The sequence below is a fragment of the Strongylocentrotus purpuratus genome, unplaced genomic scaffold (assembly GCF_000002235.5).
Source record: "Strongylocentrotus purpuratus isolate Spur 01 unplaced genomic scaffold, Spur_5.0 spur5_scaffold_18, whole genome shotgun sequence".
Taxonomy (NCBI): Eukaryota; Metazoa; Echinodermata; class Echinoidea; order Camarodonta; family Strongylocentrotidae; genus Strongylocentrotus; species Strongylocentrotus purpuratus.
This window is the reverse complement of record NW_022145603.1, coordinates 5,665,282-5,809,460: the sequence shown is the minus strand read 5'-3', so window position 1 is coordinate 5,809,460 and position 144,179 is coordinate 5,665,282. Positions and strand designations below refer to the sequence as shown.

The window sequence follows — 144,179 nt, the reverse complement described above, 5'->3', positions numbered from 1 at the left end:
TTCTGCAAAATTTTCCCTCGTGACTCGTAATTAAGGCCCATTTACACATCCCAAACACCGTTTTGAAAAATCATACCCAGTTTTGGGGGTTAGTAGTGCACAAGCGACTCGTCAGTGCCCTGCACGGAAGTGAGGAGAGTCAAGCGACCAAAATATGATATTTTACTGAAGTTTGCTTAACAATGCAAAAAATCAGTAAAACTTCGGTAGGCGTTCCAAAAAAAAGCACACTCCAGAGGTAGAGGCAATGTTACAGAGTAACTTTAAGTCCAATTGCAACCTTAATTCTAACCTTATATCTATGTCAGAATAAAGCCTGAAACAACTGTCGCCAAAGCATATATGCCATAGCACCATTCAGGCTGGCAAGCGTATATGATTCTCAGTATAAACACCTAAACATATATAGTCAATTAGAACATCTCTCAAAAAGTATATTATTGATATTGTTTGCCACGAGTTGTTCCATTTTATAAATGATCAATACAGGCTCAATTTGTTTACTCATTGACAGTGAAGGCAACCAAGAAACATGAAAAAATTACAAATTTCGATTTTGATTCTAATTCAGCCTTCACCAATCTACTTAATGTAAATGATTATATATATTTTCAATCTTGGCTTCACTGTCCGCTGACAGAGTATTGATTTAGCCTATTTGGTGTTTGCCTCCAAATTCCATGCTCATATCGGAAAGTTTGACAAATATTTTATCTGGAAAATGACCTCAAACAGCTGTCAAGTTTCCATGACTTTGACCAAAAAATTAAAAGTTTGACCGACTTCAGATTGACTAACAAGTCAATGATTAAACAGCACAGATATTACATTTCAAAGCAGACCTGTCAATCTCAGAGAAATATCTGAGAAAAGAGATTCAGGAGAACTTTTAATTAAAATTAATTAAAAGCTGGCATCATGTCATTATCATACACCAAAATGTTATAGTTATTATCACTTTATTTTAGTTCTAGGGATAGGAATACATGTACACAATAGGCACGCATGCCAGTACAAAATGCTCTGAAAAATAACATCTGCAGTTACAAGTGGAAGTGGTAGGAAGGGGAGGGACGGGGAGGGTTTCTGGATGTAAGGGGCAGAGAGGGATTGTTACAATAATTGCAAAGGGTTGGGAGCTAATTTACATATTTCATTCTGTATCTCGTTCTAATGTAGCACCTACGTTTGACACAACCATTGGGAGGACATACGTGACTCAGTTTCGAACCTGGGCCTGATCAGAGTTAGTTCATACATGTACATATAAGCACAGACAGAACGCTGACCATGCACGCGGTGAAACAAATACATGGGAGCGGTGAGCGATTAAGCTCCGGTAAACTGAAAAAGAACCTCTGAGCCCCCATTTTACTATAGGCCTGTCTACATCAGCTTGAGTTGGCCAAATAGCCCGCTATGTCAGATTCGGGAAATTAGCCCAATCACGTAATAGAGGGGCTATTTGGCAGGTGAAGACACAAATAATTCCCAAGATATCTTGGGCTAGTTTGCAAAAATAAAATGTTGATTTCCAATCATACATATCTTGATGAGTACAGGCGATCGGCTTGTAAAAGTCATGGGATTCCCGACTGACCTAAAGGTTTATAATTGCAGCATGAACAATATCCAGGATTTTGTTTCAGAATCTGAGGCAGTCTTACCGAGTCACTTTAAATGGAGGCACGATAGCTCAGTCGGTAGAGCAGTGGTCTTGTGATCCGGTGACCCGGATTCGAAACCAAGTCGATGCGCTAATGACCTTTGGTAAGGCATTAGTCCTCATTACCAGGTCCGTCGGAGAGGACCTAAAGCCGCCGGCCGTCTGGTTGCTTACTTACAAGCATTTATGCTTTTCTTAGCAGTCAGGTAAAATAACCACCACCACATTCATTCAAATGAGAACAAGGCTTTAATTTCCATTGTGAACGGGGTACTTCTAGCTAGTGAGAAGCATCTTGGCTTAATGTCCAGAGCAGGAAATTATCTACATAGGCCTACGGGCTGATAGATGCTTTACTGAAATAATTGTGGATCAAATTCAGAAATCTCTCCATCAACACCGCCCCCGGCAACCTATCACGCATCCTAAAGATTGAGTTTTTACTCGGAATAAAAGAGTTACTATCGACTCTTTTGACTCCGTTATTCTCCTGCTACTGCTACAGGTTGAAATGAAATCAGTTGTTTTGTTAGAAGCACTGCTTTTTCTTTCCTTTTATTTTCTCATGATGTTTTATATACCTTTGAAAGATTCAACAAGTGAAAGCTAACATTTCTTTTTTTATCGATTTCTTTCATTAGAAATTCATCTGTTTCAAGCCAGAAGGACATTTAATCATATATTGTTCACACATTGTAAATGCCCTACTGGCTCTGAAGAGGTAAATTGATATTGCTCTTTCTTCTCTCCATTTCTTGCTGCACCTTTTATATATGATCAGTGATCAGTTGGACCGACCTTTCAAAAACACATGATGTACATGAACTCTTGCAGCTTCCTCTGTTGCTACAGGTTGAATTACAATCTATTGTTTCCTACCGATTCACTCTCTCTTATGCCTCAGTCACACCTAGCTTTGCGTATTTGGCTTGCTTATTGCTGCGTATTTATATCAAGCCGTTTTTTAACATTTATTTCTATTTGATATCAAGAATTACCATTGCTTTCCAACAGAAAATCATTGCTAGATATCAAGAAAAAGGAATAAATGTTAAGAACGGCTTGCCATAAATACGCAGGAATACGCAAGCCAAATATGCAAAGGAGTGACTGAGGCATAAGAGAAGGTTGAGCTCTGGGAAGAGGCTGAAAAATAATATGTGAGCATTATCATTGTATTTTGCAAGTGTGGAAGAACATCAGATAAAAAATGTGCTCTGAAAAGCATGGCTCTTCGAATACCTTCATATTCTAAATACGGCATGTAACATCATACACATTGGGCCAAATTTCTTATCATTTTGATGATTCCAGAACCTTGCAGTACATCTATGCTAGATGATCAACCTTTTCTGATCCATTCCACACCATTTCTTTCACAATGCAATGGCATGACCAGAACTCAACTTTCTCTTTAAAGAAGAGAGTGAATCAGTTGCGTTGTTATTCATCTTACAAAAGAGTTTTATCAGGATGGTTGTAATGATAGTCTGAAAGATCTGGCATCACATCCAAAAGGAACAAATTAATTGCCTGTATATATATATATATACAACGCAGTAATCACCAAAACAACAACTACCGGCGATCAGAAAAATTGGCAGCTGACTTCAGTCTGCCAATTCGCATCTGGGGAACATGTCTGAATTCTGGATATCAAAACCATTACATGTTACAGGTAATTTTGTCCTTTTGGGTGCAATACAAGAACTTTTAAACCTTATTTATTCATATTTGTATTCATCTTTAGTGCAGTATTTCCTGAAAATTGAGATTGCTGGCTGCTCAAAGCATTAGTAAAATTTAATTTTGCACTCATCACAGTAAATTGCAAGAATGAGCAGAAAGCCTAAATCAGACAACATAAATAGAAGCTAAAGGAACAAAGCACTTGAACAGTACCGGGCCCCGATTGCCTGATGAAAATAACAGCAAAGTAGGCATTCAGCTATAGGGCCCCATTTCACAAAACTTTTCATCAGTGACAAATGACAGTTAATGTTATAAGCTACTGAAATCTTTGCTTCTGATTTGTTTTATCAGCAGATATGTCACGGATGACTTTTGTCATTTGTCACTAAAAAAAAAACTTGGTAACACGGGTCCCTGGTGATTTATTCTGATGAGTGCAACACAAGAAGCTGTACTGATTTGTCTGTACCGGTATTTCAATGTTATTCTTTGATTTTCTGGTACCAATCATTTCTTTATTAGCAACATCAGAACACTAGAAATTATCAATAATAATCAGAGAAAAAAAATCATATTTTTCCTCTTTTGCTCCATTGTCAGATTTGCAACTTCTTGATTTGGTCTGAAGTCATCAGGTCACTTTAACTTTTATAGGGAGTCCATTTAAATGTCAGTATAAACAATCAATAACTTCTATTTAGAGAAACAGTTCTTTTCTTCTTTTTCTCCATTGTCAGATTTGCAAATTATTGATCTGGCCTGAAGTCATTAGGTCACTCTTACTTTTATATGGAGTCCATTTAATGTCGGTATCAATGCTATTCTTTTATTTTGTAGTACCAATCGTCTCTTTATAAACAACAGGAGAAAACTAGAAATCATCAAAATAATCAGAGAAAAAAACAAACATATTCTTCCCCTTTTGCTCCATTGTCAGATTTGCTAAAAACAAATAACAGCTATTTAAACTTAAAGAAACGATCCTTTTCTTCCCTTTCGGGGCCATCATCGGGGTTGTGACTTATTGGTGGTCTTGACCTGATAGCTATTCTCAAACGTCATAACTCTTGAGGAGTGAAAGTACAGCACACCCAATCAGTATGTATGGCCACCCTCCCAAAACGCACAAGTCAAGTTGTTTTTCTATTTTTTGAGTCATCTTTTAATTAATTCTTCTCACAACCTTTCCTTTCTGCGCTGGGAACTGGGTTAAGAGAGCACTTAGCGAGATGTTCGTGGGATAGATTCCCGCGGGAGTCGGCGTTAGATCAGTTTGTTTTTCTTAGCCCAACTCATTTGTAATTCGGTCACCCATCGATGGCTATTACTGGTGTGCCACGTTTAGATGGCGTGACCAAAGGCGCCGTTCACATAACAAAATAACTGTCTTGAAATATGAATAATGGCTGCTCAGGCTTGGGTAATCATTTGACTTGCATTGAATCACTTAGCATATTGCAGGTCATATGTGACAAATTGTATTTTTTACGGTAGAGCCCAGGGAAACACCACATACGAAGTTTCTTACAAATCGTAATCAATATATTAAATGAACGGATGAATCTATCATATATATATCCATGTACAGATTCGTCTGTTCAAAATGCCGACTAAATGTGAATTATACTAACTAACAGCTGACTATTTGTCATGTGTTTTCCTTGAATGTTCAAAGCAAATTCACTTTTTTATCGTTGCATCTTCTTTCTTTCTCATTTGAGTAACCTTTCATGATCTACCTTTTTTCCATTGCTTTTGAAATATCTAGCTCCCCCCCCCCCCAAACCCTCTCTCTCTCTCTCTCTCTCTCTCTTGCTCTCTGTCACTCAGCCTTTTCTCTGCTCTTTTCTTTTCACTGATTGCACTGGTTTGTCATTTCTCTCTCAATGGGAGACGTCTTCATCTATGTCTGTACATCCATACAGTCATGTACTTCCTATACTCACCTAGCTTTCTGTCTTTTTCTCTCCTCATACAATGTACAACTGTCTGCTTTTATTCAATCTTGAATAGGGCCTCTCTAGCTCTCTCTCTTTCTCTATCCCTCTCTCTCTCTCTCTCTCTTCTTTCTCTCGTTTTTCTCTCCCCTACTTTCTTTCTTCTCTCTCTCTCTCTCTCCTTTTCTCTTTCTTTCTTTCTTTCTTCTCTCTTTCTCTCTCCCTCTCTCTCTCTCTTAATTTCTCTCTCTCTTTCTCTCCTTTTCTCCTTTTCTCTCTCTTTCTTCCTCTCTTTCTCTCGCTTTTTCTTCATATCTTTCTCTCTTGCTCTTTTTTTTCTCCCTCTCTCTGTCTCACTATCTCACTCTCTTGCAATCAGAATATTAGTTTACATACTCAATATAATGTAATTACTGCATTTCTCTCTTCAGATTCAGGCCATTCCATTGTGATTGTTCTAGATTCACTTCTTAAAAGTGATGATTTTACAGCAAAGATAATCAAATTATAATTCTTCCTCTTTCATAGCAGTCTATGAATGGGAAGTTTGCAAATGACAAATCCATCAGTTTGCCCCATCATACATCATTGAATTGTCCATACAGTAAATGATAAAGAATGCTGTGTTAGGGTAAAAAGTCTTTATTTTATTTATATCCCACAAACTATGACGTAATCTTACGGGGAAAGGTAATTTTATATGCAGCCACTGTTTTGTGGAATAACTTGCTGGAATACCTTAGAAATATATAAACATACAAAAAGTTCAGAAGTATTTTGAAAAAATATCTATATTTGGCACTTTGTTAGATCTCACAATTTGAACCCAATGCACCCTTTCCACTACCAGTACTTCTGTATGCTGTTCTGTAAAAGCTTATAGACATAAAATGTGCTATACAAAAACATTTAATTATTATTAACTTAATCAATATATTGCATTATACAAATGATAATCAGACTACTGTGATGTCATATTGTCTATTTGGTTATCAATGAACATACAGTGACATTCAGTAAATCTTTGAAAAAGTATGTAATTACATTTGACTCTTTAGATATCAAATATCTTCTACTTTCTTAAATAAATGTTATCTATTAAGACAATGTAAATGTTAGTTGAAAATCAAATATCAAACTTACCTTCATCAAAATGTGACAGTGTTGCATCCAGTTAACACCAATGACCAACTATTCCAATAAGCATATATACCTGCATGGAAGAATAACAAAATCAATTCATATTTCCTGAAAATATATTACAGTAATAGAAGTCAATGCTTGTTTACAATATTGAAGTATGTCTGTTTCAACATATCAATATTACCAGAGTCAAAACTGTAGCCGACTATATAGAAGCGATGACAGGCAATGCCTCCATATACATTGAAAAGAATAATTCAACAGATACAATATTTGCTACTTACTGTATGTACTGTACAACATATTATCAAGTGATTCATTCAAGTATATATACAGTGACTGTAGATCTGCTGAAAACCAAACCAAATCTTATAAATCATGTTCAATATTGCAATAATGTACCGGATCATATCTTGAGCAGAAACAGAGCAAATAAATTGGAGCCTTGCCTAAAACTTAACACTTTGGTTGCTTTCCTCGCCTCTCTGCACTGTCGCTCATTTCCCACACATGCATTTTTGCACAATTTAACAATCAACAGGCACCAATAGATTGCTTTAACATAATCGCTTTTAAACAATTATCAATTTCCAGTTTTGATTCACTCCATGACAAGCTTTACACACCAGTGTAATTTATTCTTACACTGGAAACAATTAGATAATCTTGAAGCCTTTGGTAAATCTAACTCATGATGAAAACAATGTGGCACAAGGAGATTTATCTGTGCGGCATATATAAAGACCTCAAATACAAATTGAAGTGAATAGAATCCCTTAATTCTTGGCATCTGAAGCACATAATAGGTACTTGAAATGCTTCTCTCCTTCAGCTCTCTCTCTCTCTCTCTCTCTCTTCAAACGCTTCTCTCCTCTATCTATCTCTCTCTTTCGCTCTCTTCAAATATTTCTCTCCTCTACCTTTCTTTCTTTCTCTCTCTCTCTCTCCTACAGCTCTCTAAATTGGGTTGCACATCCCCTAAAACTGACAACAAGTGCTGTTAAAGACATAGAATTACAAATCAAGGTCTCATCGAGATATCAGAGTACGGGAAGATTTCCATCAAACTCTGCTACTACTGAAACTTGACTCTTAATGAGGGGATGTTTCGTCCACGATGAAGAGCTTTAAGATGAAGGAGTAGCATTGAGCGTATTGAGAAAAACAGGTTTCGGGTTTCGAATTAGGACTTTAATTGAAAACACAGGTAATGTGCTTCTCTTGGAAACATAGATTCTAGTTGTGTCAGATACCAAGAATTCATCTGTAAGATAGAACATAAACAGGATACAGTAGCAGAAAAAGATACAACAATTTATATAATATTGTAAGTGAAAACTTTTGATGTTTTTTCCATTGTTATCTATAGTAGATGTAGACACACTAATAACAAACTATCTTTTTTCTATTATCTTCTAGTTTCCTCTACCACATAATGTGTAGAAAATGGCCATTTTAAAGGTGAGCTGGGGAATACAATTTCTTCTTTATATGTGAAGCTGTGGACATGATGATAATAACACTACTTCACCAGTAGTTATTGTCTTTTATTTGTATAAACAGAAAAGATGGACAAATTACAGGTAAGCTTACAAAAAGCATTATAGTATATATAGTTATAATTAACCAGGAGATTTGTTCTTCTATTTTCTATGACACTACGTAGGACATATTGGAGATGAAGCTTGCAATAAAATTGCTTGTTACCTGCAATATATGTAGACCTTTAATAAATCTCTAGTTTAGTTATTTTCTTCTATTTTTTGGTCTAAAGTACATGAATTCAAAGTAATAAAGGTTCTATTTTATGATACCTTTTCCCTTCTCTCTTTGTTTATATCAAATGTGGACACATTGAAGATAAGCTGACAACAATGACTTCTATTTTTGTTGTCTTCTTTAGATGTGAACATGTGACAAAATACTATTTCTGTTATTTTCTTCCATCTATGTCTTCAGCACATGTGGAAATATATGAGACATTAATCAACATTTGCCACCCTCCACCCAAGTGAAGTAAATGGGTAACTAGGTAGGAAGCAATTCTTTGAATGCTTTACTGCCATATTACGGTGGCTCAGCTACAGCCGGTGTTATACTATTATACTACATGTGTGTATAAAGAATTAAGAGCAGAAGAATATATTCATTTAGTAGGTGCGCCATATTATTATTCATAGTATAAGTATATAATAATTATTTGATTATTGTTCAGAGTAGATGTGAAGGGTAGACGTAGTGATGACTTCATGTATTTAATCTCTTGTCTTCAGTAGATGTAGACATGTTGGAGGTACATGTATGCTTACTATAATGTAACACAGATCAAACACTAAAATAATTTGTGTTAATGTACATTTTCTGAATTACCCCTCAGTCTATATGTGTATTCATACCTCAGTATATGTTTGTCTGTCTGTCTCTTTTTCTTCCTTTGTCTTTCTCTCTCTCTCTCTCTCTCTCTCACTCTCTCTCTCTCTCTCTTTCCTCTCTCTCTCTCTCACTCTCCCTCGTTCTCTCCCTCTCTCTCTTTTTCTCTTTTTTCTCATTCTCTCACTCTCTCTCTCCCTCTCTCTTGCTCTCTCTCTCTCTTTCTTTCTCTCTCTCTCTCTCTCTCTTGCTCTCTCTCTCTCTTTCTTTCTCTCTCTCTCTCTCTCTCTCTCTCTCTCTTGCTCTCTCTTTCTTTCTCTCTCTCTCTTTCAACCATCCTCATTCTTGCAGAAAGGTGTCTGAACTTTGCAAGTCCTTGAAGAAAACAAACCACAATAGCAACCTGGGGAATACTCCTTCAAAATTCAAGAATCCATTTCTAAAAATGGAAAATGAATATAAAAGTAGAAAGAGCCCCGGCCAGCGTCTTCCCCTGCACGCTTTGTTGTTCAGACTAATCCATTATGCAGCTCTCTCAAAAATATGATCGTCATGTTGCTAACTCATAATACTAACTGATCTTGTTGGTTGCATGAACAAGACCAAATTTGTGTGCGTGCGTGCCATTGATCAATTCCGTGACAAGACACGCACACGTGGTTGGATTCCTACCATAATAGAATATTATACTGTAGATGGTGAATATGGATGAAAGCTCAATCTGGTGAACTTTATTACTGGAGAGTACAGTATATTTGAAAATGTTTTATGTTGATGTATCGTGGTATAGTGGTTCATTCTCTTGACTCTCAATCCAAGGGTTGAGGGTTCAAATCCCAGCAGAGCCCTAACTCCCTTTGGCCAGACATTAATCAATATTTGCCACTGTCCACCCAGGTGTATATGGGTACCTTGTAATTGCTTGGGTTGATAATGATTGCAGGGCCCTCAAGAAGGACAGCATTGAAGCTGATGAAACTTCCCTGGGTAAACAATATTAATACTATTATATTCATTATAATTATCAAATAAGGCTCTTGTTTGATGATTTAATCTGAAGAAAATTTTCTTCTTTTCTTTTAGTCTCATTTCTTTCCGGAATTTAAAAGAGAAGACAATAACTTTAGCAATCAGGGCTCCTCTAAAGCCTATCTGCACTATTTTGGACAGGAGGGATAAGACTTCCCTGCAAGGTCACTGACAGGTAGTTATCGCATCAAATCAGCTCTCAATTAACATAAGAAAAAGGGACCATGGGGGACCGCTTAGGAATTATTTGCTATATAGAGTGCACAAGTAGCTACAAGTAGTACAGTCCTGTTTTAACATGTACTGTGTAGCTTTCTCCTTTAAATTCAGAACTGTAACCAACATTCACACAGTGTAATAATTCCTGAATATTTCATGATCAATTAATCATGATCTAACTTCCCAGCTCATTCATTCTAATACTCCATCGCCACACCAATATATCACCCTCCATCTATTATTGCGACCTCAGGAATAATTACACTTGAGAAGATGAAATTCAGCTTGATACCGCCGCCATACCTTGGCATTGAAAGTAGCATTGATGAAAGCATGCTGGTACAATAAAGATAATCTGATAGGCATTCTATGTGTAACCACAGTCAAAAACAGTTAAAGATAAAGTTGAGTTCTGGTCATGCGATTGACTTGTGAAAGATATGGTGTGGAATCGATGAGAAAAAGTTGATCATCTAGCAAAGAAGTATCGGTGTGTACTGCAAGGTTCTGGAATCATCTAAATGCTAAGAAATTTGGCCCAGTCTTCGTAAAGTTACAAGCACTGTACACAGAAAGATGTATATGGGACTATACGCACACATGCGCGACACATGCGTTTATCTCTCACAGACCAATAGATAAACTAATTTACCAAATATATCAATTAGTAGGCGGTTTCCCGGCAAAATTGTTATCATCATGTATTAGTCAAAACATATTCTTTCACATGATTGGTAATAAGAGCTTCCATTTCATTTTTTGAAATTGGCGCGTTTCCAATACTGGTCTTTACCTTTAAAGAGAAGGTTGAGTTCTGGGGAGAGGTGAAAAATAAATTTGTGAGCGTTATCATTGTCATTATGCAAGTGTGGAAGATCATGAGAGGAAAAAAGCATGGCTCTTCAAATGCCTTCATATTCCAAACAAGGCATGTAACATCATACAAATTGGGACAGATTTTTATGCCACATGTTTGTGTAGTCCCATATACATCTTTCTGTGTACAGTGCTTGTTACCAAGACTGGGGCCAATTTCTTATCATTTTCATGACTCGAGAACCTTGCAGTACACACCAATGCTTATATGCTACATGATCAACTGTTTCTGATCGATTCCACGCCGTCTCTTCCACAATGCAACCGCATGACTAAAATTCAACTTTATCTTTAAGTGAAATACCATCCTAATAATAAACATTGCATATGGCATGGAAAGAGGCAGCCTCACAATCATGCATCATTCAACAACGAAAGAGAAAAGGGTTTTCCACTGAAAATATATGCTCATTTCATCTTCAAAAAAGTTTGTGGTTTAATATACTTTCAGATCGGGTATTGTGGAAGGTACACAAATGCAGCCTGGTAGTGTGGAGGTAGATATTGTGGTAAGTAATGATTAAATACAGGATTTCAACGATTGGCATAACCACAATATTTAACACTTTTTTTTTTATATTCAGTTAGCAACTAAATTATTCATACCCACAAGAGCAGTTTGCTGACTGCACTGTAAATGTCAAAGCAGAAAAGGGTCAACATTCTACAACAGAATGTATTTGACCTTCACTCAAATAACTGACCATTATAACCTGGAATAAATAACATCTAATCTATGTACCTAGTATGGTACCTCCAGGACTCTTTCTATATCACAATTAATTATGCAAAGATAACAAGTTTAGTACTTCCTATCCATAGAGTAGTGCACCTGTCAACTATAAATAGACCAGGGGAAATGATGGCAAACCAGCAAGACAAGATAAACAAAATATTTACTCTGAACTAAAAGACCTGGAGATAATCAAATCCATACATCTGCCTGGATGCTATCTATTTATATCATTGACTCATTTATTTTAATACAGAGTTCTATGGTCTATCAGTCTACAGGTGTATCACTCTATGAAAAGGTACTATGTCCCAGTTGCAGGCAACAAAAACGAAACGGTTAAATTCCTACGGCATTTGAAAGACAGTACTTATTTAGACTTTCTCTCAAAACGAAAGGGTTTGAAAATGGCTTTTTGTGGGAAAATAATGACCATTGGTTGTCGAATCGACACAAGTGATTACAATCACCTAAGTAATAGTCTGATTTTCAGACCCTTGTACCGAATGGGCGTACGTTTTGTGCTGCACAAAGATTCAATCAGTTTAATTTTGGCCATTACAAGTGGTGGGTTATTGATGTAGACAAATGAACATGTACCTGTTACAGCTCATTTGATGTATATATTACCAAAGAAAAAAATTGTTAGTCAGCTAGTCACTCAATAGTGTCTGACAGTGCAGTCTAGAAAGTAAACAGGTTTCCTTGCATAATTTGAATACTACATGTAGGACACTGCAAATGTTTAAATTTCACAGATAGAACATACATGACATATTCTGTCAAGCTTATGAGGTAATAGAAGTGACAAAAATTATATTTCACGCTCTGCTGGATTCCAAATAACCTCTCTGCATATGTTAAAGTTTTCATTATTATTTAAATTTAAACACTGTCAATTAGGAGCCAGAAAGTTCTTACCTCATATCATTATAGATAGAGATAAAACACTGATTATCTCCAAACAGACAATAAACTAAATACATGTAGAAATATATGCATGGAAGTCTAATCTTTATAATAGGAGAATATCCCAAAAGATCTTTTTAGATAGAGCATATTTTGTGAATAGGATGAGTCACTCCTCAGGCTATCTACACTCATAACAAAATATGATAGGAGCACTATTATCACACCCTCATCCTCTCAGAGCCAGAAGGGTGTTAACTCCATCTTATTAGTAAGAGTTGATGCCTTCTGGCTCTCACAATGATGAGTAATAATTATAATAGTACCTCAGCCACAGCACAAATCAGGCAGAATCACTGTGTTTATGTCTGTTCTACTTAGGGCAGACAAACCATCTGCTTCTACATTGTGTTCATTCATATCAGGTGCTACAACGGTCATAGTGCAACACCTACTCCATTGAGAAGGAGAAAGTCAGGTCAGATCGACAGACATCAGAGGGATGCCCTCATCAAACTGACGGAGGTGGTGGTATACTCATGTGATAACAGCTGATGGAGATGTGGAGAAAAGATTGTGAATAGTAGAGAAAGAGAGAGAGAGAGAGAGAGAGAGAGACAGAGAGAAAGAAACAAATGATAGAAATATTGATTATGAAGAGAAAAAATATAAAGTGGTATTATCAGGTGCCATGACGGTCATAGTGCAAGAGCTATAGTTCATTGAGAAAGAGAAAGAGAATTACAGAGGTTGATATGGTATCCTAGTGATGTGATAAAGCTAATGAAAAATGAGATGCAAGGTAGAGAAAGGGGAGAGCGAATGAAGGAAAGAAATACAGAGCCAATTTTTTTTTACTATTGTGTGCCACAATGATCATAGTACAAGAGCTAGAGCATTGAGAAAGTGACAGAAAGACAGAGATGGATATGGTAGCATAGTGGTGTGATGAAAAATGAGATGCAAGGTAGAGAAAGGGAGAGAGAGTGATAGATAGAAATGTAGAGGGGAAAAAACCAGTGCTACTATCAGGTGACATGATTGTCCATTGAGAAAGAGACTAGACAAACATAGAGGAGAAGGATGTTCTGAAATCAGGAAATGGCATGGTGAGATCATAGAGCTATTGAAAGAGGAGTGAAGAGATAGAGAAAGGGAGAGAGAGAGTGATGGCTATGGAGCCAAAGAAAAAGAAATGTGTTACTAGTATGTGCTACGGTGGTCATAGTGCAAAAGCTAGTCCGTTGAGAAAAGAAAGTCAGGTCAGGCAGACAGAGGGGTGTCGTGATACGGCAAGATGACGGAGGTGGTAGTATACTGATGTGATAAAGCTAATGGAGAAGTAGAGAAGAGGTGGTGAATAGGAGAGAGAGAATGAATGATGGAAATATTAATTATAAAGAGAAAGATATAAAGTGGTATTATCAGGTGCCACGATGGTCATAGTGCAAGAGCAATAGTCCATTGAGAAAGTGAGAGACAGACAGATCTTGATATGGTAGCATATATAGTGGTGTGATAAAGCTAATAAAAAATGAGATGTAAGATAGGGAAAGGGAGAGGAGAGATAGAGAAAGGGAGAGCGAATGAAGGAAAGAAATACAGAGACATTTTTTTTTTACTATTGTGTGCCACGATGATCATAGTGCAAGAGCTAGTCCATTGAGAAAGTAGATATGGATAAGGTAGCGTAGTGATATGATTCAAGCTAATGAAAAATGAGATGCGAGGTAGAGATATGAGAGAAAGAGAAAGGGAGAGCAAGCGATTGATAGAAATATGGAGCAAACAAAAACCTACTATCAAATGACATGATTGTCCATTGAGAGAGAGAGAGATAGAAAGACAAACAGAGAGAGGAAGGATGCCCTGAATTGGTTTTTAAAAAAAGAGGTGGTGCTATAGAGAGATCATGAAGATGGAGAAAAGGAGAGAGAGATTGACCAGAGCTGCCAACCTTGTGCGACCAACAAAAGGAATCATGATGGCAAAAAAAAGGAATTTAAAGCAAAAAAAAAGGAATTCATTAAAACGAAACTTACAACCATGCGCGACACACTTCCAATGCAGAAATGTCCATTCCTCATGCTGTTTTTTCCATACAAGCAGGTATTTTGGGGGGTTATTTTGGTATTATCAGCATTTCATTCTTTTCTGAGAATATCTTTCTCTTCAAGTATGTTTTCAAGTATGTTTTAAACTTAGTTTTCTATGGAATGTGTGATCAAATCAACATTTTAAGGCAGTTGTTTGACGTGCAGTATGTAATTAAATGTTTAATGTAAAAAAAAAAATTTAAACAACGTATTTTATGAAGAAAAAACGTATTATCGTAATTTGGAGAAAAAAACAGAGTAATTCCGGCAAAAACGAAATGGTTGGCAGCTCCAAATGATAGATAGAAATATTGAGCAAGAAAAACATAGATGCTAGAGAAAGACAGGTCAGACAGACATTGAAGGGATGCCTTGAAATTGCAAAATGATAGAGATGGTAGTACATACTGAAGTGGAGAAGAGAGTGTGAATAGGAGAGAGAGAATGATGGAAATATAAAGTGGTATCATCATGATGGTCATAGTGCAATACTTTGTCAGACGGACATTGGAGAGATGCCTTTAAACAGCAAAATAAGGGAGGTGGAGGACTGGAGATATTAAAGAGCTTATAATAAGAAAGATAGAGAAATAGAGAGAAGAGAGAGAGAGAGAGAGAGAGAGAGCGAGAGAGAGAATAATAAAGAGAGGTTTGGAGATAGATTATGTATCCCTAATTTTTTTTTGCACAGGTTTTTTTTTAAGACAGAGATAGAGAGAGGGGGAGAGAGAGGAAAAGAGGGAGAGGAAAAGAGGGAGAGGGAGAGGAAAAGAGGGAGAGAGAGAGAGGAAAAGAGGGAGAGAGAGGAAAAGAGGGGAGAGGAGAGAGGGGTCGAGATAGAGAGATAGAGAGAGGGGAGAGTGAAAGAGAGAGGGGAGAGAGAGAAAGAGAGGGAGAGAGAGAAAAAGAGAGAGGGGAGAAAGAGAGAGAGGGAGAGAGAGAGAGAGAGAGAGAGAGTGGGAGAGGGGAGAAAAAGGAGGAGAGAGAGAGAGAGAGAGGGGAAGAGAGAGGGAGAGGAAGGAGAGAAAGGGGGAGGATGGACAAAGGGGAAGAGAATCAAAGTGCAAAGGTTGAGAGAGGGATATAACAAGCTAGAAGAGAGGTCTGGAAAGCGGAGTTATAAAGGCTCACACACCTGAAATGAATACAAATAGTGCAGTATATCCCCTATAATAATCAATAATCAAGACACAATTTTATTTGCTCAGCTCGGCACAAATGTGATCTCATCAATGCACATACTTGCACATGCACATGTTTACCTCACTAACATACTGCATTTCAACACATTCATGTGCGCATGTGTGAAAATCATTCACAGCTAACATACAGCATTTCAGCACATTCATGAGTGCATGTTTGAAATCAATACTACATGTACATGTAGCCAGAGAGCAAGAGACAGTCAATACATTATCAAATTCAATTAAGTCGACATGGTGGTAACAGCAGAGAATGTGAGAAGAGGCTCATGTACAGCAAAGGCTTAACATTTTAAGTAAAATCAATCTGAACATGCCACTGACTTGGTGTGCCATTCAGCTTTTGAATGTTAGGGACAGGTAGAGAGAGAGAGAGAGAGAGAGAAAGAATAACAGAGAGAAGGGGGATGAGAAAGCAAGGGAGTATTCAATACCTTATGTGCAACTAAAGAAATAGATGTACATAAAAAATTAGAAGTGTGATGTACTCTAGTTGCTGTAAATATGGTTTTGGTGCAGCACAAGTGGTTAGCTATTGCTCCAAATTCTTTCTTGGGTTCTAGGAAAATTACCCCCCCCCCCCCCCAGGACAATTCCCGCCCCCTGGAGGGCGATTGTCCAGTGGGGTAATTGTCCCGCTACCTCTTTCTAGATTCAACCATTTTCAGCAGTGAATATGAAGATGGTCATAGAGAGACAAGGGTGAAATGGGGTCAAACTGCTATAAATTTCCAGAACACTTTGGAGAGATGGAGATGGAAAGAGGAAATGGTTAATAGAAGATTGAAACTGAGGTGAGAGGAGATGAAAAGAGAGAGTGAAAAAGTAATAACGGGGGAAAGGGAAATGGAGAGAGAAATTAGTGAATGGGGGGAAAGAAAGATAGATATATACGCTTTACATAGACTAAGAGAGAGAGAGAGAAAGAAGAGAGATGGGAAGAGAGAAGAGAGAGGGGAGAGAGAGAGAGAAAAGACAGAGAGGAGAGACAGAGAGACAGAGAGACAGAGAGAAGGGGGAATATGAGAGATGAAAAGAAGTCATCACAGCATGTCAAGCTACCACATACATCTCTATACAGAACTAGACCTACATGAGAGCAGTGAATTAATTTGATATTGGGTTGGTCAGATGAAGAAATATAAAAGAAACTCGGAAGGGGGTCTTCCAACGAAGAGAATGGGAGCAGAAAATATGGGAGTGAATGGACTGTGCATTCAAGTCTATTTTCCTAATTGATTAACATACAAATGTGCGATCTTTTTCTCCCCAACTAGCCGACATGTTGTACTCATTTCCAACTCTCTCTTTCTTTTCTGTTTCTTGCTCTTTATGTCAGAAGTTTTGAAAACGAACAAAAGACTATATAGCAACCACTTCTCCTTTTTCAGGCTTTGTCATACATGTAAAAATATGATTCTTTCATATCCCTCCATTTTGCTCTCTCTCCTCTCTCTCTCTCTCTCTTATGATTTATCCCTATCTTGATGTTACTATTCTCTCTCTCTTCTTTTGTCAAGTCATATTTCCTTCTCTTGATTTCCTTGCTTGTGACTTGCTCCCTCATACTCATGTTTTTACTCCCATCGGGAAACATCTTTATCTGTTGTAAACTCTATCTTTTTCTCTATCTCTTCCTGTTGTTTCTTTGGCTCTCCCCTCCCTCTACCCCCCCCCCCTCCCTCTCTCTCTCTCTCTCTCTGTTCCAATTTCTCTTTCCCCCCCCCCCCCTCTCTCTCTCCCTCTCTCTCTCTCTCCCCCTCTTTCTCTCTCCCTCCCTCTCTCTTTCTCTCTCCCTCCCTCTCTCTCTCTCTCTCTCTGTTCCATTTTCTCTCTCCCCCTTCCCTCTCTTTCTCTCCCACTTTCTCTCTCTTCATACACCTACCTCCTTACCCTTCCATCTCTGTTTCACGCTCCAAACTGCCATTTTTATGTATAAGTACACTTCCAAAACTCTTCCAGCATCTTTCTTAAACTTTTATTTATTAAATGTAAACGTACACTCATATTTAACTCGACATGCTCATGATTACCATCTTAATAATCCCAAACTTAGTTTAGCCCTACGATCAATTAGACACCATGGACCAGATATTTGGAATAACTTACCGAACCATATTAAAACTAGGACCTCCCTTTATTCTTTTAAAGCTTATATGAAAGCATATTTGTTAACTCAGTATAGTTTACTAGATATTACATAGAAATTTAAAAATTATCTAATTTGTTATGTCTTGAATTGTTCTGTCTTTGTCAACAGAAATGGACCCTGCATACATTTTAATATTATCACCCGTAACTGAAATCAACACACAATTAAATATCACGGTATTAGTCTCTTTTTTGTTCCACCAAGCTAAATTTTTTGCACCTTGCACAAATGCACTTCTCAACACGAAATATTTCACTAAATTTGTTTTGTTATTTGCACTCAAAATTAAATCAGCCATGCTCACTTTTAATCACTTCACTTATATCTTATTTAACATTGAATACAATGCAGTTGCATGGGTTGTTCTTTTATTTTGTTAACTCGGCAGAGGCCACGGTCATGTTCAAGCATTTACGCTTACGACATGTGGTCTCCTGCTTTTTCCTTTTGTAACAGTATGAAACTTTTATTTAAACTAGAAACAAACTTTGTCAAACTTACATGTTATTCATTATATTCATTTGTATGTTTCTTTGTATTGATATGAAAAAGTGGAAATAAAACAAACAAACAAACACCCATCCCCGACCAGACCCCCCCCCCCTTTTCCCTTCTCTCCCTCTCTCTCTCTCTCTCTCTCTGTTCCATTTTCTCTTCCCCCCCTCTCTCTCTCTCCCTCTCTCTCCCCCTCTTTCTCTCTCCCTCCCTCTCTCTCTCTCTCTTTCTGTTCCATTCTCTCCCCCCCCCCTTCCCTCTCTTTCTCTCTCCCTCCCTCGCTCCCTCCTCCTCTCCCTCTCTCCCACTTTCTCTCTCTTCATACACCTACCTCCTTACCACTCCATCTCTGTTTCACACCCATCCCCGACCAGACCAACTCAAGATATTTCCTTACATCCTCCCCTTGCTAAGACAATGAGATCCCGCCTGATGAATGGCAGAGTATCTGTGCTTTTGGCTTCTTATCAATCAATGTAGCAACCCCTTGGCAAAGAGACGCTTCTCTTCCGCTCTCAACATTTGTCACTTTAATGTTAGGCCAAATAAAATAAAAAACATGTTTAGCGTCCTGTTTTTTTGAAAAATAGGAAGGAGGAGGCCCTTTTCTTTTCTTTTTTTTTCAAAATGGCCACTCAAAATGGCAGCTTGGTTCCCCTTTTTCCCTGACAGTCGGGATATTTTTCAAAATGGCCGCCAACATTTTTTTTTTTTTTTTTTAAATCAGAAATAGATCCATTTTAGCAGTGTTTTTCATGTTTTTTTTCTTAAAAAAAAAATAGGAGGCGGCCCCCCAAAAGGAAGCGGGCGGGGACTCTAAACATGTATATTTTTTTTAAGTGGCCTTATCATCGTGTGGATGCTTTCTAAATGAAATGACATAACTTTTCTGCATCTTATAAAATACAAGATAAATGAGTACATAGTAAGCTTTTGAACGATGGATGTGCACTGATTTTGTTCTCATCTCTTCAGGTAATAGGTCATTTTCGTAATGTAACCAAATTTAATGCATACGTCTTTGTGAAGTGCCTCAATACAAATTATTTCATTCACCTGATAAGGATAATAGTATTTCAATAGTCATAATGCAAACTGCATATATCAAGTGTTGATAGGTAGGTCAACCCATAATGTTTGTCCTACCTAGCAACAACTTATGTATGCAGTTCGAATTCTGTCTATTGAAATACTATTATTCTTATCAGGTGAATGAAATAATTTGTATTGAGGCACTTCACAAAGACGTATGCATTAAATTTGGTTACATTACGAAAATGACCTACTGTATTAAAGCACATGTGAGAATTTGTTTTCTTCATTTTGATTATCCAGGACGTGTATGAATAAACCTTCATGGTCAATGTTAAATTGTTTGAAACCAATGAGGTGAAAAGGATTGAAAATCTTCAATTTCCCAACTGCATGCTAGCCTTAAAATAGTCTTATTCCTTGTTTCAAGATTGCATTCTATGATCCATGATTCTGAACATTCATCATGTTCATGTCAACACTGCACATGATTTGAGCAAACACAGTGTTCTTTTAAACCAATGGGGTGAAAATGATTGATCATCCCTAATGTTCTTATACTCCGACACATTTACCAGGGTCTCTTTCCTCCTCTCTCTCTCTCTCTCTCTCTCTCTCTCTTTCTATCCCAATTTCAACTACAATCCACCATGACACATATTTCTTCTCACCTCCAATCCTTCCCTATCCATGCTAACTTATTTAATTCTTCTTCCTCTTTCTCTCTCTCTCGTTCTCTCTCTGTATTTCTCTCTATCTCTCTCCCACTCTCTTATCTTTAGCTTCCTTTCTTTCTTTCCTTTCCTCTATCAAATCCACACCTTTTTATTTCTCCTTACCGCAATCAATTCCATTTTTAAACTAGCTGACAAAATTCTGTGTACCTCAGAGTATGCCCTTCTATTTTTTTCTCTTTCTTTCTTTCTTTCTTTTCCTTCCTCCTTCCTCTGTCCTCTCCTCCCTCTTTTCCTTCATCTATCATCATGATGAAACCTCTACCCCTACCCAATCATTCCTTTTGTACACTTGCTGATCTATTCCTTCTATTACTCCTCTCTTCTTTAGCTCTTTCTTTCATCGCTCTTCTTTTCCTTCATCTATCATCATGATCCCTGTGTATGATAGCAAATCCCATTCCTTCTTTCTCCATTTATCTCTCTTCTTTCTCTCCCCCCCCCCCCCAATCCTCTCTCCACTATCTACTTCATTCTCTTTTTCTTCATCCATGACACCTTCCCCTTCTACTTCCCTCTCTCTCTCTCTCTCTCTCTCTCTCTCTCTCTCTCTCTTTCTCTCTTGTTTAGCCTTTTCTTTCATTTCCTGCTCGTTCCCTTCATCTATCATCACCACGACACCTCTATTTCTCCCCAGTCCTTCCCCTTCCCCGTGATCCGTCAACCTGTTATTTGATCTTTTCTATGCATAATGCAACTCCCAGCATGGATACATTTATACAAATTTGTCGGAATCCTGGGCTCAAGTTAGAATTCGGAACTTGCCTAGTGGTGTAACTTGTCACAAGACAAATGAACGGCGGCATCGATGGCTCAAGTATGCAAGATATGACAGAAGGGAAGAAGCAAGTATTTGGAGGCTATATGCTGACTGTGGGGAAATCCCTTTGGTAATGAGTATTTGGAATATTGCATTGGTCTGTGTTTCTCAATCAGGCTCCTTGGAAATTCACAGATCATAGAAAGAGTATTTTGAATGGGCCGCAATCAGCAATCAAGGTTGCAATTTTTATGATGTAAATCTCTCACAGTTCAATTTCTCTCTCAATTTATAGAGCTGGCAAAATCAGGTGCTGGTAATGACAGAAAAAATATAGAATCAACCATTTTGGTAGAAAATATATACAGGTAACTGCTGGTACCATGTTAAAAAGAAATACCGATTTGTTCAAGGCAGCTCTTTGTGGTATTGCTTATTTATGAAATTTTGGACATTGTGCTTATTCCTTGTTTAATTACTACTTGTAGACATTTTAAAATGTTTTTTGAGGTCTTTTAGATTTTAAAGAAGGTTCATTTGTAGAACTAAATCACTTACATGTACAGCTCTCATGTATATTTTTCAGTGGTGAGATAGAACCTTATAACGGCATCCTATTCATTAAAGCCGTAGAATGATTGCGTCGCCCTGGCACCTTCTAAGACTTCCATCAATACCAGTGAATAATGATTAATCCTTCGCTTCTAATGCTCTATGTTATGTCTTATCGCATACATGTCAATCAATGTCAGGTGGAGAAGAAAAGAGAAGAGGACTCATGAAAAGCATCGGTAACTCAAAGCTTCATCAGAACACGGTGCTAACTGATGGTTACTACATTTCATAAGGGCACCTGTACATTACACATAGGGCCATGCATCTCAGACTTAAAGGGGAAGTCCACCCTGAAATTAAGTTAGTTTTAATAGGAGTAGAAAAATGAGAGAAACAAGTCAGTGAAAGTTTGAGCAAATTCCGATTAAAAATAAGGAAGTTAGGATTTTTGAAGTTGTGATCAATCAAACACAAATTGGCAACTCTATGACGTATCATGCGAGCTCAACTTCCATTTGCTCAGTACTAAAAAAATCTAAAATCTTCATTTTCCCTCAAGAAAAATTTCAACCATACATGCACCCTAAATATAATAATTGCAAATATGTTTCTATACTCCCTGCAAGGAACAAATATATATTCCATCATCAATAACGAAGAAAACATGATTTTATGGAATATTATGCACAAAGCAAATGAAGGAGAGCTCGTATAATAAGTCACAGAGTTGCCAATTTGTATTTGATTGATCACAACTTCAATAATTCATAACTTTCTTATTTTCATTCAGAATTTGCTCAAACTTTCACTCACCTGATTTTCTTATTATTCTGCCTCTATCGAAACAAACTTATTTTGGGGGTGGACTTTCCCTTTAACACTGTTAAACGATGCCTTTAATTCTGTTCTTCCTGACGGCCCTGCAATTATTCTTGTCTACAGTACAATTTGAAACTGTTCTAAACATGTCTATCTGAATAAATAAAGACTAAATGGACAGAGGGCTCATATGAACTGAAATACATCAGTTTCCAGGTCACTTGCGCTTAATAGATTCAATAAGGCGTCATCGACATGTATGCGGACAACTACCCCTAACCTCACACCTCTCTCTCTCTCGTACACTCCAAATCACCTGCCGTAAGTGTGAAAACTCCCCTCATCTTCCACTCAATCCCGTTGATACACTGCCAGCATTCACACCTTGATGACCTATACCCCATGATCAGCGTTCATACATTATTGTAATCTACTCCTGTCGCAATCGCTGCATTCACACATCGGGAATGCTCCCCAGGGAGTGGAGAATGTGCATACATTGTGTGTGGGTAAGCATGAATCCAATGACTGGAGTAATAATATATATCTGTAAAGTGTATTGAGAGTGCCTGCGGTCCTGAAATGCGCTATATAAGGATAAACTATTATTATTCATATTATCGTAATCTACCCACAATCGTTGCACATTGTAAATTACCCACAAAGGCAAACCCACAAAAAAGGAGGAAAATTTACCCAGAGGGCTGAGAATTTTGCCAGGGGGCATGAATCTTTAGGATACCACTGCCATGAAGTAATAATATCTTGCTGGTTTAATGTGTACATGAAGAAAAAAATGACACAGTAATTACTGAAATTATTCAGCCTTTTTTCTGGCGCCATTTTAGCAACATCTGCCACTGAATTTAGAATGCTACAAGTTACTTGCTTTTTGTATTCGCCCTTTATTTGATTTGACTTTTACTTAATTATGACTTTAGAGCGTAAATTGATTCCTTCTCTCTATGAACAAACCACAAAGGTGTCGTACAACTCTTTTTCTTCTTCTTTTTCAATTGCAGTACAGGCCACTATCAGGTGTATTGCCGTACTGTTGAGGTGCAGTGCAGATGTATGTATGATGTCTGATAAAAGGTACAAATTACGATAATTTTTTTTATAGAGATGGTTGCTACTTCAAAATCGTAAAAATATCAGACATGATGAAGCTTCTCGTCTTGCCCTCATAAAAATTAACTAAAAATAAGCTTTAGTATGTCTTTTTCATACAACTTTTGGAAATGCATGTTTGACACAAAACCAATAATTTTTTTAAATTTCCAACAACATTAAAGAAAATAACTACCATAGTGAAATAAAAATACTTTTGAAATACCATATTAGAAGAAAATGATTGTACATTGTATAATTTAGTAAATTGCCGTTAAAAATGCATGGAATATAGGTAGTTTAGAACCCTCAGTTATAAATAGCAAAAGAGGTGTTGTGGACGAGTGGAAATGTCACTGGACTGTGGATCACAAGGTCCGTGGTTCAACTCCTACCGTGGCACTAATGTCCTTTGGCAAGACATTGGAATGCTCCCCAGGGAGGAAAGAGTGTGCATACATTGTGTGCGGGTAAGCCTGAATCCGATGACCGGGGTAATATATCTGTAAAGCGCTTTGAGAGGGCCTTCGGTCCTGAAAAGCGCTATATAAGAGCTAGCTATTATTATTATTATTATTAAAAGATCAAATTTGAATATAAACACAAGGTGTGAAACATATCCTAAAAGCTTTTTTACTTCCGGCTTTTTTAATGATTTTTCTAATGGTTTGTCACTCAAACGTGATCTCTTTCTCCACTACACATATCTGAAGGGATTTGTGAATAGACGAACAAAGATTAACTTTCAAGAGCGGGTGCTCAAAGGATAAGTGCTAAATAAAGTACCCCTGATGGTTTGAATTAAAATTCTTTGCCACCCACATTTATAGACTTAACAAAAGATTCCCAAAAAGGTTGAGAAAGTCACAGAAATATTTCCTCACAAATGAATTTAACTCTTCCCTAATACTAATAGACAAATATCAAGGGGGTCTATTCAGAACTCGGAAGTAAAAACGAAAGGGTATCAATTGAGCAATATAAGTCTATTTCAAACGAGGGGTTCTGCAGAACTTCCGATTCTAATTCACTTAAAGCAGTTAGGGAGAAATAATATCAAGTCATTTCGTTGAGTCATTTCATTTTCAGGTCTTGCTGATATCTGAAGAACCACCTCCAAAAATACAGAAGCAAAATGTAATCGAGCGATTGTAATATGCTTCATATTTCTCTTACACCAACATCTCCCTATTTAAACCCCATGTGGAGTTAACTTTCACATAAAATAGTTTTATATTTCTGCTGGGTTTAGTTTTGTTTTGAGAACACGATCGCAAATATTTTTGAAAAATCAACTGAAGGGCAATTTCAATACCCTATTGTATGTCCTATGGAAATCATGTTCAGATTATGTAACTTTACTTACTTTACTTTAATACACGATGTTGTAGGTCTAAGTCTGTTCATCGATCCAGGATTCTTCCATGATTACTGCTATTTGTGGAGGGAGGAGGTTGTGTAATTAATATGAGACAATAGACAACACCTAGACCGGCTCATACAAAAGGCTTACATTCTTTGACCAGTGACTATCAAGTCTATTCTTAAATGAGTTTACCGACCCAGCTGCCATAACGTTTTCTGGGAGACCATTCCACAGTTCCACAACTCTATTGCTAAAAAAGTATTTTCTTATATCTAGCCTTGAATATTTCTTTTCAAGTTTTCTGGAGTGACCTCGAGTTCTATCTTCTGTACTCATCACTATTGTCATTTTCACACATTTTGATAGGTGACGCACAATTCTAATAAAATTGCCTTGCATGTAGGTTGATTTTTTTCTGAAGTAGTTGCTTTCATGTTTGAGGCAGTTTACCCCCATCATGTATAAATAAGGCGTCACATTTTAAAGGTAAAGATCAGTTTTCGAAATGCCCCCCTCTCAAAAAGATGAAATGGAAGCTCTTATTACCAATCATGTGAAAGAATATATGTTTTGACTAATAGGTGGTGGTACAAATTTTGCTGACAAACCGCCTACTAATTGATATATTTGATAAATTATTATTTCTATTTGGACCTGATAGATATCGTGCATTTGTCGCGCAAGTGTCGCGTAGTCCCATATACATCTTTCTGTGTACAGTGCTTGTAACTTTACTGAGACTGGGCCAAATTTCTTATCATTTTGATGATTCCAGAACCTTGCAGTACACACCAATACCTATATGCTAGATGATCAACCTTTTCTGATCAATTCCACAACGTTTCTTTCACAATGCAATTGCATGACCATTACTGGTCTTTATCTTTAAAGTTCTTCTTCCGGTTACATCGGCCTCCTTCAGATTTGGAGTTGTTGGAGGGGGACTGATCAGAGATGGATGCATGTTTATCTGGAAGGATGTAATGATGATGATGATGATGTCATCTCAAACAAAGCAGTCAGAACCATACCTCAAGCCCAAGGTATCATCTGAGGCCCGTTTCACAAAGCCTTTTTTCAATGACAAATGACAAAAATCAGTAACAAATCTGCTTATAACCAATCAGAAGCAAGGATTTCAGTAGCTTACAGGGGTGTATAACCAAAAACTGTCATTTGTCACTGATGGCAAGGTTTCTGAAGCCCCCCCCCCCCCCCCCATGGATGTTATATCATCTATTAGGAGCCTGAAGGGAGTCAATTCTACACAAAGTGACAGAATGTTATGTCACTTTCTGACAATGATCAATATAGATCAGCTGGAGGAGAATGAATTGAATGAAGGTCTCTATATTTCTATCCTTGGGCCAAGCATGCTAAACTGAGAACATTGAGCTAAGTATACTTGATACGTACCGGTACATGTAGCTGCAAGGAGTGCCATGAAATACAGAAATGGTGTGTGGATACAGCACTTATCAATTTACAGTAACAATTATGCTAGGTCCAGTGCAAGTAACTTTGACAACGCCAGTAAATCTTTGCAGTGGTGTTTTTGATGCGCTATGGGAGGGCATTACAAGTCTTATTAACAAATTTTAAATGTAACAAATTTAAGTCTGAAAGGTGTAATAACACATCTATTCAAGAAGATTCAAGATTCGACTCACCTCAGCTTAGACCGATGATGGACCAGCAAAACAATCGGCCCAGAACTGACAGAAATTCAAAGACACACCCAGAGGAAGATCCTTTCCTTTTACAGCTAACAATTTTGACATCCAAATGGTCTGTAAAATGTTGGACACAAATGCTCATTCAAATCAAAGAGTTCAATTTCGCCTTGTCATAATCATTTTAATGTTCCTGTTTGATCCTCATTAAGCAAGTTTTCTACATGTAACTGGTCAATTCTGAAGACTGCAGTGAAATCTTAATGTTAAATTGAAAGAGAAAATATAGCAGCATCTTTAAGTTAACAAGTTTAACATAACTTCCACAACTTTCCCAAGCAGATGTTGGCCTACAGTAGGGAATTTGAAAGCTCCTGGCCAGGCAAAATAGACTCGCATTCGACTGCTGAAGTAAGCACTCTAAGCTATACTACTAGTATTACATAATTAAAGGGCTTCCCAAGTCCAATACAGTATCAGTTTCAATGATGTCTTTTTTGTTGTCGTTATTTGACTTAGAGAGGGAAGAAAATCATGAGTTTCACCAGTTGGTGACGAATAATCCAGCTTATGTGATTAGCTTACTCATGAATAAAACAGTGAAAGTTAATAGCTTTATTTGTAAAGCTTCTCCTACGCAGTCCAAGCGAAGCCTTCCTCATGCACCACCACCACCACGCAACTACCAGGCCGGTGGGCGGGGCACAAAGACAACTCAGTGGACCGTTACATAACTTTTACAAGAACGGTAATTCCGATCGAAGAAATTGTTCAGGATTGTTCTGATGAAAGCAAAGTAGGCCCAAAGCAGGGCCAAAGCCAAAGAACTACAATAAGCTCACCTGATTTCGGTCATTGTTTGGGTCTAATCTGGATATCTGGCATCAGTCATTCAGTGTCTTGGCGGCGCTTTCTTCCATGTTCCAAGTTGCGACCATATATGCACAGGTTTTTCCTGATGATAGCGATTGCGCAATAATAATTTGAGTGGACAGTGCAGTGTACAGCGCGCGCATATCTTTGGAGTGGAAGCAATGTAGAAAGTGACCTCGATCATGATGCCGAGCTAATTATTAATAGAAGAATTATGGATCAAAGTTTCACTTTGAACACCTGTTCTAATGCCATTCGGGATTATATTTATTTAATGTTTAGACTAATGATAGAAAGATGTTACATGTTTTGGAGGTCCCTGCAACCAGGGGCGTACGCAGGATTTTTCCAGGGGGGGGGGGGGGGGGGGGGGGTTTAAAATATTTTGCTCCCGAAAATTTGAAAATTGCGCCGGCCGAAAAGTCGCTCTGTGGGGGGGTGGGGGGGGGGGGGGGGGGGGGGGGGGGGGGTAAGCGGACCCATTTTTTTTTTTTTTGGTCTCGAAATTTCAAAAATTGACATTTTTTGTCGTTGGGGGGGGGGGGGAGGTAAGGTCACCTTATTTAGGTTAGTCGTGGGTATATATATATATATTTTTTTTTTTTTTTTTTTTAATAAAAAAAAAAGGGGGGGGGGGTTTTAGGTTTTTTTAGGGGGGTTTACATACATACAAATACCAAAGGGGGGGGTTTGAACCCCCAACCCCCCCCCCCCCCCCCCCCCCCTGCGTACGCCCCTGCCTGCAACTATGAAAAGCACAAAATAGCGAGATTACGGATACTGGACATTTCGTAACATGAATCTTTATTTCATTAAAAAAAAAAAAATCTAACCAAATTGATTGATTGATTATCGAATACATATGTTCATTATTTAACTTGATATTTCATTCATGATTTGTTGAACAAATGACTTGTAACAAACTACCGAAACCTATTTTTAAACTGTTAATCTATTCCGAAATTCACTGCCCATAAAAGACATCATTGAAATGGGATAGAGATAAAATCGGATCGGACAGTAAGAGAAAGATATCACAAATAAGGCAGATAGAGGGATATGGAGAGAGAGATGGAGAGATAGAGTGACAAAGAGAGACAGAGAAACATAGAGGGATGGAGACCAAGCAAGAGAGAGAGGTAGAAAGAGAGAGAGAGAGAGAGAGAGAGAGAGAGAGAGAGAGAGAGAGAGATGGGGGTAGAGGAAAGGGTAATATATACCGGAAACATAAATTCATTCCCTCTCTCGGCAAGCCTAACCGCAAGTAACAGTTCTCTCTTCACGATGCAGATGTACTCGGTTCGATTCCCGGCTACGCCTTTTCTACCTCGCGTTTTTTTCGTCATCTCTTTTTTTTTGTTTAGGGGAAACCCCCTCCCCCTCAATAAAGGAGTACAAGTAGTTTATCAGCATATTTTTTAAAGTCATTAACTTCAGAAAGCATTAACATCTTGACCCGAACAAGTTAATAACAGTGAAGCACAGTGGTCATGTGGATAAGACATCGCTTCACAATGTAGATGTACTCGGTTCGATTCCCGGCTACGCCTTTCTACCTCGCGTTTTTTTTTTCCGTCATCTCTTTTTTTTGTTTAGGGGACACCCCCTCCCCCTCAAGAAAGGAGTACAAGTAGTTTCTCAGCATATTTTTTAAAGACATTAACATCAGAAATTGTTAACATCTTGAACCGAACAAGTTAATATCAGTGAAGCACAGTGGTCATGTGGATAAGACATCGCTTCACAATGCAGATGTACTCGGTTCGATTCCTGGCTACGCCTTTCTACCTCGCGTTTTTTTTTTCGTCATCTCTTTTTTTTTGTTTAGGAGACACCCCCTCCTCCTCAACAAAGGAGTACAAGTAGTTTCTCAGCAATTTTTTTAAAAACATTAACATCAGAAAGTGTTAACATCTTGAACCGAACCAGTTAATAACAGTGAAGCACAGTGGTCATGTGGATAAGACATCGCTTCACAATGCAGATGTACTCGGTTCGATTCCCGGTTATGCCTTTCTACCTCGTGTTTTTTTTTAGCAATTTATTCTTCATATTGATTTGTCCTTCTCTCTTTTTTTGTTTGAGGGGAAACCCCTCTTCCTCAACAAAGGATACAATTAGTTTATCATCATATTTTTGAAAGTCATTAACTTCAGAAAGTGTTAACATCTTGAACCAAACAAGTTAATATCAGTGAAGCACAGTAGTCATTTGGATAAGACATCGCTCACAATGCAGATGTACTCGGTTCGATTCCCGGTTATGCCTTTCTACCTCGTGTTTTTTTTAGCATTTTATTCTTCATATTGAATTGTCCTTCTCTTTTTTTTTTTTTTTTAAGCGGGCAACCCCTCTTTCTCAACAAAGGAGTAAAATTAGTTTTTCAGCATATTTTTGAAAGTCATTAACATCAGAAAGTGTTAACATCTTGAACCGAACAAGTTAATATCAGTGAAGCACAGTGGTCATGTGGATAAGACATCGCTTCACAATGCAGATGTACTCGGTTCGATTCCCGGCTACGCCTTTCTACCTCGCGTTTTTTTTCATCTCTTTTTTGTTTGTTTAGGGGCCACCCTCTCCTCCTCAACACAGGAATACAAGTAGTTTATCAGCATATTTTTTAAAGTCATTAACATCAGAAAGTGTTAACATCTTGCACCGAACAAGTTAATATCAGTGAAGCACAGTGGTCATGTGGATAAGACATCGCTTCACAATGCAGATGTACTCGGTTCGATTCCTGGCTATGCCTTCTTTTACCTCGTATTTTTTTAAGCATTTTTTTCTTCATATTGAATTGTCCTTCTCTTATTTGTTTGTTTAGGGGACACCCCCTCTTCCTCAACAAAGGAGTACAAGTAGTTTATCAGCACATTTTTTTGAAAGTCATTAACATCAGAAAGTGTTAACATCTTGAACCGAACAAGTTAATAACACTGAAGCACAGTGGTCATGTGGAAAAGACATCGCTCACAATGCAAATGTACTCGGTTCGATTCCCGGCTCCGCCTCTCTACCTAGCTTTTTTTTAATCATTTTGTTTCTTCATATTGAATTGTCCTTCTCTTTTTTTTTTGTTTAGGGGACACCCCCTCTTCCCCAAAAAGGAGTACAAGTAGTTTATCAGCATATTTTTTGAAGTCATTAACATCAGAAAGTGTTGAACCGAACAAGTTAATATCAGTGAAGCACAGTGGTCATGTGATAAGACATCGCTTCACAATGCAGATGTACTCGGTTCGATTCCCGGCTATGCCTTTGTACCTCGTGTTTTTTTAAGCATATTTTTCTTCATATTGAAATGTCCTTCTCTTTGTTTTTGTTTAGGGGACACCCTCTCCTCCTCAACAAAGGAGTACAAGTAGTTTATCAGCATATTTTTAAAGTCATTAACATCAGAAAGTGTTAACATCTTGAACCAAACAAGTTAATATCAGTGAAGCACAGTGGTCATTTGGATAAGACATCGCTCACAATGCAGATGTACTCGGTTCGATTCCTGGCTATGCCTCTCTACCTAGCTTTTTTTTAATCATTTTTTTTCTTCATATTGAAATATCCTTCTATTTGTTTTTGTTTAGGAGACACCCTCTTCTCCTCAACAAAGTAGTACAAGTAGTTTATCAGCATATTTTTTAAAGTCATTAACATCAGAAAGTGTTAACATCTTGAACCGAACATGTTAATATCAGTGAAGCACAGTGGTCATGTGGATAAGACATCGCTTCACAATGCAGATGTACTCGGTTCGATTCCCGGATACGCCTTTCTACCTCGCGTTTTTTTTTCATCTCTTTTTTGTTTGTTTAGGGGCCACCCTCTCCTCTTCAACAAAGGAATACAAGTAGTTTATCAGCATATTTTTTAAAGTCATTAACATCAGAAAGTGTTAACATCTTGAACCGAACAAGTTAAGATCAGTGAAGCACAGTGGTCATGTGGAAAAGACATCGCTCACAATGCAGATGTACTCGGTTCGATTCCCGGCTCTGCCTCTCTACCTAGCTTTTTTTTAATCATTTTTTTCTTCATATTGAATTGTCCTTCTCTTTTTGTTTGTTTAGGGGACACCCCCTCTTCCCCAACAAAGGAGTACAAGTAGTTTATCAGCATATTTTTTGAATTCATTTACATCAGAAAGTGTTAACATCTTGAACCGAAAAACTTAATATCAGTGAAGCACAGTGGTCATGTGGATAAGACATCGCTTCAAAATGCAGATGTACTCGTTTCGATTCCCGGCTATGCCTTTCTACCTCGTGTTTTTTTAATCATTTTTTTTCCCATATTGATTTGTCCTTCTTTTTGTTTGTTTAGGGTACACCCCCTCTTCCTCAACAAAGGAGTAAAATTAGTTCATCATCATATTTTTGAAAGTCATTAACATAAGAAAGTGTTAACATCTTGAACCGAACAAGTTAATATCAGTGAAGCACAGTGGTCATGTGATAAGACATCGCTTCACCATGCAGATGTACTCGGTTCGATTCCCGGCTATGCCTTTGTACCTCGTGTTTTTTTAAGCATATTTTTCTTCATATTGAAATGTCCTTCTCTTTGTTTTTGTTTAGGGGACACCCTCTCCTCCTCAACAAAGGAGTACAAGTAGTTTATCAGCATATTTTTTAAAGTCATTAACATCAGAAAGTGTTAACATCTTGAACCAAACAAGTTAATATCAGTGAAGCACAGTGGTCATTTGGATAAGACATCGCTCACAATGCAGATGTACTCGGTTCGATTCCCGGCTACGCCTTTCTACCTCGCGTTTTTTTTTCATCTCTTTTTTGTTTGTTTAGGGGCCACCCTCTCCTCTTCAACAAAGGAATACAAGTAGTTTATCAGCATATTTTTTAAAGTCATTAACATCAGAAAGTGTTAACATCTTGAACCGAAAAACTTAATATCAGTAAAGCACAGTGGTCATGTGGATAAGACATCGCTTCACAATGCAGATGTACTCGGTTCGATTCCTGGCTATGCCTTTTTTTACCTCGTATTTTTTTAATCATTTTGTTTCTTCATATTGAATTGTCCTTCTCTTTTTTTTTGTTTAGGGGACACCCCCTCTTCCCCCAAAAAGGAGTACAAGTAGTTTATCAGCATATTTTTTGAAGTCATTAACATCAGAAAGTGTTGAACCGAACAAGTTAATATCAGTGAAGCACAGTGGTCATGTGATAAGACATCGCTTCACCATGCAGATGTACTCGGTTCGATTCCCGGCTCTGCCTCTCTACCTAGCTTTTTTTAATCATTTTTTTCTTCATATTGAATTGTCCTTCTCTTTTTTGTTTGTTTAGGGGACACCCCCTCTTCCCCAACAAAGGAGTACAAGTAGTTTATCAGCATATTTTTTGAATTCATTTACATCAGAAAGTGTTAACATCTTGAACCGAAAAACTTAATATCAGTGAAGCACAGTGGTCATGTGGATAAGACATCGCTTCAAAATGCAGATGTACTCGTTTCGATTCCCGGCTATGCCTTTCTACCTCGTGTTTTTTAATCATTTTTTTCCCATATTGATTTGTCCTTCTTTTTTTTGTATAGGGTACACCCCCTCTTCCTCAACAAAGGAGTAAAATTAGTTCATCATCATATTTTTGAAAGTCATTAACATAAGAAAGTGTTAACATCTTGAACCGAACAAGTTAATAACACTGAAGCACAGTGGTCTTGTGGATAAGACATCGCTTCACCATGCAGATGTACTCTGTTCGATTCCCGGCTATGCCTTTCTACCTCGCGTTTTTTTTTCACCCCTTTTTTTGTTTAGGTGACACCCCGTCCTCCTCAACAAAGGAGTACAAGTAGTTTATCAGCATAGTTTTTAAAGTCATTAACATCAGAAAGTGTTAACATCTTGAACCGAACAAGTTAATAACAGTGAAGCACAGTGGTCATAAAGAAAAGGATTATTTTAATCTTAGAGGGATCCGGTAACTTTGTCTTAGATTCTGAAACAAAATCCTGGATTTAGCTCATGCTGCAAAAAAGCCTGCAATGATAATTATAAATCTTTAGGTCAGTCAGGAACCCCATGAATTCTACAAGCCGATCGCCTGTCTGATTATCAAGATATTTATGATTGGAATTACAAATTTTGAAACCGTTCGCCAAACGGTTTTCATAACACTACAGTCTATTGGGGGAAAACGAGTGTGGTAAAACCGGTCACTTCAAGATTTTTACTTTTATGAGGCACTTCTTGATCCTTTTGAAGCGCGATTTATTTTTTTAGGGCTTCAATATTTCAATATATCAAAGACATTGTTAAACGATGCCTGATTATGAGGTGGATACGGTAATTCAGAAATTCGGCCAGTGTCATTTTCAAACAGTGCCTTTACCGCTTCTTTTTTTCCTGACACACTCTCCAGTTTGCAACACTGCCCTTTTCACGTCACCTTTCTTTCTCTCCCCCCCCTCTCTCTCTCTCTCTCTCTCTCTCTCTCTCTCTCTCTCTCTCTCTCTTGTCTCACTCGTGATATCTTCTATTCCTGTCCGATTTTCCTTCTGTTCTGACCTCCTGCGCTTAACAGGAACAGTTTATTGAGCATGATATTTTCCACGTAAACGGATTCAATGATTTCCCATATAGTTCATGATCTCTTTCATTCCAAAATGACGTACAAGTTTATATTCCAGTCACACCGCTGAGTCAACTCCTAAATTGACCGACTACCGTCACAATATTGGCCCTTTAGGGTAATGTAATTTTCTTGTTCGATCGTGGTGTGATGTAGATCTTGTGAATGTGACTGTGGTGGTATCTATTATTGGTATCGAGGGCATATTGCTGTATTTGGTTCATTCGAAGAACGACACTTGAAACTCGACCAGAAGCGTGCCAAAAATTATAGACATAAAAACGATGTGTAGAATCGCAGCCAGCACGAGGCGAAGCGAGAATAGCTACTCCCTCGCAGGCCCAATAAAACCCAAAGATAACTAGGAGGACGCCCCTTTTCTATCTCACGCTATCTCACTCCCTCTCAATCAATCCCTTTTCTCTTTCTCGATCATCCTCTTTCCCCCTTCTTCCCCTCTCCTTCTTATATCTCATTTTCACCTCTTCCTACCCTCTTATCCTTTTCCATTTCTCCTCCTTTTTTTGCATCCTCCTCCTCCTCTCTCTCTCCCTCTCTCACTCTGCAAGCCTGTCTGTCTATCTCTATGTCTCTCTATAATTATTTCTCTCTCCCTCTCACCTTTCTGTCCCTGTCTCTCATTCTCTCTCTCTCTCTCTCTCTCTCTCTCTCTCTCTCCTAGCTTCATTTTCTCTCTTACTCCTTCTCTCTTCTTCCCTATCCTCTCCTAGTTCTCATTATCCCTCAAAGATTCATTCATATCGGAATAATGATGATGTTTTAAAAGTTCTTTAACTCCTCTTCTCCTCCTTCTCTTCTCATCTCCCATCCTCTCCTTCCCCATCCCCTCTCAGTACTATCTCCTTTCTCGTCTCCTTTACCGATATGATTTCATTCATACTGACACATTGGTGCTTTTTTCAAGATGTCTAGATCTTATTTAAAACAAATATATCGCCTCCTTCTTCTCCTTTCTCCTCTTTCCCGTCTTCTCTCTTCCTCTTATCTCCATCTTCTCTCCTATGAATTCATGTTTTCTGGGAAATTGGTGCTGTTTTCAAGATGTCTTGATCTTATTTAAAACAAATATATCGCCTCCTTCTTCTCCTTTTCCTTTACCCCATATACCCATCCCCTCATCTCTCCATCCTATCTCTCTCTCTCTCTTCTCCCCCATCCCCTCATCTCTCCATCTTCTCTCCTATGAATTCATTCATACTGACACATTGGTGCTGTTTTCGAGATGTCTTGATCTTATTTAGAACAATTATATCGCCTCCTTCTTCTCCTTTTCCTTTACCCCGTATACCCTCTTCCTCATCTCCCCATCCCCCCCCCCCTCTCTCTCTCTCTCTCTCTCTCTCTCTCTCTCTCTCTCTCTCCCCTCTCTCTCTCTCTTCTCCCCATCCCCTCATCTCTCCATCCTCTCTCCTATGAATTTATTCAAACTGGGACGTTGGTGCTGTTTTCAGGATGTCTTGATCTTATTTAAAACAAATATATCGCCTCCTTCTTCTCCTTTTCCTTTACCCCGTATACCCATCCCCTCATCTCTCCATCCTCTCTCTCTCTCTCTTCTCCCCCATCCCCTCATCTCTCCATCCTCTCTCCTATGAATTCATTCATACTGACACATTGGTGCTGTTTCAGGATGTCTTGATCTTATTTAAAACAAATATATCGCCTCCTTCTTCTCCTTTTCCTTTACCCCGTATACCCTCTTCCTCATCTCCCCATCCTCTCTCATAATATGAATGAAGTTATTCATACTAGGACATTGATGATGGTTTTCAAGGGTTCTTGATCCCATTTCAAACATAAATCGCCTGAAGAAATTGATTCCATTCACAAACTAAATGTCTCTTAAGTGAGATGAATGAAAATTCTTGCTCTCAAGCATCTCCTAACCATGCTAACAGTCATCATTGCAATCGTCAGATCGTGTGTACCATTAATATGATTATTGGTCTATATTTCAAACAATTCATATACTTTCCATTCATTTATCGGGTATTTCTCAAGCCTTCATTAATTTGTCCCTCTGAATGATGACTCTGCTCGCTTTGAGCATAGTAATGAAATGAAAACTATCCATAAATTATTGTTGACACCTCTCGTTAATTGAGCCATTAATCATTAAAGACAGAGAAAAGAAGAAGGCAAAGATCACGTGAGAGAGTACAGGAGAAAGTTAAAGAGAAGGTTGAGTTCTGGGAAGAGGTGAAAGATAATTTATGAGCATTATCATTGTTCTTATGCACATGTGGAATAACATCAGATAACAAAATAATGTTCCCTGAAAGCATGGCCCTTCAAATGCTTTAATGTTCTAAATATGGCATGTAACAGCATACAAATCGGGACGGATTTTTATCCCACATGCTCGTGTAGTCCCATATACATATTTCTGTTAACAGTACTTGTAACTTTACCAAGACTGGGCCAAATTTCTTATCATTTTGATGATTCCAGAACCTTGCAGTGCACACCAATAGTATTGGAGGAGCCATTGAAGGACCGCAATGGCTCCTCGTTGCAAGCAATAAAGATAAAGACCTGCCAACCAGTACGATTTAGTCGTATTTAGTACGATTTTTAGAAGCAAATACGACAGTACGATTTTCCTTGATAAAATACGATTTTCAAAAAAAAAAAAAAAAAAAAAAAAAAAAAAAAACATTATTATTATTTTTTTTTTATTTAAAAAAAAAAAATTGTGTGTGCGTCCACCATTTTCAATGGCAAAATGTCCATTCTGTCCTGTAAAGTATCCTACAAGCACCTCACATCGGCAATTTGGGGATGTTTATTGGTTCATCGAACACACTAGTCGTGACGAAATAATGCATATTCAACCAATGATCAATAAAAAAAATTCTTCCTGTAGGTAGAAACTGTAAGAGGCATTGATCCCTGTTTATTTTCAAGAATACAACTTTTGTCAGTAAAATACAACTTTTGACACTAAAGAATACAGTTTTTGAACTCCAGAGGTTGACAGGTGAGTTGAATAAATGTATGCTAGATGATCAACCTTTTCTGATCGATTCCACACCGTTTCTTTCACAATGCAATCGCATGGCCAGAACTAAACGTTATCTTTAAGTACTGGTGAGGCTGACTTTTAATTTGTGAGTTTTCGCATTCCTTTTATTTTAACATGGAAGAATAGCATAGAAGCAAAGTCATAATAACAGAATATTTCTCTTAAAATACCATGACCGAATTGGCTTGAAACTTCCACGGAGCAAATTGTGATGCAGTATGACTTGGGTAAGGATGTACTATTCACTTTACCGTATATGATATTTAACAAGAGTAATCATCTTCTTTTTTTAGAGGGGATAAATCCATAAACTACGTAATTAGCCTTTCTCAATTGATTCTTAAGAGTTAGTTTCGAAATGCCGTGGCATGGCCCTTCTCGTGCCATAAACATTTCCTTTCAAGGTATAGACCAATTTTGGAAACGCACCCTCTCAAAAAATGAAATGGAAGCTCTTATTACCAATCACGTAAAAGAATATCTTTTGACTAATAATTTACGTGATGATACAAATTTTGCCGGGAAACCACCTACTAATTTTTTGATATTTTGGTAAATTATCATATCGATCCGGCCTGGATAGATATCGCGATTGCACTCCAACATTAAACATTTGGGCATATATTTCTTTTCTGTTGTTGCGAATTTAGGTTGAAGTATTGCCATCTAAACCTCTGAAGGCAATATTTTAACAATATTGAATGGATATGTTGCACCCAAAACCCTTGAACCACAATTTTACCACTACCGGTCTATACCTTTAAATGCAACTTGACTTTCTACCGTATATCAAGGATGAGCGTTTAATTTTCGGAATTGCCTTTGAAATTAAACTTTTTATCCAAGACGACTGGGCTAATACTAAACTGTATCTTGAAAATACTGCCTGGGCAGACAGAGTAAGGTTGGAAAGCCTTTACGGTCAGCTTCTCACCCAAGAGCATGATCGTGATAAAGCAGAGATAGAGAGGAGGGGTAGCCATGGGAACGGTGTATCGGGTAAAGCTGGAGCTAGAATAGGAGCGTGTCGGCTCAAGAGGGGATGCATGGTTGGAAGGGTGTGTCTTTGAGACCCTCAAGGGTGAAGGATACACCCTGTCTTGATAGAGAAATGTTCTTGGATGACAGGCGGGCGAAGGACAGGAGTGTACTGCATGCATAATCAGGATTGGAGGGGAGGGGGTGATTATAGAGACAACAAGAACAAGAACAAGAAAAAAGAAAGAGAGAGAGAGAGAAAGAAAGAGAGAGAAGGAGATAGGAAGGGAGGGATATAGAAATATAGAGAGATGGGTTTTGAGAGGGGGAAGAGAGAGCGAGAGGGTGAGAGAGAGAGAGCGAAGGGGGAAGGGGGTGGCGGAGAGAATATATATATATATATATATAGAGAGAGAGAGAGAGAGAGAGAGATAGAGAGAGAGAGAGAGAGAGAGAGAGATAGAGAGAGAGAGAGAGAGAGAGAGAGAGAGAGAGAGAAGCTTATCTGGCCTTGAGAAAATTCAAGGGTGAGATGAATGGTATAAGGGACAGAAAGAGAGAGAGGGAGGGGGCGGAGAAAGAAACAGAGAGACATACACAAAAAGAGTGAAGAAAGAGAACGGAACAAATTCGAATGATCTATGGAGGTGATGAGATAAGTTGGCCGGGTTAATGACAGAGAGACAGATATATATAGAGAGAGAGAGAGAGAGAGAGAGAGAGAGAGAGAGAGAGAGAGAGAGAGAGAGAGAGAGAGAGAGAGAGAGAGAGAGAGAGAGAGAGAGAGAGAGAGAGGGGGGGGGGGGGGGGGAGGGTGAATGAGCAATCTTCCAACGCATGTTAGATGGAATAGTATTTCAATTATCCGAGAACCAAAATAGAAGTCACCTGAGAAAACGGCACCGATTCAAGAAACACGACACCTCTGCAATTTAATTGCCAACTTCTGAAATAGGAAGGTTTTGAACGAGAATTCTGTGCCGCGCTGTTTATTTTTTTCCTTCCCTGGCATTTTCTTCTTCATTGGGTATATCAAGCAGTCTGTGCCCATTAACCCCGTTGGGAGGGGGAGGGGGAGGGGAGAGGGGGGGGGGGGGGCTGGCCGATCAAGGGACCCCTAAGTATTTATCATTTCTTTCGGTAAAAGCTAACCTTATTTTATAGGAGCCTGAGTCGTTTCAGTTTCAGTTATATAAGGAAAGAAAGAAAGAAAGAAAAGAACGAAAAAGAAAGGAAAGTAAAGAAAAGAAAGAAAAGAAAGAAAAGAAAGAAAAGAAGGAAAAGAAAGAAAAGAATGAAAAGAAAGAAAAGAACGAAAAAGAAAGGAAAGTAAAGAAAAGAAAGAAAGAAAGAAAAGAAAGAAAAGAATGAAAAGAACGAAACAAAAGAAAAGAACGAAACAAAAGAAAAGAACGAAAAGAAAGAAAAGAAAGACAGGCATACAACAAAACAAACGGGGGAAAGAAAGAAAGAAACAAGCAAAACAATTTTCTTGTTCTTACTCGCCAGTGGCTGCTTGCCTGGAAAGTATTTCGTTTTGAGTATCATTTCATTCACCTTAATAATCCGAGGAATTAATCAAAGTAGAAACGAAACTATATAGAGAGGGTTCCCGAAGGGCTCTGCCACTGATTTCTTGAAGTGAAGTGAAGTAAGAGAAAGAACTCAAGAGAAGATGAAAACATAGGCACTGAAAATGTGTGAGATGTCATGAGACATCGTCTGCTTGTGCAAGTCATGTCCCTGCTGTGATCTCACACATCTCAGCAGCGTTCGGAGAGCTATTCAGGTGCTATGCCGGGGCTGTATTTAAGCGTTTTGTAATTTATAATAATCATTACTTCGAATGTTTCCCAGCTTTGAATTTTGATAACCTTGTTGAATCAAAGTTTCAACTTTGCAATAATGAACATAAAATTAGTTATTAAATTCAATGAATATCTACTTTAAATTCGATATCACAACAGGATTTCATATCTGTTACTGTAGGCGGTAGGACTAGTCTCATTGAAGACGAATGCTAATTTTTGTTAATTAATAAATAAATTTAAATCCTATTCGATTCGGTCAGTGTAGATTTGTAAAAAGTAAAGGCAGACAAATTAATTTGGGCTGGAAAGCATGGTTGTATTAAAAGGCCTAATGAAACCCAGACAGATAGAGCAGTAGGCATAAAAGAATAATATATTTAGCTATTTATCGGATAAAAAGAGAACCATCATATTTCATGACTTTTTTTGGTTTATAATTACTGTTTCTTTATTTGAGAGGAACTACACTTATATTGTGCTGGTTGGGAAAACATAAAGTTGTACGAAAAAGGAAGTAGATTTGAATAACTGAACAAAACTACAGTACCTTTGGTACCCCCCCTTTTTTTCCCCCTTCTTCTACAACTCAAAATAACACAACCAAATCTTCAACAATGGCCCAAAACACAGACATAATTATATTGAAATTGCATTAGAAAACTACCATGGCGTTTTCTATCAAGTACGTTGCTTTATCGACAGAACTCTTACTACAGAGTTAAACCTGAAAACTAAGATCTTTTACCTATCTGTCGATCGTCGAACGTAGAGCACACTACATACACACTGCACAGATAACCATTTAGCAAGACTGGTCTGCGAAGTGGATCGATAAGAAAAGGAGCAATGATCGTTCATTTGGAATAATCAATTCTCATCAAGATATTATTCTATCGTTTGGCCGAAGGCAATATTTGGGAGTTTCTGAGAAGTGAGTAGGGCCACTGGAGGGACCGTCGAATGATATTCTGTTGTGGTGATGATGGGGGCGGGTCGGGGGTGATTTCCAGTGGCTAAGCGTGATTTTATAGTCGGGGCGGGGGGGGGGGGGGGGGTAGTGTCGTTTGGGTGGATCAGGGGAGTGTTTCACAAAGACTAAGATCGAATTTAAGTTGGACCTAACTATGGCAGGTCATTCATGCCACTCGTTGTTCTCACTAATTGGTCTCTCAATTATGATCTTTAGAAAACGAACTATCAATAAATGCTAATTCTGATGTAGATTTGTGACCATGATTTGTACGTCCCTTGAGAGACCAATGCCAGGAATGGTTAAGGGAACTAGTGGCATGAACGGGCTGCCATAGTTAAGTCCAACTTAACGTCAATCTTAGTTTTTGTGAAACACTCATCTGGGCCCTGTTTCATAAAACTTGATATCAATAACAAGTTACAAGCTTCTGTTATAAGCTACTGAAATCAGGGCATCTGATTGGCTGAGAGCAAATTTGTCATAGAAATTTAGCATTTGTTATATATAACAAGTTTTATGAAACAGGCCCCTGTTCTTTGTAGTCAATGAAATGCTGGAGAACACAGGAGCCAAGGAGTGATTTGAATGGGGGACCTGCAGCCCCAAGCCATCTCCAGTTCCTCGTCTCCTGGAAGAAGAAAAAAGGTCGTTACGTCTGGCGAAAACGTGAAAATTGGTACAATACTCTTGTTACATTACGTTTGGTATCAAATAATTCACTTTATAAAGGAGAATGACAGATTGAACTTCTATTTCTATCTCTTTTATCCTTTTTTTTTCACCAGGAGAGGCGGGGAGCATATTAGCATACGTCTCCTCGTCCCCTTCACCCTCTCTCTCTACTGCTTGTAATATTTGTGTACGCAGTGTGTTGTTCGTATCGGTATTTCCGGGTCGAATATCAGTCCCAGGCTTCCATACCCCTAGTCCACATTCTTTCCGTTTTTATATCTTTTAATTTCATTCTTCAATCATCTATGTCCTCCTCCTTTACACTCATCCTACACATATCGCGCGACCCCCGAAAATAATAATAAAGACATCCGGGACATCCGTCGAAATAAAAAAGATAATGAAAGTCAAGTAAAGGGCTGTCTCCGGTCTAGCGTTGAGGGTGTCTTTTTTCCTAGCTGATTGGGCGCACGCTATGGGAACAGTGCAGGGGGTGTTTCACAAAGATGCTTAGTGGAACTTAACTCAAAGTTTGACTTAAAAATTATGGAGAGCCATTTGTGGCCTTAAGATAAATATATTCAAAAGCGAAAATTCAAGTATTTTAGACTTTTTACAAATTCAACATCAAGAACATGAAATTTCCTTTTTATAATTGAAAATATGAATGATTTGAATTAACACTTTATGCCTTTTAAAATAACTTTTACAAAATATTTCCATAGATGCTGAAGGCTTTCCATAATTGTTAAGTCCAACTTAGAGATAAGTTCAACTTAGGATCTTTGTGAAATACCACCCAGGCATTGGACTTCTACCACACAGCTTGTTATCGAAACACGTCTAGTACAAAAGACAGTCACTTTCTGATCTATGGTAGATGTGGAAACACTGCCCCCACCGACAAACACACAAACATACTACTACAGTCAAACCTGCTTTAGTGATCACCTTTTTACAAAGACCACAGTTTGTCTTTCCTTTGAAAAAAGTTTCTCATTGAAATGTAATAAAGGAACCTGTCTACAAAGACCACTTTTGTGTTTCTCTTGGGCAGTAGCTATAAACAGGTTTGAATATATTATTATTATCAATAATTTAATCATTTTATTGACGTTACTTTTGGGACACCGAGGAAGAACAGTTCAACTTTGTCGATTATCTGAAGCGGGTGATCCCGGCTCAATCTTCATTTCAAATCTTAATTTTTTTCCTTTCTAGAATAGACCATGTAAAAATATTTAGAGTTTTGTTTCTCTATGTTGTATTATAATTTTATTTCATATTTCACGATCGTAAATAAAACCAACAAACCTACCAACACATGCTAATAAAGCCACCTCAAGAGCTGGACCCACGTCAACCATTCCAAGATATACATTTCTTAAACTGAATATTTCGCTTTCTGTTTTCATTGCTGGGTATTTTTATTTTGTCTTAAAACGTAAACAAATGAATTATACAAAAAGAAGAACAATTTAACAAATAATAAAAAGGCGACAAAAAATTAGGTCAAAGTCTCCATTGAAAGATCTTTTGTTGATTAGGTGTTTAGGGTTTTCTTAAATTCACTCCATCTCACGATAGCTGAATTCCCAGTGATACATCATTGCCTGACGGACTCAATTTCTTCCATCTTGCTACTCTTTCATTAAACACCTCTTTTCCAACACTTTTCATTTCCTCTCAATACGTAATAGGACGACTTTTGTACGGTGTCCTTAAGGGCAAGCAACACAATCAAAACATGCCACATGGGAGACCGTTACGCCTAATGGAACAGAAGAGATTAAATGACACGCTATGTTACACTTCGAAGACACCGTAGACGCTAGTCGTAAGATAGTGCGCTAGTTTCCCCTAGGGCAACTTCTGACGTTACGCGGGCACCCCTGGCCCATTAATCTGGAATTCGAGCATTGCGGGTGACAGGAACAGTGGTTTATTAAGCATCGTCAAATCAAGCGTGACTTGTGAATATGTATGGCCACCTGGTTAACGAAACGACATGTTTTTCTTCCAATTTACACCCCAAACTCATTTAATTAAAGAATCTCTATTATTATCAAAACCAGGCCTCCGTAATTCCCTGCATGTATGAAAACAATCATTGTATTAATAGCCTACAGATGGAAATTCACTTTTTTTTCCTCTTTCATTTTCAGGTAACCTTGTTATGTATCAATATATTTTTGTTGATAATCTTGATTTCCTCTTGCATATTTAGCGTGGAATCTCGTACCCTGACAATGAGGGATTAGTCAGATGTTAAAGAACATAACTGTTCGGGGGTTTAATTTCCTTTGAAAACGACGAGGCGCACTGATTCGCGCTATTTTCCACCTTTTTTCATAGCTTTTTATTCTCCTCTCTCATAAAGAAAATGTTACATAATTTATAACATTTTATACAAAATTACAAATAATCTTTACCTGGGTTTAAAATAAATTTGCAAGTGAACTTACACATTTCCATACAAGGTTACAAATTAATTTTCATATAAAATATATTTGCAAATTAAGTTACACATTTACAGAAGAAAAATATTCACATAAACAAATCCCACATAAAGTTTCACAATTTCTTTGATCAGCTTGCATACCAATTTCTTTTCTTTTCCACAATAATTTTTCAAAATTTCCTTCAGAGAGAAAAAAAGGGTTATGATATGCGATAGGTGAAAGGTAACGTCAGAATACTTCGATCACACCGCTAAACTTGAGGGTAATACAATGTACAAAGTTCTAGTATGGCGTCATGAATTTGGTTCAAAATTAATGAACACATTGGAAGCATATGCGATTTTACAATATTCAATGATCGTTGTCGCGGATGAAATCGAGTCTAAAGTGATGAACTTGTAAATAATAAACTCTTTATGTTGTATAGCACCCTCTCAAGGCTGATATTACTTTAGCTTTAAAACGATGTTTCTTGACTACAATCGACCGATTAGCAATTTCTGTTTGGAAATGTATCAGAACTGCATATTTGAGATTTTCATGGTTGCAGCTACCATGGAATGGCCTTAGGCGCTATTTTAAATATTTGATTATTCAAATTTCTCGAAAGCGGAAGTGTTTTATGGGCTAAATTTACCAGTGCTTATGAGACATCCACAGGGCATTCAAATATATAAAAATCAAAGAATTACTATCCATCCAATTTTCATAATTTCCCAAAACTTTGCACTACCTTTATTCAAAACTGACTCCATACCGACATGTTGACGTATTTGTTCGTTCTGGTGTCGCTCCCATCGGAGTGACTCGGGTGTCATTGGGGATATCATTAGGGACTTTTAGATTTGCACAACGACAACGTGGATTGCTACGATCGAAGTTCTTTTAATGCACTGCCTTGAATGGACGTCACACGTATCAGTCCACTCAAATCTAAAACTCCCTATTATCACGGTGTGGAGTCATTCAACGATTTGGAGAGCTGCTGTTACTGAGGATCATGATTATGCTTAATAATTTTTTTTTTCTTTCCATTTTTTGGACCCTCCAACAGGCCATTTATTGAAAATCAATCTCAAGATAACATATTTGAACACATGTTCCAATGAATATCATACAATATTTCATAATAAGATATACATAACGAATATCAACCATAATACTGTATATACAGAACATACATGTAGATAAGGGAAAGAAAAACAAATATTAAATAATAATGCAACATCATGACTGAAAATGATATGGGAAATTCAATATACTCCTATTAAAGGATCAAAATCCTCTCAAAATTTATCCATTTTTTATCGAATTTGTCAGTTTTGTTAGCAAATATACTAACTTGCCTCTCATTTGTGTAACTATTCTTGATATATTGTTTTATTGTCCGAAAGGACGGTACAGACTTTTGTATTCGAGAAAAATATAATTGTTGTTTAGTCCAAATTATTATACAGTTTAAAGCATCATTTCTTTTTTCAATGAAACCTAACAAAACATGTATTAAGGACAGTTTTATTCTACAGCGTGTTACAATAGTTAACCAGTCAGTCAAACGACTCCAAATCAATTTGGTCACGTTACAGGAGTAAAAAAAGTGTACCATATCTTCTTCTTCTCTTCCACAAAGGGAACAGTTCTTATTTAAAATTATGTTAATTTTCACAAGATCTTTATTCAAATATAGTATCTTATTCAAAAGTCTGTACTGAAAGTACCGAACTGTTGTATGCGTTGTACAGCGAAACATAACCCTGAAATAATATTGCATATATTTATCATCAAATAATACACCATCTGCATGCCATTTATTACATAATTTATTCAAATGTTCATCCTTTTCTTTTAACATAATTTGATAAATATGTCTACATCCTTTTTCATCTTTCAACAAGCATGAAATATATGCAGGGCACAATGGTCCATTTACCTTCATATTACAACTTTCCAATTGGGACTTGTATTTGCATTTAATTATTTGACAGAGTGCATAATAATGAAGAAACTGTATTTTGATTGAAAACTTTTTTTCACACTCTTCTCTTGCTAAGATGTGTCCTTGATCATCTAGTAAATCGTTTAAAAATCGAATACCTTTATCACACCATTCTTTTAAAAATATACCCTTTCCTCCAATTTTAATCTCAGAATTATACCAAATAGAAATAGCTTTCCAAAAAGGAGTAGTAGTACATTGAACCTGGCGGACAAAATAAGCTAGTATTTGGAAAAGTTCTTTCCAAAAACAGTTTCTTAGCATAAATGATAATTTAGTGAAATATATATCACCTTTACCCCATTCCAATGATGATAGTGGACGTAAGAAAGCGTACATTAAATGGGTAACGTCTTCACATGAGTTCAACAATATTCTTCTAATCCAGGTCAGTTTCAAAGCTCTAGAAAATTGTACAACATCAACCATTTTCAATCCACCATTTTCGTAAGAACAAACCATCTGTTTTCTGCTAATCTTATCAGGTTTCCCTTTCCAAATAAATTTAAAAAAAGAGACATTTATTGCTTTTAAAAGATGTTCAGAAGGGTTAGGAATGGACATAAATAAATGGTTAAATTGCGAGACTAGCAGTGATTTCACCAAGACCACGCGACCAAAAACAGAAATGTTACGTTTCGACCAAGATATCATTTGCCTTTTTAGTTTATCAAATATTCTGTCGTAGTTGAAATCCGGAAGCTTTTCTAAATCAATACCAAAGTCTATTCCCAAATACCTTATGAATCCCCCGTTAACCAACGATATGTCAGTCCCATGAACCTGATGTAAATCAATATTTACAGTTTTTTTCAAGGAACCGATACACAATATCTGTGTCTTATTTATATTAAGATTTAAACCTGAATACTGAGAAAAGAACTCCAATAGCTCCAGAGCATAATGTAAACTTTCTGTACTATCGAGACACAACACTGTATCATCAGCGTATTGTAATATTCTATATTCCTTGTTTTCTATAACTAAACCTTTTATCTTGTGGGATTTTCTGACCAACATGCCTAAAATTTCTGCACATAATAGAAACAAATATGGAGAAAGCGGATCTCCTTGTCGGCAACCCCTTTTAATATTAAAACGCGAGGTTAAACAACCGTTAATTAACACATTTGAAGCAGAATTTGAATATAGTAATTTGATCCATTGGATAATTTTATCCCCGTAATTAAAGAAATGTAATACATTCCATAGAAAATCGTGTGAAACACAATCGAACGCCTTTTCAAAGTCAATAAAAAGTAATATCCCAGGAATATTTTTATGATCTGCATAAGAAATTATGTCATGAATTATTCTGATATTTTCTCCGATGTATCTACCGGACAGAAAGCCTTTCTGATCTTTATGTATGTTTTCGTCTAACAATGGTTTTATTCTGTTTACAATGCAACTAGAAAGAATCTTATATTGGACATTGAGCAAAGATATAGGATTATGATTATGCTTAATAATAGTTGATATATTTCCGCTTTAGTTCAGGGAAGGCCATGCACGTGTATGATTACGTAATACATTGGAGCCCCCCCCCCGCTCTCTCTCTCTCTCTCTCTCTCTAGGATGGCCCCCACCATTGTGGACTAAGCAGGATCGTGCCCCAAGAAACCATAGAAACCGAATCGCACTATCCAAATGGTGGATGTTCCTTGTAATGAGTCCTGGATACTGTTTCACGAGATGGTGTCAGGTACAACTTCGCCAACATCCCATTGAAACCCATGTCCCTTTTTAATACATCCGTTTCAACGAGATGTCTATAAACTTGTACTCACGTCTCGTGAAACGCCTCCCTGATAGCGAACTTTTTAATTCACCTGTTACGCGTGATGGCATAACTATAGGTGTCTTCAACCTATGTTGCATTCATTGTTGCTTTGTCAGACATACCTCGGGAATCACCCACGCGGTCATTATTGGCACCCTTGTATGAGAAGAATGCAAACGATTATAATTGATTAGCTCGACTTTTTCAGTCACTTTCATTTCCTCGACATACATCACATCGGACAAGAGCTCAGCTCGATCCCTTTTCTCATTTTTTCTTTTCGTTAATTTTTTTTTTCGTTAATTGTCTTTCCTCACGCTTTCTATGTTTCCTGTACGACGGGACAATCTTGCACCATGTCCCGTATTTCCAGCAACCTTGTTTTATTTATGTTTGCCTTCGGAGCTGGCATTTTGTTCTCTGTTTCTGATGCTATGTCGGTAAAGCTGGCGGAAGCTGTGGATGCCGAGATGCGGGCACATTTGACGCGGATGGACGTACTTGCGGATAATCTCCATGTGACGCACTGGAGGTAAGTCAATGAGAAACTCTCTTTCAAAAAGTGCATGAAGCTCATTCAATAACATTCTAAATGAGCCGGGTGAAGGGGGGAACATTATGTAAGATGATTTTAACTGGATTAAAAACGTTAACTAGAGTAGCGTTTCACTAGGCCGTCACAAGTACAAGTTCCTCTACAATCTAATGAAATGCGTGTATTGAATTTAACGCGTGTTTCAATGGGAAGTCGGTGGACTTGTATTAGGGACTTTTAGATTTGCACAACAACGTGGATTGCTACGATCGACGTCCTTTTAATGCACTGCCTTGAATGGACGTCAAACGTATCAGTACACGCAAATCTAAAAGTCCCTATTAATGGTTTCGTGGAACATGCCCTGAAAGGCTGTCCATATTCACGTGTTATGCGGATGCCTGATTATTAGGCCAGCGTTGCACATTATGAACCAGAAATACCTTTAAAAATAACATTTTGAAAATTTACACGATCCCAATCGTTTGGAGCCAAAAAGGGCGTTAAAGGAAACATCACCCCGAAGAATTAGTGTAGGTATGCTGAAAGATGACATTTATTCCTGTCTATTGCGAAATTTTCAAGATTAGTATAAATGAAGATATTCTTAGTATGTAGTGATGCATTATCATGAGTGCAGCCATTTTCCTGAAAAGTGACGTACCAGGCGAACTAATACACTTAGCATGCACCAAGCTACAGCTCTATATGCTTTGCTGGAGTGAGCTACAGTTGGAAAAACTATTTATTTCAACAATAAATCCCGTACTTTTTAATAAAGGAAAATCATATCTGAATATGTAAAAAAAATAATAACTGTAATTAGTGATAAATATAGAACAGGGGAACAGTTATTTAAGCCCTATTTGAAAATGATGAATTATAGCAGTTTACTTACCTATTTCCCTTATGCGAAACATTCAGCCCAGAAGGGTAACAACTTATTTTAGCAATTTGCGTTCTGACAATAATAATATAAAAGATAATACTTCAACACCGACACACGTGGAAGGAGACATCCATACATTTGAATTCATTTAATTAAACGACTTCGCATGCTACGTCACATTATCGAGAAATTAAGCGACGCCCATGCCCCCCCCCCCCCACTCAGTGTTATTTAGGGTACGCATATGCATGTTCCCTCCTTTTGAAAACACCCCCCAAGGCCCATGTCTTGCTGAGAAACTACATTATGCTAAGAATATCTTGTTTACACCTATCTCGTAAACTTTGGTGGGAATCTTACAGACTAACGGGCGAGAATACAGTGAATCTCTCAGAATAACTAAACTTATTTCTTAGGGTGAGGTTTCCTTTAAAATGTTTGTAGGGATACGAGTAATGCCCTTCCGGTTCTAATCCAATTCCCACTCGTACATGGAGGTGATATATTGGATAACCTCGTACGTGTGCCATTCAAGCAACACGCGGGAGGTTATCCGTAGGATGGATTTTTAATACACAGGCTCGTAGTCAGGGGGCGGTGGGGCGGTCGCCCCCCTCCCCCAGAAAAGACAACAGATTTTAAAACATGGAGGGATCCTACTTTGCGAATTTTAAAATCTCTCTGATGGAGGTAGTTCAAGAATTTGTTTTGTTCTACTTCTGAAAAGAATATTTACCCCTTTATAGCATGAAATGCACTGAAGTAAATTTTATGAGCATGCGCAGATTGCTTCAGAGGTTAGGGACCAACGGTTTACCCCAGGTGAAAAGGATGATACAACGTGTGAGAGTAGAAGAGAGTTTGATACAAGAGGGAGCAAGCAGATGGGGTAACTTGGGGGAATAAGGTTGTATAGAGACAATGGGCCGTATGCATAAAAAGTAGCAATTGCTTGCAAGCAATTGCTTCAAGCACAAGCAATTGCTTGTCAAGCAAAAGATCAAGCTCAAGCAATTGCTTAAATCCGTATGCATAACATTTTGCTTGTGCTCAAACCTTTTGCTTGCCTCCAGCAAGCAATTGCTTACGATCTCAACAATAGCGACGTCACGCCGGTGCGAACATCATTCATGGGAGAACAAAGGCGGGTTTCGCATACTAGTAGTGTATTCAAATGTCATGCGTGTGGGGTAGCCTTTCCTGACATGGCAGTATAACATTCCAGGATGACATATTTCAGAACAAAATGAAAAAAAACAAAAAACACCGATACATGCACACATGATTTATTATACTCCTGTACAACTTTGGTTTTTCTCTAACGAGCATACACATGATGCTTAACCGCGAACGTCCCGATTAAGCAAGAGCTCAAGCTGCTATGACGGAGCTTGAAAAAACGTAAGCAATTGCTTATAAGAACAAGCAAAAGGTTCGTTTTATGCATACGTTTTTAAGCAATTGCTTGATCTTTAAGCAATTGCTTGCGGACATCAAGCAATTGCTTGTGCTTGCTAGCAAAAGCATTTGCTTGCAAGCAATTGCTTATGTTTATGCATACGGATTCAAGTAAAAGGCTAGCACAAGCAATTGCTACTTTTTATGCATACGGCCCATTGTAGAGGTGCCGTGGTCGAGTGGGTAATGTCGCCGGACTGTCGATCACAAGGTCCGCGGTTCGAGACCCGCCGCGGCACGAATGTGAATTTGAATTTGAATTTGAATTTGAATTTGAATTTGAATTTTGAATTTGAATTTGAATTTGAATTTATTAACAACAACACATCACAATAATGACAGTACATATGAACAATCATATAATGCAAAGAATAATACTGATACATGTATACATAACACAAGAGTAATGTCGATTGAACAGTAATGGTTTTAAAACGTTTTTTTTTTTTAGACATACATCTGCATACTATTAAATGTACAGAAGATATATACGTAAATATGTATATTACTATGTTTAGGTGAAGTTGTTAATGGGAACTAGAAGTTAGCACAAGTGCTAGTCGAGCCTAGTTCCATTCTTTGGCAAGATTTTTTTCTGTTAATTTGTTTTTACATATGAATGTAAAACTTGTTTGTTTTGTATTTACATATATACAACAAAATAATACAATATCATGTAACTTTTTTTCTTTACTAAAATGAAAAAAAATAAAAATAAAAAAGCTTAAGCGTTAAAGCATTATAATGAAAGAAGACAAATCTTTGAAGAAATAAAATCATCAATGTGTTCATAAAAATGAAAAGGATGTATTAATAAAAATAATCATACACATGTTCGTACATGCACAAATCCTGTAAAAGCTTAAGGCCGCTATAATCGTTAACAAGGAAGTGTATACTTATATAAAAGGAAGACAAGTAATATAAAAGGAAAAAACGAAGGGGGGTGGGATTGAGCCCACGTCATTTACATTTCCTTTGGCAAGACATTGATCTACATTTGCCACACTCAACCCAGGTAATGTAAATGGGTACCTGGCAGGAATTAATTCTTCGAAATGCTAGAGCGCCGTAATGCATGGCCCTGGGAAGCGGGGGTGCTGGGGGTGCTGCAGCACCCCCGGAATTTTTCCAGGGGGGGGGGGGGGGCATAGCACCCCCTGCAAATTTTTTCGGTATGATATATTTACTGTATCAGGGGCGTACGCGGGGGGGGGGGGGGGTTTGGGGGTTCAACCCCCCCCCCTTTGGTATTTTTTATGTGTGTAAACCCCCCTAAAAAAAGCTAAAACCCCCCCCCTCCCCTTTGGTTTTTTTTTTTTTTTAATTATAAAAAAAAAAAAAAAAATATGCCCACGGCTGACCTAAAAAAAGTGTCCGCTTACCCCCCCCCCCCCCCACCCCCCCCCCCCCCCCCCGCTTATTCAACGGCTGGCTGAGTCGTTGCGAAAATTTCGCAATATATATATCTCAGCGGCTCCGGTGAAAAAATCGTTCCCAGGACCCTGAGCATCCCCGGTGAAAAAATCGTTCCCAGGGGCCTGCCGTAATGACAGCACAGCTAAAGTTGGGGGTAATAATCTCCAGTGATTTTAATATAAAATAAAAACTGAGTATTATTATTATTATGGCAATTGTCACGATGAAATCACTCGACCTCACTATGAAAATGACGGACAAAGAAAGAGGACAAAATAAACAGTTCCTCAGGTAGACAAAAGAACATCCCTTCACTGCTATTATGTAAAAATGTGTAGAACAGGTGTCACATGCATATTCACCTGTTCCTTTGTCTACCTGAGGAACTGTATATTTTTCCTCTTTCTTTGTCCGTCATGTTCATAGTGCCTACACCTCTTTTGTTTCCATTATCTATAGGGCGGTACGTGAGATGAAAGATAATCATGCTCGGATGCGATCCAGGAGAGCTGCCACCGTTCAACTTGACGATCTTCGGCATGGCTTTGTCCCCGGGTCCGGAGCAGGAAACCGAGAATGTAAGTCAAGGAAACTCAAGCACCGGGGTGTTTCACAAAGATTAAGATCGACTTTAAGTTGGACTTAACTATGGCAGGCCATTCGTGCCACTGGTTGCTCTCACCATTGGTCTTTCAATTATGATCTTTGAATAATATTTTTTTCCTTCAAAAATTATTATGAACTTTCAAAAAATGTAAATTCTGTAGATGTGTGACCATGATTTGTACGTCCCTTAGGAGACCAATGCCAGTAAACGGTGAGAGAAAATAGTGGCATGAACGGCCGGATATAGTTAAGTCCAACTTAAATTCAATCTTAGCCCTTGTGAAACACCCACCCCCATGGTCTCGTGATTCCCTAACTGCGCTGTTGGTTCTCCCCATAGAGATGGCTCTACGCATGGTTCTCGCATCGAGTCCTCCGTCTGCGAAGTGGGTAACGCACTGTTGGCAAGTCGACCAAGAGATAGCGCTGTGCAATAAACAGTACCAGAGCCGGCCAGTAATATTTCATTAGATTTATTCAAACATATTTATACAGGTACACAAGATCAGAAGTAAATCTGTTTTGCACCTATGACCTGGTATTAAAAACATCATATAAAAAAGTAGTTAAATAACAAAGTATAACAAAGTAAAACACACAATACATCATAGTAATACAACATATGGTAGTATAATAATTCAAGGCCTTAACAACAATGATTCTAAATATAAATGAATGCTACATATAATAATTTGAATATAAAATAGTCGTATAAGAGTATGCAAATGTAAGTTTTCAGATTAGAGGTTGAGGTAATTTCAATGGATTTGATTTTGATTTTTTTGTACAATGATTTGAACATTTCTAGAGACTGAGCATTTTGAAAGTTATTGGGTAATAGATTCCATACTTTAGCACCGGCATATTTTAAGGACTGACAATAAAGTTGAATGTTAAGGGAAATTGCATTACGCGTATTTAGTCCATGTCTATCCCGTTTATGCAATGCGATCGAAATGTATAGATTTATGTATAATATTCAGCAGTGTCATGCTTAAGAATTTTCCTAATTTTCCAAGGCAAAACATCTTGTATGCAACTGATTTCCATAACTGTCTTAAATAATCATTCCATTTCAGGTTTTCATGAATAATAATACCTAAATACCTCATAGAATGGACTTGCTCAATAAGTTCATGGTCAATGTAAATATCCAGACATACAGATGACTTAGTCGTAATAAGCATTGTTTTGGTTTTACTTATATTTATCTTAAGACAGTTTCTATTGATACCAACTATTTAAAACATTCATCGTATTTTGTAAACTAATAGTAACATTATGAATATTTTCACCATTAACATAGATAACTACATGTCAGCAGAGCATACTGCATCATTAATACCTTCAGATATATCATTAATAAATAAGAAGAAGAGGTACCCCAAATAATAATTCCTTTATAGCTGAGTTCTTACCCTTGGAGCAAACTAGTTGTTTTCTTCCAGTAATATAATTCGAAAACCATTTTAACTCTTTATCATATATGCCATATTTCTCTAGTTTGAATAAGAGTAAATCATGATCAACGCAGTCAAAGCATTTTGGTATGTCAAGAAAGCATGACCCAATTAATTCCTTATTATTAAGGGCTCTGAACAGGACCAGAGCCATCTAGACAGATAGATTGCTGTGAATAGGACGTTAGGGCAGAACGTTCAATCAGTTTAATATCGCTTTAAAGAGCGGAGTTGACATTGTGGTCGGTTGGTGTATTTGAAAAAATGGGTAGAAAATTTGATGCCCAGTTTTTTTTATATAGACTATTAGTGAACATAGTCAACTGTAGGCCTATTCATTTCTTTTTCCTAATGATGAAAATGTCTCACTTTAACTTATTACCTACAAATATTTTGTTTTTCCGGATTAATAACATAATTCATTGATTTTTTCGAAATCAATGGAACTGTACTAATGTCGTATACCGGACACAATTCGCGGAATCACCCATGTATATTTGGCTTATTTTCATGCATATTTGGCGTATTCTCCCTCTGTTTCTCTTACAGCTTTGGCGATTAGAAACACGACGTTCAAGCCGTCTGTGTTTCTTTCATCACTGTACGTGGATGGACTCCCTACTACGGAAAGACCGCAATGGGATCAATTTCACATAAAAAAGAAACAGTTTTTGGTCACACGTTCCTATATCCCTGGATTCCTGGTAATTTGGGAATTTAATGCTACTCAAGCGGACCCCCTTTCTGAGGTTTTTAGGGTATGGGGTAAGTATTTCTTCAATTGTTTGGGCCACGATTGAGACGTTTTTTGTGTTTTTGTTTTATTCAACCCATGGGAATATTTAAAGAAAACAAAGTCAGTGTGATCAGTAAATAATACATATTTTATTCTTTCCATAGTTTAGATAATTGATAATTTGATTCACGTCGATAAATGTGGAATGTTTTGACCTGACTATGACCCAAAATCTAACGTAAACCTAACCTAAACCCCATTTGCAACCTAAACCCCAATTGCAACCCTAACTCAACCTGTAAACCCAACCTAAACCCCAGTTGCAACCTAAACCTATATATACCTTTGACGATGGCCATCATAATTCCCATTATATCGTTTTTAAACATTTGTATTGTATTTTTTCTTAAACTCGTCGTTGATATATTTACCATGGTTTTCTGTATTTTTTTTTTGGCTGGAATTGAAATTAACTAAATCAAAATTGAATTGAAATAAATCCCGGAGCGATTGCGCCGGAGTAAACATCTGGAATCCCTTAATGGTGTAAATTCCGCTATTCATTGATATGCACAATTATATTCCTCTCTTTAGAAATCTAGCCATCGGATTGGTCAAAACTGGAGTCATGATTTTAGCCATACCCGCCTACCGGTCAATAGTCTTTTAAAAGATGCCCGCGTGCCTAATCTCCCTATTGGTTTACTTGTATAAAGTTCCTTTGTGCGCGCTCGAATACAATACAGTACATTGTGTGTGCGGTTCCCAAACAGATTGTAACGTTTAGTCATCTTTCCAGCGAAGATTAACAGACAGTGTCTTAGGATAAGGTAACAATTCTTTGTAGATTTGTTTGTCAATTAGGTATATAAAAGATATATCGACTGCATTAATACTTGAAGCCTAGCTGTTAATATACGGACTCTCGGGACGTTACATCCTGCCATGACCTCGAGGCGTGCCTGGACGGGCGGTGCCCCGAGGGCAATGTCCCCTTGAGCCGATAAAAACAGCTAGGCCTCTCATAACAGTCGATATATCTATATTATGTAACAGGTACTCCCTTTTCCCTAAATCAGGATCCAATTGTACTCACACTTCAATCGATGTAGATATAACAAAATGGTTTATTAATCCAATAAAAAAACATATTTATGATTACATGCATAATGGCATATATTGAATATCATTTCATAAACAAGGAAAACATGTATTGAGAGGGAAATAATATTCCTAAAGCGTTTGCTTAAAATATTTAGAACTTACATCAGTGTGTCCAGTATGTTATTCATTATCCAAAATAGTATATAACTCTAGTATTTTGTTCAAAACCAACTGAGCAAGTTATTTCGCAGGTTGCGATAGGCGAAGAATTGTGGTAATTAATGCTTTGACGCGGTACTCTTTTACGTATCTTATATATATCGACTGCTATTAGAGGCCTTGCTGTTTTTATAGGCTCAATGGGACGTTGCATCCTGCCATGACCCCTAGGCGTTCCCGGGGCCCGAGAGCCAGTATAGAAACAGCCAGGCCTCGAATATCAAAGCAGTTGATATATCTCTTATATTCCGAATTCACAAAAAAATCTATCAAGAATTATTTCTTTATCCTTTTCTTGAGTATAGATTGGTGAAACATAACAGAAAATCTGAAACACTGTCTTCGCTTGAAAGATGATTGAATCAGGGACTTGATAGACACCTCCCTGATTGAATGTTACAATCATTTGGGAATCACACAAATACTGCAATGTATTGTATTCGCGCTCGCTCAAAGGAACTTTAAACACGAAATCCAACGTGGATTTCAGCAGATTTTTGTATTTGACCCGCTACCCGGGATGCTTTCTAAAAAAATATTGACCGTTAGTCGGCATGGCTTAAATCACAACTCCAATTCCGACCAATCAAATGGCTACATTTCTAAAGAGGGGTATATGATTGATTATGGAGAATGGTGATAATTTTAGCATTTAATTTAATCCCTTAGATGTACGTCTGGTTAATGGAAGCCACGAAACAGAGGGAAGGGTTGAAATCCAATATAACGGAGTCTGGGGAACTATATGTGATGACTCATGGGATATCTACGATGCCAATGTTGTCTGCCGCATGCTGGGATTCCAGGGAGCTTCTGAAGCTCCAGACTCGGCTGAATTCGGAGAAGGCGCTGGTCCCATTCATCTAGATGAGGTTGATTGTGCAGGAGATGAGCAGACTATCTATGGCTGTGCACACCCTGCTTTCGGTGATCACGATTGTTCTCATTCTGAAGATGCCGGAGTAGTTTGCATTCCTTCAGCAAGTACAGGACAAGGTAAATAGTCGTAATCTGACTTATACTCAAAGTTTAACAAAAGGTAACATGTCGATTTACCAAATGTACATAATTCCGAAGGTTCTTTGCTCAATAGGTACTTAATGCTAAAGGTTCGGTTTCTCTGATGGTCCATAATTTTGTAGGTTCGTAATTCCAAAAGTGAAATAGGGTTAAGCCTCGGTCACATATGTCATTACGAACTACTACGAACGCCGTACGAACGATTTTCAGACAATGGAAATTCGGGAAGACAATGGAAAAACAGGGAGATTCGTACGAATGACCAAACACTTCGGACTTTTCCAATACAAAATGGCGAAATGTAGACCTCTACTGATAACACCATGGGGTGTTTCACAAAGATCCTAAGTTGAACTAACAATTGAATTAACAATTAAAGAAGGCCGTTAGCACCTATGGAAATATTTTTAAAGTTATTTTAAAAGACGGAAAATGTAGATCCAAATCATTTTTATTTTTTATTATCAAGGAGGTTTCATGATCTTGATTACCAAAATTTTGAAATTTCGCCTCTGAATGTATTTTTTGTTATTTTTGTAAGGCTACACATGGCTCTCCATATTTTTGAAGTCCAACTGCGAGTTAAATTCGACTTAAGATCTTTGTGAAACGCCCCCCAGCACAAAGATTTTCGAAAAATCAACCAGAGACAATTTCAACACCACAATGATATATTACGTAATCCGTATATGATTTTTTTATGGGATATACACACCAGGGTATTAAAATTGCTCTGGAGTTGTATTTTTGGGGGGAAGTCTTTGCAAGTCAGTGTATTTTCATGGTTGTAATGAATATTTTGTTTGCTTAATACCCGACAGTGGGCATACAAGCTACAGCAATGAAAGCTTTCACTCAGACTTACTACAATAACGGATTGACAACAGGGGAAACAAAGATTGCTGCCACATCAGACAACAAAACCATCATCATCGTTGCGAACGAGGATAGCACGGCATTTGAGGTAAATCACAAGGCCGTTTCCGGAGGAAGGAAGGGTGCGGGAGGTTGTCCAGGCGTCTCCTTTTCTCGTCATTTCCCCTTCTCTCGTCATTTGCCCCTCTCCTATCCACTTCTACCTCTTCCTATCCACTTCTACCTTTTCTCGCTTTTCTTTTCCCTTAATTTCTTCCTCTTTATAAAGGAGGGGGGGGGGGGTGGAGTACACATTTTCCCATTCACCTGTTACGAATAATTGTATCTCAGTAGTCGGAATGTGAGTAGGCCACTTTCGCAATGAAACCAAATGTATTCATATGCCTTTGTGAAGCACCTCGATTCGAATTATTCATTTACCTGTTACAAATAAATGTATACCAATGGTCAGAATTAAAGCCTCGGTCACAAATGCCTTTACGAACTGCTACGAACGCCGTACGAACGATTTCAGACAATAGAAATTCGGGAAGACAATGAAAAAACAGGGAGATTCGTACAAAATTATCGTTCGTACGAACCTTTGTGACCGTAGCATTAAATTGCTAACATTAGTTATTTCTAGATAAGACAAACATTATGGTATGCGTGCACTGAATTATAAATTTGGTTACATGCCGAAAAGTTACTGCATAAGAGGGATTTCGATAAGTAGGACAAAGAAAGGTTTTCCCTATACAAAAACCCGCATGTCTGCCATTTGCATACCTATTCGTAACAGGTGAATGAAATAATTCGTAGCAAGTCATTTCACGAAAATTGCCTATTGAAGAAAGTGTTGAGGTTTAGTAAAGACAGTGACGGGAGGGGGACATGTGCCCCCTTCATTGAGTGATAAAAAAAATATAGAAGAAAGAAAATGCGAGAAAATGCGAGAAAAGGGAGAGGAGGAAAATGAGAAGGGGAACGACGAACGAGAAAAGGAGACAACTAGACTACCTGCCAAACCCTCCACTAATCGGCGGACTTAGAAAAGGGCAAGTCCACTCCAACAATAACTTACTTTCAATAGAATCAGACAAATCAGATAAACCAATCAAAAAGCATGAGCAATATCAGATAACTAATAAGGAAGTTTTTAATTTTTAATGACATGAACAACTTTGGAAATCACAAGACAAAATGGCGACTTATGAGTCTGTGACGTCATCGCCTCACTATCCACTTATTGTTTTACTAATTGATAACATACATTTTCCTGAGCTAAACTGGCGCCACTAAACTCGTTTCAGTACCCCTTGAATTCACAGAATCATGTAACATTCAACTAAGTTTGGATGAAAATTGTTTTTCATCCTTTTCATCCTTTGTATACTATTTTGGAAGAATACCCCCTGAAACAAAGATTGCTCGTTCGGAAAAGGAAAACCAAAAAAATGAAGAAGAACGACAAGATTAAAAAAGAGGAAAATGATATAAAAAATAGGAGAAAAACACGGAGAAGAAGAGGAAGAACAAAAAAGGAGGTGGAGGGGGGGGGGGGGGAAGGAGGAGAATGAAGAAGAATAAAAAAAAAAGAAAGAAAGAAAGAAAGAAGGAGAAGAAGAAAGTGAGGCATATCCTCTAAAGGACAAGGTTCTTTTCTACGATACTAAAATTGTTTCTCTTTTCTCTTTGCAGATTAAGAATGTCACAGTAAGCCCAGGGAATGTAACAGATATCGATTTCTTCTCGATCGGTGTGGACTCCTATCTGGTCTTTACTCGAAATACCGATGACCCGGAAGGGGATCAATCCGTCATTTATCTCTGGAGCAACATCAGTGAGTCACTATAAATGCATGCAAACAACCAAGCATATCATTTAGCACTATTTACTTAGGCTTATGTTCAATTTCTTTGGAACGACGAATTACCCCAAGATGTTACGTGTTATGAGTGTATTATCATGAGTAATATCATGAATATTTAGGGTATCCCCATTTATATTAAAGGTAATACAAAGTTTTAGTACGGGGTCATGAATTTGGTTCAAATAAATACGTTGGACGCATATGCGGTCCTACAATATTCAGTGATCGTTGTCGCGGTTGAAATCGCGTCTAAAGTTATGAAATTGTAAATAATAAACTCTTTATGTTATATAGCGCCCTCTCAAGCCTCCCGATTTTGTCGCAATATAAAGTAAACTTAGCTTTGCATTTGTAATTTGTGTATGAAATCTCATATTTGATAAATTATCGCATCAGATTCTATGTGCGTGCGTATCATGAATATTGATGACTAGCACATGAATGCAGCGCAAGGATGGCTACTTTACGGAAAAAAGACGCATTCGGCTCATTGTTCCAATGACCTAAAGCAATGACGTCTGGTTGCTTACATACAAGCATTTATGCTTTCTTAGCAGTCAGGTAAAATAACCACCACCACCAAAATATAATAATGCTAGCAAAGGCTGAAGTTATATTGGTCCAATTTTTCAGACAAGATTTTCGGAGTGAGGCAGATGATCAGGACGTATGGTGCTCAGCAGGTTCACGCGTTTGAGATGACTGGAATATATTACCTCCTGGTTGTAGAGAGAGATGAAGAATCAAGTATCTGGAGATATAACACACGACAGAGTCAATTCACACTATTTCAAAGGTAGGTAGAAGTAGTAGTTTTTCCCGTTTGATTAAAAGCATAATATACAATACTAGTATATACATAAGTATGAATGAAACGGTTGGATAACCCATATTCAGTTGTGCCAGGTTCGACATTACTGGTCTTTCATGGGGTCAAGAGTATATTCTTGTAGTAGTGTAGATTGAGTGCACATATTATATAGGGAGAGGGGAGGGGGGGGGGGGGGGAGGGGCGACGATCTTACTCATAAAATTGCATACAAATTACATTGATCCTGAGTGTGATATATTGGAGGCAAGACAAATAATACACGTCCGACACGGATAATTTCCAGACTAGGAGTGATCTTTATTAGTGGGGTTTCACAGTGCCCCTGTAGGCTCATTACATAACTTTGTCTGGCATTGACATATACCAGTAGGTGGCGCCATTACATACATTGAGTTACATTGAACAAGATACATCACACTGTACAGGGATAATGCGGGAGGGGGACCCTTTCGTCTTTTCTTGCGTTTTTATTCTATCTTGTTTTAAAACCATAAGATTGAGGGAGGGCACGTGCTCCCATGTCCTTCCAGCATCTTCGCCATTATATGCTTGTAATAAGAATAGATTTGTTTCAAATGTGGTATTATACTCGTCCTGTGATTTACTGCTAAAATTGAACATTCATCCATGCAGGTTGCACCGTTAGCACAAGGATCTGTTGCACACTCAATAATATATACATTTACAAGCACGAACGTGTCGAATTTTAAAGATGACATTGATGTTTATCTTCAGAAAGCATTTCAGTGTAATACGTGGTGTCTAATACGGTTACTATTGTAGACAGAGAGTCTATGAGACCGACAGCCTACGAAGAGCTGAGAATAGGAAGGTCAGAGAGAACAAAAGTTCACGTTTCCGGCGTCGTGGAATGACGTAAAAATGTCGTTTTGTGGGACGTCGGGTTTGCATTGATTAAGTACTATACGGCTCATCGCATCAGTTATACAGGTTAACCGATGGGGTCCACATGTTATGTCGTCACTGTAACTTCGGCAAATTTGACTCCTGTTGACCCGTAATTTGGATGGGTGCTGAAAAAGAGGTTTTTTTAAAATTTGCTTTTGTGCAAAAATGAAAGGGTAAATACTCCTTATCCCTTAATATTTGTATTATAAATTTATTCAGTTTTCCATTAATTTTAATTTTAATTTTCTTTGGATAGGGTCTTTAAAGAGCTATTCGGCGATTTCGTGAAATGTGTTCCGTACATGGAAAATAAATTCCCTTGATATGATTTATGCTTATCGTTCTTTGTGGGATCACTCATATTATTACATAATCTTATTTAAGACATTTCCATGTTTGGATGAAATGAATTGAAGAAATCTATATGTCACACGAGACACACTGCAGGGAAACGCTCCAGAGGTGAATTTGTTTGAAAGTCTTGTCGTTGTGTTTGATGCGTTGCAGGTTAGCAGATGGCGCTGCTCGTTTTGGTCTTTACGTCAGGGAATCATACGAGCGCTACATACTGATCATTACTGCTCGGGGGAATACATCAATCTTGTATCATTGGGACGGTAAGTATCCCATTGCGTCATTTGTCTGACGTCAGACTGCGTTATTTGTCTGACGTCAGACTGCGTCATTTGTTTGACGTCAGACTGCGTTATTTTTCTGACGCATGACTGCGCCATTTGTCTGACTTCAGACTGCGTTATTTGTCTGACGTCAGACTGCGTCATTTGTTTGACGTCAGACTGCATTATTTTTCTGACGCATGACTGCGCCATTTGTTTGACCTGGACTACGTCAGCGATGGTCTTTGACGCATCTTGTGGGTTCACATTGTCCTTTTAATTGTATGCAGAAATTTAGACGGTATCATAAACCCAGCGACTTTTATCCGTTGCGTTACTAAAATGAAAATTACACAGATCGGATTGAATTATTGGCGCATGGATTAATAGCATCAAACTGGTTAATTGGCGTAGATCATAAAGTTATGTAAATGACACTTCGTAATGTAACTTATATAATCAGATGCCCAAGCTGGCAATGTAAGTCTGGTTTTTCTCCCCCCCCGCCCCCATATCCCTCTTTTAAAAAAGACCCCCTTTTAATAAAGACGCAACAGACTGTTATTTTATCTTGATCTTCAATCCAAACCTTACCCTGTGTAGCATGTCCCATATATTCAGTGAACAGATTGGTGTCCCATTCTATACGCCATTATAAGTTATTATCAAAGCCAAATGCGGAGCGTATAATAGGGAGGAGTTACTTGTTTTTGTGACTCTCCTCCACTCCATGCCTATTCCTACCTTGCGTCATCTGTTTGCCTTTTCCCTCATTTTCGTAATTCGATCGGGATGGAGGCACATGTAGTTAGCACCCGAATCGATGCCACTGTCCAAACTTCTTCCCTCGGTTTTACAGGGTTTTACTTCGACGAGGTCCAGACCATCTCCACCCCGATGGCTTTGGCTTGGTCAATAGTTCGAGATCCATCCACCTGTCAAGACAACCCGCTCCTAGCACTTTCATCTATGCTGCCAGGATCACAAGCCCTGACAATCTATAACGTCACAGACTCACAGCTCGTAGGTGGCCCTTTTCCAGGTGAGAGGGGAAGAGGGTGAGGAAGAGAGGAGGAGGAGGAGGAGGAGGAGAGATAGAGATAGAGAGAGAGAGAGAGAGAGAGGGGAGAGGGATGTGGGAAGAGCCAAGGTCGAAATTCCAGTTGATATTAGCTGAAATCAGTAACGTTTTCCTACTGGTTTGAACTGGTCTCGACTGGTACCAGTTACAAAACCAGTTTCGACCAGTTCACACCAGTAGATTCATCTAGTTTTTAACTGGTAAATGAACTGGAAATATCTACTGGTTTCAGATGTCAACTTGTTTTTCAACTAGTCCCAGTTAGTGATATTTCAATTTTCCATATTAAACACCAGTTGAATATACTGGTTTCAATTGGTACCAGTTGACTACTGGTTTTAACTGGTACCAGTTGACTACTGGTTTTAAATGCTTTTCGACCTGGGAGGGGAAGACAGAAAGAGAAAGATCGACCGGAAAGAGAGAGAGTGAGTGAGAGAGAGAGAGAGGAGGAGGGGGAGGGGGAGGGGGGGGGGGGGGGGGGGGGAGGAGGAGGAGGAGGCAAGAAATCTCCGAGCCATCTACATGGATACACAAAGTTTATTCAACGCGGTTCATAGTCGACAACATTCAGGAGCGGTTCTAAAAGATTTTTTTTTTTTTTTTTTTTTTTTTTTGCGGGACGCGCTTGGGGTTCTCTAATTTCCAAATATAAAAATGGAATTTTATTGATCAGAATCGAATTATATAGGTTTAATGCTTTTAAGGTTTCTCCTCATCACTGTAGATTATTTAAGTTAGCATCCTTTGTATTTGATGGCATGCTTAAAATCGTTTTTATTGTTTTAATACCACCTATCTATCGAAAATATTGATACGTTTAGTTACTTTGTAAATTCTGTTCATGTGCAGTTAATGTTGAAAGAAGACCCTAAAAAACAAAAACGTTATAAATAACGAAGTAATACATAAAGAATTAGGGTGTATATCCAGACTCTACTTCTCCTCTCATTTTGAAATGGTATATTGTTTACCTGAATAGTTAATGAATTCCTTTAATGATTAGTCTGTAATTAAATTCGATGTATTGTGTATGTCCTGCTATATTGAAGATATTATTTGTCATTCTGGTACATGTTTTATTTTCTTTACATATTTTTTTTCTCATACTTGAAATTTGTAAATATCAATGTATTTGTATATGTGTATTTACAATGCCTTTTCTCTGTTTGAATTGTATTAACAAAAGTAGAAATTAAATGATCTAAACTGAACTGAATTAAAGAATTATGAATCCTATTTCAACATATTTTTTATTTCTGTTTGACATCATAGATCCACTTGGTTTGCCCGACCGTGCAATTCCAGAAGGGGTGGTTGATCTCTTTCAGTTTACCGACTGGAAAGAGTCAATGTACGCAGTAATAACCTACAAGTTTCCCGATAGGAATAACAAGGAAACAATATTGCCCCTGATCTTTAAGCTTGAGAAGACCGTCCGCCCTTTACCTAGTCCATACGCCCAAGCAGTCGAAACGGCTTTACAAGATGCTGCAACTGTCGTCCGGGTAACCACCTTCATCATCCTCCTCTTTCATCTCATCTTATTCTTCTTCCTGTTCTTCCTCCTTCTCATCTTCTTTTTCATCTTCTTTTTTTCTTGTTATTGTTCTTCCTGCTCTTCTTGTTCTTCTCGTTCTTCTTGTTCTTCTCGTTCTTTTTTGTTCTTCTCCTTCTTCTTCTCCTCCTTCGCCTCTTTCTTCTCCTCCTTCGTCTCTTACTTCGTCTCCTTCTTCTTCTTCACCTTCCTCTTCATTTCCATCATCATCATCTTATTTATTATCATTATCATTAGTACGTCTTTTAAATATAAATATTGTTATCATTATCCTTTATATTGCCATCATTTTCTTCTTCTGCTTCTTATTCTGCATTATGAGTAATGTTAGTATTTATTTATTATTCTTGTTATCATTATCAATTTTAATTATAATTATCAAATTTCGCAACTTTTCTTACTCCTCTTCTAGCTATTATTGTTATATGCCTTTGCCCCATACACTCATTGCTATATGTCTCTAATTCTCCCGTTTAATCTTGTTATTACGATAGACTCAGATAGATATATACAGGGAGAAAGTAATCGATGGAGAGAAGGCTCTAAATGACAAAGCCTTCTTGAAGGATGGTAATCTTGTCTTCGGTGGCAATGTGACCTTCAATGGAACCATCACATTCAATGGCACCGTGGTTGTAGACAAGGTCATAGCTGATGGTATGTTTTCATCTCATTTGATTTGATTTGACAAGGTCATAGCTGATGGTATGTTTTTATCTCATTTGATTTGATTTGACAAGGTCATAGAGGATGGTATGTTTTCATTTGATTTGATTTGAGTTTGAAGTTTATTATCCAAACAAACGTACATCAATATAACAATCAAATGTGAATGGTTTAATAGCATTGAAAGGATAAATGGGACCATCAAATAGCATTTAACCCTAAAAAGACCGGGCTATTTGAGGTCTTGATAAGGCCGGGGGGGGGGGGATTATGGCCCCTTAACTTCTCGGCCATTAAACGGCCGATCGCCCCGAAAATTTGCACGCATGTCTGGTGAAGTGTATAGAATACTTTCGTAAATTTAATTTTTTGAAAGAATTTTTTTTTTATCATTTCCATATTTATGGTAATGTATGCTAATAAGGTCATAAAATTCACCCTTTTACCCATAATCATATATTCTTTATATTTAAGCATTCTTTTTCACTACATGTATTCCTTAGACCATTTGAAACAATGCGACAAAGAAATTGGAAGAGCTAGGTTATTCCTTATGTTATCTCTTTGATAATTTCTTATGTATTTATTGTTTTTTTCAACTTTTGTATTTCATTTTTTTGAACTACAAATTCAACTATTTTGACTCCCAAAACAAACACCTAAACTTTAAAGAAGACCCAATAAGCAATGTTTTATCTCTTTTTTTTTTTAGGAAAAATGACATTTCCATTTGTTTGTACACAAATCACGAAAATGAGCGAGTTTCGGGCTGACATGCAAAGACTGAAGGTCTCGTGACTTTGTAACCGTACCACCGATTTTCAAAAACGTTGTTTTAAAAGATGCGCAAAACTCAAAGAAAAATGTCAGCGAGCGGCGGGGAGCCATCCGTATGCATTCCCGAACAATCAGACAATCGCGGAGGGGAGGGGGGGGGGGGGCATAATGCCCCCGGCCTTAGTAGGGTTCATGCTAATCGTGTCTGGTACCACTATCACAGCAATGAATGAGCATGTAATGAATATATATGAATAACTATTGAATACATACTTAAGCTACAGAACTTTATTACATCTAGGGTAAATATGTTCTGTGATTAACTACAAAGCTTTGGTATTTTACACTAAATAAAAGAAAAAATTATATAACAGAATATTTACAAAAAGGCAAGAACCTTGGTTCAAAGTTAAAAACAATTATTTTATTAACATTTGTGATATTAGAGTTCTACGAAGACACTAGGGACTTTTAGATTTGCGTGGACTGATACGTGTGACGTCCATTCAATGCAGTTCATTAAAAGGACGTCGATCGTAGCAATCCACATTGTCTTCGTGCGAATCTAAAAGTCCGCACTGATGCTTTCTGCCGTACAGATAGGGGTAGATCGTTCCATTAGCGTGTGCCTCTGAATGACATTGAAAATTTACCCTGTGTTGTCCTTACTTTAGGCACACTCAACTTCTTACTTTCTCTTTGTCTAGTCTCATTTATTTATTTATCAAAACATTTATTAATGATACGTCATGATCAGCAAATCGGTTTTACATGATGGTTCTGATAAGGAATATGTTTTTATGTGTTTTCCCGATAACAATGTCCTCCCTTCAATGACGATTTTTTAAAAGTCATTCTTGGACCCGTTTCACAAATCATTTTTTCAATGACAAATCAGTCACAAATCTGCTGATAACCAATCAGAAGCAAGGATTTCACTAGCTTATAACAAAAACTGTCATTTGTCACTGATGACAAGTTTTGTGAAACAGGGCCTTGGGTGAACGTTTTGCCGAATTGAATTTTACTTTCAGTTTATCGAACCTTTTATTACTATTCTTTTCTTGACTATCATCATTTTTTGTTGGTTAATATCTTTATTGTATGAATATCAATATAATGTAGTAATGTTTCAAGTAAAATATAACTTGTCCAATGAACATACCTTAAGTTTACAGGCTTCTATGAAGGATAAACCCATTCAATTAATGACTCTGAATAGAGCGATCCAGTCATATTCTTGCTGCATAATTCTTATCATATTTTTACGGAAAATAAAACCAACCAGCCAACAATGTTTTGTATAGTTCATATGTTTTCCCTTGTTCTTCCAAACTGCAGATGTCATAGTGAACAACACTGTAGGTAAGTTAAATTAAAGGTAATACAAAGTTTTGGTACGGGGTCATGAATTTTGGTCAAATGAACATATTGGAAGAATATGCGATCCTACAATATTCAGTGATCGTTGTCGCAGTTGAAATCGAGTCTAAAGTAGTGAAATTATAGATAATAAACTCTTTATGTTGTATATCGCCCTCTCAAGTTCAAGATATTAATTTAGCTATAAAACAATAAAACAATAAAACACACACACACACACATATAAAACAATGTTTCTTGACTAAAATCAACCGATTAGCTATTCCCGTTTGAAAATTATCTATCACAACTACATATTATGAGATTTTCATGGTCGCAGCTACCATTGTACGGCCGTAGTCGCTATTCGAAATTTTATCAAAATTTACCGGGAGCACCGGTACATTTTTATATTCAATTTTTCTCGAAAGCAGAAGTGTTTTAGGGGCTAATTTTTCTAGTGCTTCTAATACATCACAGGGGCATCCAAATATATCCAAATTGTAAATGATCACTATCCACCCAATTTTCAAAATTACCAAAACTTTGTATTACCTTTAACTTGAACATAAAAATGAGTTTCTTTACACGATACATCTCAACCCGCTGACTCCTGAAATATCTCATTCGCATAGGCTAACACAGGGACCATCTGGTTCCAGTTGGTAATGGGCAAAAAGGGGGGGGGGGGAGGGGTGGGATGACACATTTTGGTCTCCCCCTCCTACAGAACTCTGTACCCTAAAGACCAGGGGGGGGGGGGTGTTTCACAACGATCCTAAGTTGAACTTATCTCTAAGTGGAACTTAACAATTATGGAAAGCCGTTAGAATCTTAGAAAATATTTTGTAAAATTTATTTTAACAGGCATAAAATGTTGATTTAAATCATCAAGGAGATTTCATGTAATTGATGTGGACTTTATGAAAAGTCTAAAATACTTTTTGCTTTTGAATACACTTTTTTAAAGGCTAAAAATGGCTCTTCATAGTTTTTAAATCCAACTTAGAGTTAAGTTCGACTTAGGGTCTTAAAACACCCCCAGGTCTTGCATCCTGCAGTGTAGTGAGCCAAAAAAGACGGAAGAAGAAAGTAAAAAAAGGAAGTAAAGGAAAAAGGAAAAGACGAAAAAGACGAAAGAAGAAGAAAAAGAAAAAACGAAGGAAAAAAATAGACAAAGGAGGAAAGAAATAAAAGACGAAGAAGAAAAAGAAGGAGAAAAAGAGGGAGAAGAAGGAAAATGTTATAAATCTGATATTCCTTTTACATGTGTTATTATAACCATTATTACTCTTACTATTTCTATTAATATTTTTACCATTAGGTGGTGTGGATCTTAGTGAAGTTTTTGATAAATTAGAGGACGATGCTGATGAAAACACAAGAGCTGTCCAGGCTCTAAGGCGAAAATTTGATGGTAAGTGTCATTTTTGTGTTCCTCAATTTAGGTCATTTTTTGAATACATTCAACATCTAAAGAAAAATTTGAAAAGTACATTCTGATGTTTCAATGTTTATTAATTATAATTCATAATTCTATACTTGTTCCAGAGAATTAAATAGTTTGTACATACTGCAGTCGAAATTCATTAAAACACCCGAATTTCGATACAGTTTCTAAATTGGTAAAATAATTGTCCATGCTTTAAAACTAAGTTTTCACTTCAAGCTTTTTATGTAGTACTCTTTATCAAAATAATTAATATTGTTATTATTAATATTGTTATTATTTTCACCTTCCTCATTATTGTTATTGTTACTCCGATATAATCAACTATATTCCTGGTTATAATCGTGACTAAAATTACGTCTTAAATTGGGTACTTGTTATATTTATACAGACCGTGTTACCTTGACTGGTGAACAGACAATCACAGCTCATAAAACTTTCCAGAGTTTAACGATAGAGGGAAACTTGCAAGCCAACACCATCACTGCTCCGACAATAAACGGTGTTAACATCCAGGCTCTTGAAGACTCTGTTGTCAGGTAGTCTAGCAGATTCTTGCGAGTCTAAAACTTCATGTTGTTCCTTTCACCATGAACCTAATAAGGTTCATGCTTTCACCCTTAGCCTCTACTATATTATCTTCCTCCCACTTTCTCTTTTTCTCTTTCTTATTCACTCTTTTCTTACTCTTGGTCATATTTTCTGTTTATTGGAGCATCTATTTGCCAAGTTCTTTACATAATATTCGCCTCTTGTTCTCCTCGCTCAAATATATGCATCTTTATGATATAAAGCTCAGCCTTTATTAACTGTAATAATATCTACAGCTCTACACAAATTTCATATAGGGTAAGAGATCTAGAGGGGTAAATAAACGCCTGTAATATTAAAGCCAATTCATAGATACAATCTGCGCATGGGCAGATAAAGGTCATTTGTACCAAAATGGTAAAACCCACAGAGATGAATACTGGATATGCGCTCATGAAAGTTATGTAACATTATTCATTTATGCACCAACGGTACATTCTATGATACGCAGGTGGAAGTATTCTTTTCAAGAGGACAAACAAAAGGTATTCATGAAGCACATCTAGGACTTTGGCAGTTATTATTCTAAGATGCTCAAAGTGGAACTTCTCCATGTGTAAAAGATCTGTGGATATTTAGGGTCATTTGTACCATGTGCTATCTGTAATCTCCCTTATAGACCTGTTTACTGCTGTATTACAATGTATGCATGCGTTTATTCCTTTTCCCTCACTACCAGTCATTTCGTTCATCTGCAAATAATAACTCTGTTGATAAAATCCACTCTGCATGTTTGATTTGATTCTCGGACAAAGCTTCTTATCTCTACAGGTTCCTTGCCCTTTCTTATTGTATTCTTCTTTTCTGTTCTCATAGTGATATGTACTTTGTATTGCTTTTATACAGGCGTGCTCGACACGCATTATAAATGTAGCTATTTTTTAAAACTTTTTATTAGATTATTCTTTAACCAATACAGTTGTTTTTTAATACAGCAAAATATATCACGTTCACTTTCCGTTGAATGATAAAATACAAAGCATTTATTTAGATATGCAAATACATGTTCAACGTTTCAGGCAAATTCAGGGACTGCCTCGAGAGAACCTAATGGTTTATTTGCAGTTTCCCCAATTCATTTCTATTGCTGATTAACTTTGTATAATTCCGGTTAATTTTGTAGACATGTTTCCATTTGTTTGTGTTCTGTGTTTTCTATATTGTATATAATCTGTATCTTGTATGTTTTTATGGATTTGAATTGAAATAAAACTTGAATTAAAACTTGAAATTCTACAATACTCTTTTTTTCTTTTAAAATGACAGTGTTGGTGTCGATACGTATTTCAAGTATATTCAAGGAAAGTGGAAATATAGCTAATATTACTGTTTGTCTTTTGGGTATTTCAGGAATAATGAAGATGGACAGACAATAGATGGCGCCCTCACCTTTGAGAATAGTGTGTCTGTGGATGGCGATCTCAGTATGCAGAATGGTGTCCTCGTCAACGGCTTTAATATGGCAGAGGCGGTCACTGAAACCGGGGCTCAGACTATTTCTGGTTTGTTTATTTAAAAACCCAGAATATTGCGTTTTTTTTACCCCATGACGGAAATGATGTACTTTTAATACGCAATGCTTTTGATAGAAAACTATTCCACACTATTCCAACTCAATGGAAAATTCAAAAATAGAACTGCAGTAATGTTGACTTCCAAAATTCATAATATTCTAATTTCCAATTTCCAATTTCCAAATTCCAAATTCCAAATTCCAATTTCCAAATTCAATTCAATTCCAGTTTCAGTTTCATTTCAATTATAGATTTAATTTCATTTAAATTATAGTTTCAATTTTATTTCAATTATAGTTCCATTTCATTTCAATAATAGTTTGAATTTCCTTTCAGTTACGGTTTCAATTTCATTTTAATTACAATTTTAATGTCAATTACAATTTCGATTTCAAATTCAATCAATTCAAATTCACATTTTCATTCCAAATTTTTTTAGGAGCAAAGACCTTCCAAGAAGACGTAACAATAACAGGTAATGCTGTTGTTCAGAACAGTGTTACCATAGATACGGTGGATGTTTCTGAAGAGGTTGTTACTCTCGCCGGCACTCACACACTTGGTGGTAAGTAAAGATTTAGCGGGACACAATATGCCCTTTATTCCTCATGGATACATGTATGTTCAGAATACTATACTCTTAATCACCACCAGTACAACTCTTACTTAGATGTTGGCCCTGAAATGATGAATCACCCTTTATTCAATTTTGTTTCCTTTCATACGCAGAAAGCATCACATTCAATGACGTCATGACTGTAAACAATAACATTGTGACGTCAAGTACAGTCGATGGAGTAGATGTATCTGATATGGATGCTGATACTGTGAGAGAGTCAGGAGACGTCACAATCACAGGTAAATGTTTAAATACAATCAAATCAATAATGACGTCATAAATTTGATTAATATCATTGTGACGTCAAGTACAATAAATGAACGTAGTGAGGTGAACGTATAAAATAAAATATATGAAATAACATTTTAATAACATATTTTATAAATAATATATATTGTTTTTGATTATTCTAAATATGAGATATAATTTTCATCCATTTTTATACCTTAAACAGTCTTTACAATACTTCTATTGGATATTCTACACGCAGGTCCTGTAACCTTTGAACAGAGTGTGACAGTTGATGATGACGTAACAATAGGGGGAACAGCCAATGATATCGATCTTTCCGACTTTGATGCTCGGGCAGTGAGACACGATGTGGATACAACAGTAAGTCTGACTCTTTCTCCACTCTTTTGTTAGAGAGCTTAAACAACAACATTATATTTAGTAGCGCTTTCATTTTGTGCCCGTACCAATTTTCAGTTCACATTAAATCAATCATAAATAACATTCGGTCTTGTATAGCGCGTATCACATTATTACCGTGTTTACACAGTGACTCGGTTCGGAGGTTCAACACACGAGCCGTGCTCAATACGGTTGGTCTTCCTTTTACCTACCTTTTCTCCCTTTTTTTGTCATTTTATGGAGATGATGGGGGGGGGGGGGAAGACTTGGGAACCCCATAGCTATGCCACAGTTTCATTGATTCTGCGACATGACTCACAAATGTAAATTAAAACACCGGCGATTATAAATCTATTTCTCATATCACCACTATTATGGTATTGAAGAGAAGTGACATAAAAACAGATTTGAAAGAATATTGATTTAACCTGTTAATGATTAACTTTGATCCAGTTATAGAGTACTGAAGCGCTAACGTCATATTCGCTCGTCGTTCAGGTTACTTGTTCTAATCAAAAGAACCTACGCCTCAGGTTCGCCGCGACAACATTAAAGCAAGTTCAATGTTTGGCGCTGGTGTGATCACCTCGCCATTGTTTAATGTTTGGCGCTGGTGTGATCACCTCGCCATTGTTTAGCACATTGTTTGGAACCAGCAACCTTGACAATGTGGGTTATAATATTACCAAAGTCATATTACCACGTCATATTATGACGTCAATCTTTGGTACTCTATATGATATTCTTTCATTCTCAGATAACAGGCACAAAGACATTCAGTGATGACATCACAATTGAAGGGAATCTTGATCTTGCTCAAGAGATAGATGGTGTTGAACTATTTACCGACGCTCTGTTAGCTAACTCAACCAATTCAAGCAGCATAAGAGATAGTGTACTTGAAGGTGAGTTGGATGAAGCAAATGGTCCGAATTCACAAAGGAGGTTTGTCGACAAACCGAGGTTTATGTACGTCATATGACGCGTTTTGACGCGTTTTTTACAAACCTGGTTTGAAACAAACCTCCTTTGTGAATTCGGGCCATTGAGTTCGAGCATTTGAACCTGAGTGTATAGAAATAGGCTGCTTGAAGATTATACGGGTTAAATTCAATGCATTCAGTCCGTATAAAAATAAGTACAATATTTTGGGTTAACTCAACCAATTCAATCAACATCAATAACAATTCTTAAATTATATCAGGTTAACTCAACCAATTTAACCCGTATAAAAGTAGCCAGATTAAACTTATGTCGGGTTAAATCAAGCAATTAAACCTGTTTAAAAATAATATTTTGAAGACCTGGCTACATGGCTGCCATCGTCAGTTGCTGGCGATTGGCGACCACATCTGCACATCTTCGTGTTGTCTTTCACCTTTTGTTTCTATCCTGTGCTAATCTTTTGGCGTCTGAATATGCGAGACCTGTCCATTCTTAGATGTTATCAAACCACTTCTTTCTCTGTCTGCCTCTTTTCATTTTGCCTTCTACTTGGCTTTCTATTATTTGTGTTACTAAGGAGCTCCCATTGCAGAATGTGCCCTCGGTAACCCATTTTGAGGCGGGCCACTTTTCCAAGGAGATCTCTTTCTGTATTCAGTTCTTGGAGAACACTGAGGGTAGTTCTTATGTTCTTCCAGCTGATTTTTAGCATTTTCCTCCAGAATCACATTTCTGCTGCCATGATGCGATTTTCATCGGCTTTGAGCAGTGTCTAGCTTTCAGCACCATAAAGCAAAGCACTCCAAACCAGGGTTTTGACCAATTTCATTTCCAGACAGGTTGAGATGTACGTTCTTGTCAATCAAAATTACACGCAGGTCAACCATTCTCTTCTTTGCTATAGCTATTCTGATCTTTATATCACTGGTACAGCTAGCATTACTGTTCTTTGTCGATCCAAGGTATGTGAAGGTTTCCACATCATCAACTGTTTCCCCGTCCATCTGGATGCTACAATCGGTTTCTGAGCTTTTACCAGCAACTGGGAGTTTGGTCTTCTTAACATTTAAATGCAAGTTGAGTTTCTTGCCAGCATCGTTGACTGTATGTGTGAGGTTTTCAATTCCATCCTTGGAAGATTCAATAATTGCTGTGCCATCAGCATATCTGAGATTTGAAATGGTTTTGCCACCAAATTTAATTCCTTAGTGCGCAACATCTGCTTCCCTCATCCCACTTTCTGTGTATGTGACAAAGAGGTATGGTGATAAGATACAGCCCTGTCTTGCACCTTTTCATATCTCAAACTCTTCATTCCAACGGGTTCTAGCTCTTTCGTTTACATAAATAGATTGAAGTAATGTGACAAGGTGTTTTGGGAAGCCCATATCTAAGAAGTTGGAGAATAGTTTTTTTGTGGCTCAAGGAATCAAACGCCTGTGAATAGTCTATGAACATGATAACATTTGTTGATCCATGGTAATCACCTTCTCAAGTATAATTTGCAAACACACAAGCATATCTCTGGTCCGTCTACCTTTTCTGAAGGCAGCCCTGGGGGGGGGGGGGGGGGGGGGGGGGTTGAACTTACCTCTAAGTTGGACCTAGAAATTATGGAAAGCCGTTAGCATCTTTGGAAATATTTTGTAAAAGTTATTTTAAAAGGCATAAATGTTAATTCAAATCATTTATATTTGCTATTATCGAGGAGATTTCATGTTCTTGATGTGGAATTTATGAGAAGTCTAAAACACTGGAATTTTTGCTTTTGAGTATATTTCATTTTAAGGCTACAAATGGCTCTCCATAATATTTAAGTTCAACTTCGGATCTTTGTGAAACACCTCCTGGTCAGTTATTAGATTTCATTAGATTTTGCTGGTGTAACTGAGAAGGGCAATAGTCCTTTAGTTTGAGCACAATTTTTGATCCCCAGATTTAAACAGGACAACAAATTCCTGTTTCTTCCTTTCATCTCGAAGATATGTCCGGTTAACTCAAGCAATTTAGCAAGCATCAAAAAACAATTTTGATTGAAGTATATCAGGTTTACTCAACAAATTTAACCCATATAAAAGTAGCCAGAATAAAGGGTTGTCGGGTCAACACAAGCCATTCAATCTGTATAAAAATAGTCTTATATCAGGTTTACTCAACAAAGTTAACCCGCATAGCAGTAGCCTAAATAATGGTATATCGGGTTAACTCAAACAATTCAACCAGCATCAATCACCATTTTTAATTAAAGTATATCAGGTTAAGTCAACAAATTAACCCGTTTAAAAGTAACCAGATTAAATCTACTTCGGGTAAACTCAAGCAATTCAATCTGTAAAAGAATAGCTAGATTAAACGTGTGTCGGGTTAACTCAAGCAATTAAATCAAGCAATTAAATCTGTTTAAAAATAGCCAAATTAAACGAGTGTCGGGTTAACTCAAGCAATCTTTTTTCCATTTGAATTATTTAATTTGATCTTTTCAGGTCTGCTTTACCCTTATGGAGCCGAGGCTGGGGATTTGTCCATTCGTAGAGTAGATGACGCTGCTTTCGTAGAAGTTTTCATGGAACAACCATTGCAATTCTTTGGTAGTAGAACATATAATACAATATTTGTAAGTGTTTATTTCAGTGTAAGTATTTAATTCGGTGTAAATATGACCCATATTATGAAACTGTTTCCTTCGAAGTAATATATAGTACAATTTGATACAATTTAATGTAATATTTTTGGTGTATTTCTTTTCGGATTACCATATGATACCATATGCAAGTATTAATTTTGGTGGATGCAAAATGGTAGCACTTAATACACTATTTTTGTAAGTTTATTATCGGTGAAACATGATAAAATGTACCTGTTTGTAACTATTTCTAGTTGGAGAGGAGCTACATGGATAAAACGCCTTGATAAAGGCTTGTTAAAGGTCGGTCCCCATACGTAAATAATCATATCTGACTGATACACGTCTGTAAAAACCTAATACACACACATACACACGCACACACACATAGGGGACGCATATAGGGGACGCACGGCCCGCGCATTGGAAATCGGAAAAGGTCGTGCGCCCGACCTTTGTCAGGATTTGGGAGAAAGTAGCGAGCTGACACCGAATGTGTAGCGTGTTGTTAGCGCGCTACCCGTATACAGGGCGTGTGCTCCACGTATGTCGGGCGTTGGTCTAGCGCGCCCTGCGCGGGTCAGGCGTCCTTTTGGCGTTTACATTCATGCCTCGAGCTCGGCGCACCCTTTTGATCATGCCCCAAAAATCCCGACGCACACAGCGAATGACAACGAATGCATAGCGTTAGTCCTGCGTTGGTCCAGCGCACTCGATGAACGAGTAACGAAGGTTGATGCACACCTAACGCACGACAACGCATTGGCAAAAATTGTAAATTGTCAATGCGCGGGCCGTGCGTCCCCCATGCGTCCCCTATGTGTGATCGGCCGCAAAACCGCCGCAAAAGAAGGGTCGCTGCCTTTATGTTGTTGTATATATTATTGTGAATGAAAATGGCAAAGGCACTCAACAAAGGACTAGCGCGTATTTGCTGAGCACTGAGCTCGGCGTATAACACTTTAATAGGCAATTTTCGTAATGTAACCAAATTTAATGCATAAGTCTCTGTGAAGTGCCCCAACACAAATTATTTCATTCTCCTGATAAGAATAACAATATTTCAATAGTCAGAATGCAAACTGCATATATCAAGTTTTACTAGGTAGGTCAAGCCATAATGTTTGTCCTATCTGGCAACAACTAAGGTACGTAGTTCGGATTCTATCTATTGAAACACTATTATTCTTATCAGGTGAATGAAATAAGAGGCACTTCACAAAGACTCAAGCATTAAATTTGGTTACATTACGAAAATGGCCTATTGTCATCGTAACAAACCGGCGTGGTTTAGCAACGTCATATCTGAATGACCTACTACATACTCCGAACATCATTTCTATATTCGATGGGGGTTTTGAAACTTCCTGTGTGCACATACCTCGAAAATATTAATGCGAAGGTCGAGGGTTCGAATCCCGACACGGCACTATATCCTTTGGCAAGATATTTTTCCGCACCTGCTACTCACCACCCAGGTGATAAATGGGTACCCGGTAGGATGTGACCGTCATTGTTGGGAAAACAGTTTTTTGAGCGTTAAGTAACGACTAGCTCGAATGCCCCCTAGGAAGTGGAGATTTGCACACAGTGCGTGTGGGCAAGCACTGAATCCAACGACCGGGGTAAAAGTATATCTGTAAAGCTCTTAGAGACATTGTATTAAGCGCTATATAAAAGCGGATATTATTATTATTATTATTATTATAAGATAATCTTTGAATTTTGATCAAACCAACAGGTGAACGTGAATGGCTTGCTCTCATTCACCGGTCCAGTCAGTAACTTTATTCCACGACCTTTCCCCATACCAGGAGGAAGCTATATCGCTCCTTTCTGGGCAGATATAGACGTCACAGAAGGAGGTAAGTTATGAATATACATGAGGTAGCTTATGAATATGCACGATGTACTTGAAATGAATAGGCACGATGTGATTTTGATTAATATTCAATCTTTCTATTAAGCTCTATTGCTCCATTAAAGCTTCGTTACTTCAAGAAAGCTATATCTCTTTCTTCCTAGGCAGATGTTAGATTTTCATTTTGTGCTTTTGTTTTTTTATTCGTTGTTTTATTTAATATGATTATAAGGAAAAACATTGTGTTTTATTGCAAGCCACTGGCTTTTTAATTCAATTTCACAGGCACATTAGATCTGTTTATTTCATGAAATAAAGAAATTAAATTAAATTGACTTGACTTGACTTGACATCACGTTACATCACAAAAGGGGTCGTTCATGATTATTCAAGAGGCAGATTAAGACTATTGCGCGATGTGCTCATGACGAGTATTCAATTTTTTAAAGGTTGCTATTAAACTCCACGGCTCATTTGAAGGGATGTTGCTATGCTTTATTATTTTATCCTTTATGTCGACATCATTGAAGAAAGTAGGTTATGAATATGCATAGTTTGTTTATAATGATTCAAATTTCCTTACTCCTTTTTCATGTCTTTGGCTCACTCGCAAGATTTCAGAAATAAAAGTTGACACACGAGGCCTGTCTTCACTATCTCGAGATTGCCAAATATCCAGCTATTCGAACTATCCCGATCGCAAACTATCCAGCTAATTTGCGTCTTCATCAGACAGAAGTAGCAATTAGAAGGATATTTGGTCAGGATTGTCATCCCAAGATATCTTGGGATAGTTTGCAAAATATCCTACTATTTGGCAAAATATCCAGGTATTTGTCCCGTGCGTCCTCACTAGACCGAAGATTAGCAATCCACGTTAACGCTGAGCAAAATATCTGGAGCTAATTTCTCAAGGTCGAGTTTCAAGTTTCGAGGTCGAATCTCGAGATAGTGAAGACGCGATTTGTAACTTCGGGATTACATAGCGGGCTATTTGGCAATCTCGAGATATTTGGCAATCTCGAGATGATGAAGACGCGCCTACGGACGCTATAGAGTGACGAGATAAAAATCAACATAGGGCAATTACATTTGCCTCGTTATTCACGCTTTGAAATATGCGAACATCTCAATAACATATTGCATACTCCGAACATCATTTATTTGTTCGAAAGGGTATTTGAAATTGTTATCGTATCATAAAATCATCATTTGATTATAATCGGTTGAGAGACGGCTGAAATATCCGTAAATTTAACCATTTCTAATATCTGTGGGGCCCCACAAATATTCTGATAATTTTGAACCAGCCGTTGAAAAACAAAACAGTGCTTACACTTTTCAAACGGATGTTTTCAATTAGTTGTTGATGAACATAACATGCACAACTTTATTATTAAAAATGGTTGAAACCAATACATTTTTAGAGAATACCCTCATGTGGTTACCGGATCCCTTTAATCCATTATCTTCTCTTTTCTCCTAGGTGAGATCTACTACCGTCAGATTGTGAACCCCTCTATAGATGACGTTGTCTGTGTAGAAACAAACCGCATCATTTGTAACGTATTCAGAGTCCACTTCAAAGCTAATTGGATCTTTGTGGTCACGTGGGATGCGGTGGCATACTATGGATCCACCAGTAGTATTGTAAGTACAAATTGTGTTGTGTTATAGTGGATGTGTCATGGTATAGTGGTTCATTCACTTGACTCTCAATCAAAGGGTTGAGGGTTCGAATCCCAGCCTGGCATTTATAATAATAATTAAATAATGGAATTCATAGCGTCTTTTCCAAACAAGTCTCTAATACCCCTTTCATAGTGCTTCTATCGGAGTCGCACCGATGTAAATACCGATAGAATTTTCCTTATGTAAACAAAGGTGCGACCGCCGCTTTTCCTGCAACTGTCCCTTTCATACATACCGCCGTTGAAATTCACTCGACGTGGCGAGCCCTGACCGGAAGTGAACAAATTTTCAATACGTGTGGCAAATGAAACGAACGAATGGTAGCGAAAGTTGACATGTGCAAATCCAGTGAAAAAACAACAACGTCTGCAATAAAGGAAACCCCATTGTACTTTCATTACATTCGTTAGTAATCAGTTTTAGATATTGTTTTGTTCATCATTTGGTATAATAAATATACAATTTTCAATAAATACATTATCATAACGATATATATTATTATTATTTTTTTTTACAAAGCTTATCATTAATGTAGAATACAAATAAAACGAATCAATTTAAACCCGCACCCCATCTAGACAGCATGTTTAAAAAAAATGTCAACAAACACAGCTAGTTCCGAAAAAACGCGTGTGACTGCTTGTGAGGCTGAATAATTACAATGACTCAGGTTTTTGTACGGGAGTGTCAGTTTCGTCTCCAAGGCGTTTAATCATTCGCTCTACCTTAACTCCGTGAAAACTGTACATGATTAAGCACAACAAGAATGAATAATAAGTACGTGTTCATGAATATAAGTTTCATAATATTAAAGCTGCTATAGCATTCTACTAAATCAAAGGCATTGTATGAATTCAGTGTCTAACTCCTTTTTATGTTTGCTTGTAAATCTTATATAATAAGTCAGACACTTGACAAATCTTTCTGAACTTTATGTAGAATGTCAGAGCTAACACAAAATTAAACTTACATCATCTTTATCATGTCTAAATTTGATTTAACACGATTTCAACTAATAATGTGACCATATTTAACGAGCTTGAATGACTTTATCATAGTCAAGGAACACAATAACAAAGTCATGACCTTGACCTGTCATTCACACAAATATGCTCACATTCCTCATCCATTTTCATCTTAGAATGTCTTCTTTCGCATCATACGTTTAACTTTACTATTTCTTTCAACTTTAAGCAAAACCAAAAGATCAATTATAGATGTAATGACATATTAATTGTTTAATAGATATCTCTGGTAAGGTAATTGTACTATCATATGTGTGGGTACACAGTTTACACATGTTATACATTTGCCATACAAATTACTGCTGCTACTGTGTAAGTTTCATACAATGTAAACATCTTAAAAACTACCCCTTTTACATTCATTTTCATAATGTTCAAATATGTGGTTTAACTAACCTCTGTGCCTTCATAATACTGTAGAAACAACTCTCAGGAACAAAGGATGCTCCAGAAAACCACAGATTTTCCTCACAAAACAGAAATCATGTTGCAAACATGATCATTTCTAATCAGCCAACAACAGGTGGCGCCAAACCAGTTCTTGAACTAGAAAAACTTTAAATAAGAACTGTCAAAGTAATCGTTGACCAACCTCCCTCTGTAGTTCTATTATTGCAATGTCAAGCTAAATCAATAAATACTAAACAAAATGACTTTAACTGACAAATACAAAATTACAACTTTCACAACGCGCGTACACTGCGACCTTTGACCATTTTCATCGGTGTTTTAATCGGGTGTTTTCTCCCGAACCCATTCACAGTGGCTGCTTCATCGGGGACACATCGAAAGAAAGAGAATTTCTCGTGCTCTTGAGCAGGAGAATTTAATCGCCTCTTTCTCTTTTCATCGGCTATTCTATCGGCTTTTTTCTAATATGTACCATTCATAGCACTTGGCCGTTTCATCGGATGCGTCCGGATGCATCCGATGAAAATTAGGCCAGTTTGAAAGGGGTTGTAGGACTATCAACAATTTGAGAGGAGTTGTACAGGTATTTTTTTAGTTGTTTTTCAAAGAATGTCCTTTGGCAAGATATTAGTCCCCCTGTCATCGACCCATGTGTTACCCGGTACATGGTAACTGGTGGGGGGTAATGGTTAAAGTAGTGCCTTCAGAAAGGCCAGCATGATACCCCCAACCTGACTGATATAAAAGAGAATGAGAAAGCAAAAACCAACCTTCTCTTTAAACTATGAACTCTGACCTTTAGACCAACACCTTCCAGACTGTGATAGCTAGTGATGGGAAACATGCTTATGTGATCTTCAACTATGGCGATATCAACTGGACGACAGGAACGATGAGCGGTGGATCAGCTGCAACAGGATTAGGAGGGGCTTCTCCAGCAGTAGTAAGTAGTAGTAGTAGTAGTAGTAGTAGTAGTAGTAGAAGAAGTAGTAGTAGTAGAAGTAGTAGTAGTAGCAGCAGTAGTAGTAGTAGTAGTAGTAGCAGTAGTAGTAGTAGTAGTAGTAGTAGTAGTAATAGTAGTAGTACATGTAGTAGTAGTAGTACATGTAGTAGTTGTAGTAGTAGTAGTAGTAGTAGTAGTAGTATAAGTAGTAGATGAATTTTAAACAATTTATTTTCCTTCTAAACTTGTTACTAAACATGATATGAAATAGGTTTTGGAGGTTATGTTTCTTCTTCTTCTATGTGCCATATCCTGAGACGTTGGCGACCATGGAGTGCCACAACTCTCTTTCCCATATTCTATGAAGTAATTCATTCTCCCCGAGATCAATTCCACATTCAGAAATCCCACTCCTTAAGCTACTCATCCACATAATCCTCCTTCTACCCCTACTCCTCCTCCCCTCGATTCTTCCAGTCAGTGCAAGATTTTCCAAACCATTCTTCCGTATAACATGGCCCAAGAAGCTCAGCTGTCGACCTCTTATATTATTTAGAAGCTTTCGTCTTGTTCCTGCCATGGCAAATACCTCATCATTAGAAATTCCTTCTGTCCATGAAATTCTTAGCATCCTTCTCAGGAACCAAACTTCACAACTTTCCAGTCGCTTTCTTAGGTCTGATGTCAGGGTCCAAGCTTCACATCCATACATTAGAACTGGATACACTTAGCAATTGAGTACGCGGAGTCTTGTTTTCATCTTCAGCTTCTTATTCTTTAGGATGTTTTCTAACTGGGATAAAGTTGATTTTGCAAGTGCCATCCTTCTCTTGATTTCTTGCTCGCCTCTTGCATCGTCGGTAATTGTAGTCCCGAGGTAATTAACAGAGGTTGCTTGCTTTATTTGATTGTTGTTGATCTTAAGAGAGCATGGTATTCCTCCCTTCTTTGAAATTACCATTCATTCCGTTTTCTTGTAATTTAATGATAATCCTCTCTTGTCACTTTCTCTGACTACAACATCCAAAAGTCGCTGCAGTTCCTTCTCCGATTCTGCGATTAATATAGTATCATCTGCATGCCATATGTTTGTAAATATTATGTCCTCCTACTTTCAATCTTCTTTCCTGTTCTAGGTTTCTAAGTATCAACTCACTGTAATAATTGAAGAGATCTGGAGACATGACACATCCTTGCCGAACCCCCTCTTAGTGTTGATGTAGTCACTTAATTCTGTTTCTACCCTAACACATGCTGTTTGTTCCCAATACAGATTTTGCAATAACTTGATATCCTTTGTGTCTAGTCCAATCTTGGTTAAGTCTTCAATTACTACTTTATCAAAGGCTTTTGTATAATCGATGAAACACAGGAAGACGTCTTCTTCATTTCTACGGCCCTTTCTGCTATAGACCGCAGAACAAAAACAGCATTTCTAGTTCCGGCATTTCTGACAAAACCAAACTGCACATTACTAATTTCTGGAGTTAGGTGATTCCTTGCCCTTTGAAGTAGAACTCGCAAGATGATCTTTGTGATATGGCTCATGAGGCTGATGATTCTATGTTGCCCGCATTCCACTGCTCCAGGTTTCTTGGGAAGTGTAATAAATATTGATTTGCACAGGTCATCTGGAAACTTTCCATCATCATAGATTTTATTGATGACTTCAGTTAGTTTCATGACACCATAGTTCTCCAATGCTTCGACCATCTCCATTACTACTCCATCAGGACCAGCAGCTTTGCTCCTCTTCTTCATGCTGATCGCTGACCTCACTTCTGAGAGCAGAATCCTAGGTCCTTCAATAGATCATGCACAGTGTGGAGGTTCTTTTCTTACATCATCAAAAAGCTCGCCAATGTACTCAGTCCATCTGTTCGGTATCTCTTCCTTTTCAACCAGTACTGATCCATCCCTTGTCCTAATGCATCCCGACTTGGAGCTCCGAAGTTTCTTCCCAGAAAGTTCATTTACCTTCTTAAAAACCCTGGGATCGTTTGCATTAAAACTTCTCTCTATCTCGGCGCACTGTTTGTTCAGCCATTCCTCTTTAGCTTTTGTGCAGTGGTCGTGAATTTCTCTGTCCAACTCTCTGTATTGACTTCCATCTCTGTCCTTGATCTTCTGCCTTTTACTCATCTTTGCTAGAATCTCCTCCGTCATCTATCTCTGTTTACTTTTCTTTTCATTTTTAGGTAATGTCTTTTCACCTGTTTCTACAAGAATGTCCCTCATTGATTCCCAAGTGACCTCCTCTCCCTGGTCGGTGAGACTATCGAATCTGTTTTGTACTTTGACAGTATATCGGAGGCGAACATCACGATTCTGTAGCTGTTCGAAATCTACCTTCTGGATTAACTTGGCTTTTGTCATCTTCTTTAGCCTACATTGCAGAGTTGCCACAACAGGAATGTGATCACTCCTACAGTCTGCACCCGGATATGTTTTAGCTTGTTTTACACCTCTTTTAAACCGTTCATTTATTGTGATGTAGTCAATGTGATTTCTTACACGATCCCCGGGGCTTTTCCAAGTATATATCCTTCTTGGATGTTCCTTGAACCATGTATTGAAAATGACCATTCATTTGGCCTTGCACCACTCTATCCATCTAGTACCCCTTTCATTTCAATCTCCAATACCATATGACCCTACTGCTCTACCATATCTGCCTCTTCCCATCTTGGCGTTCATGTCTCCTATGGCAATTACAATTTCATTCGATTTACATTATGATTTGGCTATCTATAATTGCTCGTAAAAAATGTCAATATCTTCCTCTGTGCTTTCTGCTGTGGGTGCATAAACCACTATTATTGCCATGTTGAAAGGTTTCCCTTGTAATTTGACCAACAAGACTCTGTTGCTGACTGCCCAAAAGCCCAGAGCACAGTTAGCTGTGAATGGATCCAGAAGCACCCCTACATCTCTTTCATGTCTTATCCCTCCTGAATAGATCATCTTATGTTTTTCAACTGTGAATTCTCCACTGCCAGTCCATCTTGTTTCACTAATGCCTAGAATATTAATTCTCATCCTGTTCATTTCTTGCATGACGTTGTCCAATTTACCTTTCTGGTAGAGGTTATGTTATCTATTTAAAAATCTGAAAAACGAGCTTGTCGGCGCGGATATATATTTTTATTTTATTTATTTTTCTTCCTGCAAGGTTGGTATAAATGCTGGTGAAGGTGACCTTTGCTACACAATTCCAAGCTCATTCACTGCAGACATTGTCAACATTGAAGAGACGAGTAATATAGCTGTCCCAGGGAGATACCTATTTGAAGTAGGAGTTCATAATGTTGATAACTTCTTGGGTAAGAATGACTATTACATAAACTTCTGCCATGACCCAGTTCGTAGATACTATCAGCCCCTGCGCAAATAAAGGTCATTCGTACAAAACTGTAGTGCCCATCAAGACGACCACGACGGATGGATACGTGTTCATGAACAATGCCAGTGTAATCAATAGGGTGCTTTCGCAAACACGACGGAAGGCATAGACGACGGTAACGCGAGCGAAAAAACAATCTGCGCATGCGCGAACCAGAATTTTCTCCGTCCTGTTGATTTTCGCGACAGTACGCGGCCATGATAGCGTTCGTTCCCTAAACACGACGGTTCAATCTGAGATGCATGGCCCTGTATCGCCGTAATTTCCCCTCCGTCTTTGCTTTCGTCGTTATATCGCCGGTATATGTATGATACATAGGTGGAAGTATTCTTCTCAAGAGGGCAAACAAACTGTATGACTTTGGTAGCGGTATTAAAATACAAGTGTGACTTCCCCATGGTCAAAGACCGTATCCGAACTGAAAAATGAAATGGATGAATTATATATCAACAGAAAGCATAATTGTTACGTATTGGACACAAAATCACCAACACCATGGGCTTGCTCTGGTATAACAATCCTGGAATAACATTTCATTATTTATTTGGCATTTCAAATATCATATTAAGAATCGCATAGAAATGAGTAAACGAAAATGGCAATGTGTTTTGTAGAAATTGGTGCACCCGATCAGTTGGCCTGGGAAATAATAGGTCAACCAAAATACCATGGCCTACAGGCCTTCATACAAATGATAACGCTTAGATGAGTATGACGAAACAGATTCTGGTCCATAAATTACTTTGATTGTTATTTTATGTTTTCTTTATCAGGACAAGTTATTACAGGCTCAAAGACTTTTACCGACGAGTTGAAAGTAGCTGGATCTGTGACTGTAAATGGATTGATCGATGGAGTCAATTTAGATGACGTGGTTACGCTTTCACGTGAGTAAGGCGAAACTGATTCTGGCACAGTCGACCGACAATATTTTTCTTTAATGATAATAATATGGATATTTATATAGTGCCGGTATCCGCCATGTTCTGACGCTCATGGCGCTTCACACATATTACCCTGGTTGTAGCCAAGCTGCCAAAGTAACTAGAGCTCAAGCATATCAGGTACCCATTTACACCAAGGTGTAAAGTGACAAAATTAATGTAGATTAACGTCTTGCCAAAGGACGTTAGTGCCGCGGCGGGACTTGAACCCCGTACCTTGTGATCTGCAGTCAGGTGACTTATCAACTAGAGTACGGCACCTCTTTGTGAGCTTTTTTCAATTGCAACGAGTCAAATCCATCGCCATGGGGTGTCCACCGTTCATGCACATAATAAAAACCCAGCAATGTGATATTCGATCCACGACTATATTCCCTGTCCACACACAACATTTTCCGTGATTAGGCGTGATTAGCTATACCGTTTCGCGATAGTGATACCGTTTCGCGATAGTTTTACGATGAAATTGTGTGTGTGGACCCTCACTAACGATACGTCGTATAACGAAACTAGTCTAACGAAACGCAGGTTTGGGCATCGTTTCGAACTAGAACTCAATAAAGAATCACGCCTAATCACGGAAAATGTTGTGTGTGGACAGGGGAAGTGTAACTAGTGTAACTAACTGGGCGGGGCTTAACGTGACCTCGAGCGAAAGGAGACCAGACCTCTCATTTCCGCTTCCATTTCATGACCGCAGTAGCAAACTGCGCACCTATACGAAATTTCGCTGTAGAGTTTCAGGATTACTTTCTTCTGTGTGTGGACATCATGGAATTTATACGATGATTATTTATACGACGTTTCGTTATAGAGTTTAAATTGTTTTGTTTGTAGACACGCTGATAGTCTACATAAATGTATTTAGATCGATATCTACCAAATGGACAGCAAAATGAACTACAGATGGTGGAACTAGGTAATTTATCATAAAAATAATTCCGGCGATATCGCGATCTAAGAATTTGATGTCGGGCCGTGAACCATGTGGTTCACAATTAGCCACGGATCCACTAGATTAAAACACCTCTTCCGTGATTTCTATACGGTCGGGTAGATATAGTGTCAATGCAAGTAGCAACCAGAAAAAATAAAGCCCAACATATAGTGTCATTGCAAGTAGCAACCAGAAAAAGTAAAGCCCAACATGAGCTGCTGTCCGAGAAATGAAAATATTTCCATATAAAACCTAACCCAAACCGGAGTGTTGGCTCAGTCAGTAGAGCGTCGGCCTCACAACCGGGAGGTCGTGGATTCGATCCCCGGCCGCGTCATGCCAAAAGACGTTAAAAGATCGGAGTAACTGCTACCTTGTTTGGCGTTCAACAATAAGGGATAGAGCAACGTCGATCTGGCGCTGCTTTTGGCTGCCGGGCTTACGATCAATTGGGTAAAAAGAATTTTAATTTCGGTTTAATAAAATTTGGAGTGGACTAAAAGATTATTATTATTATTATTATATAACTTGAAACTTTCCGTCACCTTCCAATGCATAGGTGGCTGTACCATAGAGGCAGACAAGACCTTTGCTGATGGCGTCAGGGTACAGGGTGACCTTCATACATCCGGTACTGTGGATGGTGTCGATGTGTCTCTTATTGCTGTTCAAGTCATGACGCTCAATAGAAACCAACGAGTAGAAGGTAGGGGTCTGAACCTTATTGAGGTCATGACGCTCAATAGAAACCAACGAGTAGAAGGTAGGGGTCTGAACCTTATTGAGGTCATGACGCTCAATAGAAACCAACGAGTAGAAGGTAGGGGTCTGAACCTTATTGAGGTCATGACGCTCAATAGAAACCAACGAGTAGAAGGTAGGGGTCTGAACCTTATTGAGGTCATGACGCTCAATAGAAACCAACGAGTAGAAGGTAGGGGTCTGAACCTTATTGGGGTCATGACGCTCAATATAAACCAACAAGTAGATGGTAGGGGTCTGAACCTTATTGAGGTCATGACGCTCAATAAAACCAACGAGTAGAAGGTAGGGGTCTGAACCTTATTGAGGTCATGACGCTCAATAGAAACCAACGAGTAGAACGTAGAGGTCTGAACCTTATTGAGGGTGTATCATCATGGGAGGGAGGGTGGGCCACCTGTCCATTTTTTTAGTTGGTGGCTTAAATTCAAATTAACAAGGCCGCTGATGGAGAGGATTTAAGAGGGGGCGTGGCGTCTTTTCCCCACCCTTTCTAATTGCTCACCTCTTTATTGTAGGGATGCGCCCCCTGGCAAACCCCCCGTGCCCCTGTAGTTAAATGTATGCCAGTTTACTCTATTTGTTTTGAAAGGATCGACTCTTTTACTACCAAGGCCGCTCGTAAGGCTCGTTTATAGTGGACTAACATCTTTAACTAATCATGAGAAAGGTTACGCTTATGGCTCGTACAGTGAATTCGGATTGGCTTATTGTCTTATATACGCAATCAAATGCGTATTCATATATCTAAATTTCTTTACAGGTGACGTGACATTTGAGAGTGACGTCAAAGTGGAGAGAAATGTCGTAGTTGATGGGACGGTCAATGGTGTCGATATACGCGAAATGGAAGCAGATGCTGTCTATGCTGATGATGATCAAGGTCCGTGGTTTCCTCTACCTCTCAACTCATAGCCTGCCATAAGGCTGCATGCACGCTATTGTTAAGGTGCCATGTACACGCTAGGAAGCTATTGTTCCTCTGCTTCTTGCATGATTGCACGCATATGTAATAGCAGTTATTGTTCATGCCCATTTGACTGTGCCTAGTATTTTGCACGCGCTATTGATAGTACCATCGCGTTAATCCGATAATCTCGTTATAAACTTGGCACTGCAGGGATTTGGGGCTCGGCACTGCAGGGATTAACCCGGTGGCAGAATAATAGTTAACTATTAGCAAGAAGTAACTCTGTGAAAGCTATATGAATTATTGCTTTTCTAGTTCTCAACGGAATTTGAACCTTTATTCCACTGTAAATCAATAAATTAGCATATATCTAAAAGTCATATTTATCAGGTAAAAAAATTAAACCAATACAACCAGGGGAGGAGTTATATATGTATGGTTTCCCTATTCTTTTCTTCTTCTAAAGTTGCTCTAAAAATAGCGGTGATCAAAATAATTAATTGAAGATGGGCGATGAAGAAAGCCTAAGCTAAATTGAACATGTTATAGTGATGGAGGTTGTAGTGAAATGGTAGTGGAAGCTTTTTTGTTGTTGTACTATCTATAGTGGCGGTATGATTGTTAAAGAAATTTTTAGTATCACTAAAATTACATTTTGTTTATCCCTTTGTTTCTTCTAACAGAAACCGTGATTACAGCGCCAAAGACATTCTCTGCCCCATTCAGTGTAGGAACTGGAGGCAGCGTCACATTTACAGGCACAGTCAACACACATGATCTGGAGACTGATTTCATGGACCTTACCTCTGCACAGTCTGTTACAGGTAAAACCCACGGCATCTTCTTCTTCTTTTTTGCTTGGCTTCCTCCAGTTTAGAGAACTGCAGTTGGTGCAGGTGTTGGTAGTACACATATACAAAGGATAGGCAGGTTTACAGCGACATCACATACATGTAGTGGAACATTAACGTGGAGGTCAAGTCAAGTATGAAACTGAGCTGAGAGAGATTGTGAAAGAGTGAGGGGTTGATCCAGTCGGAAAGAGAGGTGTGAGAGCAGGAGCCAAGTAACGACAGTTGTGTGAAGCATTCGTTTTCGTATTACAATAATGGCTCTCCCAGCGTCTTGGCCAGTGAGCGATAAAGTTGTCTCTGAGCTTAGTGTAGAGAGGGCACTCACTCACCACGTGGATGATAGTCTCAGCAGTTTCTGGGCATCGTTTCACAGAGAACGTCATGGTCTAAATACACCAGCTTCAATATAATGTCGGCGAACTTGTTCTTAGGACGGACTCGCGAAACGATACCCAGAGCTCTGACGTATAAAGACTTGCGATTGATACGGATTGATTGGAAACAACCGCCAATCAATTGCAACTGTTTGTAAGACGGGGGAATCGCTCCGTTTTACCAAAAGATCCGGTGAATTTCATTATAGGATGCGAAAGCTAATGTGGTTAGATTAGCAAGTGTGGGTTGTAAAAAAAGACGCCTTGGCAAGACAATGCTATACAAAGTAGCTTCCCCATATGTCAGTCAATCAAGGAACGGGCTATCAAGTAAGAAAGCATGAAAGAGGAGAACAATTTTCGCAGTTAAAGAAAACGTTAATCTATACATGTTTTATTCCAACACAATAATACACGATATCTCACATATCATAACTTGTTACTTCTTCCATAAGGATTATACAAATTTCGACATAACTAATTTGCTCAATACCTTTACAGGCCCAAATTCAGTGACATCGGAAGGCGATCTTTCATACTGTCTTTCACGTATCCATCTTTGGTAGTTTCTGAATGCCACCTACCATGCTTCTTAAACAGTTTTATCGGGGACGCCAAAATTCGTGGCCGCTGTAGCTCCGTCGCTTCGAAGACTATGCATGCCACAACTTTTGAGGTTCAGACCTAATGATGTTAGAGCATCACGCTACAATTCTAAAGATCTAGTGCATGATAACTGTCCATCTCTTAACTTTCAAGTCCTCTGGACTTAACGTAATTAACGGGCCTAAAACAAAATTTTTCATCAGAAACATTATCCAACCCTGCAGTAGACAAGTACTTCGAAAAGCTAAACTGGACAGATGGGAATTATTTTCACCTTTGAGAACCCAGGCTCCTAGTCTGTATATATCAGTTTTGCTTTTCATAATGAAATTTTCACATGAGAGACATACATACATCTAGGTCACACCTACGGATACTAATCAGTTCATCAAAACGTAGAAAACCAGCATATTACACAAGCGAATATCCATTAAACTAGTAAATGAACCATATTTATCCACAACAGTCTTCAAGATTTCTGGTGTGATAGGTTCATTCTTAACAATGGGTTTAAAAAGCAACTTCTCCGAACCTTGCAGTACAATATGTAAAAACTTACGATCACATGCATGGGCATCAGATTTATCAGCGAGTCTGATCAACTTCTTTCTCTTCTTGATATCAGCGATACCCTCCTTAAGCTTTGAAAGGACAAACACCTGTTTACCTTATTCCAAAAAGGCCACTCCCTTTTCCAGCTCCTCCTGCAAATTGAAGTTAAATTTCCTCTGAACCTTGTTTCCCTCGAAACGAAATAACGATTATTTTATACAAATAAAAATTACGCATGTAGGTGACGATCTGAATAATTGTTATACAGCGCCTTTTTGGCACTACGTAGCTTCCTCCTCCCCCTTCCAAGCCACCATCCACTCAAGCTCCCTGCTTATGATGGTTGCTTTACTGCATTTACTCATTTTGTAATAATATATTTCAATCTTGTCACATTTATATATAATGATTGTATAACTGTTTTAATTTCACTGTGTTGTTACTTTAATTTTTTCCGTAAAATGTTCTTTATATATTTGATTTTGACTTTGATAATAAATGCAGAAATATATCTGCCTTATATAGGCCTTGATAGTTAACAACTATTATTTAAAGAGTATATAATGGGTATACTCGCCCTTACAACAATTACAATTTTGTTTTTGTTTTTTAAAGACGAGGCAAGTCTTTTTTCAGATAAATAAATGAATATTTAAATGACATGGATAAGGGTTGACTTGACATTTAAAATTTGATTTCATATTGCAGGTACAAAGACCTTTACATCCGGGTTTACTGCATCGTCTGATATGACTGTTGGTGGGACAGTAGATGGGGTAACAATGAATACCCTCTGGGCTCAAGCAGCCCTGATCACGGAGTCTGAAACCCTTGCAGGTACCAAGGTAAGGACATGATTAGTTAAAGGGGAAGTCCATCCTGATATCAAGTTGGTTTAAAAAGAAAATAATAAGAAAATTATAGTTTTATGAAATGTTTGTACAGAGGAAATTGGCGAGGATCTCAAAATATACGTCACAGTGTTGCCAATTTTTGTTTCACCTATAGCAACTTTCAAATTTTATAACTTTCTTATTTTTAATCGGATTTAAAAAAAAAGTACAATCAGGAGTGGCCTTGCTTGGCAAGGGGGAAGGGGATTCGCTCATCTCCCCTAGAAAGAACAGGAAAGAAGGAGTTTTTTAAAAATAAATTCACGACTTCTAGGATTTGTTGCTGTTGGTATTGCACTGACACTGGCTCTGCTTCGATAATCTACAAGTATGTAGTATGTTGGTGTATTGCTTAGGCCTAAATATCTACATTTATCATTTCTGTTTTTGAAATTATGATTTTAATTATTGTTATTGTTAGAATCATTATCACATTATCATTATTTTAATGATTATTCTGGTTATTACTAGCTGGCTTGTTATTGTTATTACCATTATAATTATCGCCATTATTATTATTGTTATCATTATTATATCTCTATCTCGATTAATTAATTCTAGAGCTTTGCTGGAACGATGTCTGTGACAGGGGATCTCACCGTAGGGGGCGATGTGAATACTGTCGATCTATCCTCTGACGTCATGATGGTTAATGTCGATCAGGTTGTGACAGGTCAGAGCCATTAAAGACGCATAGTAGCGGCCTGTCATGGGGAATTCAATACCATTTAGGTGTTTACCCGATGACAGGTGTTGTCAACACCAGGATGAGCCTTCAGTTTTATGACCAATACACCTTCAGTAATGCTGTGCATTTTTCACCCATCTCCCATTTTGTTTCTACATCTCCCTTACCCAAAGACTCTCTGAGAGACTAGGAGGTATTTCTTGATGGGACCGCGGGTTTGCTGTGTGAAAGAATTGTACATACATTAATTGTATTTCCACCAAGTCTGGTGCTGGCGAAATATGAACTTCTGCATATGGAAAATGACGACCAGCTCCATTTAATGTATTAGTAGGGACCAACTTGTATCGGTCTAAAATGAGTAGTATAGTCTGCAAATCTCTACCTTACTTTGAGGTATCTAGGTGAAGCTCCGTTAGGGCTATCAGCTGGATCTGATATTAGATGTGGTCTGGTAACGTAGGGAACGAAATGGCTTGAACCTGCCCATAAGGCCGTTAAAAGTCTTATATTCCCTTAAAAATGTATATTTCATATGTTAGATAACCTGCTTGTAGTCTGTTTATAGCAACAGAAAGAATATAGTGTGTACTTTATGAGAAGGAAAAAATGTTTGTTGTTATTATCCCACCCAGGAGCGAAAACATTCGCTTGCTTTGTGGCGACTGGTAACCTGCAGGCCGTAGATGGCGCCATTACAGATCTAAACGGAGAGGATTGGACGGCTTTCGTTGACGGGAGAGCAACGCTCTCAACTGATCAGGTTTTTAGGCTTCTTTGTCGTTATTAATAGACTTGATTAGCAACAATCGATACCAGTGGCAGATCCCAGTGAAGAGAGTGGGGGGGGGGGGGGGGGGGGGGAGATAGAATATAGGGGAAAGGTAGGGCTGAATGCCCTCCTTTTGCTTGTAATAGAATTGCTTTTGCTTGTGGAGTCCCCCCCCCCCCCCCTCCGAAAATCCTGCACCGCATGCATGTTCCCAAAATCTCTGGCTCGTAAAAAAGAAGAAGAAGACCTGCCCGTATTGACTTTACACACACTGACTTTTGCTGAAAGAGGGGGGGGGGGGGGGGGGGGGGGGTGCTGGGAACACGCATATGCGTACCTTAAATAACACTGAGTGGGGGGGGGGGGGCCGAAAATGCTGTATACATTGGGCATTGCAAACATATTAGATTGAATGAAGGGGTAACCTAATCTAGTACACGTCTACTTGATTCATTTAATTTGAATATAATAATGGGGTACAGTATACTTTTACTACTATGCTTCAAAGCAAACATTGTCCATTTCATACAAAAATGAAAAGTGATATTTTAATAATAGCACTGTGCCTTGGAGAGAAGAGGAGATAAACCGAGAGGGAGTAAAGGTAGAGGGGTGGGTAGACGTGGAAGGGAAGAGAATGATAGAGGTATTGAATGTATTTATTGATAAAATAACATATAGAGTAAGAGACAAAGATTAAGAGAGAAAGAGAAAAAATGGGAGACGAAGCCAAACCAAGATAAGGGAGAGACAGACAGAGAAAGAGAGTGCGAGAGAGAAGGACATAGAAGGACATAGAAGAGAGAGGGAGAGGGAGAGAAAGGGGAGGAAGAGGACGACAGAGGAGAGAGAGGGAGAGAGGAAGAGCGAGACGGAGAGAGAGGGAGATATAAAATCGGTCGGAGGAGAAGTGATAGCAAAAAAAAAATGATTTGTCATCTTCTCTAATCTTTTTCTTTTCTTTGATGTTCCTAGACGATCAGTGGTGATGTGATATTTGCCGATGAAGTAACAGTGAACGGAAACATTGCTACCACCAGTCGAGTCAACGGAATCGACCTTCCCACTCTGTCTCGATCAATACTGTATAAGACGGGTTCACAGATTATAACTGGAGCAAAGACCTTTACAGGTATTTACAGGTTATAATAATAACGATAATATCAATAGTAATACTAATAAGGATAACAATGATAACAATAACACTTATAATAATTATTATAATGAATAACTATGAAGAGGAGGAGTAGAAGGAGATTATGTTGTTATACAGCGCTTGATACATCAACTGTGTACCTAAGCGCTTAAAATGTGTTTAACCCCTGTCATCGGATTCACACAGTGTATACACATTTCCCACTCCCTGTGGAATATTCCAGAAAGGCGCTATTGTACAGACGTTTACAATGCTGATCAAACTAAAATGGCTTTCACACCGTACCCAGTACCTTTAATACCCGGAGGGAGATTGGAAAATGTGGATTTATGTCTTGCTAAAAGACGTTAGTACCAGGCTATTGAGATTGGAGTGATGTTCAAGTGAATGAACTAGTATACCACGACACCTGGGCCCCGTCTTACAAAGAGTTTATATAAATCGCAACTATTTTCATAAGAGATAAGAGACTAATATTTTGCGATTGATTCGGATCAATCACAACTCTTTGTAAGACGGGAGGAGTCGTGGTATAGTGGTTCATTCACCTAACTCCCAACCCTAGGGTTGAGGGTTCGAATTTTGTTTCTGCTGCACAAACTATTGCAAGACATTGATCTTTCTACAGGTTCTGTAGAATTCGATGGCGCTGCCTTGATTACTGGGACACTAGATGGAGTTAATATTCGAGAAATGGTAGGCCGTGCTATCGACCTCAACGACGGTACCCAAGTAATCTCAGCTAAGAAGGTACGAATGTCATAATTTCTTGCACCGGGGAGGAGTGGTGGGAGGGGGAGTTGCCCCAATTTTTAAAATGAAGTGAGCAAAAACATACACCAAAAGTATGATATGTTTCTTCCAAATATGCACTTTCAAAGATTATTTCATGGCTAAAACATTAATCACAATAACCCTATAACTGGTGTGAGTACTTTCAAATGCATGCTAGCCGACCATATACCTCGTTTCAGAAAATCATGGATGGAATATTAAATTCCCTCTTACAGAGCAATGTTAAAGAGAGTAATGTTTAAAACCTTTCATGCCATTTTTTGTACCTACACTATACGTTAACTTAAGCATGATCGCAGATGCTTTAAACAATTTAGCTCAAGGAAAATCTCAATACCTATTTCATTGCTTATATACATCATGTCCAGATTATGAAATATCGCGTCATATTCGCACATTTTAAAAATTGATGTGTTGCTATTCTATTAACCTTAAAGCCATACTGTTTTAGAGGCAATCTGTTAATTCCCCGCTGTACCAATTTCGGGTCACCTGTAGCAGTGTGGTCCTGTAACTCGCTGCTTCTCTAGCTGCACTGTCGAGTCCTTTGATTGCGAAGTAGAAATTTGGTATCGGGGTATGCACTGATGGCAAGTTGAGCTTTAGATGACGTTGTGCGATTATCAGTACGCTAGGGCAGAAAGTCCACCAGTTCAGTATCGCTTTAAGTTGATCTATTTTGTGTGTTTGAGATAGTGTTATGTATTCCATTTCAGACTTTCACCAATGCTCTTACTGTGTCCAATGACATCACGGTATCCGGAGACGTAAATGGTATAAACCTTGCGGATCTGAACAACGACATCGTATGGACGAATGCTGGTTCACAAACTATTACCGGAAAGAAGGTAATTTTTACTTACAAGTATTTCAGGCTTCAGCAATTTATTTAGTAATGTCCATATGGGAATAACTGTACCGCTGTGTGGTGAAATTACAGATAAGAGTTTAAACAATGAAACCAAAAAAAGAGAGAAATACAGTGCCCATAAACTCGGTGTAACCACAGTGCGACCATATATGGATTACTCTGCGATACTTTTAAAACACTTTACAATGTCTCTGATACTTTTCGTTTGTAATATGAGGCTTACACTTTGTCGCATAGTGTTAAATGAGTGTGTGAAACTCTCTGTGGTATTCGATACACATGATCACAGTGTGTACAAACTCTCTGTGGTATTCGATACACATAATCACAGTGTGTACAGACTCTCTCTGGTATTCGATACACATGATCACAGTGTGTACAAACTCTCTGTGGTATTCGATAGACATGATCACAGTGTGTAACAGTGTCTCATGTAGTGTTGTATAGTTATTAACACGGTTGTATACACCGCTTCACTATGAACTTCACTGTGGTGATATTTTGATACATAGACATTGATTCTCTATGCAGTGTGTCGCAGTGTGTTGTGCAATCATATGTGTGACAACAATATTTTCGATCTGTCAAAGAAAATATAGGCTTATACAATAAGATCGTTTATACGCTTGCTTTCAGTCACATATAAATTCAAACATACAGATGAAAATGAATCTAACTGAACTGAGTCTTTTTTGCTTGCACATCTATATTTGCCTTTGTTTTCTTTCCATTGGTAGGTATTCAACGATGGCTTCCATGCGTCTCAGAGCACTACTGTGAGCGGTACAGTCAATGATGTGGACATCAGTGAAGACGTCCTCACCTTAACGCGTGCTCAAACGATCACAGGTAAGCACATGTATGTCGTCTATGGTTCTACGTTTGTTATTAGGGACTTTTAGATTCTGCACGATGAGAACGTGGACTCCCATTTTAAGGCAATGTGACGTCACTGCCAGTGCCTTAAAAGGACGTCACGTTGCCTTAAAAGGGCAGTCCACGTTCTCGTCGTGCAGAATCTAAAAGTCCCTATTTAGTACTCATTATTACCTGTACATGGGAGGGGGAAAAAGGAAGCTTTAACCCTAGATCTCCTCCTGGTATGACTGACCGCGATCTTCAAATGGACCAAGAAACCGGAGTTTCCTCTAGCTCTTTCGTGTTCCGTTTTACAGGATCATACACGTTTAACGCCGATGTGGACATTGATGAGATCATTCAGTCCTCTACCGACTCCTTTATGAAACGAATACTAAATGTATTCCTTTCTTCGAGAAGGTGCTGAGTTTAGTGGTTCATTCACTTGACGTTCAGTCCCAGGGTCGAGGGTTCGAATCTCAGCGCCGCATTAACGTCCTTTAGCAAGACATAAATTCACATTTGCCACTTCCCAAACCAGGTGTAAATGGGAACCTGGTAATCTTGCGACGATCATCATACGACGATGGAAACCGCCCTAAAATCCAACAACACTAACAAGCTTGAGTAATAAGGATTGCAGAGCCATCATGAAGAACAGCACTGAAGCTGGTAAAGCTTCCCTGGGTAAACGAATTGCAGTCAAACCTGCTTTAGTGACCACCTGTCTACAAAGACCACCTGTCTACAAAGGCCACATTTGTTGTTTCTCATTGAATATAGTTTCTCATTGAATCATGTACTAAAGGAACCTGTCTACAAAGACCACCTGCCTACAAATGCCACTTTTTGTGTTTTCCTTGGGCGGTCGCTATAGACAGGTTTGACTGAATTAGTATTAATGATTATTACTTTCTTCCTCAATGCTTCAGGATCCTACACGTTTGATGCGGATGTGGACATTGATGGAACCTTGACAGTAAGTGGAGTCATTAATAACGTCGACATCCAAGCACTCGATGCAGATGCCATGAAGATAGATGAAGTTCAGACTGTGACATCGTCCATCGTATTTGAAAATGGTAGGTTCTCAAGCTCTTATTAGGGACTTTTAGATTCTGCACGACGAGAACGTGGACTGCCCTTTTAAGGCAATGTGACGTCCTTTTAAGGCACTGGCAGTGACGTCACATTGCCTTCAAAGGGCAGTCCGCGTTCTCGTCGGGCAGAATGTAAAAGTCCCTATTAGCCCTATATCGAAATACATCTTCTTTTCATTGTTCCCAACATTAGTCTGCAAAGTTCCAACGTCCCATCTGTCCTACATCACATTGATTGGTAATAGTTTCTTATCTCATTGTGCAGATAGAATTAAATTTTTAAACTACAACCCCGTTTGCAAAAGGCCATTTCGTAATGTAATCACATTTCATGCACATATCTTTCTTGAGTGCTATGTTGCAAATTGTTCCATGCACCTGTTACGAATAATTGTATTTTAATAGTTGGAATGCAAATTGCATATATTACGTGTTAGGTAGGACAAAGCCATCGTGTTTGTCCTACGTGCTTAGCAACAATTGATGTCTGCAATATGCACTCTGAATGATGAGTGGAATGAACCACGGACTGTTACAGTCGACTTATGTCCTACGTAATCTGGCATGCCAGACCAGGGTTTCGATCCATATAGCGAATAAAGACATTTCTTTATGTTTCTTCTTCAGATGTTTCAGTGACGGGTGACATCACGGTGGATTCATTAGAGACTGTCGACACTGTTGACCTGTCCGAACTGCAGACCATCGCAAAGTTCGTTGACGTGCCATTTACCCTTCCCAACGCTGTGATCTTCGAACTGCCTGTGACCTTTGACGACGCCCTTCGTGTCACGGGAACAGTGCATGGCTATAATCTGCAAACCTGGGCGCCGACGGTTCTAACCGTTGACGGGACACAGACAGTAACTGGAGACCATACGATTGAAGGAACTTTGACGGCGAATGATATAAGTGTTCCAGGGACTATTCGAGCCGTTACTGCATACGGGATTAATGTGGATGGCTTTGTAGCGGATGCTGTGATGCTTCAGGGAGATAGAACTATCACTGGTATGGAACATGTTTTAAACTTGGCATCTAATGTCGAAGCTGAATTTCAGCTCATTAAGAGTAGAGCTATACAAACAAATTAGACTGAGCTTTCAGTATTCCCCATTTTTTCAAGTCCCGGTTCGTTAGTTGGTCGATTGACTTACGTTTTGATTGGGTAGTTCGTTGATTATTTTTTTGGATTGATGGGAATGCCTACTTTAGAAAATGGAAAATGTAAGTCACGCAAAATATCGGTAAAGATATGAAACTGCAGGAAACTTCAGTATCTAATATTTGGTCACCTGTTTAAATGTATGAACATAAAAGTGCCAAATCATATCATACAAATATGATTGCTGTAATTTATACGACAAGGTATTTAAATTTCCTTGTCGTATGTTATAGGATTTCCTTAGAATCTTTCCAGTCGGGTTATATTCCTGTAACTTAATTGAACCGACAATAATAAAGACGATGTTTCTTATTCCGTTTTGTCCATTCATTTTCCATCTTTTTTTGCCATCTATAGGCTCTAAGACATTCCTGGATGACGTCACTGTAGAAGGCAGTATTACAGTGGCTGGTACAGTAGACGGCGTGGATATATCTGCAGAAATCGTCACTTTAGATGGTAATAATAGCAAACCGTAAAGTGGAGCAATAATATTAATGCTAATAATAAAAAGAAGAATATCATATACAAATATACCAATCGGTGAGAAAGTAAAGTAGAAATTATTAATCTGAGGAGGGACTGGCATAATATCTTCTTTATAACTAATTCGACGAACCGAATAGCTACCTGCTGATCTGGATCGAGTAAGATTATGAGCAGTCCGTATAAGGACTCACTCGGCAGGTCGTCTGCGCGTTCGGATTTGACACACATTATTTTTCAATGAACAGTGAGCATGCGTAGGAGTGCATTGGAAAAAAAATAGAGCATGCGCAGTTCTCCACAGGAAAAAAATAGTGAAAGTTATTTGGAGCTCTGGCAGAGATTTGTTTTTCTTAGTGTAATTATATTGTATCACGTGAGCACAAATTGACCAATCATGTATTTAGAATACTCATGAATATTCATAGAAGGGATATATCAAATCAACCTCCAATTTACTTCGTATTCTATTGTACTGATACCTGAACCAGTAAGGAGTATGAAGAAAAAAGATGACATTACATCCCAGCCCACAGAACCTACAGAGCATTTGGGATGAGTGCACGTAAGGATGCGTTGTGTTATTATACTCGCGAGCTGTTCTTACATTTCATTTGAGACGGTATTTAAACTCGCAAATTGTCTTTACAGATACATTCGAATCCCATATTTCAATATAGTATCCCGGTATATAACCCCTCCTCCAAATCCCACCTTTAAAATCTTTCAAAGTGAGTCCATGATGATACCAAATCCTTACTTTCATTTTCTTGAATTATCGCAATCTATATAGGTGCGCAAACTATTTCTGGAGCTAAGACATTTGATACGTGTGATTTACAAACAGCTGGAAACATCCTAATATCAGGTGAGTTTCCCCATATCATTTTTATTGAGTAAGACTGGAGAAATCGTCAGTATACATGTTAATGTGTTTATATATCTGTCTATAACATTCGTATTTTCCCCTTTTATTTTGAAGAGCGTCGTCACTAAAGGTGTACTAAATTAACATAAAAAGAAAGATCACCAGCTCTTACAGTAGTCACCCGAAGAATCAAGAGTGTTTTGAATTGATGCAAAATTCATATCATTGCGAAGGGGAAGCCTTATGGTCAAATGTAACAACTTCCCTCTTCAAAACATGTTTGGTCCCCGCAGTAATCATCTCTGAAATATGTAAAATTTTGAGATCCAGATTTTCTGCCTTCAGCTGTCCTCCGTAGAGCGTCAACATTCATGACGTCATATGCAAAACACAGCTAGCCACATCATTGCCGGCATTTTACGCTTTTCCATGATTTCTACATGATCTCTCGGCAAATTATTCGTGTTTTACAAGAGAAAATCTTTCTATCCATATATAATTTGTCCATAATTATTAGTTGTACTAGAGTTTTCTTCCGGTGAATACTATAAAGACAGCATTTATGTGTGTTGCCTGAGCGGTTTCTGTACTTGTATCATGAGTATATGTATGTTATTGTATGATTATTGTATGATATTCTTTGCAGGAACCGTCAACGACATTGAAATCTCTCAAGAAGAAGCCGACACACTGGACTTCCGCAGTCCCAAGAAGGTGGAAGGCCACAAGTCCTTCACTCGGGACGCCTCGGTAGCCGGCAACATGCAGTTCAATGGTTTGGTGGATGGCAAGGACATTACACGGGGTCTAACGCTAAATACAGAACAGACCGTGACGGCGTATTATGTGTTTGAGCAGAAGACGAGTGTGACAGGTGACGTCACCGTAACAGGTAACGCAATACGCATTTTATAGGGCAACTCTAAGCTATTTCCCCCCATACGTTAACCCTCTAAGATTACGGTTTATCCGGGTAGTGTTTCACACAATCCTCGTAAACACAAATTGCCCGTCAAGCCATTGGAACACCTGTATTCTTTTTAACATGCGTTTTAGTGCGATGGCGGTGAACTATTAATTACGCTTTCGTGATACGATGCGCTGATAGTCCAACTGGAGCTTGAATCAGACGGAACATCAAATGAAATCATATGTCAATGTATGTTCACGCTGGCATAATACAATTCAAAATACTTGATGGGTGTGGGCGCGCTTGCGTGTGAATCTGTGTGTTTGGAATTGGGGAAAATAGGTGCAGGATTTTAGGAAAATGGGTGCAGTAGTCGGTGAGGATGCACGCGTCCTTTATGGTTTAAAGCATATCTGCACATCTTTAGCCTGGAGGGATTAAACCTCCCTGCATGGTCACTGACAGGTGGTTATCTCATCAAATCAGCTCTCAATTAACATAAGAAAAAGGGGACCATGGGGGACCAACGGTCACCACTTAGACACCGTTTGCAATATAGAGGGCGCAAGTAGCTATAAGTAGTGCAGTTGGGCTTTAATAATGTTTTATAATACCAATGAATGGTCCCATTCAATTCTTTCAAGGTCTGGTGAACACTGTCAATCTGGCCAATATCAACACCAAGAGGATCAATCTGGCCGGAACCAACACGGTGGATGCAAGTCTAACATTCAACGACATGGTCATACTGGAAGACAACGTCACCACTGCTTACCTCTTTGATGGGGTCGATCTGTCGAAACTAGGTGCGCTAGAAGATTCGCGGTCCGATGAATTTGAGAATGATCTGTACGAACTGGCATGTTTTGCAGAAACACAGTGTGAACGCACCGAGTCTATTGTTGGAGTAGTCAACAGTGAGTTATCGATGAATTTTCTATTTTCGTACCAAAACGAAACATGTGTGAGGGTTATTTGTATACAGTCTAGGTATAATTTACATAGAAACGCTTTTATTTTGATAAATAACATTTCTAGTCTATGATATTACGGATGGATCTATTCAGGGGATCTCGGAAATGAACTTGTTTTCCATCTTGCAATTCCTACGAGACTTTATTTGAAGAAAAAAATAAATCCTAATATGAGGTTCTGTTTGGCAAATCTAAGAATAATGACGAAATAGGAATTCCTACAGGAGAATTTTATTCTGAGAGGAAAACAAATACAGGCCATGAAGAGAGGTCGTCTTTTAATAATTATGAAAGGTATTTTTAAAGTTTCAGTACTAGTTGAAGAACATAGAATCCTTGGAGATGTTTCCCTTGTACCAATTTTGTACCAACAAAACGCTTCTTCACCTAATCCCAAATCTTGATCATCACCGAGCATTACCTTTAATAGGTTCCTAACATTCTACTTAATCTATTATATGAATTGAGAATCATTGAGACGTGCTCATTTATACTACATGTATTGAATCATTTTTGTTTTATATGTATGTTTATATTTTTTGTAAATTGTGGAACAAACTTGAAACTTGAAGTACCGGCAACGTGACTAGCTTTCATTCTTTTGAGACTATGTTTTCTTTTGTCAGATTTTATCGATGCGATTGATTACGTTGAGAATGTTCAAATCATTGGCCAGCACGTGAGGCGATTTGAGCCCTTCTCTGTGGACGGACACACGTTTATGGCTGCTGCCATCTACGCTGACGAACATGGTGATGTCTGTACTGACAGTATTATCTACCAATTTAACACGACTACTGGGAATTTCCAAGAATTCCGTAAGTGATGTCAATAATTATATTTGTTTTTGGAGTCAGCTTTTGCTAGATATCAAAGCGCTTAACATTATTGTCTGTCTTTTCAACACAAAACATCGGGAAGATTCAAGAATAGTATATTTATCTGTAAAGCGCTTTGGGAGAGCCTGCGGTCCTGAAAAACGCTATATAAAAAACGAGCTATTATCATTATTATTATATTAAGAATTCAATAAGTTAAGACAACGATTACATCTTTTCGCGAGAAATCAAAGCGCTGAATACTGCGAATCTCCAAGAAGTCTGTAAGTAAGTGATGATGATAACAATATCGATATAAATAACATCATCAACAACAACAATGCACCTGTCTTTTGACTGACCACCCACACGCTATCTAATGGGAGTGATTTTGTTTTAAGTTTTTGACTCTATCTTCCACACCTCCAGAACGTGTGCCGACCAATGGCGCAGTAGCATGGGAGCATTTCCTCATTGATGGTGATATATGCCTCGTGGTAGCTAACGCCGGGCATACTGCTTGCGAAGGTAAGTAGACATGCTGGTCAGATTACTATATACTGGTTGATTCAATGCTCATTTGTTAGAATAATAAGCCGTGGTATATTAAATTTCTTCAATCTTTATTTATTTTTTATCAAAGGATAAAACATTATAAGAACATGTACAAAATTATGAATGTATACGTTATACAAACAAAGGTCCAATGGAAAACAAGATTCTAGTATGTAAATAAAATGGAGGTGCTTCGATTTATCAAGAAATATCTTGTTGCGCATAAATCGGAATGGGATATACCAACAGTCTTTTAATGATTATGGACATCAAGTATATTGTGAGTTTGGGGATAACTCAGATGGTGATGTTGACGTTCATAAGGATGGTGATGGTGCTCAGATGTTGATGATGTCGATGATGATATTGATGGCGACGATCATGATGTTGTTAACGGTGTCGATGATGTGTCGGTGAGTGGTTCTTAAAGGGGTCGTTTAACAATGTTAAATCTGAGATGCAGGGCCCTACTTGTTATCAGTGTCTGTCATATGGTGTTATATTGAAGCCCTAAACAAAATTGCGCTTCAAAATAATCAAAAAGTGCTTAAAAAAAGTAAAAACCTTTGAGTGACCGGTTGTTACCATACTCGTTTTCCCCAGTAGACTGTAGTTTTATGAAAACCGTTTGGCAAACGCCAAATTTGATTTTGATTTTCAATCATAAATATCTTCATAATCAGACTGGCGATCGGCTTGTAAAAGTCATTGGGTTCCTGACGCACCTAAAGGTTTATAATTATCATTGCAGCATGAGCTAAATCAAGGATTTTTTAAAGGATCTAAGACAAAGTTACCGGATCCCTTTAAGATGTGTTATTATTTATGATACTGTCATGCTGCCATACTCTCATTTGCTGATGATTACGACGAAGATGACGACGACGAACGTAATAGATTCGGACCATTGCCCTTTCCCTCCCTTTCGAATTTCATTCCACTATAGAATCAAGGCCTGTCATATTTGGCAACAACATCTATCGCTACGAGAATGGGCGTTTTACAATGACCAGCTCCACTGGAGACGATATGGAAGCTACTTCAGACGTTGCAACGTTCGTTATTGATGGAGATAACTTCTTGGTGTTCACCACTTACGAGGGCGACCTTGCTAACGTCTACAAATACAACGAAATCTCTGGAAACTTCCAAGTCTTTCAGGATATTACCACAGGAGGTATTCTTTTTCTTTCAGTGAAAGATTGTATCAAATCATTTATAAATAAAACAATCAGTTCAAAGAATTGGATTTGGTGTTATGTGAGGAAAGAACGAACATGGCCATTTGTATTTTGTTCTTAAATTTATCTTCAATTCAACAGATTAGTTGTGTCTAGTATAAATACCCTGATCCTGCTCTTCGTCATTAAAACGTTTGATCGTGTTCTTAAAAAGTATTACAGACTGTTTGTTTAAATGCCGTAGAGAATAGAAATGAAAATAAAATGGTAAAGTTAGAGAGTTTGTTTTTCACCTGGGAAACAAAAAAAGAAAATGCATTTGTATTCAAAAGTATTTCACGGCTTAGAATATACTTTACATTGGACCTCTCATTCTGTCAATATTCATATAAATTCCTTTATACAAAATTTAGTTATAACCTGTCGGATTTCTTGTACTTCCCTAAACCATATAGAGTGTAATGACAATCTATAACGAAAATAAACATTTTGAATTTACTGGTAGTCATGGAATCAAAATGCGAAAAAATATATCGTGATGAATTGCTTGGGTGAATCCATTAATGGGCAGCTCGATGGTTGTTTATTCTTTCTCTTTCCTTCTTTTTATCTCAAATAATCCCCTTTCGTTTTCTTTATCCTTTGTTCCTGTTATGTTCCTTAGTCACGTCTTCCGTAGAAAGTATTCACTTCGATGAGAAGGTATTCCTTATCTTCACTTTATATCTGGAGGAGGAGTCGGCTGTGTACTGCTACAATGCAACTGCGAAGGTAATAAGCTAAATTTAACCTAAGTACACCTTCACATGAAATTCATTCTTAACTTAAGGAGCCAATTATACAGCGCAATTAATGAGAAGAGACATCGGTCTGAGTCGACTACAGACATTACCAGAACCTAAGTGTTAGAGCACGGAGCTGCATAAACCCCGCACGTACACTTCATAGCCTATTCTAGTTCTGGACCCTTGTATTGATTTTTTTTTATTCGCCGAATATAAGCTTGACGCTTATAGTCGGCGAATTAAAAAACAAAACAATAAAAGGGTCCAGAACTAGACTATTCATAGCCAAGCAGACAACACGAAGTGACGCTAAACCTTAAAGACCCTATCCGATGAAAATGCAAGTTAATATAAATGGAAAACTGAATGAATGTAAAATACAAATATAAAGGAATAACAAGTATTAAACCTTTCATTAATGCACAAAAGCAATTAAAAACTCACTTCTTCACCCCTCCAAATTACGGGTCAACGGGTGTCAAATTTGCAGAAGTTACAACTGCATACGGAATTTTACTTGAGATCCAAGCCCCCAGGAAACATGGATAAATCAAGTAACCTTAAAGCTTATCTGCCTTAGTTTACAGGAGGGATTAGACCGCTCTGCAAAGTCACTAGACAGGTGGTTATCTCATCAACTCAGCTCTCAGTTAACATAAGAAAAAGAGCATCATGGGGGACCAATGGTCACCGATTAGGCATTGTTTATTATATAGAGGGCGCAAGTAGCTACCAGTAGTGCAGTGGGCTTTTAATATATCGTGAATCTTTGCAATCGTGTGTTGACGGGGGTTAGCTTTTTCATTTGTTTGGCAGGAATTTCAATTATTCCAGAAGGTAGCATCTGAGCATGCGCGGGTGGTGACTAGTTTCAACTACCAGGGCACACAAGGATTCGCACTGGCTGATCACATCAGTGTCAGCGACGTCGATGCCTCTTTCGAAGTCCAAGTTAGGGTAAGAACTTCTGTTTTAAATGAGAGAGAGAGAGAGAGAGATTAGGGGGGGGGGTGGGTGGAAAGAGATAAAGAGAGAGGAAGTGCAAGAGAGAGAGAGAGAGAGAGGGATAGGAGTGTTTATGTGTGTCTGAGAGAGTGAGCGTGCGAGATAGCGAGAGTGAATGTGTGTGCATGAGGGGGGGGGGGGGGGAGAAGAGAGAGAGAAATGTTATTAAAAAAAAAATTGTCTTCGAAACTGGAGCAAGTCAAAGGCGACGTTTTTCCGAACGGCAGCGACGGTGCCAACAGTTTAAACATCACTTCCATTTTTACTTAGTTTCAAAATAGTGTGTGATAAATGCCGAGGTCATAAGCTCAACATGCTTTATCATTACGCTAAAGTTCTCAAAAATCATGTCTGTCTAATTCACATTCATTATGCATTCACCGTATAACTTAATTTTTTTCGTTCTCTATGCATGTACTCTATTGTATCAATTTCCGTGTGTATATTAATTTCCAACAGAACACTTCATTTAAACAGTTATGACAACAAAAATAAAGGAAATCAATGTAGTTTAATATGTATATTTTGCAAATCAATAATCGAATTACAAAAAGAAAATGTATGCATTTTCTGTAAAGTTATGTTTGCTTTTGGTGAAGGAAACACTGTGGAAAAAGATAATGTGGAAATCAATTTAATCACATCAAGTCGAAATCAAAGGTCTATTAAATTTCATATGATCAATCATGCTGCAAAAAAAAAAAAAGATTACTGTAAAACCGGAAACTTTCGCGTGTACGAAACTTTCGTGAATTTCTCGAGAGTTAAATGCCGCGAAAGTTTTTGGTAATACGATGCATTGAATGCCTGTACAATACAACTATACAAGACTATATTAATACAAGTTAGTTGACCCTTGTATGGTATAATGTTTTTCATGGCTGGCAATTCGATCGCGACATTTTCATGTCATGAAAAAAGGCCTTCGGCTCCAATTCACAAAAGTGACAGGTCACGATAAGTTCTTGTTTTTACCATAATGTTGCTTTCTTTATTTGTCTGTTATTGTGTATCTAGGTGTATACGTGGAATGCTGAAGATGGTCGTTTTGAGATGACATGGACGCTAGCTGTGGTCGCGCCCGGGGATGTAGACATATTTACCGAAGGGAATTTTTTGTACATGTGTGTGGTACAAGAATATCACTCGGTCGATTTATTCAGATACGAAGGTACGCTCTAAAGTATTTGACTCAACAAACAAACCCAAACAAATTATTTGGAAAAAAAGAAACGAAGTATCTGAATCTAGCTATGATTCCTCTTCAGATTATCAACTCACATACTCTCCTCTATTCGCTACAAAGACTCGTTCAGTCATAGCACCTTGACCGATAGAAACCAATGGCGCGATGGCTCAGTGGTAGAGCAGTGGTCTCGAGACCGGGAGGTCCCGGGTTCGAAACCAAGCCGAAGCGCTAGTGTCCGTTGGTAAGGCATTAATCCTAATAACCAGATCCCTCGAAGAGGACTTAAAGCCGTCGGTCCCCTGGGTGCTTAATTACAAGCACACACATGCATTCTTAGCATTCAGGTAAAACAAACAAACAAATCAATCCCTTGCACTGCCCTTATTCGTTCATTTCGTTGGAAATTATTTCTCAATCACACACACTCGCACTCGCACTCTCTCCAAAGACAATTTCTTGCAACTGTTTACAATTAATGAACCCTGACTAAAACCACAAAAATCAAATGTTTTGTACTTTAGGTTCAGCTGGATTTGTGAAGTTCTACGAGATCCCCCACCACGGTGTACGGTCTGTGGAGATCCTCACCTTACAGGAAGAGGAGTACCGTACCGTCGATGACATCGACTATGAACAGCTCTTAATAGCCGTAGCCGTGGATCCCTTTCCGAAGCATGACATCTTCTCACGTCTACTCAAAATCGTCAACCTAGGTAGGATTTGCAATCTTTTTTTCTTCTCCAAAGAACAATGATATTCAATCATTCTTGAGCGAGAACAAAACAATAGATTTGAAGAAAGTACATGTTGTGACATATGGTAAAACAAACATTGTTACATCAGTTGTACATGTCTCCATTTATCAAGTAATACAACGAATTTATTGCGTTTGAGAAAGAACCCGCTCAACTTCATGACAACGTTGAATCATCTTCTTAAAAGAATTCAAAGACAGCCGTTCCCTTTTGTATTTCGCAGAGAATATATAGTATTTTGTAATCTTGTAGGGCAATTCTAAGCTATTCTGTCACATACGTTACCATCTACATCTATGCTTCAGTATATCTGACGATAGCCCTTCAACAGCTCGATTCAGCAAAGATTAAAATGAAATGATATCGGAATATCAGTATATGTTCAAAATTTCATAACAGAATTTGAAAATATATGGTACTGTTAGTCATGGTAACAATGTGGGCATACTATAATTTGTCATTCTTAAAGGTACTAAGGTCCATTTGCAGGCCAAAAAATGAAGAGGTTAAATTCCAACGGCTTTTAAATGATAATTTAGAACTTCCCTCAAAAGGAAAGGGCTTGAACATGTAGGGTAGGCCTTGCCGTGAAACTTTCTCTATTTTACTGCCATCGTGTATTTTATTCGGTTAACATCGTCATAAGAATAGGGACTTTTAGATTCTGCACGACGAGAACGTGGACTGCCCTTTTAAGGCAATGTGACGTCCTTTTAAGGCACTGGCAGTGACGTCACATTGCCTTAAAAGGGCAGTCCGCGTTCTCGTCGTGCAGAATCTAAAAGTCCCTTATGTAAATGACAGTGTTTCGAAAGTCTATATTTACATTTGTCATTATGATACTCCAATCCGATCCAGGAGAATGTAGAGCGTCAATCAGCCCTTTCGGATAATATAGCATTTGTACAAATGACCCCACAATTGTATCCACATTTCTTTTACCACGTGGAGACGTCCCACTTTGTGTATTTTAGAAAAGTCACCGCCGAAGTGATGGAGGTGTTTCATAAATACCTTATGTTTGCCCTCTTGACGAGAATACTTCAATCCGTGTATCAAAGAACGAACCGCCGCACAGTGGGCCAGGGAGGAACCAAAGTGCGCCAAAACTAAGTTTGGGTGATTTTTTTTTTTCAATTTTTTTCTTGCCCAGTTGAAAGGTAATACATAGAGGAATACCTCAGTGAAATATTTAATTCCGTTATGCACAATAAGGGTATAAATTTACTACTTCAAACAGCAAAATCCTACATATTCACAGTTTTAGTGTAAAAGTGACTTATTTTATAAATCTTTCAATTCAACATGAAGTTTTTAAGTTATTGATATGAAATTGCTCTCACATATTCCTGATAGTTCATTTCGTTGAATGAATGGGTTAAAATTAATAGAAACACAATCTTCATGATATATTATAGGGTAATTCACTGAAAAATGGACTAATTATCCATGTTTTTTATAAATCCAGAAGAAATGTTTAGATCTCCGCAGTGTACCGCTTAAATTTTAATACCACCATTTCCTCTGATGTCTAAGCTTTAAGTTGATACCAAATTTGGCTGCCCGATCTTGCCAGTTGTTATGTTAGAGCCGATTTCCCTTGCCACATTGCCCCGAAAAATGTGGGTTTTGGGGGTCCGCGGCTGAATCATGAAGGATTCGTGGTCATAAATCACGGCGCGAGGGGGCGCGTGACACTTATTCTGACACCGCGGACCGAAATAAACACATTTTCGGGGCAATGTTGCAAGGAAAACGGCTCTAACATAATAACGGGCAGAATCGGGCAGCCAAATCTGGTATCAACTTAAAGCTTAGACATCAGAGAAAATGTTGGTAATAAAATTTTAGCGAAAATCCCTGGAAGTCCAAACATTTCCTCTGGATTTATAAAAAATAAATCCCCAAACATGAGTTTTGGCGCACTTTGGTTCCTCCCTGGCCCACTGTGCGCCGCTCCATAAATGATTAATGATTATGTATCCAGCAGTCGTCTCGATAGGCTGTACAATTGTGTATGAATGATCTTTATCTGCTCATGTGATGTTAGCAAATCGGAAGTGGCTCATATATAGTTGGCTAATCAATGGTGCTGGTGAAACAGGAAAGTTACAGTCAATGTTGTCCATGATGAAAGCGATCAACGTTCACCTTTCAACCTTTTTTTTATCTTCAAAGAAAATGTTTATTCAATCATTCTTGAGCAAGATTTGAACAAAGTACATGTTGAGACATATGGTAAAACAAACATTATTAATACATTATTAATACATCAGTGCACATGTCTCCATTTATCAAGTAATACAACGAATTTATTGCGTTTGAGAAAGAACCCGGTCAACTTCATAACAACGTTGAATCATCTTCTTAAAAGAATTCAAAGACAGCCGTTCCCTTTTGTATTTCGCAGAGAATATAAAGTGTTTTGTAATCTTGTAGGGTAAGTCTAAGCTATTCTGTCACATACGTTACCTTCCACATCTATGACTTCAGTATATCTGACGATAGCCCTTCAACAGCTCGATCCAGCGAAGATTAAAATGAAATGATATCGCAATATCAGTACATGTTCAGAATTTTATAACAGAATTTGAAAATATATGGTACTGTTAGTCATAATAACAATGTGGGCATACTATAATTTGTCATTCTTAAAGGTACTATGGTCCATTTGCAGGCCACAAAATGAAAAAGGTTAAATTCCAACGGCATTTAACAGATAATTTAGAACTTCCTTCAAAACGAAAGGGCTTGAAAATGTAGGGTAGGCCTAGACGTGAAATTTTCTCTATTTTCCTGCCACCGTGTATTTTATTCGGTTAACATCGGCATAAGAATAGGGACTTTTAGATTCTGCACGAACAGAACGTGGACTGCCCTTTTAAAGCAACGTGACGTCCTTTTAAGGCACTGACAGTGACGTCAAATTGCCTTAAAAGGGCAGTCCGCGTTCTCGTCGTGCAGAAGCTAAAAGTCCCTTATGTGAATGACAGTGTTTCGAAAGTCTCCATTTACATCTTTCATTATGATACTCCAATCCGAACCAGGAGATTGTAGAGCGTCAACAAGCCATTTCGGATAAAGCATTTGTACAAATGACCCCACAATTGTATCCACAGGTCTTTTACCACGTGGAGACGTCCCACTTTGTGTATTTTAGAAAAGTCACCGCCGAAGTGATGGAGGTGTTTCATAAATACCTTATGTTTGCCCTCTTGACGAGAATACTTCAATCTGTGTATCAAAAACGAACCGCCGCTCCATAAATGATTAATGATTATGTATCCAGCAGTAGTCTTGATTGGTTGTACAATTTTGTACGAATGATCTTTATCTGCTCATGTGATGTTAGTAAATCGGAAGTGGCTCATATATATATATATATATATAGTTGGCTAAACAATGGTGCTGGTGAGTGGTGAAACAAGAAAGTTACAGTCAATAGAGACTTTTAGATTCTGCACGACGAGAACGTGGACTGCCCTTTAAAGGCAATGTGGCGTCATTTTAAGGCACTGGCAGTGACGTCACATCGCCTTAAAAGGGCAGTCCACGTTCTCGGCGTGCATAATCTAAAAGTCCCTAATATTGTCCATGATGAAAGCGATCAATTGTCACCTTTCACAATTTTTTTTCCGAATAAAATGTTTATTCAATCATACCTAAGCAAGAACAAAACAATAGATTTGAACAAAGTTCATGTGTGACATATCGGTAAAAGAGAAATTGTTACATCAGTTGCACATGTCTCCCTTTATACCTTTAAACTTTCACTTTTCATTTCTCTTCCTTGTTGACAGGTGGATCGGTGCATGTGGCGACATGGGAGAACATGTGTGACAGTGGGCTCAAAGACACTACACTAATTGATACACCGGAACCTACCTGCTAGAGCACAGGATTGATACACCAGAACCTACTTGCTAGAGCACAGGATTGATACACCAGAACCTACTTGCTAGAGCACAGTATTGATACACCAGAGACATTATACTAGCACCCGGCTGATATACACAAAGCCCGACATGATGGAGCACCCGAGTGATACACAAGAGCGAACCTTCGAGAGCACCGGATTTGTACACCAGAACCAAATTGCCAAACCACCGCATTGATTTACCATACCGACTAGATAGAGGACAGGATTGATATACACTAAGCCCAACATGATATAGCACCCGAGATATACACCAGAACAAACCTGCTTAAAGCACCGGATTGATACAATATAGCGATATGATAGAGCACTGGATTGATACACCTGAACTAACATGATGAAGCATTGGATTGATACACTAGAATCAACATGCTGGAGCACTCAATTGATACACCAAACCCACCTGCTGTTGCACTCAATTACACCAGAACATGCTTGATAGATCACATGGCACACCATATCAAGCCCTGTATCTCATGTTATATACACCATAGTCATAATAAAAAACAGACCTATCTCAGGAAAACTTTCCTATTTTTCCACCCAGGGTAAATGTTGTGATTTTAACGTTTATAATTTACTCTCGGGTTTGTGATACAGAAAATAATGGACAGTCAAACTTTGACTTATTTATGAGAGATGTGGATATACGCATATCAGATTCGAACTTTATTTGAGATTGTTATTAAGGATACAAATATGTTGTATCCAGTTATTTTAGTTTTTATGTTATTCTTTGGTATTTATTTTCAGTGGCTTCTCGTATGCAGCACCAAGTCACTCTAAAACAATAAATTAATGAATAAAGACAATGTGATGTCATACAAACAAACGTGTGCTGTTGCTTTTGATAGTTGTGATTCAGTTTCCTTCATTTAATTTGAAGACTTTTTTTTCATTTCGTAATGAGCCATTATTTAAAAGCGCTATTGATTTATATTACCGACAAAACTCGCGGTAAGTCACTACCCTCTAAAATGTAATATTGTATCATAGTGTTATATCAGTCTTCATATGCCCCCAAAATAATCTCAACATGCCACATGGTATTTATCATGAGATAGATATATATCACTGGATTCAAGATTATTATACTTGACACTATGAATATGACTGACAAAGAAAGCGGACAAAATATACAGTTCCTCAGGTAGACAAAGGAACATCCCTTCACTGCTATTATGTAAAAATTTGTAGAACAGGTGAATATGCATGTGACACATTTTGACATAATAGCAGTGAAGGGATGATCCTTTGTCTACCTGAGGAACTGTATATTTTGTCCGCTTTCTTTGTCAGTCATATTCATAGTGTGAGTCAAGCGAGTGTAGACACATCTGAACAAAAAACTGTTTGAAATAGGCATTTCGCATCAAGCAATCCTATCAATTAGTTAGTCCCTATTGTTTTGTGCCAATCTGCACGTATGACAAACGAGCTACCGTGCCGCACTTGGGTAACTAAATAAAGAAAAGAAAGTAAATAAATAAAATACTTAATGGAGCCCGCGGCAAAAATCGTAGACCGCAGCGATATTTTTTATAAATCTTTGTTTGGCACATTGTTTGTCGGATTATTCTCCCTGTAGAAATCGATCTCGCATGTGAGGAATTGTTTTTTTTTCCAGAGGAATTTGGGTTGATGCCCCTTCCCCCACTCACCTCCACCCCCCACACACACACAAACTCAACCGCCAGATAATCCAAGCTTAGATTTTAAAAAAAAAATCAAAGGAAAGTAAATATTAATTGAGGTGAATGCCTTTTAAAACTGACAGAGAGATCTGCCAGGCGGCGAGGCAAATATTTACTCAGAGAAAACAATTACATTTGCCCAAAACTTGAAATGGAGTCGTTTGTGAAAATCTGCTTGGAAAGGAGCTCCCGAAAACACGAAAGGGAATTGTGAAAAGTGATATGCAAATAATATTGTATGTATTATCTACAATCCCTGGAAATGAGTCGACCGTTATAATCGCCTGACGATAAACAGCTAGTCAGGCAAAATTATCTATACGAAAAAGAAAGTAGATGGCCCAAGACATGTATTGATATAGAGGATTTATCATGTAAATAGATCGATTTTTGAGAGTATATCTAATTGTTTATAGACTGAGCACGATCGCTAATATTTTCGATAAATCAACTCTGAGGGCGGTTTCAATATCATGTTGTATGTCTCATGTAGAGGTCATGTTTGGGTCACGTAATACGTCATTGTCATCTTCACACACCTCAATAGGTGACGTACACTGTTATTGAAAGAGCTAACTAGGGCGAAAAACCGATAGATCATTGAACAAAAGATGAAGACACTATGAACATGACTGACAAAGAAAGCGGACAAAATATACAGTTCCTCAGGTAGACAAAGAAACATCCCTTCACTGCTTTTATGTAAAAATGTGTAGAACAGGTGTCACATGCATATTCACCTTTTTACATAATAGCAGTGAATGGATGTTCCTTTGTCTACCTGAGGAACTGTATATTTTGTCCGCTTTCTTTGTCTGTCATGTTCATAGTGAGAGGTTTTGTCAACCTCACCTCGCTGTTGATGAGTTCTGTTAAGCGAATACAAAAGAAATTTCGCTCTAAAATGGGACAAGAACGAAATAATTGCGGCATGTTCTTTTTATAGATCGAGCTAACTAGGGCGGAGAAAAGATAATGATGATGAAGAGAAAACGGGAACTTTGTCGATCACAAATTGATTTTAGAAGGAGTGTACCAGGAAGCTGTAATGAATGGAGATACCGTCTCGAAAGAATTTTCCGAGGGAAAAATATTCAAGATTAACCTGGCTTAACAAAAAGAAATGTAACCCTCTCCAACCATCATTTCCATCAACAGCTGTCCATATCAATGCACAGTCCCTCTCTGGAATTCCAAATAGTTCGAAATGTTACGTAACGCCATCTGCTTCCCTAAGTTCTCTATTCACTCTTTTGCAAATATATGCAAGCATCGAGCTTTGAAGCCATGCGTGGCACCGAAAAATTAAGTCATGTTCAGTGAAGATGTATTTAGCTATAACATATAAAATACAGAATTAACAGCATAAGACCATTGCAACTTTATATTAGTCATCAATTGCTTTTTCTGTTCTCCGATAGCTCTACTGAATGCATGGCCATTTCAACCAGCGAAATCGACCAAGGAAATCGTGAGTTAGAGCGAATGAAAGGTTTTCATCATCATGATTTTCTCATCTAATTATTGATATTTTCCGAAAATTTCCGAAATTTGTACATAGCTAGGAAAGTAGTCTAAAGGTTTATCTTCCTAAAGAACTAAATGAAATTGTGTTATATGTTTGCGCATTTATTGATTGAGGGCTAGAAGTTGTCAAGTTATCACCACTATTCACCCCAAATACGGGCCCACAAAGCAAAAGCCGCCGTGCTCGCTGGGCTGGGATGTGTGTGGAAAGGGAGGACCTAGTGCTACTAGGGAGCTGTACGGTTTCGGAGGGGGATTAAGGGGATTACGATAGGGGAAACAAAAGACACGCGGTGCCACGGATGGCTTCAAAGGGGCCTCTTGGACGGGATCTCCATTCATTACAGCTTCCTGAGTGTACAAAGTCCATGGAACAAACCTGTGTCGAAAACCTGACACAATTGCTGTTCTCTTTTAAAATCCTGCTCTCTCTCTCCCTTTCTATGTATGTCTATCTCTTTGTCTCTGTTTCTTTATCTGTCTCTGTCTGTCCACCACTCTCTCAATATATATACCCCTCCTTCAGTTTCCATGTTAATCTATCTCTCTTTCATACATTGTTTCTAATTAACCCTTCTTTCTATTTATTACCTCTACGTACCTCAATCTCCACCACTTCGTCTCTTTATTACCTCTACGTACTGTAATATCCTCTTACGTATTTTTTCAATCCCTATCATTCTATCCTTATATTTTTAACTGTTGTCACTTGTGATCCAATTCATCGTTCTATAAATATATGATGCAGCTGTAAGTACCCATGGGCAGTGAATAGAAATGCATTCCCCCTTTGATTCCACCCCCTGTCTCTTCACTCATTCACCTCTAGTTCTCTGTCGTCCTCCACTTCCCCTCTTTGTATATCCCCTCTTCCCACCTCCCTCCTTTTCCCTTTCTCTACATCTCTTCACTCCCAATCCTTTTACACGTTTCATCCCCTCTTTCCTTCTCTCTACCTCTCCATTTCTCATTTTACCCATCCTACTCTATCAATCACCTCTCTCTCTGCCTCTTTTTTCACCCCCTTAATCTACCACTCTCACAAGCTCGCGCTCTAATCTTATTTTCAATATCCATCCAATTATATTTCCATCTCGGCGTCCTGTGTAATAATTCCATCACTCGTGTTTACCCCTAACCTGAGTAGCATACCAAACAGGTTTTCAAAACCGTTTTACAAAGACTTTCGAGAAATAATTCGAGGGCAATTTCAATACCATATACATTGAAATCTGCTTTAGCGACCACCTGTATAGAAAAACCACTTGCTTTAATATATACACCATTTTATTTCCCTTGAATAGACTTTGCTATTGATACGTGTATTACAGAAACATGTTCACAAAGGCCACCTGCCTCTAAAGACAACCTGCCTCTAAAGACCACTTTTCATGCCCCCCTTGATCGCGGTCTTAATAGATAGGGTTAACTTTTATATCCAATGAAAACCATGTTTAGATTACGTACGTCATTCTAACGATCGAATAAAGGGGATCAGTGGTGATATAAAAGGCTTTTGAAATTACCTTTGGTCTGATTTTTCGGAAATCTTCGCAACCAGTTAGGGGAATGCAGTTTTATTATCCCCCCCTTCCGCGGCTATCCCTTTTCATTTCTTTATGTTTATTGAAATAATGCAATCTTTTGAGATCCCTCTAGGTTAACTTGGTCGACGCCCGAACCATATTAGACTTTGAAGAGTGCATTGACGGGTCCTTTCAGCCAAGACAAATTTTGAAGAATAAAAAACATCGACAAACATCTCTGCAGTAGTGAAATAGCCATCGTGTTGCATGAATTCAGTTTTATCATCCCGCCCCTCAGCGGATATCTCTATTAATTTCTATATTTTTACTGACATAATGCAATCTTTTTAGATTCATCTAGGTTAACTTGGTCGACGCCCAAACCATAATAGACTTTGAAGAATGCATTAACGGGTCCTTTCAGCCAAGACAAATTTTGAAGAATAAAAAACATCGACAAACATCTCTGCAGTAGTGAAATAGCCATCGTGTTGCATGAATTCAGTTTTATCATCCCGCGCCTCCGCGGCTATCCCTATTCATTTCTATATTTGTACTGACAGAATACAATCTTTTGAGATACATCTATATAGGTTAACTTGGTCGACGCCCAAACCATAATAAACTTTGAAGAATGCATTAACGGGTCCTTTCAGTGTAGACAAATATCATCTCCGCACTAGCCAAATAATTTCGCACTTAGACGCCTTTGTCGTTTGGACTAAATAATCTTCCTTCATTTAATTGTGTCTGCTATGTCTGAAATCATATTACTTTACTCTTCTAGTCTGCTACTCGTCGGGTGACCTGCTTTTTGGGATATTGGTATTCATGTCGGTGGCAAACCATATTTACTCCCTTCCTGTTCATATAGGAGTAGTAGGATGATTCATCTATCAGGACAGTATCTTTTGTAATTTTTGTTTGAATTTTAGCTTTTGTAGAAAAAGTGTAGGAGTAAGGGCTTTTTCAGAAGCTTTTTTCTTGTCATATTTCGATTATGATGGTATTTGAAGAGCAATTCTTTTCAGTGATTATTCTTAATATGATATCCCTCGATCCAGACTGATACACAGAGAGTAAGAAAGCTCAGAAATCGTTTTCATCTGCAGAGAATAATGAGTAAAACAAACTTGTTGTATAGCATATATTTTGACTTATACAGAAACATAATATTAATAACACATTCCAGCGTTGTAATACTAGCATGCAAATTCAGTTAAGATGGTTAAACTTGTTATTGAATAATTCTGGATTCCATAAAAATGAAAGAGGAAAAATCACGAACAACTACTCTACGAATCGTGCATCATGGCGACATCCTTTTTTAAGCATAGTTTATAATAAGGAGTAGGGAAGGGGGGGGGGGGGGCTGCATTCCGGAAAATTAAAACTCAATGCAATTCAAATAAGTTCATTTCCATAACTCCCATCAAAACATGAACGACAATGCTTACATAAAATGAACATTAAATCATATTTGCAATATAACCTAGAAAATTTAACTTATTTGTAATAATACAGTCTTAAATGGCTACAATTTAAAAAAAAAAAAATCAGTGAGAGGCGAAACATTCAACTTGAAGTTAAATTTCTATTTAATTCCAATAAAAGCATTTGCACAAACAAATCACAGATACAACTTAGATGCAAATCTTTTTACGTTGAGTCAAGGGTAGCATACCAAATCAAAGCGCTCTTGGTAAAGTAGTAACTATCAGAATTAGAATACTTTTATTCCGTGTTAAAAGTGTTTTGAAAGTGCTGTTAAAACGATAACGCAAAAGTAACAAACGTAAGTAAAACCCATCAATTTCCGTTCATTGAAATGACTTAAAATAACGTTGTCACGCACAATGTTGAAAATGATCACCCATATTTTCATACGTTAATATCGTGTTTTATAGACATGTATAAATCTGATATGTTATCATGAACGAGAATATCGAGAAAAAAATCAAATCATATTTTCATTGAGTAAAACACATATTACTAGCTTAAAAGGTTATTTTCAAATATGGCACGGTAAACCACCGCCCCCCCCAAAAAAAGCTACCAGTGAATGAATGGCAACTGTCCGCAAGAAAGGACTTGCTATTATTAACTGAGCTCTGTGTTCTAAGATACACACAGCATCATAATGTTTGAGCGAGCCTTGAAATGAGAGGGGTCGAAATCCGCTTTGGATTCAAATCCACATCAAATCAATGATGGATTTAACCAGTTTTAATAATGGATGTTTACTCCACAACGCAGGAACCCATAATTGAGGTTAACGTCTACTCTCGTATAATAAGAGATTAAAATAATACCACGTACAGTATTTTTCGTCAAATCATATTGACATTATTATGTTATTAAACATGTATAAAATTCGAATCAGTTATCAGGCCACGTGCAATAATGATGAAAGATCACATAGATTTTCATTTATTTCCTTTTTGTTTTATTTATTCTTTATTATGTATTTATCCATAAATAAATGTTAGCTGTCATATTTATTGAAATAAATCAAATAAAATATTTGTAAGTCTTTGACCTTTGCTGACAGTTAATCAAACAAGTCAGCGGGTTTTCCCCACACAATAGCCCAAACTCAAATATCAAACAGCATTTAAAGGGTCGATGAGTGATTGAGATTTACACTTTGAACGTATTAGATTACACCTTTATCGGGTGGGTTCTGGCATGTTTAAAGTATCTACCATTTTGAAAATGTTGCCATTCTGCACGCTGTCTAAATTTTAACACTTTTAGCACTGTTTTCATAAAATGAAAAGGCATTGAGTCCGTTTGAAGATCGTTGAAACATCTCCCATTCAAAAGTGTTATCATTAAACGCGCCTTCTAAATGGGGATTCAACACTTCATGTATTAAAGTGGAAGGCATTGATTGTGTTTAAAGATACTTTTAATTTACCTCGTCTAAGAAGGCTGATTAAGCTAAACTGAATTTATTGAATACCCAAAAGAAATTCGTTATGTCTACGTTTAAATACATTCACACTGGCAGAATTATGTATGTAATGAGGAATGTTCCACAGAAACGGTCCTTGGAAAATAATATTTTTTTAGTTTAGTACTTCTTTTTAATTATCTTGCCTTTTTTTTAGAAAGACTATTACATTTTCGAATCGAAGATAGCCACCAGAATAACAATTTTTGGGGTACTTATTTGGGGTACTTTATTTTTATTTTCATTTCCAAAAGAACAATCCATACAAACAATTATGACCACAAAATCTATCAAAGAAATCAATGTAAATTAATATAATGCATTTTGCAAATCTTTAACTCTTATCATGCCACAGGGCTAATCCCCCGTGCCAGGTTGTTTTGGAGATAATCTGATTAACGCGACGGTTCTATGAATGGCGAGTGCAAAACACACAGCACAGTCCAATGAGCATGAACAATAACTGTTATTACGAAAGCGCCCTTGCACGCACATGGCACTCAATAGGTAGCGTGCATGCAGCCTCATAGCAGGCTCTGAGTTAATCGAATTAAAGAGAAAATTTTACCTTTGGATAGTTTTGGGTAATTTTCTTTCGAGGATCAGTAATGTTTCATGTAGCAAGCGAAGTACATTTTCAATACTTAACATTCTAGCGTTTGAGATGGACAAAAGTTTATACTGTGAAAATAGTACTCAAGAAATAAAGGATTCCTAAAGGAAAATCAACCCCAATAAACTTTAACTGATAAGCTTATTCAATAATTAGGAGCAATCTAAAACATCTTGAATTTACTCCTTACTGATTTTGGTAAAATGGCAGCTCATATGGGAAAATAGTTGGCAAGAAAACTGCAAAATTTTGAGAGATTATGTTCCTTGCCAAGTTATCAATAGGATTAATTTCAAGATATTTTAACTAGATGACAGTTTTAAGTTTACGTTTTAACTTTAAAGTTTGTTGGGTGTTATTTTCCTTTAAGTCTTAATTGTCTTTGAGAAAAAAAGGGAAAATAAACCAAGATTTATCAAATCTTAACAGCACCTCTAATCTGTTTTCCTTTCGTTTTCTTCCTTCTTGAATTAAATAATTATGTGACCCATCCGCAGCATTATTAACATTCCAATAGGAATAGTTTTAAACATGAAAAATGTCATTAAACATCGGCGGACCGAATACAATAGACCTCGTAAACAGTACGATATTTACCTATCCCATCAAGTGGAACCAGTGTTTGACGTCAGCAAATATTCTGCCCCCTTTTCAACCTTCACCTTCATTTCAAATAGGATATTGCGATGAATTCTATTGGCTGGCTTTTTCAGAAAGTTCAACTACACATTTCGGTGAGGGTCGGGAAATAGTCCATGCCATATTTGCGCTGTCATTTAGGTGTGAGAGCCGTTGCCTCAGAGCTGTTGTAAGATATATCAAAGAATTTGAACGCTTTTAGACAATACTTGGTGAGTACAGACTTTATCATAATTCATTTTGTAAAGAAAACAGAATTAGTGTGTTAATATCGGGAAGTCCGACGGTGTTTTATGTCTCCAGTGCCAGTCATTATGTGCTCTAACCTTCCTCTTCAAGGAGATAGATATAGGAATATACTGAATAAGAATATTGAAGATTAGCAACGAAAAGAGACACACTTCGGCTTTCCGTCTTGAACTAATCGGAGTAAATAACAAGAAAAGCCGAAATCAGATAATATAAGCGGAAATTACAGGAACAGAATGTGATTTATTCCGATGAGTGCCCATGTCTTGTTCCGTAGCTATTCTCCGACTTTGTAGTTCCAATCATCTCTTTAATAAGAATATTACTATAACATAACCCCGACCGATTCTGCTTAGAGTTCCAGAGCCGATGAAATTTTGTAGCAATAATACCAATTAAACAGTTTTAACATTATTTCTAGCTCATAATAGATGGGATGATTGATAAAGAAAAGAGGAGGGGGATGCGAAATTAAATTAAATGACTATGTGTTTCGATGTAGACAAAAAGGTGTTTAGTCATTTCATCCTTGTCAATATTACATGATTATGAAAATACACAATCAAAAGCGAACTGCTTAGAGTTTTCCGAAATCCAATTTCTCTAAACTCCTAAATATATTTATTTCTGTCAGATCAATATATTTAAAAGCATCGAATAGAGGTGAAAGAAAAGATATTGATATTTCTATTTTAAATGTATATAAAAACTCATTTTTATAATTTTGTTTAACTTCTTAGAATTTTGTCCTCTGGTTCACGTCTTTATTGAGCTGCAGGGCGTTTGAACCCGATCGCAACTATTTTCGAAAAATCAACCCAAGATCAATTTAATAATGATAATAATAATAATAATAATAATAATAGCCTAATAGTCCACTCAAAATTTTATTAAACCGAAACGGAAATTCTTTTTGCTCAATTGATCGTGAGCCCGGCAGCCACTGAGCAGCGCCAGATCGACGTTGCTCTATCCCTTATTGTTGAACGCCAAACAAGGTAGCAACAACTCCCATCTTTTAACGTATTTTGGTATGACGCGGCCGGGGTTCGAACCCACGACCTCCCGGTTGTGAGACGGACGCTCTACTGACTGAGCCAACACTCCGGTGACAATATCCCTATTGGATGACCCATAGAGATCATGGTCGGATTACGTAATAGGTCATTTTCATGTGTGCTCATTTCAATAGGTGACTCATAAGGCTATTGACATTTTTCCAAAATAGTTGCTCTCATGATACAGAAAACTTTCATCAGTTGGGGATAATGATAACATGTAGTTTTTAAGCTTCTACCAACCTTAAGTTTGTTATGCAAGCTTTCGTCCACTCCCGTGGACTTTTTCACCGATCTTTGGTCCAGTGATCACAGGACACCAGGCAGTGCAGCAAAGCAAACGTGTGACTCAGACTGATCACTTAACTTGAGAAAGTCCACAGGAGTTGACGAAAGCTTGCATAACAAATTTAAGGTTGGTAGAAGCTTAAAAACTACATGTTAGTTGCTCTCATGTTTCGACTAATCGCATCGTCATTGTCAAACAAAGTACATTGAAATCGCATATTTCCCCAGAGAATTTGCATTTTTTCATTTGTCTCTAAAACCATTCATGTTTGTTCCACATTTCTATAGGTAAAAACATCCTATTCCGCGAGTAGAACACAGCCATAAATTCACATTATGTTCAACAAAGGACCGTAACAAGAACTTGCTTCTCATCGCTAAAGTCTTTCTCTGGAAAGTTGGATATTTGTTGGATTTTCATAGGATAAATAAGAGCTGATGCATCATCATGGCAGGCAGTGAAAAACTGCTGAGGGGCTATTTCTTGTCCAGATCAATGTTGGTCATAGTCCTAATTTTTACCATGGTAAGTCTACTTTAAAATCTTGTTATAGATTCAGTTTATTTTCATTCTTCACATTATAAGTCATATTTACAATAAAAATTATGATAAAGATGACAATATAAGTTTTAGGTGTATAATGATATGAAATAATTATAACAATAATTGTAATACTAATAATAGTATTGATAATATTAACGATAATAGTAAGAATTACAAAACTAGACTTTAATTCGTCACTTAGACGAATTAGGTGATACGTATGATAATGGTTTACATAACGAATAATGCATTACACGATATATTATTTTGTTAATTGCTTCTCCCATTTATATGCTTCTCCCATTATGATCTATTCATATGTCAAGATTAAATTGTGTCTCCTTGATCATCATGGATCTAGGGAAGATAGATTGAAACAATATATGACCTTTGACCCTGTGCAGTAACCAGTTACACATGTGACTCTAATTTGCATCATGAAGAACACCTTTTGACGATTTTATCTTATTCAAAGAAATGAAAATGTAATTGATAAATGATTATCATCATTATGATAATGATGATCATGATGATCATGATCATGATCATGAGCGCGATCATGACATCTTATTAAAAAAATGAGGGTTGATTTAGATAGCATATAGTCTCAGCTACAACATACTCAAAAATCAACAAAATCCAAGCAGAAATAACGGCGATATTGCTCGCAAAAGACAGTAATGTAGACTCAAGATTTGAGAAAAAGTCATCTCCCATAGGGATTACACGCAAAAAGTAATGGACTAAGTAAAAATAGGGTAATAATAAAGTAAAAAGGGTTATTTGTAACATTATTTGCGATTCTACGTGTTTAAATAATCAAAGGAGATGGTACAGTGAAGGTCAAAAGGAAAAAAAAGTGAAGCAAAAAATTGTTGGAGACACCCGGACTCGAACCAGGGATCTCGAGGTTGGAAGTCAAGTGCGTATACCGATATACCAAAACATCTCCCATAGCGATTACACGTAAACGGGAAATGGAATTCTGAAATTCTACTTTGCAAGTGAAATATGAGCATGATCCCGGCATCTAATCGAAAAATAAAGGGCACACTCGTGATAGCTCATTGTCTCAGCTACAACATATCCGAAGCTCAGCGAAAACAAAGCTAAAACAACGGAGATTTTGCTCGCGAAAGACAAAAGTGTAGAATCCAGTTTTGAGAAAAAGTCATGTCCCATAGAGAATACACGCAAAATGTGAAAAATTGACATGCCTCCTTTAATCCCAAAAATACACCATGATACTTTTGTCAAAAATAAAAAATGTGAATACTGCATTTGTAGAAAATTGTCTCAGCTACAACATATCAAAATTTAAAAGAAAATTGATAGATATTTCTAGAGATACAAGCAATTTTCCAAAAATATGCTGACGTCATAATATGCAAATTGAAATTTTGAGTTTGGAGGCCATTATGATGACGTCATGAGTTAATTGAGGATAAAATGAGACATGAAATCATATCTCCGACTCAGAATCTATCTAAATATGAAAAAAATATTAGGAGTTTCTATCTATTCTAAAGAGTTACAATGAATTTTATATAGGCATGTTTTTGCCCATGTATTGTGGATAAAGATAACGCAAATCCGCGCGTGCTGTCAACTTTGACGGATGCTCATTGCGTTAAAAAAAGGTGAACAAATTATCAAAATGCTTGGAAAAATGTACCAAATATGATGACAGAAAAAAAATCGGCGATTCTATGTTGCAAAATGCAAGTACGCGCGAAAACGCGCGCGCATGCGCGTGTGCGTAATTTTTTAATCAAATGCTCCATATGGCCTGAAACGTATGCAAAAAAAAATTGGGATGATTTAGAGCATTTTAATTTTTTGCGCGCGCGTAAACACGCGGACGAGCGCGCACGCGCGCATTTGCGCACATTTATTGACCTAAAATTGACTGGACGGATATTGATCTTAATCATGATAAATATGAATGAAAAATTACTATTCGTTATGAAGATATGATCATTAGTTGATTTTCACAAAATGGCGCCTGGATGACGTCACGATGATTTTGAGTCTTTGAAAATTCACGCAGTTCTAAGTTAGACTAAGATCTATCATCATTGAAAGATTCATAACAATGGCTTCATTCAGTCTTGAGATATCCTGCGAACAAATTCGAGGAAGAATAATAAATAAATAAAAAACAATCTTGACGAAATCAAAAGGTGATACGTAGACTTCGTTACGTATCACCTAATAATTACACAAATAACACTAGACTTTAATTCGTCACTTTGACGAATTAGGTGATACGTAATTATGCTCATGTGTAACATAATGAAGAACGCATTTTCACGATTTCATCTTTCGTTATAAAATACTACTCCCATTATGGTATATCTATCAATTTTCAACTGTGTAGAACAGAGGGAGACAGAGCAATAGAATAATAGGGAGACAAGGCAAGAGAGAGAGAGAGGGAAAAAGAGTAGAGAGAGATAGATAGATAGATGCAGAGACAGACCAAAAAAGGGAGAGGGGCAGAACATGAGAGGAGAAGGGAAACAGAGCAAGAGAGAGAGATGCAATATGCCTTCCATATTTCTAGCATAAATAAGCTCTTTTGAATACTGGTCATGAATGTGTTGCCGATAATCAAAAAACGATTATGTTCATGAATACGATGATGACGATATTAAAATGATGACCATGATTGATGTTTTCGATTGAGGATCGTTATATATGATAACTGTTAACTATTACCAGGGAGAGTGCCCTGCTATTACTAAACAAGCTCAAATTTTCGCCTGATTGCAGAGATATACTTATACCAATCATTGAAGTGATATTTCGACGCACTAAATACGCAACAATGACGTCAATAGAGCTGATTATGACTAATAAGGACTATATCTTAACTAAGTTTCATGCTGCGTATTGACCGTTCCGTATTGGAAAGAAAGATCTACTGTTTGAATAACGTTTTGACGCACTAAGGATGTGAATGCTTCCGTGTGCCATCTGTCAAGTCTTGAGATAACATGCAAATAACGTTTTTAAGCCCTTTTTTATCAATTAAACATGAACACAGTGATTTATTTAGTCCTGATTCAATATAAAATATGAGTAAGATATTTATATTTTACCCATCCATAAACCAACACCTATAAGATGTGAAATCTAGAAATGATTGTTAGTATGCATGGCAGTGAATGGCCAAACGATGGAAATTGCCTCAAATTTCCTTTGATTTGATTTGTATACATGTAATACACTAATAAATGAGACACTGGGATGATGCAGAGAGAAAGGGGGAGACTATACAGAAATAGAGAGGCAGATCGAGACAGAGCAAGAGATAAAGAGGAAGGCAGCTAGGCATCTCACCCATCTCCTTTCTTCTCAATTCTCTTTTCCCTCTTTCTTCTTCTACTTTTAGTTCTTCTAATAATTCCCCTTTTTTACAGTTTGGATAAAATATAACCTTTTTCTTGTAGTAGCTATTACCTAGAGGAAAATATAAATTTGTCATATAAGTATTCGCATAATAACTTCGCCTCTATCATTTTTAATTTGTATAATGTGTAATGCTTGAATATTGATATCGATACCTTAGGATAGTGTTACTATACCCTCTGTCTATCCTCTTACTATCCCCACTTGAATCTTCTTTTTCTTCCTCCTTCTCTTCTACTTTTTCCTCTTCTTCTTCCTCTTTATCTTCTTCTTAATCTTACCATGTTACCATCAACTTTTTTTTTTCTTTGCTTTACATCATCATCATGTTCTTCTTCACTTTTGTGTATCTCCTTTTTATATCAAACGATTTTGGAAGATCAAAAATGAAATACAAATTTCGAAGTTGAATATTATTTTTAACAATTTACTCATTCAGGTTCAATTCTGTAATTTCGACGTTATTTGATATGAATGTTTGTAAAAATTGTATTTTAAATTTGTAAAACATTTCCTAATTCATCCGTTTATGCCGCAATGCATTGTTGTTGTTTTATTTTTATTCTCAATAAAACCATCATCAATTCAATTCAATACTGGGACACTGCTAACGTTAAAATTTCACAAATAGGACATACGTGACATCATAATTACTGCAAAGTTCTACGGAATTTGCAAATCCGACTTTCAATTGAAAATTGTGAAATGATCCCATCATCTGATTAAAAGATTAAAAGCACCAGTTTTATAGCCCATGGTCTCAGCTATAACATACCCAAATTTGGGAGAAAACAGAGCACAAATAAGAAAGATAGTGCTCATAGATGAATGCCATGTAGATTCATGATGTGAACAAAATTCACCTTCCATAGACATAACACGCAAATGACGAAAATTCTGACATGTGGCCTTTAATTGAATTGTGTACTATGATGACATGATTTAAATGAAAATTGGTGTAGACTGATCTTGTAGACGATTTCCTCGACTACAACATATTAAAATGTAGAAGAGAATCGATGAATATTAAGAGAAATACACTAAATTTTCCATCAACATAATGACGTCATAATATGCATTTTTGTATTTTTGACTTCTAAGGCCATTATGATGACGTCAAGATGTACGTAATGGCCAAATGAGATATGAAATCATACCTTCGACTCATACTCTATCTAAATATGAAAAAAAATTGGCAGTCCTTATTCATCCCAATGGACTTTTTTTAGGCATGTTTTTGCCCATATATGCTATGTATTACAAAAATCGCGCGTGCGGACGGTTATCTTGAACGGACGCTCATTCCGTTATTAATAGTGATAAAGAGATAAACATGGTATCAAATTGTTCGGAAAATTATGAGGAATATCCTGTCAAAAGTTTTTGCTGAGGAATTATTTTTCGTTCGGCCGTGACGAACGAAAACGCGCAAAAATGCGTGTTTTGCGCGATTTTTTATGAATGCTTATAATGGCCTGAAACGTATGCAAACAAAATTTAAGACGATTTTGAGCAATTTTAAATTTTACGCGTGAATTAACGCGCGCACCTATGCGTACGCGCATTTTTGCGCGCATTTATCGACCTGAAATTGACCCGACAAATATTGACCTTGATCATGACAAATATGAATGAAAAATGGCTTTCTGTTATGAAGATATGATCATTAGTTGATTTTCACAAAATGGCGTCTGGATGACGTCACGATAACTTTGAGTCTTTGAAAAGTCACGCAGTTCTAAGTTAGACTAACATCTATCATCATTGAAAGATTCATGACAATAGCTTTATTCAGTCTTGAGATATCCTGCGAACAAATTCGAGGAAGAATAATAAATAAACAATAAATAAATAAAAATCTTGACGAAATCAAAAGGTGATACGTAGACTTCGTTACGTATCACCTAATTAGTAACACCACCAACCATAATAATAACTGTTGTCATTATTATTGAGATACTGCTTCTAGTACTACTCCTACTACATGTACTAGGAAGAAGGAGGGGAAGAGGAATAATCTTATTGTTTTTTCTGTATTATCGAGGCATACAAATGCACAGGGAGATAAGAGAGGGAAAAGTAAGGCAACGAAGAGGGAGAGAGAGGGAGAGAGAACGAGAGGGGGAAGCCTATGGTCCGGGTTCAAATTCAGTTCTCTTTAATTTATTTGACCCAGTACTGATGATTATAATTTTATTTACCATGTGATTGCCATGTGTACGCCACACCGAAAAGCATTAGCTCACATTTTGTAATTGTTGTCAAGAACTTATTGGCATGCAGGAGATGTTCATCATGTCTTTGATCTTGTATTGAAAAAAAGATCAAACACATCATCATAATCTACAGAGTGCAACCAAAAATTTTCTTAACAACGATTGAAATTTCTTTCAGGAAGCCTAACACTAAAAGCTGTTTTTAATTCAAAGAGCATCGTAGAGACGATGAACACATAAGAATAATAATACATTCACTTCTATTTTCCCCGACAAATACTTACCCCGAGGGTAATCAACTGTTAAACGAACTTATCATGAGTCATTGAAAATTAATTAATACTGCTTGTCAAATATTATTGAAGAACAGCAAAGGCGAACGCGATTGTCGTTAAAATTTAGAATTTATTGCTTGCATTGCTTTTCTCTCAAAATTACCGTGAGATATCAAGCTACATAGAACTATGATCGACAAAAAAGATATTGTCTTGAAAACAGTCAGAAACATTAGAACTTGAATGAATAAAACATAATGCAAATGAATAAGACTAGAATGAATAGGACACAGGTTCATTTTTACCATTTAAATCATCCAGAACCAAATACCTAAGCAAAATTCGAACCAGATGCATTTAATGGTAAGCTTAGAGACAATGATTCATGACAATTGTCAATTGTCATGAGTTTATCGTCTAGACGTAATGCAAAAGATAATCAGAAAATTAATGATCAGAATGATACCTTAACTATTAGGCCTACTTTTACATGTACTATACTACACTACTGCCATTGTAGATTATGCTGATAATACAGATGATAATAATGATATGATAACAATTATAATAATACTATATACTTATACTAATCGTCATCAAAATCATCATATTCATATTCATCATAATGATAACAATAATAATAATTATAATAATTACAATAATAATTTATATTAACGATAATAATCATGATGAGGATAATAATCACAATGACAAACATAAGTAGACTTTAATTCGTCACTTTGACGAATTAGGTGATACGTATGCTAATGATTTACATAATGAAGAATGCATTTTCACGATGTCATATTGTTATATAAATTGCTTCTCCCATTATGATCTATCCATATGTCAAGTTTCTACTGTTTAGCCTTGATAATTATGGACGTATGGAAGATATATTGAGACAATTTGACCATTGACCCTAATTAACATAATGAGGCCTACACATACACATTACATATTCCGTGGTAAGAATGAAGTAAGCGGGGGAAAATGAAGGCAATGACAAACGAGTGAGAGAGAGAATATGGGCGGGTTCAAATTAAGTGTTCTTTTAATTATTAGACCGTGTACTGAGGATCTTTTTATGTGCCATGTTTTTTTGTTATTTGACGGCTTTTGACGCTTCATAGAAATGCCGTCTTTTGTCTCCAAATATTGTTTAAATAGCACTGTAGAGACGCTGAACACTAATGCAAAGTCGTAAGCCATGATAATGTCAATTTATATCTCGGTCTGCTAAATAACCCGAACAATAGAATCAACTAAGTGGAATCAACTGTTAAACGAATTTATCATGAGTTCTGAAATTTCAATTTGTTACTGCACGTCATAATAGTATTAAGGAGCCGCAAAGGCGAACGATTGTCGCTAAAATTCAGAAATTGTTGCTTAGATTGTTTAAAGTACCAGGAGACATCAAGCTACATAGAACTATGATCGACAAGCATGAAATTGTTTCGAAAACAGTCTGAAAAATTGGACGTAGAATGAATAAGAGATAATGTGGTCATGTAAACAAGTGCATTATGTCCATGTTAATCCCCCAGTTCCAAAATCATGATTGTATTCTCTATTTATTTTTCCTATATAATTTATTTCAATTTAAAATAGAAATTCTAATGTTCCTTCTTTTGGCTTGATAATATTTCAGCAACGAATTGACAGTTTGGGTAGACATCTTGGATGTATCATAGCAATAAATTCTTGGCACATGACGTATTGTGTATACGATAATAATGATAAGAAGAAGAAGCATACAAATAACTATAAGAATAATAACAATAACACTTACTTACTATAATAATGTTTATAATTACGATATTTATTATAATTATAAATATAACAATGATTATTATGATACTGCTGCTATTACTACTACTACAACTACAACTACTAAGAAGAAATAAATGAAGAAAAAGGGGTAGGAGAAGAATCATTCCAGCGATATTAGTGAGTATACTCCCAATGATTGAGGCATACACGTGTATACACATTACATATTCCGTGGTAAGAATGAAGTAAGCGAGGGAAAATGAAGGCAATGACAAACGAGAGCGACAGAGAGAGAGAGAGACAGACAGAATATGGGCCGGGTTCAAATTAAGTTTCCTTTAAATCAGACCCAGTACTGAGGATCTTTTTATGTGCCATGTTTTTTGTTATTTGACGGCTTTTGACGCCACATAGAAATGCCGCTTTTGTCACCAAATATTGTTCAAATAGCATTGTAGAGACGATGAACAACTACTAACGCAAAAAACATTAGCCATGAGAATGTCAATTTCTATCTCGTTCTGCTAAATAACCCGAACAATATATTTAACCAAGTGGAATGAACTGTTAAACGAATTTATCATGAGTTCTGAAATTTCCATTTGTTACTGCACGTCATAATAGTATTAACTCTTATCCTGCCACCGGGTTAATCCCTGCAGTGCCAAGCTCCAAATCCCCCAGTGCCAAGTTTATAACGAGATAATCGGATTAACGCGATGGTACTATCAATAGCGCGTGCAAAACACTAGGCACAGTCCAATGGGCATGAACAATAACTGCTATTACATATGCGTGCAATCATGCAAGAAGCAGAGGAGCAATAGCTTGCTAGCGTGTACATGGCACCTTAACAATAGCGTGCATGCAGCCTTATGGCAGGCTATGAGTTAAAGTAGATATTCATTAATTTTAAAAACTAACTTTATTTTCATTATTGCAAAGTTGAAGCTTTGATTCGACAAGGTTATCAAAATTCAATGCGTGGACACATTCGAAGTAATGATTATTATAAATTACAAAACGCTTAAATAAAGCCCCGGCATAGCACCTGAAGAGCTCTCCGAACGCTGCTGAGATGTGTGAGATCACAGTATGGACATGATTTGCACAAGCAGACGATGTCCCATGACATCTCACACTTTTTCAGTGCCTGTGTTTTCATCTTCTCTTGAGTTCTTTCTCTTATTTCACTACCGTCAGGCTAAATGTATAATCTATTGCCTCACTCTAAACCCCGCGCATGGTTTAATTTGATGACAAATGCAGCGATACAAAAATAAAGGAATCTGTCGCTTGTAAGCAAAATAAGACGCCATTGTATATTCAGCTGCACACTACGCGGTATGTTTGGCGTTTCAAGAGGGAACAAATGCCGTCCTTAATATCATTCCGGGGGTTTTTCAATTTGAAAGTCTGGTTTCTTTGATTGTTAATTAACCCCTATCCTGTGCATTTACAAGCAAAAGATTTTAGTTATCAGAATCGGGTCATATCCCTTTTGAATGGTTTGACATGCCATTACATTTATACATTAAACTCATTATAATTTGACAAATAATAGCTTTGCGATTGTGTCATTAAAACATCGTTATTTTTCCGGCGAATCTCTCGTATATTCCAGCTGCTATGGAGGTGGTTGTATTTGTATTTTTATAAATCACCCGATATGTAGTTGACCTAAAACTTGTACGATGGCAATCTGTTAGCTTACCAGTTTCTAGTGATACATTAGTTGACATATTTGTGATTTTCTTTGAATTTCACCTTTAAAGAGCAGCAAAGGCGAACGATTGTCGCTAAAATTCAGAAATTGTTGCTTAGATTGCTTAAATTACCATGAGACATCCAGCTACATACACCCACAACAAAAAGTAAGTCACCCTTACTCAAATTGATGAGTCACTGGTTTGTCCGTACAGTGAAACACTTGAAGGATCGTGTGAGTCTTGACTCATTTGTATCGAGTCATAGTGACTCACACGATCCTTCAAGTGTTTCACTGTACGGACAAACCAGTGACTCATCAATTTGAGTAAGGGTGACTCACTTTTTGTTGTGGGTGCATCATGACATAGACCCCCCTACTCCCTAGGCCTATCACACACATACCATACCATGCCAGAGTCACTGTCCACATTTGCAATGGAAAATATATCCTAAAATATCACATTTTAGCGATGTAATCGGTGGTCCCGCTACCCGAATCTGAAAAATCTACTTTGTACGCACTAAATTAAGCCTTAACTTGAGATTTATTTGTCACCCATACTGTCACGAAACAATCTTGAATTGATTCGTTTTACATCAAATAACAAGGATCTAGGAGTTTCGTTGTATAAAACAATGATGCAAGATCATGCATGTTTTCATTCGACACGGCTTCGTGCGATACAGTAGAATCTATACTCTATGAACATGACTGACAATGAGAGCGGACAAAATATACAGTTCCTCAGGTAGACAAAGGAACATCCCTTCACAGCTATTATGTAAAAAGGTGAATATGCATGTGACACCTGTTCTACACATTTTTACATAATAGCAGTGAAGGGATGTTCCTTTGTCTACCTGAGGAACTGTATTTTGTCCGCTCTCATTGTCAGTCATGTTCATAGTGATAGTTAAGTTACACACAGCCTCATCAACTCGAGTGCGGATATCGTAAAATGAACGCATGCATCATTTGTATAATAAGCCCACGAATCCAGTCATAAAAAGCATCGTTTAAAACCATATGAATAATTATGCGTACCAATTTTTCACTAGCTGCAGTCAAAACTCTTCTGAATCCAAGATATAAGATGGCGACGTCGCGTCGTCGATCGGGAATTCAAATATGGCTCGAGAATGCGCATTTTGGATGACGTAACGAAAGCATGCGCGCGCATGCATACAGCCTCACTTTCAAGTTGACTCACTTTTTTCTTCTAAAATGCTCTTATGTCGATCTTGACTCATTTTTTACGACCATGTGAGTCAGTCGAAGCATTTTGCAAATGCGTCAGCTCATGATTGACACACTGGTGAAATATAAATGAGTCAATAGAGACTCATTGGTTGTTACTAATGAGTCAATTTACACCTGACCCACGAAAATTATGCTTAAATGTGTCAAATGACTCACTTTTTGTTGTGGGTGTAGAACTATGATCGACAAACATGATATTGTTTTGAAAACAGTCTGAAAAATTGGAGGTAGAATGAATAAGAGATAATGTGGTCATGTAAACAAGTGCATTATGTCCATGTTAATCCCCTAGTTCCAAAATCATGATTGTATTCTCTATTTATTTCTCCTATATAATTTATTTCAATTTAAAGTAGAAATTATAATGTTTCTTCTTTTGGCTTGATTATTTCAGCAACGAATTGACAGTTTTGGTAGACATCTTGGATGTATCATAGCAATAAATTATTGGCACATGACGTATTGTCTGTACGATAATTATGATCAGAAGAAAAAGCATACAAATAACTATAAGAATAACAACAATAACACACACTTACTATAATAATGATTATAATTACGATATTTACTATAATTATAAATATAACAATGATTATTATGATACTGCTGCTATTACTACTCCAACTACTACAACTAGGAAGTAGAAGATGAAGAAGAACGGGGAGGAGAATCATTTCAGCGAAATTAGTGGTTATATTCTCTATATATTATGATTGAGGCATACACTCAAATTTAAATCATAATCAAACAGGCATCTGAAGTTTTTAGATGCTTACTATTTGCTTCATGTTGTTGAGAATCGCCCCCGGCTGGATCGCACCCTGCTTCCCTGAATCAACAAACAAACTTTGAGAAAAGATTTTTGTCTCCCTTTAATTCAAAGTCGTTTTACAAACTGTTTACCATCGAATAATACCCGCATTAATTCAGCTAAACTTGACACGAGGTTATTTTCAGCTAATTGTTTATCGTGTATTTTGTAAAAAGATACAAACCCTCGTGTAATTTAAATAACGTTGGAAATTTGGAATTGAATTGGGGCCTTGAGCAAAGAATACACGTTAAGATGACCAAAAGTGCGAGGTAGTTTGCACTGGCCATGGGATCATAAAATATGTAATCCAAATCGTTTGCCTGTAGGTCTGGAGTATCAAAGGTCGATAAATTTAAGATCAGACTTGCGAAGGGTCATTTTATCCAATTTTGATCTGACAAATTTGAAGCATAAATAAAGAATCAAAAGCAGTTAGAGAAAAGACATCTCCAAGTCTCCAGCGGTAAGACAATTGTTGACGAGCACAAGTGAAGACCAATCTAAGACGCGTTTATAGTGACGGCAGACTTCTGTGGGACGTTTAAAATTTTACTGCGATCATTTGAGTTCGATCGTCATCATAAGTGCGTGTAAAAACTGAAGTTTGATTTCGACTCGTCGTCTTTGACCACAAATTTCGTCATGAACCCGTCATCAAAATGGAAAATAAATGTCACAAGTAGTTTAAAAAATAACCTCAGCAACAACACAATAATTTTTTTTGGGGAGAAATTCGAATAAAGATGAACGATATATGGTCCAACGTGCATTGTCATTATTTACTTAATCAATTAAAATCTATTAAAATTAAAAGTTTTGACTTGAACGAGCAATATGATGATATCGGAAAATCCGATAAGCCAAAACGATGTATGAAATAATATATACAACTCATACTTAATCCAGTTATTAAAAGAAATTGGATTATCCGGGCACTTATAGAAGTTATGATCAATTAAACATAGGCATGTTTTTGTTTTAAAAAATTGCAAATGTGTGCGCGCGCGTTATCTTTGACGCCCGCTTATTCCATCATGTGTCAAAATTGACTGAAATTTACAGGTATTGTTGAGGAAAGTATCAGGAATCCAAAAAATGCAAAAAAGGGAATTTCTCCGTTCCACGTACGCTATGCGTGCAAATACGCGCGCACCGACCCGCACGAGCGGAAATGTTTGAAACGCTTAAAATTGTCTGAAACGTATAGAAAATTACTTGAATGGGGTTTTAAGCACTTTAAATTCTTATTTCTTTTTGACGCGCGCGTACGCGCACGTCTGAAATGGAAGGCGCATGTGCGTGGGCTAAAATTCTGACGCATGACCTGAGCATGATTTTATGTCAAATTTGAATTGAAATTGATATTGCATGGCTGAGGTACGACCATTAATGACATTTCACATACTGACGTCATGATGACATCACGATGACCTGGCGTCGCTGTAAAGTCAGGCAGTTCTAAGTTGGACTAAGATCTATCTTCAGGCCAAGTTTCATGACAATGGCTTGTTCCATTATTAAGATATCCTGCGAACAAGTTTATGGAAGAATAATAATAAATTCTTCCATACAAAAACAAAATAAATACTAGACTTTAATTCGTCACTTAGACGAATTAGGTGATACGTATGATAGTGGTTTACATAACGAATAATGCATTACACGATATATTATTTTGTAAAATTCTTCTCCCATTCATATGCTTCTCCCATTATGATCTATTCATATGTCAAGATTAAATTGTGTCTCCTTGATCATCATGGATCTAGGGAAGATAGATTGAAACAATATATGACCTTTGAACCTGTGCAGTAACCAGTTACACATTTGACTCTAATTTACATCATGAAGAACACCTTTTGACGATTTTATCTTATTCAAAGAAATGAAAATGTAATTGATAAATGATTATCATCATTATGATAATGATAATCATGATAATCATGATGAAGATCATGATCATGAGCGGGATCCTGACATCTTATTGAAAAAATGAGGGTTGATTTAGATAGCACATAGTCTTAGCTATAGCATACTCAAAAATCAACAAAATCCAAGCAGAAATAACGGCGATATTGCTCGCAAAAGACAGGAATGTAGAATCCAGATTTTAGAAAAAATTATCTCCCACAGGGATTACACGCAAAAAGTAATGGATTAAGTGGAAATAGGGAAACACTAAAGTAAACAGGGTTGTTTATTACATTATTTGCGATTCTACGTGTTTAAATAATCAAAGGAGATGGTACAGTGAAAGGTCAAAAGGAAAAAAAAAGTGGAGAAAAAATTGTTGGAGACACCCGGACTCGAACCCGGGATCTCAAGGTCGGAAGTCAAGTGCGTTACCGATTTACCAAAACATTTCCCATAGCGATTACACGTAAACGAAATGGGAATTCTAAAATCCCATTTTGCAAGTAAAATATGAGCATGATCCCGGCATATGATCGAAAAATGAAGTACACATTGGAGATAGCTCATTGTCTCAGCTACAACATATCCAAAGCTCACCGAAAACAAAGTTAAAAAAACGGAGATGTTGCTCGCGAAAGACGGAAATGTAGAATGCAGTTTTGAGAGATAGTCATGTCCCACAGACAATACACGCAAAATGTGAAAAATGTACATGCCTCCTTTAATCGCAAAAATACGCCATGATACCTTTGTCAAACTGGACAATTATGTACACTGCATTTGTAGAAAATTGTCTCAGCTAGAACATATCAAAATTTGGAAGAAAAAAAAACAATATTTACAGAGATACAATCAATTTTCCAAAAATATGCAAACGTCATAATATGCAAATTTAAATTTCGAGTTCGGAGGCCATTATGATGACATTATGAGTTAATTGAGAGTCAAATGAGACATGAAATCATATTTCCATTTCATAATCTATCCACATATGAAAACATATTGGGAGTTTCTATCTATTCTGAAGAGTTACAATGAATTTTGTATAGGCATTTTTTTGCCCATGTATTGTGGATAAAGATCACGCAAATCCGCGCGTACTGTCAACTTTGACGGACGCTCATTGCGTTATTAAAAGGTGAACAAATTATCAAAATGCTTGGAAAAATGTACAAAATACGATGACGGAGAAAATACGGCGATTCTATGTTGCAAAATGCTAGTACGCGCAAAAAACGCGCGCGCATGCGCGTGAGCGCGATTTTATGTCAAATGCTCTATATGGCCTGAAACGTATGCAAAAAAAATTTGGGATAATTTAAAGCATTTTAAATTTTTGAGCGCGCGTAAACGCGCGCACCTACGCGTACGCGCATTTTTACGCGCATATATTGACCTCAAATTGACCGGACGGATATTGACCTTGATCATGACAAATATGAATGAGAAATGGCTTTCCGTTATGAAGATATGATCATAAGTTGATTTTAACAAAATGGCGTCTAGATGACGTCACGATAATTTTGAGTCTTTGAAAAGTCACGCAGTTCTAAGTTAGACTAAGATCTATCATCATGGCAAGTTTCATGATAATGGTTTTAGCCATTCTTGAGATATCCTGCGAACAAAATTGAGGATGAATAATAATAATTTCTTCTATACAGACACAAAATAAATACTAGACTTTAATTCGTCACTTAGACGAATTAGGTGATACGTATGATAATGGTTTACATAACGAATAATGCATTACACGATATATTATGTTATGAAATGCTTCTTCCATTTATATGCTTCTCCCATTATGATCTATCCATATGTCAAGATTAAATTGTGTCTCCTTGATCATCATGGATCTAGGGAAGATAGATTGAAACAATATATGACCTTTGAGCCTGTGCAGTAACCAGTTACACATTTGACTCTAATTTACATCATGAAGAACACCTTTTGACGATTTTATCTTATTCAAAGAAATGAAAATGTAATTGATAAATGATTATCATCATTATGATAATGATGATCATGATGATAATGATCATGATCATGAGCGCGATCCTGACATCTTATTGAAGAAAAAAAAGGGTTGATTTAGATAGCATATAGTCTCAGGTACAACATACTTAAAAATTATCAAAATCCAAGCAGAAATAAGGCGATATTGCTCGCAAAAGACAGGAATGTAGAATCCAGATTTGAGAAAAAGTCATCTCCCATAGGGATTACACGCAAAAAGTAACGGATTAAGTGAAAATAGGGTAATAATAAAGTAAAAAGGGTTGTTTATGACATTATTTGCGATTCTACGTGTTTAAATAATCAAAGGAGATGGTACAGTGAAAGGTCAAAAGGAAAACAAAGTGGAGAAAAAATTGTTGGAGACACCCGGACTCGAACCAGGGATCTCGAGGTTGAAAGTCAAGTGCGTTACTGATATACCAAAACATCTCCCTTAGCGATTACACGTAAACGGGAAATGGAATTCTGAAGTCCTACTTTGCAAGTGATATATGAGCATGATCCCGGCATATGATCGAAAAATTAAGTGCACATTGGTGATAGGTAATTTTCTCAGCTACAACATAGCTGAAGCTCAGCGAAAACAAAGTTAAAACAACGGAGATATTGCTCGCGAAAGACGGAAATGTAGAATGCAGTTTTGAGAAATAGTCATGTCCCATAGAAAATTCCACGCAAAATGTGAAAAATTGACATGCCTCCTTTAATCTCAAAGATACGCCATGATACCTTTGTCAAACTAGAAAATTGAGGTTATTTTATATGTACAAAATTATCTCAGCTAGAACATATCAAAATTTGGAAGAAAATCAATCAATATTTACAGAGATACAATCAATTTTCAAAAAATATGCTGACGTCATAATATACAAATTGAAAATTTGAGTTTGGAGGCTATTATGATGACGTCATTAGTTAAATGAGGGTCAAATGAGACATGAAATCATATCTCCGACCCATAATCTATCTAAATATGAAAAAATATTGGGAGTTTCTATCTATTCTGAAGAGTTACAAAGATTTTTGTATAGGCATGTTTTTGCTCATGTATTGTGGATAAAGATAACGCAGGTCCGCGCGCGCTGTCAACTTTGACGGACGCTCATTGCGTTATTAAAAGGTTAACAAGTTATCAAAATGCTTGGAAAAATGTGCGAAATATGATGACAGAGAAAATTCGGCGATTCTATGTTGCAAAATGCTAGTACGCGCAAAAAACGCGCGCGCATGCGCGTGAGCATAATTTTTTGTTAAATGCTCCAAATGGCCTAAAACGTATGCAAAAAAAATTTGGGATGATTTAGAGCATTTTAAATTTTTGCGCGCGCGTAAACGCGCGCACAAACGCGTACGTGCGGATTTGCGCATGTTTTTTGGTCTGAAATTGACCGGAAGGATATTGATCTTATTCATGATAAATATGAATGAAAAATTAGTTTCCGTTATGAAGATATGATCATAAGTTGATTTTCACAAAATGGCGCCTGGATGACGTCACGATAATTTTGTGTCTTTGAAAAGTCATGCAGTTCTAAGTTAGACTAAGATCTATCATTATTGAAAGTTTCATGACAATGGCTTTTGCCATTCTTGAGATATCCTGCGAACAAAATTTAGGAAGAATAATAATAATTTCTTCTATACAGACACAAAATAAATACTAGACTTTAATTCGTCACTTTGACGAATTAGGTGATACGTGTGTAACATAATGAAGAACGCATTTTCACGATTTCATCTTTCTTTATTAAATACTACTTCCATTATGGTATATCCATTAGTCAAGTTTCAACTGTGTAGAACAGAGGGAGACAGAGCAATATAATAAGAAGAAGGCAAGGCAAGAGAAAGAGAGAGAGAGAGAGAGAGAGGGAGAGGATAAAAGTGTAGAGAGGGAAAGAGAGATAGAGAGTGAGAGAGAGATGCAGAGACAGACCAAGTAAAGGAGAGGGGCAGAACATGAGGGGAGAAGGGAAACACAGCAAGAGAGAGGAGAGAGAGAGAGAGATGCAATTGAGAACAATGCCTTCCATATTTCTAGCATAAATAAGCTCTTTTGAATACTGGTCATGAAAGTGTTGCCGATAATCAAAAAACGATTATGTTCATGAATACGATGATGACGATATTAAAATGATGACCATGATTGAAAGTGGCACAGCGCCCCCTTCATGTTTTCGATTGAGGATCGTTATATATGATAACTGTTAACTATTACCAGGGAGAGTGCCCTGCTATTACTAAACATTGCAGAGATATACTTATACCAATCATTGAAGTGATATTTCGACGCACTAAATACGCAACAATGACGTCAATAGAGCTGATTATGACTAATAAGGACTATATCTTAATTAAGTTTCATGCTGCTTATTGACCGTTCCGTATTGGAAAGAAAGATCTACCGTTTGAATAACGTTTTAACGCACTAAGGATGTGAATGCTTCCGTGTGCCATCTGTCAAGTCTTGAGATAACATGCAAATAAAGTTTTTAAGCCCTTTTTTTATCAATTAAACATGAACACAGTGATTTATTTAGTCCTGATTCAATATAAAATATGAGTAAGATATTTATATTTTACCCATCCATAAACCAACATCTATAAGATGTTAATTCTAGAAATGATTGTTAGTATGCATGGCAGTGAATGGCTAAACGATTGAAATTGCCTCAAATTTTCTTTGATTTGATTTGTATACATGTAATACACTAATAAATGAGACACTGGGATGATGCAGAGAGAAAGGGGGAGACTATACAGAAATAGAGAGGCAGATCGAGACAAAACAAGAGATAAAGAGGAAGGCAGCAAGGCATCTCACCCATCTCCTTTTTTCTCAATTCTCTTTTCCCTCTTTCTTCTTCTACTTTTACTTCTTCTAATAATTCCCCTTTTTTTACAGTTTGGATAAAACATAACCTTTTTCTTGTAGTAGCTATTACCTAGAGGAAAATATAAATGTGTACAATTTGTCATATAAGTATTCGCATAATAACTTCGCCTCTATCATTTGTAATTTGTATAATGTGTAATGCTTGAATATTGATATCGATACCTTAGGATAGTGTTACTATACCCTCTGTCTATCCTCTTACCATCTTACCATCAACTTTTCTTTTCTTTCTTTGCTTTACATCATCATGTTCTTCTTCACTTTGTGTATCTCCTTTTTATATCAAATGATTTCGGAAGATCAAAAATGAAATACAGATTTCGAAGTTGAATATTGTTTTTAACAATTTACTCATTCAGGTTCAATTCTTTAATTTCGATGTTATTTAATATGAATGTTTGAATATATTGTATTTTAAATTTGTAAAACATTTCCTAATTCATCCGTTTATGCCGCAATGCATTGTTGTTCTTTTATTTTTATTCTCAATCAAACCATCATCAATTAAACTCAATACTAGGACACTGCTAACGTTAAAATTTCACAAATAGGACATACGTGACATCATAATTACTGCAAAGTTCTACGGAATTTGCAAATTCGACTTTCAATTGAAAATTGTGACATGATACCATCATCTGATCAAAAAACTAAAAGCACCGTTTTTATAGCCCATGGTCCCAGCTATAACATACCCCAATTTGGGAGAAAACAGAGCACACATAAGATAGATAGTGCTCATAGATGAATGCCATGTAGATTCATGATGTGAACGAAATTCACCTTCCATAGACATAACACGCAAATGACGAAAATTCTGACATGTGGCCTTTAACTGAATTTTGTACTATGATGACCTCATTAAAATGAAACTTAGTGAAAAGTGATCTTGTAGAGAATTGCCTTATCTACAACATATCGACATTTCAAAGAGAATCGATGAATATTGAGAGAAATACACTACATTTTCCATAAATACAATGACGTCATAATATGCAATTTTGTATTTTTGACTTCCAAGGCCATTATGATGACGTAAAGATGTACTTAATGGCCAAATGAGATATGAAATCATACCTCCGACTCATACTCTATCTAAATATGAAGAAAAAAATTGGCAATCCCTATTCATCCCAATGGACTTTTCATAGGCATGTTTTGCCCATATATGCAATGTATTACAAAAATCGCGCGTACGGACGGTTATCTTGAACGGACGCTCATTCCGTTTTTAATAGTGATAAAGAGCTAAACATGGTATCAAATTTTCCGGAAAAATATGAGGAATATTCGGTCAAAAGCTTTTGCGGAGAAATTATTTTTCGTTCGGCCGTGACGAACGAAAACGTGCAAAAATGCGTGTTTTGCGTGATTTTTTATGAAATGCTTATAATGGCCTGAAACGTATGCAAAAAAAATTTAAGACGATTTTGAGCAATTTAAAATTTTACGCGCGCATTAACGCGCGCGCCTACGCGTACGCGCATTTTTGCGCGCATTTATTGACCTCAAATTGACCCGACGGATATTGATCTTAATCTTGATAAATATGAATGTAAAATTACTTTCCGTTATGAAGATATGATCATTAGTTCATTTTCACAAAATGGCGCCTAGATGACGTCATGATGACTTTGAGTCTTTGA

General features: G+C 37.5%; 1 protein-coding gene and 1 long non-coding RNA gene across 2 annotated transcripts; one reads left to right on the top strand and one right to left on the bottom strand.

Moving 5' to 3' along the window:
• Positions 1-6,356: 6,356 nt before the first annotated feature.
• LOC115925379 lies at positions 6,357-27,275 on the bottom strand. The gene is made up of 2 exons (XR_004064676.1): positions 26,566-27,275; positions 6,357-6,508 (listed from the first exon to the last, which is right to left on the bottom strand). It is a non-coding gene; the product is annotated as an uncharacterized LOC115925379 (long non-coding RNA).
• A 20,688-nt stretch (positions 27,276-47,963) lies between these two features.
• On the top strand, positions 47,964-113,970 carry LOC576080. The gene is made up of 49 exons (XM_030989095.1): positions 47,964-48,290; positions 52,519-52,637; positions 54,675-54,890; positions 56,854-57,180; positions 58,026-58,168; positions 59,761-59,902; positions 60,566-60,728; positions 62,181-62,290; positions 63,150-63,332; positions 64,647-64,879; positions 65,424-65,586; positions 67,714-67,737; positions 69,059-69,151; positions 69,576-69,723; positions 71,126-71,277; positions 71,729-71,854; positions 72,019-72,147; positions 72,399-72,520; positions 73,299-73,446; positions 75,970-76,100; positions 77,851-77,974; positions 79,457-79,620; positions 81,901-82,041; positions 85,214-85,364; positions 86,218-86,331; positions 87,885-88,031; positions 88,851-88,970; positions 89,681-89,821; positions 92,092-92,228; positions 92,838-92,949; positions 93,600-93,727; positions 94,712-94,868; positions 95,521-95,642; positions 96,404-96,535; positions 97,296-97,407; positions 98,349-98,498; positions 99,144-99,527; positions 100,039-100,140; positions 100,961-101,035; positions 101,682-101,927; positions 102,590-102,862; positions 103,546-103,737; positions 104,167-104,265; positions 105,239-105,469; positions 106,138-106,244; positions 107,075-107,215; positions 108,281-108,434; positions 108,974-109,165; positions 113,008-113,970. The coding sequence occupies exons 1-49, from the start codon at positions 48,115-48,117 to the stop codon at positions 113,097-113,099; spliced, it is 7,488 nt and encodes a 2,495-aa protein (XP_030844955.1). The 5' UTR covers positions 47,964-48,114; the 3' UTR covers positions 113,100-113,970.
• The last annotated feature ends 30,209 nt before the right edge of the window (positions 113,971-144,179 follow it).

Excerpts from the sequence above, each read along its gene's own strand:
- LOC576080 (XM_030989095.1), top strand. The coding sequence starts at position 48,115 with ATGTCCCGTATTTCCAGCAACCTTGTTTTATTTATGTTTGCCTTCGGA. Across the intron at positions 77,975-79,456 it reads TATAGACGTCACAGAAGGAG|GTGAGATCTACTACCGTCAG; the intron begins GTAAGTTATGAA and ends CTTTTCTCCTAG. Across the intron at positions 104,266-105,238 it reads CGGGCATACTGCTTGCGAAG|AATCAAGGCCTGTCATATTT; the intron begins GTAAGTAGACAT and ends ATTCCACTATAG.